Genomic DNA, 144,179 nt, shown 5'->3' with positions numbered 1-144,179 from the left:
GTATGATCTGGCCGAGCGGCTTACGGTGCCGTTGACAATTGTAAACTAGAAGGCCTATACTTACCGTAAGTGGTTACCTGTAGGTGCCGGCCCCTTCAGGGAAGGCCTACCCAGGTAGGGGTGGATAGGACAATAGCTACACAGTCAGGATCAGGAGCGTGAGGGGAATTTTTATGAAGGCTTGGGCACAAGGGAGTATGGTAAGTTCATACCCGAGTTCTCTCAGTGCGGAAGGACACACCGCTTGGTTAGGTGTTGGGGAGGCAGGGCGCAAGGAAACCAGCAGGGGCACCGGACAGGTGCTTGCACATCTGGGCCTCCACAACAATCCCCGGGTGGTAGGGGCGGTAAGGAATTTCAGGGTCTCGGGCCCAAAAGCTTCTACACCAGTCAGACTAACAGCTTTGGCGTCAGGGTCTGGGGAAGATGAGCGTTTGCAAGCAGAGCAGGTCCTGTTGGAGAGTTTTGAAGAGGGGTTTTCGTTGGGTTTAAAAGGGGCCTCAGCGGAGGCGGTGTCCAAACAATTTCGAAGTCAGCATTTTAACATATGGCAGGGGTGCAACACAAGTTGGACAAGGAAATCCGTGACGGAGGGTTGGCAGGTCCTTTTGATGGCTGCCCAGTGCATTATTTGATTGGTTTCTTCGATTGGGAGGGGTGTTCCCAAACAAGAATGGGGTCAGTATGGACTAAGATGACACCTATCGTGGCTTGAGGAGTTTTCAGTAAATATTTTCATGGATGAGCAGGCAGCCCAAGTGTCATATTTCCCAGTTTAAGTTGCTATGTCATTGGTTGTGACCGCGGGCGCACTTACAGATATGGCGACAGGGTCATAAAATCTTCATTTCACTTCCTTCCCGTACATCTGGTTGATTGGGGTCTTCTTAGATTCCAGTTTGAAGGACGGTGGTATGTGGACAGGGCATTTCCGATGGATTGTTCAATGTCTTCTGCTTTGTTTAAGTGTTTCAGCACCTTTTTTCAGGGGTATTTTACACAGCACACTGGTCCGAGGCTGGTAACACACTACTTAGATGTCTTCTTTTGTATGTTCCCCGGGCTCCACGGAGGGCCAGGTAGCAATAGACACTTTCCACGAGCTCTTGGGGGAACTGGGGTTGGCCCTTGGCACCAGAGGAACAATGGGCCATGCCGACCATGTCATTCTTGGGTATGGAAACTGACTTAGTAGGAATGTAGGCACGGGGTCGATTGTTTAGAACCCGAAAATGTTGGTGTTGTTGGAAGGAAGGTGGGCACGCATATATTAACACCGAAGGACATCCAGTTTTTGTGGGGCTATACCAATGTTGCCTTTAGGGTAGTCAGGGCTGGTAGAATTTTTTTCAAGAGATTGGGTAGGGCGTTATCAGGTCATTAGCTGCCTCTACACTATATCCGCTTGTTGGCTGGTGTGTAGGTGGACCTGCGCATGAGGAGGTCAATTTTGCTTTCCTTGGATATATTACTATGGTTTCGAAACAATTACTTTCAGTGGGATGTTCAATATTTTCAGGACCAGTAGGTGGTGATGGGTGTGGTATATTCTGACAAGGCAGTTGGTTTTCGGGGTCGTGTTTGAGCGGTGGTATTTTGGTGGGAGGGGCTTTGACGTTTTTGAGCCCTTTTTCCTGTGCAGGTGGCTTTGTCGCCGAGGGGTGTGGAAGCGGCACTTTAGAAACTCTGGTTCAGGATTTACATCTTGGCAGCAGTGGAAATTCTCTACAAGCAGGCGGCTATGGTTGTGCAGTTTGTGATTTGGTTGCAGGTTTGTTCTTGGCTGCTGTAGGCGTTATATGGCATTCCGGGCATTTTTTATCCCTGGTGTGAACTGGAAATTTTGCTGTTGCCTGGTTTCATTCGCATAGGGGGGGTTTCTGTGTACTGGCCATTTAGGTGGTTAGGATTCCGACCGCAATACCGGAACAGTTTTGGTATGTATATAACTCAGGGTCTTTCAGCTGGTGGTAGGTTCTTTGTCAGCTCCTACTTGCGCAAGTTCTTTCTCTGGCTTGCGACAATTTATGGCAGGTGTTTGTCAGCGGGAGGAGTCATGGGGGTGATCAGGGGTTGTTTTTCAGTTTAGGGGCATTGCCTGTATTTTGCAGGGAGGGTTTTTTGAAGTACGCTTGTTTTATGAACAGGCTTGTTTTCTTCTGGGGCCTTTTGGGTATCCGAGCTCTTAGGTTATATTTTTTACCTAGGTGTATCCTGGCAGTAGGTTTTTCTTAGTCTTGTTTCATATGTCTGGAAAGGGTTAGGTGGGGCTGCAGTTTGCAGGTATGTAGTTTTTTGTTGGCTTGGGCTCTGGGACGTGTGGCTCTTCGCCGTGTGAAGGTTTTCTCTGGGCAGGGGTTTGTTCTGTCTCATTGGGTTGGCAAAGGGGTGAATTGGCCATAGGTTAACCACGTTGCTTTGGGGTTTGCTGTCACTCAGGGTATTGGAAATCTGCCCATTTGTTCGGAGCATAGCAGGCATTAGATATTAGGGAGTCGGGCATGTACTGTTGTTAGCAATGTGTTCTGGTCAGGGGGGAAGTGTTTCTAGATACTTCATTTTCTTTACATATTTTTTGGCTTATGGCTTTGTGAGGAGAGGGGGGCCTGTGGGGGAGGTAGCTGCTATCCTCTTCAGATAAGTTGTTAGGATTTTACGTTCAGGTGAGTCATTCCATCGGTTGAACGACGGCCAGGTGGGTTGTGGTCTGGCCATATGGTCATCGGTTGGGTCTGTACACATGGCATTTGGAAGACTTGGAAGGGGTTTGTGCTGCCAGGACTCCTTTTTTCGACGCTCATGTGGCTTGCATTTATTCCTTAATTGTAGGATGGTTTTTTAGGTTTTTAGTGGTTCCCTTTTTTCGTCGGATCGGAGTATTCGGTGCAGGTTTCTTTTGCAGAGTTTCGATTGGTTCCCCGTTTTTAGGGGGCAGAAAAAGGGGAGTTTACCCCCCCCTTTTTTCTGGGTGGCGGTTGGCACTCATGTTGACATGCTTTTGCCAAGTTTATTTGTTATTGACAGAGGCAATCCAGGCTGAAAGGGTACGGGCAGACAAGTTCACGAGGTAGGATCTTTAAGGTGCTTTAGGAAATTAGGTTAGTGGCAGGTTAATAGTCGTAAAGGTTAAGGTTGAAAGGTCAAAGGTAAAATGGTAAAGTTCAAAGGGAAAGGTTAAAAGGTCACACCAAAGGTTCAAAGGTCAAAGTTCAAAGGTCAAAGTTCAAAATTTAAAGGGAAAGGCTGGAAGGTCACTCCAAGGGTAACGTTCAAAGTTCAAAACTGAAAGGTCACAGTAGGTGGTACTGAATGGCAGGTTTTAATGTTGTGTGGGAGAACCTTAGGGGTGGGGGTAGCGTAACATAGGTAACAGCTTGTATAGTGAGGTTGTAGTTTTGTTAGGCATTAGGCCAAGGGCCTTGTAATTGTGATGTGCACCTGTTTCAATAAAAGCGGCCTTTTTCACACTATTTCGGTGTCGGTGTCTGTGTCGATCCCCATATTCCCCATGAGGGTCTTGGGGGGCAGCCGAGCGTAGAGAGGTCTGCCCCCGGGATGTTTGGGGAATGGGAGCGACACGGGACTCTGCCTCCCCCCCCTTCCTTTTGGGCTGGTTGGGCTTTTTGGGCTGGTTGGGCTTTTTGGGCTGGTTGGGCTTGTTGGGCTGTTTTGGGCTATTTTCTTGCCCAAGGGATATTTATGCCTCCATTTTGTGTGTTCCTGTCACAATTTTGAGCATTACCGGTAGCTGGTCCCCAGCTTTCTAGAATTTTTTCTTTCCCACCCTCCCCCCCTTCCATTTTGGTCTGTTTCTCTGATTCACATTTTCTTTCTCGGTTAGCAATCTCGTTTTTTGGTTGGCTTTGTATTGGAACAGGTGTGCAGGGGATATATGTGTTGGTGTTAGGGTTGTCGCTTGAAGCAGGTGCATGGGCGGTTGGCACTCATGTTGACATGTTTTTGCCAAGTTTATTTGTTATTGACAGAGGCAATCCAGGCTGAAAGGGTACGGGCAGACAAGTTCACGAGGTAGGATCTTTAAGGTGCTTTAGGAAATTGGGTTAGTGGCAGGTTAATAGTCGTAAAGGTTAAGGTTGAAAGGTCAAAGATACAATGGTAAAGTTCAAAGGGAAAGGTTAAAAGTTCACACCAAAGGTTCAAAGGTCAAAGTTTAAAGTTCAAAGGGAAAGGCTGGAAGGTCACTCCAAGGGTAACGTTCAAAGTTCAAAACTGAAAGGTCACAGTAGGTGGTACTGAATGGCAGGTTTTAATGTTGTGTGGGAGAACCTTAGGGGTGGGGGTAGCGTAACATAGGTAACAGCTTGTACAGTGAGGTTGTAGTTTTGTTAGGCATTAGGCCAAGGGTCTTGTAATTGTGATGTGCACCTGTTTCAATAAAAGCGGCCTTTTATACACTATTTCGGTGTCGGTGTCTGTGTCGATCCCCATATTCCCCAAACGTGTGATGCCTCAATGTTTGTCCGACAGGAGGCTATTTCGTTGAACAATAGTCCGGTCCTTTAAACTACCGGTGTGTGTGATTAACTGGGGGGTTAAAACTTGGAGTGAATTCGTCCGGACGGCCTGGAGCTGCCTCTATGAGCATCTAAGGATAGAAGTAACCATGTCACTATATGTGTTTGTGAGGGGGGGCGTTCCAGGAGTATAGCTCGATCGAATTTGGGTGTTTTGCAGATGGTTCTACACCTCTGGGGGTATTGTAAGGTCATGGCTCCTGACATGGCCCGAAAGTATTGACGTTCGTGCAGGTGTGTGGAGTGGTTCAGGTTGCGTGTCGTGACTCAGGTCGTCTGGTGTAATTAATGGCAGCGCCGGTTGTTGTGCATCGACCAAGTGGTGGCGGAATTATTGCAGAAGCGTAGTCCATTTCATGGAGATGTGCTTCCTGCGTACTCCCTGCACCTCCTCCCTCCTGATTGTGTCTTCTTATGCCGAACTCCATTTTCTAACTGCTCCCACCGAGGCCACTAGTGAGGCCCCCGTGGTTCTCCAATGCATGGTGATCCCCCTCTTTGCCAGCAGGAGGAGGGCTAGGGAAACGAAACGTGTTTGGACTTTGTGTCTGCGGAAGAGCCCTATTCCACTGGCCTCCTAAATGTTGATGTCGGTGAGTCCTGTTAATTCCTGTAACGTCCCATGTACTGCGTCCAGTAGGGCCGACATGTGAGGCATAACCAGAACATGTGCATCTGGGGATTAGCATCTCGGGCATACTAATTGTGTATCTGGGTAAAAACGCTGGAGCCACGCCGGAGTCAGGTAGGCACGATGCAGAATAGAGAACTGTACATGAGTCCTGAGAAGGAAACACCAGTAATCGAAACGCGTCTGCACATTGGCAAAATAGGCTAAGACATTGTGCTTGATTTTCCACTGTACAATCGAGGGATTTAAGAGAATGTTTTCCTTGTTCAAACTTTATCGATTATTTCAAGGAAGGATTGAATAGTGTAATTTTACATCTAAAAGATTACTGTTGTTGTTTATTGACAATATTTATTCACAATTATTGTTTGTATGTTTTGTGATGTTGTCCTTTAGAGCACGATTATTATTATTTTTGGACTGTTTTTCAAAATGGACAATGAAATGTCTTGAGATGCTGTTGTGAAATATTGATTTTTTCATTCTCTGTTCACCAATGTATGAAATTCAAAATGAAATATACAAGTTAAAAGGGTATAATTAAATATACCGGGATAAACAGAAGCAAAGTGTTTGTCTTTGAGCACAAATGGATTAAGCTCTTTTTAAAATAATATTGAGGTGCAGGCTATTTTCCCGGAGATTATATCGCCCATCTTGGGCACTTTCACAACTCTACCAAGTCCAGCAGACTCAGGTACAACTTTTGAATGCCAGGGTTCAACCTCCCAAGCGCTCTTCAGCAGTCAGCTCCGAACAAGCAAGTGTGGCCACCAACTTAGCCAAGGTGGCTTTTTCAGCTCTTGTTGCCCTGTTGTCGTAACAGGAAATCATCCAACTGACTCTCGAAGTTCACCGCTTCTGTCTGGGGCTCAGGGATTACTTTTTCTCATGCAGGGCGTTACAGCCACAGTTTTGTCTTTGTTAGCACAGTAGCAGCAGGTTCAGTTCAGTCTTTGGTGCTGCCTTCATTTGCCGGGTCTAGGGGACAGCAGAGCAGTCTTTCTCCTGTCCTCTTTTGAGTGCAGACGTTATTTAAGATCTAAGTGCCAGGGATGCCACCTTTATGCCACAAATTGCTCTCAAGGGATGTTGTAACTACTAGCCAATGGACTACCAGATCCCCTACCGCCCGATGATGACTTCCTGCAATGTGTGGCATCTAACTATGCCAGACAGCAATATTCCCCCCACTCCAAAGATGGCAGAACCTTCTCTCTGTATGTGGAGCTTGGTAGCCTACCGTAGATGTGTGGCTACCTGAGGGCTACACTCCCATGGGAAAACCAGTTTGGCAACTGCTTTTTCCTATCTATCTCCTGTGCCAACCTGTTCACCAGAAATAAAAGAGCAGCCCCTCACATGAGGGTCAATTATTTGCCCTTCAAAGGCGGCTTTCCCTTTGAAGCCCGCCTTTTGGGCTCACACCCTGTGGGGCTTACAGGGAGGGAGCTGTAACACTTCTTGCAGGAAAGGACACAATAGAGGCATGACATTGACAGTTATTTGCACCTCTCCCCAGGAGGGTAGAAGGCTGTCTTGTGGCCAGCATCTGCAAGTGTCCACTAGAAAACTTTGGCCAACAAAGTGGCAACCTTCTAAAGCTGCCTTTTACTAAAAAGTTACATTAAATTTGACTTGGTCATCAAGTCGGGGTTAATGTAACAATTATTTTGATATCATAAAGTACCAACTTTGGCTTTCCCATTCTGGAGTTAGCACCCCTGAGTTGTCACCCTGTACTTGCCAATGGGGCTTCTAGCCTTTCCACAGTAAAAATGACAATTTGGGGTTTTTACTGTTATGATGTATAAAAATACATGTCCAACTTTTTAATATACAGCACCCTGTCTTAGGGCTTGATAGGCCTTCCTTAGGAGTGACTTATCTATATTATAGAGGGAGGGCTAGACTTTGTCATTAGTTTAAATGGCAAAGTCGAATTAGCAGTTTAAAACCGCTTTACCAGTCTGCAGTTGCAGGCTGGGAGAAATGTTTTACTTTGTCACACTTATGGTGACACTATAAGTGCGCAAGTCCATAAGGGCAATTTAACTTATAGGCCCTGGGTATCCCTGGTACCATATAGGAGGGACTTTAATAATGATAACTTGTGACACTTGGGTATAAGCCAATCAACATATACTTTGAAGGTGCAGAGCACTGGCACAAAGCTCTGTATCAGAATCAGATAGGATGATGGGGTCAAAGCGGTTGAAACAACTGCGGACTAGGACAACCGCACCTCAATTAGAATTCACAAAAACGTATAGTCCTGTACACTACTCATCTGGTTATTGCTGTTGTTCGGTACCACTGTCCAGCAGATTGATAGTAGCAAAGTGGATAGGTGCACCAATAAAGAACTCAAAGTCCAATGAATATCCAATATGTAGATTCCAAATATGCTTATTTAATCTTATCCTTTCAATTTCAACAAAATCGAGCCAACACGTTTTGTTCCAACAACTTATAGATTTTCGTCAGGGCTTAATGTGGTAAAACATAAGCGCATCTGTATAGTGCGTAGTGAATTAATACAAATCCTTCTGCGTGATGATCAGAGGTAACTCATGATAGACTGTATCACTATATCCTGACATGTAGTAGTCGAGATGATGTCGTTGGCGGGTCAATACCTTGTATATACTCCTCCAGGTAATAGTGTTGGAGCAGTGCATCTCCAGGAAACTCGGGACGACCAGTGTCAGGCTACCTCAGCTGGCATGTGAGAGTGGGGCCTAGAATGATGATGTTATCTCTGCGCCATTTCAAATGACTTGGACTGGCACAGTGAAGTCGTAGAACATTTGGACTTCTTTGACTTCTTGTGGGACTTACCTGACAACTTCAAGCACGTCAGGTCTGGAGGGCGTCTAACAACCAAGAGCCATTAGGGATCAGGGTATGATAGATCTGGGAGACACCCCCCCTGCCTAGGGCCCCCATTAGTATCTTGGCTTCTAGGGGGCTAAACTCTGGAATGGTCGTGTCCGAGGGGATGTGAGTTTGCAATGCATGGTGCAGCTGAAGAATTTATGAAATTGTGTATTGGAGAGTGAATAGGTCTGTTGGAGATCCTGGAAGGAGACCATATGTGAGCCTGCCCAAGCATCATCAACAAGTGTGATACCTATGGTGTCCCAATGAGCAAATCCCTCAAGTGCTGCCACCTTCCCCAACCTTGTGCTACGCTAACAGGGTTTGTTGAGTGAGTTTCTTATACCAGCTTGTATGTTTCTGGGCCACCTTCAATTCAGCACTATCAGGCGGTTCACCTCCGGTATCGTATTCAGTATGGTAGTACCATAGAGTAACGCCATAAAGCATGAGAGTACCAGTGTGTTGAGCACTCGCCTGTATGCCGGATCCAAACAACCCCCTGTAAGCCAATTGTTAATGACCAAGAGATGTGTGGCTTGATGGTAAAAACACATATAAACATATATTAACCATTTCCAGAACCCCTTCATAGGGAGCATGCTGACAAGTGGGAAGGGCCACCAGCCTTCCACCGAGGAGGGAGCATCATGCCCTAGCATCATGATCTCCGTCTTTGCTCCGTTAAGTTTCAGGAAAGAATCATCCATCCACTCACGGACTCTGCTAAGGCAGGACGAAAGATTGCCATAGGTCGACATCTGCCCAGAAAGAGTGATGATAAGCTGAGTATTATCAGCGTAAGTCACTAGTTGCACCCCCCAAGGTAGCACCACCTCTGCCAATGGCATCATATATATATTAAATAAGGTCGGGATGAGAGATGAACCCTGGGGAACGCCACAGTGTAGATGTATAGGAGGGGAAGAGATGTCATCCTCAAATACCGAGAAAGTCCGCTCGGAGAGGAAGGATTGCAGCCAATTCAGTGCGGTCCCATTGACACCTACATCATTCATCCTTTGAATCAGAATAGAATTATTAACGGTGTCAAAGGCCGCACTGAGATCTAATAACAATATGGCTGCACAACCACCTCCATCAACAATCTTCCTTGCTTCCTCAATTACTGCAATAAGAGCCGTTTCAGTGCCTTGTTTGCTCCAGAATCCGGTCTGGGTTGGATGTAATAAGTTGTTGTTTTCTATATGACTTGATATCAGGGAGTTTACATATTTTTCAGTAAGCTTACTGATCGTGGGCAGCAAGGAGATAGGGCGATAGTTGGCCCAGTCATCAGGATTGAGATTGGGCTTCTTCAATAACGCCTTTAGATGAAGACAACCCATATAGACAACCCATATAGTCACATAGTATACACACAACACAAAGTCCCAATCTCGTACACATGCTACTATCTACCACACATTTTCAAACTACAGAATACACATTCCAGCTCATGCTCATTAATGCTTGCTCTGCAGTACTTCATGTAGCAGGCATTGAAGATAATCACAGCAATCACAGAAACATAGTTTACGCCCCATCTTCCCAATTCCTAGAAGGCTTTTTCCCACGGGCTACAACATCCATTGTGTGAACCACGCACATATGCGGGGGGGAAGTCTTGCTGTCATCCATAAGTCCTCCTTGTCCTGCACCCTAAGCAAGCTAATAACCTGCAACTCCTTGTAGCTGCTGACATTACATTTCTAATCTGCAATTCAGACCGCCACCTTCCATCTCACCTACATGCCTCCCAGACAGAACAAGTACTTTACTGATGGATTCTCAGATCTACTCACCACCTCTTTCATCCGACAAGCTGCCACCACCCTCTTGGTTAAGGAATCACCTACAGAATATCGACGACCACAATATCGAGGTCCCAAAATATCGGAACCTAAATATCGATGTCAAGAATATCAACATTCTATCTACATCATGGTAAATACTAAAATATCGAGAGAAAAAAAACATTGTTGTAAAAAACATCGTTGTTAAAAATATCATTTATCGAAAATGTTTAAAAAATAATATAAAATAAAGTAAATAATACATATCATTTAAAAAAGATAGTTAGAATTATTATAAAAACCTTTGAAGCAAGTAATCTCAGAAACCACAGCACCAATCACAACACCCAATACAGCGTTGGAAAGGGCAGTTGCAGCAGAAGGACATAGGCTATGCAGATGCCCACCATAAACATTTAAAAGGTAAAAGAACCGTGCCAGCAAAGTAGTCGCTTGTGGGCGTGTCTGCGTTGTGCTGTGGGCGTTTGCTGTGGGCGTGACAAACGCTGGGGGCGTGTGGTACGTTCCGCCCTTCATGCCATGTCTCATATCATGTGCTGGGGCGTGTGCTGGGGGCGTGTGCGGGCGCGGGATTACGGAAAAAAATAAGCGAGCTTTGTGCCCAATATTTCATTGGTTTTTCTTCCCAGGTTCTGTACATTTCAGCTCCGGGTGTCCACCCTGCTCCCTTTAAATACCCCTGCACCCCATAATCACAACCCACCCGTACTCCTTAAAATACCCCAACACCCTGAAACACTAACCCATCTTAACCCTATAAATATACCCTGTACCCCAAAACCCAAACCTAGCCCTGAACCCCTGTACCCCAAAACCCAAACCTAGACCTGAACCCTAAAAATACCCCTGTACCCCAAAACCCAAACCTAACCCTGAACCCTAAAATACCCCAGTACCCCAAAACCCAAACCTAGCCCTCAACCCTTAAAATACCCCTGTACCCCAAAACCCAAACCTACCCCTGAACCCTAAAAATATCCCTATACCCCAAAACCCAAACCTAGCCTTGAACCCTAAAAATATCCCTGTACCCCAAAACCCATACCTATCCCTAAACCCTAAAAATACCCCTGTACCCCAAAACCCAAACCTAACCCTGAACCCTAAAATACCCCTGTACCCCAAAACCCAAACCTAGCCCTCAACCCTTAAAATACCCCTGTACCCCAAAACCCAAACCTACCCCTGAACCCTAAAAATATCCCTATACCCCAAAACCCAAACCTAGCCTTGAACCCTAAAAATATCCCTGTACCCCAAAACCCATACCTATCCCTAAACCCTAAAACTACCCCTGTACCCCATAACCCAAAACGATATCTGAACCCTTAAAATACCCAAACACCCCAAAACACATACCTCAGTACCTCAAAACATATACCCATACTTACCTTATCCAAACATTTTAAAAAAATAACATGCTTTTACCATTCATGCATTTACAACAAATTTTGTTGTAAATGTATGCGTGGTAAAAGCATATAAAATGTAATGCCATGCGTTATAATGGCACTGCGGAGTCATGGTACTTTCGTAATGAAAGAAAGTTGCGGAATAATGGGTGTTTACCCTCCCCCGGTAAGTACATTGGTGGCACGGCGGCCCACATCTCCAGCAACATACTCATATTTTTTCACCACCGATTTAAAAAAATGCACAGGTCTCTCTCATTGATGGCGAGCACCGACATACACTTTTAGACACACCTCCCGCCACAAGTTCTAGAATTGCGAACTTTAGAGCTGGGGAGCTACGTTAAATCTCGGCATCAGCTCAACATCCTGTGATTCCAGGCAAATCGCTTTGTCTCCCCGTGCCTACCACAAATAAATGTGTCCTTCTGTAATGTAAATTGTGCTCATGCCATGTTGTCGAGTTCGCGCTATAAAGTATTACAAGGAAAAATAAAGTAGGGAAACACTACTGAATGCTCACTCTTACGTGCATTAGCAGTGCACTGTGAATCGGAGCGTTTCACAGGCCTGTCACAGATAAGAAATGCTATCAAAGCGAAATCCTACAAAACAATATACTACTGGCCGGCGGCAATTCATACCCGGACAACATCGGGACGGGCTGCTGTTGTGTCCTGTAGATGGGGAGTGATCGCCCTAGGGGTCTCAATCTGGGGCCTACACTCCGGGGCATCTAATCCTGACTAGGCCTAACACGTGGCCCTAGAATAAACTCAGTCGGACACTGGGAATAACTTTGTTGCTCGGTCTGCGCGCCTCAGAATGCCTGCGTGCGTGCGAGACCTCTTTTTATTATCAGGAGTCACATGACTAGCGCGCCCCACGCTCGGGGCGCCGGGGGCGGACCTCCAGGAACATAACATTCCTCCTAAAATAAGGAAAAACCAAAAACACAAACAAGAACCATATTTTCACATTTTCGCTCCAGTCTTAGGGAACACTAGGACCGATACCTTCAGCGCCCTTTGAGCGCAGCGCCACCTTACTGGCGGGTCTGCTCAACCATACACATATTTAAATGAGAAAAGTCTTACGTGAAGTAGTCTCTCAGCCAGCCGGAGGGGGTGGGATTGTCTCTTAATCGACGTTGCGACCCCCGGTGACTCAGCATTTCCGCTCCAGCCTCCGACTCGTGACTTGGCGCCTCTCTGTCGGCCCGCTCCGGATCTGGGGCCTCCTCACAGGGCTCCATGTCACCTCCCACTTCTTCGCTGGATGCCTGTGAAATGTTACTTTGTCTGACCTCACGACTGGGTGTTGATTCGACAGTTGGCGAGTTAGTTGCGGTTTCAGTTTGCTCACCTCCCTGCCGATGCTCTAACTCCGGGGCTGCAGAATGAAACAGTTTGAAGTGAGACACATTGCGAGTCACCTTCTCTCGTCCTCGGATTGCTGTAAGACGGGTGCCTTTCACCCCAATCACTCGCCATGGCCTTTTTTCATAATTGAGTCTAAACTTGCCACTGGTGACGCGATTGCGAAGAAGCACCACATCTCCTCGTCGGAACTGGGGTGGCACAGCCCGTCGTCTTTGACTGATCTTAGCGAACGTGGTGTTTCTTCTCCTCGCGACCACCTCTTCATTTATCACTTCAGGTGACCATTGGGGGTGATGCGGGATTGAGTCCGTTATCACTCTTCCTAAGAGAAGATGAGCCGGGGCAACCCCCGTTGTGGAGTGAGGGGTCTGGCGATAACTCCGAAGAAAAGTAAAAATGGCCATTTCAACAGACTGTCCCTTGTCGTGAGCAATGCGGATGACTTTGTTCAGTGTCCTTATAAACCTCTCGGCTTCCCCATTGGCTTGAGGCCATCGAGGTGTTATGCGCCTGTGGCGTGTCCCCATGGATGCCAAGTATGTGGCCACGTCCTGCCCTTGAAACGGCGGTCCATTGTCTGTGCGAAGTTCCTTCATGGCACCATGGGTGGCAATGATCTTTTCCATCTTGGGTATGACACAGTCTGCACTGGTGCTTGTTATGATTTCCACTTCGAGGTACTTGGAATGGTCATCTATCATCACCAAAGTGTGCCTTCCGTCCGGGAGGCTGCCAAAGTCCATGCTGACCCGCTCCCAGGGGCCTTGTGGTCGGGGCTCTGCGATAATGGGGGCTTCCCGGGAGGTTTCTACCGTGACTTGGCAGGCAGTGCACGACCTCACCACGCTCTCCACCATGTCGTCCATGAGGGGAAACCAGACCTTGGTTCGCAGCCGGGCCTTGGTCTTGACCATCCCTTGGTGACCTATGTGGGCCAGTTGTATTACTTGTCCCGTGAGAGCCGTTGGTATCACTAGGCGATGTCCTCGCAGTAGGCATCCTGCCGTGTCCTCATTAAGTTCAGCCCTGACGTGGTATAAGCTTTCCATAATCTTCTGGGCCTCCGGAGTGAGTGCCTTCCAACTTTCCTTGGCTTTCTGCCAGTTGGCAGTTCGAAGGAGGTCCTTGGCCCGCTGTATGCAGGCATCTTGAGCCGTGGCGCTCACGACATCTTCCAGGGAAATGGGACGCGGGCATGATCTGGCCACTACCCACTTCACATATGCCTCTGTTTCCTCCGCCTCATCCATCTCTTCTGGAGTTGCCGGCCTGGGGTGTCGCGATAAATAGTCCGCCGGGTTCTTTGCTCCTGGCTGGTACTCGATGTTGCAGTTGTATTCCTGCAGTTGCAATATCCACTTTTCAATTCTTGGGGGTGGTTTCGATGAAGTCCCTGAGAACAGAGCCACCAGCGGCTTGTGATCGGTCACCACCGTGAATGGCTTGCCATAGACGTACAGGTGGAAGTGGCGACATCCCCAATGAATTGCGATGGCTTCTTTCTCAATCTGTGACTACCTTTGCTCAGTGTCCGTGAGGGACCTGCTGGCGAAAGCGACTGGCATCCAATCTATTTCGTCTCTTGGCCTCTGCATCAGTACGGCCCCCAACCCTGCCGGTCCGGCATCCACCGCGATGAGAGTGGAGTTTCGCGGGTCAAAGAACGCCAGCGTGGTGTTGTTGGAGAGGGAGTCCTTGATGTCCTGGAACGCCTTCTCTTGTTCCGGTCCCCAGCTCCACGGAGTGGAGTCCTTAGTGAGCTCTCGCAGCGGAAGGGTCAGGTTGGCCAAGTCCTTGATGAAACGACCACAATAGTTCACCATGCCAAGAAAACTCCTGACTTCTGTAACCGTCGTAGGTGGTGGTGCATCCTTAATGTCTTTGACTTTGTGCGGATCGGGGTTGACGCCGTCCGCTGAGAAGACATACCCAAAAAACCCTAGTTTGGTCCGTAGGAATTCACACTTGTCTCGGTGTAGCGTGAGCCCCGCATTGCGGAGCCTGCGGAATACTTGCGCCAACCGGTGATTGTGTTCTGGAATTGTTCGGGCATGCACCATGATATCATCACTGACATTTATCACCCCTGGAATGCCAGCAATCAGCTCCTGAATGACGTTTTGGAAGACTTCAGCCGCACTGGATATTCCGAAACTCAGTCTAGTGTATCTGCGGAGTCCAATATGTGTGGAGAAGGTTGTGATGTTTCTCGATTCTTTGTCTAGTACCAGTTGGTGATACCCCGCCCGAAGGTCAAGCTTGGAAAACCAGCAGGCTCCAGCCATCTCACCGATTAAGTCATCTATCGTGGGGGTGATATGGCGCTCCCTCTTGATGGCAGCATTTGGGAGGCGCATATCCACGCAGATCCGGACTGCTCCCGGCTGTTTCGGTTTCCGCGTGACCACGATGGGCGAAACCCAGGGGGTGGGGCCTGATACCTTCTCGATTATTCCGGCTGCTTCCAGTTTCTGTAGTTCTTCCTCCACCAGTGGCCGAAGGTGGAATGCGATGCGACGGTGTCGCAGGGCCACAGGTTGCACGGTGGGGTCCACATGCAAGTGTATCTCACGACCCTTGAGACACCCAATGCCCTCGAATAGATCTGGGAAGTCCATGATCAACTGTTGCACCGACTCTTCATGCACACCAAATTCAAATGTGACCACCCCCAGGTCTTCGGCTGTTCTGCAGCTCAGGAGCATGCCTTGACCCTCTTCCGACACGAAGATGTTAGTTCTCGTGATCTTGTCCCCATGGCAGACTGCCGCTTTGAATTTCCCACGGATCCGGAGCGGAATGTCTTGACCATAGGCATACACCGTGATGGGGGTGGGGCTGAGTCTCGGAGGTGTAGACATATTGCTGTAGAGAGATGCGCTCATGAGGTTTATGGATGCGCCGGTATCTACTACCTGGTGCGTCTGGTGGCGGCGCCGATCATGTGCACCTTGTGTACGGACCGCTCCTCCTCGTCATCGTCGTCCATGTCGCTGTTACTGGGCTCACCTTCTGCGACCGTGTGCACCGTCTGGCGTGGCTTGCGGAACTTTTTGGACCGGCACACTTTTTCAAAGTGGTTCATTTTGCCACATCCCGAGCACCTCTTGCCCCGTGCCGGACACTCTGGTGCCGGGTGTTTCGGGCCTCCACAATAGCCACACGACTGTCCTGATGCCCCACCCTGAGGGGGTGTTGCCCTTTTGGGCCATTTGGATGGAGTCTGGACCTGTATTTTGTTGATTGGTTCCACCTTCACATTAGCTTGTAACGCAGCCTCCATGTGGGCGGCCTGGGCCTTGGACAGCTCCTTTGTGCGGCCCAGGGTGAGGATGTCGGGTAGGGGCTTCCCAGATTCTTCCAGGATTTTCTCTCTCAACTTTGCAGAGGCACACCCTTGGATTATCTGTCCCCTGATCTCCTCCGTGACATCCTGAAATCCACACGTTAGTGCCAGTTTCTTAAGTCTGGTGTGGTATGCGTCCAGCGATTCTTCCGGCAGTTGCCATGCTTGTCGGAAGATGAACCGTTCGTAGTCCTGGTTCGCCATTGGCTCAAAGTGTGCATTGAGAGCATTGATCAGGGTATGGTGTGTTTTGGGTGTCGCCTCTGTGAGGGTCCGAGCAATGGAATGGATGTCTTTGCCACCAAGGTGGAGAACCATGGCACGCTCCTGTTCTTTGAGGACCTTGGTGGCCTCGAAGAATATTAGGAGCCTGTCCACCCACTCCTTCCATTTCGGAGCGAGAGTGGAGGGCGCACCCTCCACCACAAACGGTTCAATGGGCGGAATGGTAGCCATCGCCCGGGACGCGCTCTATCAGGCCTGTGGCCGGCCGAGGTGAGGTCCGACGAGGCACCTCGATGAGGCCGTCGACGACTGGGATGTTGCACGGACGTGTCAATGCCCACCGGCAGTGCGGATGATGACCGCTGTGAGTCCCTCAGCGACCGCAACGGAGCACGTGCGACCGGCGCTCCGGAGGCAGACGGCAATGTAATGCTTAGGGACGGGCAGACACCACGTCCCCTCGAGCAGCTGGGCAGGACCGGGCGCCGTCCAGATCGCCTCGCCAGGCGTGCCGAGGTGCGATTCACGCACGTGCCACCGAGCACGGTGCGCGCGACCAATGGTGCTTCGACGCGCAGCAGGGTAGTGACGGGCAGCGCCGCTCACCTTCAGAGGGTCCGGTGTAGAAGTCGTCGTCCCTCCAGGCGCGCTGTGCGGGCGTGTGTGGGTCGGCAAGGCACAAGCACCACGAGCGAATGGGAGCGCTCGCAGCCGCCTCACCCACAAATGAATGCACACACACCCGTAGCGAGGGGTCGGCAACCACCCTCGTCGCCAATTGTTGTGTCCTGTAGATGGGGAGTGATCGCCCTAGGGGTCTCAATCTGGGGCCTACACTCCGGGGCATCTAATCCTGACTAGGCCTAACACTTGGCCCTAGAGTAAACTCAGTCGGACACTGGGAATAACTTTGTTGCTCGGTCTGCGCGCCTCAGAATGCCTGCGTGCGTGCGAGACCTCTTTTTATTATCAGGAGTCACATGACTAGCGCGCCCCACGCTCGGGGCGCCGGGGGCGGACCTCCAGGAACATAACAGCTGCTTGTAATAAATATAATGTAAAAAAACATAGATATATAATCTATACTACTATTATAAAGAGAGAACTTGCACCTTTGGGCAAGGTAATCTCGGGAACTACAGCGCCAATCTACACACCCAAGACATTTTAGAAAACCTCAGGGCAAGCAGAAGGACATAGGCTACATAAAAATAAAAATAAAACGTTTTTTAAAGTATTAATAAATTTTAAAAAGTAGTCCCTTGCAACTAGCGCCGGCCGCGACATCTGCGTGAGGGGAGGAGCGGCGTTCACCAGAACCAGGAAGAGCAGACGACATGAGCGACGTCTGCGTGAGGGGAGGAGCGGCAGAACCAGGAAGAGCGGAGGACAACAGCGCCGGTAGGAGCTGCGAGAACCAGAGGAGCAGTGGCAGTGAGAGGTACGTTGCTGGTTGCTGGGGCGGGGGGCGGGAGGCGGGAGGGAGTCGGTGGGTGCACCGCGCGGGCTGCTACCTAACTTAAAACTGATGTTGATGGAGTCCGGGCGGGAGGCGGGCGGGCGGGGCTGCTACTTAACGAGCAGTGGCAGTGAGAGGTACGTTGCTGGTTGCTGGGGCGGGAGGCGGGTGGCGGGAGGGAGTCGGTGGGTGCACCGCACGGGCTGCTACCTACCTTAAAACTGATGCTGATGGAGTCCGGATGGGAGGAGGGGCGGGCGGGGGGGGGTGGCTGCTACTTAACTTCATAAGGATGTTGCGGGAGGCGGGGGGGGGGGCGGGAGGGAGTCGGCGGGTGCAACCCTCGAGAACATGCTGCCCCAGCCACCTTCTGCCCTGGGGTAAAAATGCAGCCCCCAGCCCCCTTCTGCCCCAGGCAACGCTGGGGCGGGCTGCTAGTATATAAATAAACTTAATAATATTAATACATATTTATATAATAAATTATAAACAGTTACATACATATTAAACATTATAAATACATATATATATATATACATATATATATATACATATACAGTAAAAAAAATATATATATAATAAATTATAATGTTTTCATTCTATTACAATTACATTTTACACTACATTAACAGCAACAGTAGGGGAAATATTGGATAGCGGAGGGGATAAACTGACTATGCCCACTCCAGATATTGCAACAGTAGGGAAAGTGTTGGATAGTGGAGGGGAATAATTTACTATTCCCACTCCAGGGAATGCAACAGTAAGGAAAGTGTGCAACAGTAAGGAAAGTGTTGGATAGCGTATGGGAATAATTTACTATTCCCACTCCAGGAGGTAGAACTGTAGGGTGAAGTGTTGGATAGCAGAGTAGAACAATTTACTATACCCAATACAGAGAGTGCAACAGTAGGGAAAATGTTGGATAGCGGAGGGGTAAATATTCCTATTCCCAATCCAGCGAGTGCAACAGTAGGGAGTTTTGGATAGTGGAGGGGAATAATTTACTATTCCCACTCGAGAGAGTGCTTTAATAGAGAAAGTGCTGGGTAGCGGAGGGGTAGGTAAAAATGACTATTCCCACTCCAGAGAGTGCAACAGTAGGGAAAGTGTTGGATGGCGGAGGGGATACAATTAATTTTCCCACTCCAGCAAGTGCTACAGTAGGGAAATTGTTGGATAACGTAGGGGAAAAAAATTACTATTCCCACTCCAGCAGGTAGAACAGTATTGAAAGTGTTGGATAGCGGAGGGGAATAATTTACTAAAATTACTCCAGGGAGAGCAACAGTAGAGAAAGTGTTGGATAGCGGAGGGGTAACAATTACTATTCCTACTCCAGTGAGTGCAACAGTATGGAAAGTGTTGGATAGTGGAGGGGTAACAATTACTATTCCTACTCCAGCGAGTGCAACCGTAGGGAAAGTGTTGGATAGCGTAGGGGTAAGACTTACTATTCCCACTCAGCAATTTCGACAGTAGGGCAAGTGTTGCATAGTGGAGGGGAGTAATTTACAATTCCTACTCCAGGGAGTGCAACATTAGAGAAAGTGTTGGATAGTGGAGGGGTAACAATTACTATTCCCACTCCAGCAAGTGCAAAAGTAGGGAAAGTGTTGGATAGCAGATGGCGATAATTTACTATTCCTACTCCAGGGAGTGCAACAGCAGAGAAAGTGCTGGATAGCGGAGGGGTAACAATTACTATTCCCACTCCTGCAAGTGCAACAGTAGGGAAAGTGTTGGATAGGAGAGGGGCTAAAATGACTATTCCCACTCCAGCGAGTGCAACAGTAGGGAAAGTGTTGCATAGCTTAGGGGTAAAAATTACAATTCCCAGTCCAGCAAGTGCAACAGTATGGAAGGTGTTGGATAGTGGAGAGGAATAATTTATTATTCCCACTCCAGCGAGTGCAACAGTAGGGAAAGTGTTGGATTGTACAGGGGAATCATTTACTATTCCCACTCAAGCAAATTAATTAAAATTAATTAACAAACAATCAATTAATTAAACCATTTTTGCGTCCCACCATATTCCCCTATGAATGACACCACCAATGTTGTAAAACATAGCACCATTAACATAATTAATTAATACATTAATTAAAATTAACAATCAATTTAAAAACAAGCAATAATATTTCAATTCACACAAATAACAGTATAAACATTTTTAAATAAATGTTATGTAATAAAAAAAAATATTGAAATTAAATTACTTCCCAGCCTACTCCCCTATCAACCCACAACCCGCTCTTAAAAAAAGTAAACACATAACATAATTAATAAATAATTATTAAGAACTAATGAATAAATAACAAACAATATATTATTCACAACAATTAACAATATACAATTTTAAATACATAAATATTAAATAATGAAAAATATAAATACATTAATTATTATTAAATTACTTCCCACCCTCCTCCCCTATAAACCCACAACATGCTCCTAAAAAAATAACCCAATTTACATATTTACTAATTAATTATTAATAATTAACAATGAATAAGTAATTAATAATAAATTATTTACCACAATTAACAATATGAAATCATAAATACTTAATTATTAATTAATACATATTAAAAAATAATTCATTAGAATTAAATTACTTCCTACCCTATTCCCCTATAAACCCACAATCCGTTCCTAAAAAAATAACACAATTAAGACATTTACCAAATAATTATTAATAATTAACAGCCAGTTAATAACTAATTGATAATACATTAATTACCACAATTAACAATGTAAAATAGCAAATATATAAATATTAATTAATAAAAAAAACTGCTACGGAGTAAAAATGCTAAATTGTATTAAAAATAATTAATAACTTCTAAAAATTATTATTACATTTATTATAATTACATTTCTTTCCACCCTATTCCCCTATAAACCTACAACCTGCTACTGAACTAAAACACAACATTTACTTAAAAGAACAATTAATAACTTCTAAAAATGTAATACATATAATTTAAAAAAATACAATACTTAAACAAAAATATAGAACACATACATTTAAAATGTATACTAAAATACATAACACTAATATAAATAGCGATATTATTAACAACAATATTTTTACAAACGATGTTACGGACTTCGACATTAACAAAAACGATATTTCTTACCTTAAAGTGGATATTCTGGTCCACGATATTCTTGCAGTCGATATTCTGTCACTTTGATATTTCTAACTCAATATTATGGGACTTCGATATTCCCAACTCGATATTATGTCTGTGCACCTTGGGTGGCATCATGCTCCCAGACAACACAAGCTACACGCAACATGGTACACCATGTCAGGCAACTGACAGACTCCAATGGCCACACCCTTGACCTTGTCTTCTTAATATCACTAACAATCCAAAGCAAACCACCAATACCATGGCCTGGATCATCCACTTTGCCATCCCTATGTCCTTGTACAGCATCTTACCAACAAATCAAATTAAACAAACAATAGAAGACCAAACCCTTCAGATCCTTCAAAGATTGTCTTCTCCATTAGCAAACTAATGCTGACCTTATCTCTCACTCTATCAACTCCACGTTTACCACCAACACCCTTCCATACAACTTTATGATATGTAAATATCCACGCCCAAATTACAAAACGCAAGTGCAAGTCAAAGCCTTCAGCGCCCTGGTACTTGAAAGACTTTGCTGACAATAAATTATTTATCGGCAGGCAGAAAAGAAAATGGAACAAAAACAATAATCCACAGGTCCCCATGACTAAGCCTGGGCTAAGCACTACGCTACGCTCGCGTAGTTTGCGAACTTTGCGCTACTTCGCACTACGCGAATTGCACGTAGCACAGTGCAAACGCATGCAGCGTAGTGCAGCGGTCATTTTTTGCTTGCTCGCGGTCCTCAACGTCAAGTTGGTGACCGTGATCAAGCAAAATGCCATCCCTGTGAGACTATTTTCTCGTTCGAGATCAGCAACAAGTTGCCGATCGCGAGCGTGGAAAATAAACCTCCCGGCGAGCTTCTCAATGCGGGGAGGTCAGGTTTCCCATTGCGAGAGGTCACGTATGCTTGCGACCGCTGACGATGAGAAAGTACCAGTCCACGTTGAGAAATCTGCTGCTCAAGTAATAATCTACTCGAGCAGCAGAAAACGACCGCCTGCACTGTGCAAGGTGCAGTTTGCACAGTGCGGAGAAGCATCCAGCACTGTGCAATCAGTGCAAACAGCATCTTGCACAGTGCAGTACGCAGGTTGCGACGCTACGCATAGCTCGCGTAGTGCGAAGTGCACTTCGCGTAGCTACGTGTAGCGCTACTTTGCAAACTACGCCCAGGGTCACTTGTGACACTGATGTCCCTCAATGCACAATGCAGACAGCTAGCTCACCACAATAGCCAAAGCAAAGAACTATACCAATACCATTAAGAAAAACACCAATGGAAGATTGCTGTTCAAGACCGTAAAGCATTGCTTCAACACTCTGCTGGACACACTTGTTCCTCACTCCAAAGAAATGTGCAATGTCGTCGATCTCTTCACTGAAATAATTACAAAAGATCCCACAGCACATCGAATGCACTAAGCCTGCTTCATCTCCTACACCCACCCATTCCCCTAGTATCCCACAATTGGCAGTCTTCAAATCCCTATCTCTACCAGATCGTGATGACCTACTCAACTCCCTCAAAGCCATTTCTTATGAAGATGATGTTTTACCATTGTCGTTTAATAAAGCTCTCTCTAGAGACGCTCTCTTACCGATACTTACCATTGTCAATGCCTCCCTCTTTCAAGACAGGCTAGATCTGCCCACTCCTAAATAAACCTACACTAGAACCTCATTTCCTTGCCAACTACCAGCCCATCATGCACCTACCATTCATTGACAATATCATTATAAAAGCAGTCTATGTTCAACTATATAATTACTTCATTGCTAACCATCTCCTATATGACAAGCAGTCGAGCTTCAGATCACTTCAGCACGTAGACCAATACCTTACAGATCGTACACAATGCCCTTTTGATAGCAGATGAAGATGACCCCTGCCTCTTGATGTTGCTGGACCTCTCAGCTGCCTTCAACACAGTTGAACTTCCCACCCTCATACACACCCTGGAATCTCAAATGGAATTCACTGGTAATGTCCTTCACTGGTTCTCCTCGAACCTTTCCAACCGACACCAGTTTGTTCACACGGGCACCTCCAAATCACAAAATATCCCTATCACGGGTGAAGTTCTCCAGGGTTCCATACTGTCTCCTGTCATCTCCAACCATTACATGAAGCATCTTGGTGTTTTACAGCATCAAGATTCACCAATATGCTGATGATACGCAACTCTGCGTTAAAGCCTCCTATGCTTCAGACATCCAATGCCTCAAAAATATGCTTGCACGTCATACAGACCTGGACAGCCAGTGTCTACCTGAAGCTCAACAGGAATTCTGTCCTGTTTAGGTTACTTGCCAAGAACAGCACACAAAACACAGTACACGCCTCTCTGAATGACATGAAACTTGATGGCTTCAAACCCCAATTTTCATCGAATACCAGCTCACTTGGATTCACTCTCGACACAGATCTGACCCTCAAGGAACACATTACTATAAAACAAATACAGCATGGTGCCAGGTCTCTCTTCTAAATTAGGTCAAATTGTTTCTTCCAGAAAGCAACTTCAGAACTGTTGTTCAAACTCTTGTACTCTCTTATCTGGATAATAGTAACGTTGTACTCCATGGCCTCCCAAACTCCACACTGCCACACCTTAGGGGCATCCTAGATGCTATAACGGTAACTACACACAATATCCAGTAAAAAATATCGAATTACATAAATATCGACTTCAAAATATAGAATGGACAAAATATCGAATGGACAGAATATAGTCAGCAAAAATATCGAATTTAAGGTAAGTACTGTAATATCGATGTTTATAAATATAGAAAGTCAAAATATCAAAGTATATAATATAGGTTATTAACCCCTTGCGTGCGGCGGAAATTCCCCGCCCATGCTGACTCCGCCTTGCGCGGGCGGAGTCATGACGGAACGGTTCCGTCATCAGCACAGCTCACCCGTAGCTGATGACGGAACCGCTCCGTCATCAGCAGGCAAGGGGTTAAAATATATCGAATGTTTAATAATATCGAATTTTTTAAAGTGTTTTGTATGTTAGTACATGTGTAAAAAGTGTAATCTTTTTGTGATTTATTTTAAGTAATGAATTTTATGTTATTAAATTTTTGCATGATTTAATTCTGTAGCGGGTTGTGGGTTTATAGGGGAATAGGGTGGGAAGAAATTTAATTATATTTAATAAAATATAAATTTTTAGAAATTATTAATTATTTTTAATTTATTTTGTGTTTTAGTTATGTAGCGGGTTGTGGGTTTATTGGGGAATAGGGTGGGAAGTAATTTAATTGTAATTAATTAAGTATTTTAATGTATTTATTGGTATTTATTTTGAATAAATTGTTAATTCTTAAATGGTAATTAATTAAATTTTAATTGGTAATTAATTTTGATTAATTGATAATTATGTGAATTTTATTAATTTATTTTCTGTAGCGGGTTGTGGGTTTATAGGGGAATAGGGTGGGAAGTAATTTAATTGTAATTAATTAAATATTTTAATTTATTTATTGGTATTTATTTTGAATAAATTGTTAATTATTTTTTAATTGATAATTAATTAATTTTTAATTGGTAATTATTTTTTATTAATTGATTAATTGCTAACTATGTGAATTTTATTAATTTATTTTCCGTAGCGGGTTGTGGGTTTATGGGGGAATAGGGTGGGAAGTTACTTAATTGTAATTAATTAAATGTTTTTATTTATTTATTGGTATTTATTTTGAATTAATTGGTAATTAAATTTTTTTTGTTAATTAATTAATTGTAAATTGGTAATTAATTTGTATTAATAGTTAATGAATTTTAATAATTAATATTTATTTGTGTTTTTAATTGAATAATTATTATATTATATCAAATTGGTATTTACTTTTAATACATTTTTTATTGGTATTGATATTTAATATATTTTTATTAATATATTAAATATTTACTTTCCCTACTGTTAAGCTCACTAGAGTGGGAATAGTAATTTTTAATCCTATGCTATCCAACGCTTTCCCTACTGTTGCACTCTCTGGAGTGTGAATAGCAATTTTTACCCCTACGCTATCCAGCACTTTCCCTACTGTTGCACTCTCTGGAGTGGGAATAGTAATTTTTACCCTCCCGCTATCCAACGCTTTCCCTACTGTTGCACTCACTGGAGTGGGAATAGTAATTTTTACCCCTACGCTATCCAACGCTTTCCCTACTGTTGCACTCTCTGGAGTGGGAATAGTAAATTTTACCCCTACGCTATCCAACGCTTTCTCTACTCTTGCACTCTCTGGAGTGGGAATTGTAATTTTTACCCCTACACTATCCAACGCTTTCCCTACTGTTGCACTCTCTGGAGTGGGAATAGTAATTTTTACCCCTACGCTATCCAATGCTTTCCCTACTGTTGCACTCACTGGAGTGGGAATAGTAATGTTTACCCCTACGCTATCCAACGCTTTCCCTACTGTTGCATTCACTGGAGTGGGAATAGTAATTTTTACCCCTACGCTATCCAACGCTTTCCCTACTGTTGCACTCTCTGGAGTGGGAATAGTAAATTTTACCCCTACGCTATCCAATGCTTTCCCTACTGTTGCACTCTTTGGAGTGGGAATAGCAATTTTTACCCCTTTGCTATCCAACGCTTTCCCTACTGTTGCACTCGCTGGAGTGGGAATAGTAATTTTTACCTCTACGCTATCCACCGCTTTCCCTACTGTTGCACTCATTGGAGTGGGAATAGTAATTTTTACCCCTATGCTATCCAACACTTTCCCTACTGTTACACTCACTGGAGTGGTAATAGTACATTTTACCCTCCCGCTATCCTACGGTAAAAATATTGTATATGTTTTTTATTAATATCATGTGAATATATATATATATTCAGGCAAAACGGCGTTCCAAGCGCGCTACTCAGGTACCAAAAGAATCCACACCAACAAGCAGGTCTGTCAAGTAGGTAGGGTTTATTCACGCCATAAGCCCTACGTGACGCGTTTCGCACTCCGTGAGTGCTTGTTCACGTATATATATATATGTTTAAAAAAATAAAATTTTATGTTTTTTTAGCTTAAATTCATTATTTTATAATTTTAAGGTTAAGTATTTTTAAGTATGCTTTAGTTAATTATTTTTAATATTTAATTTATTTTAAATTACTTTTAAGACATTTACAAAAATTCGATATTTTGACTAACTATATTATTTTTAAACGATATTTTTGATTCGATATTTTTGTACTTACCTGTTTGTAGATAGGAATTCGATATTTTTGTAGTCAATATTTTATCCTCGATATTTTTGTATGTCTATATTTTTGTACTCAATATTATTTCAGTGCTCCGCTATAACACGTCTCATTCAGGGCTTGAAGAAATATGATCACATCACCCATATTTGGATGGAGATCCATTGCCCCCGTAGCCAGCACACACCATCTTTAAAAAAACAGCTGCATCATTTACAAAGGCCATTATGACCAGCAACCTCACTTGTCTTGTAGACAAGTTCCAACACTGCCAGTTCTCATCACACACACAGCCAGGACACCATCAGACTGTATAGTAAAAAGTGTAACAAAAATAAAAGACAACAGGCCTTTTCCGTCTATGCACCCAGGATCTAGAATAACGTCCCAAAATCAATTAAGGCTCCTCCAACGCAAGTTGAAGACTCACCTCCTTAAACAACACTACATCACAATGCATTAACAATTCGTAACCCTGCTTCCTCTATTACCCGTTGACTTTATGCTTGTCTTTGACCATGTACAGTGCTTCTCTGCCTTTTGGTAAGGTTCACACTATAGTAAAGCCATACACATACATACATAGGAAAAACGTGAAATACTAAATTAGCCACCTTACGGACAGAGTTAGGGCTTGTGCTTGAGCTGTTCCTCTTCTTCAATCTATCCCCAGTCCAAGCAACCACAGGAGAAGGATAAAAACAGGAAGGTCACAAAGGAGGAGGGTTTGTTGGACATGTTCCTCATGCCAGCCGAAAGGGCGGGGTGCATCTTGTGGTGTACCTGGATTTGGAGCAACGGCTGCAGGACCAGCAGTCGCTGGAGCAAAAGGACGTAATGAGCAAGCGAGTGCTGCAATGCAATTGACTGGTGTTCTCAAGCACAAACACATTTCACCGTGGGCCTTAAAGAACGAAGCTCCACTATCATCTTTGAGAGGTTGAAACAGACTGTAAGACAGATGTCTAAGAGGTCATTACCCTCATCCAAGTGATGTCGATGATAAGAGTCCATCCTCTTCCACTCTTCTCCCTTTTAAAAAGTCGACTCTGTGGCCAGAGGGAGAATTGTATTCCATTTCCCTTGACACCCTCTGTTTTAATGAGCATCATAAAACAGTTTCCCACTATTCTGCATAATCCCACTCAGTATCGAGAAGAACTACAGAGTGTATTTGAGGTATATAGACTCCATTTGGCAGGTGTGAGTCAGTTATTAGGATTTGTAGTGTTGAGTGAGGTGAGAGAAAGACTGGTGGAGAAAGTGCCATGGCTGAGAGTAGCACCCAGGAAAGATGGGGGAACTGAATGCTGCTAAGGGTGCATTATTGAATATGATTGCTGAAGTATGCCCGGTGAAAATTGATTGGACTAGGATCTCGAACTGCAAACAAAGTAAGGGTGAGGTGCCAGGTGATTATTTGTACAAACTTAAGGATGTGTTTGAAATGTATCCAGTCATAGCAATCCAATAGACATGGCTCAGGAAGCTGTATGTGCTGCTTTTGTACAGGGATTATTACCAGATGTTGCAGAGTCAGCTAACCACCATACTTATTGGATGGCAAACTAAGTAGTTAACTGACTGATTACAGTCACCAACCACTGTTTAGCCTCACAGGAAAAAAGAAAGAAAACGCTGAATAAAAATTGATGTCTTTGAAACTGCAAAATATGCAGAGGGCAGTTAAAGAGCTCCACAAAGAAGGTATGGCATAGGAGGGCATGTAGGCAGACGAATTGGGAGAGGCTGAGGAGAGGCCCTGTTTGCTTGTGGTCAGCTGGGGCATTGAAAAACAAGATTGTACCAATAATGCATCTAATGTAGATGCTCTATTACTTACCGGTAATCTTCATTACTCCGGGTCCCGTTGTCCTCGTCCCATTCATAACAAAGTGGAGATGATCATCTCCCGACAGAAAAAAAACAACAAGAGGAATGCTGGGATCCTAATACTGCGCCTCCACCGGGAGTACATAATCAGTACTTACCCAGCATCCCGTCTGTTCAACCAAGCCCAGACAGGAAGGCCGTCCGGCCGTCCGGGAGGGAGGGGCGTATGAATGGGACGAGGACAGCGGGACCCGGAGTAATGAAGATTACCAGTAAGTAATTGAGCATTACCACCAGGTCCCTTATGTCCTCGTCCCATTCATAACAAAGTGGAGAATACCAAAGCAGAAACCCAAGGGAGCACTGAGAAGGAGGGAAAGGAAGACCGCAGGAAACAACCGGCCCGCAACTCAGAACAGGACAGCAGGGACAAGGACCGGAGACAAACAGAAGGCCAGGGCCCCAAAAAGGAGGCCGCCAACCCAGGAAACCGGAGACATGGCAACCGGGACCAGAACGCAAAGGATACGCTAAAATAGCCCACCGGACAAGGACGCCAAGCCCAGAACCAACAGGAAGGCCCACAGGACCCGGCAGTTACACAAACACCGAGGAAACCGAGACATCCCCGAAGAATGCAAAAGAAAGAAACGGCCAATGGAGCACAGGCACAAGCACCCAGACCAACAAGGAAGGAGAAAGCACAGGCCAGAAATTAGCCCACCTCACCAAACCGAAAGACCCGGCTCCAAAGAGACCAGAGGAGGAAACTCCGCCGAGGAGGCCCAGGAATCAACAAGATCCCAGGAGCCGAACAGGAGCGAGAACCAGAATCAAACCGAAAGACAGGGAAGAGAAAAGACACCCGAAAACCCCAGGAGGCCAAAAAAACCCACAGGGAAGGAGGCCACCAAACAAACCAGGAAGGCCACCAAAACCAGAACAGCACGGGCAGAGGAGGCCAACCCGAAGACCAACGCTCAGAGACGCCCCCAGAAAAAACCCAGCCGAAAGCCGACCAAGCAAGGAGAGGCCAACAAGACCAGAAACCAACAACAAACAAGCCCAACAAGGGCGGGCACAGAGCCACCGGCCACAACCCCCAGAAACCCCAACCCCAAAAGGGAGGGAATACAAGGCAGGAGGTGAGTACAGAGCAACCGGGAAACCCCAGCAGCCCCCAAACCAGGCACAGAGGGCAGTAGAAAAAGAAGGTCGGCAGAGGACCGTACAGGCACCCCACACCCAGGCCAGGCAAGCAGCAATGGTAGGAGCAGTGGAAAAAAGAAAGCCCCAGGGTGCACAGCACCCAGACCAAAACCACAAGGCCCCAACCCAGCAACACCGGAGAGGAGCCAAGTAAACAGCAAAAAACCAGGGCAACAAACGCCAAGGGAACCAGGAAGCCAGTACCAGAGCCAAGCAACCCAACCATGCAGGAGGACCCGCAGGCACCCCAAATCCCACAAGGATCCCATGCAGCGCCCAGTCCAAATCAAAGGACTGGGAGGAACAGGGAACCACCAGCACATCACCGCCGGACCACACAGAAGGCCAGAAAAGAAACAGGAAAACGGCCAAAGCGGAAGCTGGAGGAAGCAGAAAAGGCTGAGGGCCAAGCAGCAGGAAAACCCTAGACAACCTGCAGCCAGGAGGAAGGGCCCCACAGAGGTAAGAGCACCACAGAACCACACCCCAGCCAGAAAGGGGGGGAGGGGCACCCTAACAGACCCACACTGGGAACAAAGCCCGGGGAAGCAAGGGAGGCAGAAGCGAGCCAGGACTCCAGAACCAGGAAGAACCAGGAAACATCCGGCAAAACACTCCCAACAGTAGCCTGAAAAGGGACAGCACAGCCAGAAATCCCAGGAGGCACACCTCGAGGCCAACCTGAACCAGCAGGAAGCCCGCAGACCCAGAGCCACAGGACCTCAGAAGGAGGCACCAGGATGCGGCCACAACAGCAGAGTATCCCGCCAAGACCCAAAGAGAGCCCAGGCAAGGAGGCACAGCCCAAAAAGGAGCTGAAAAGCCCCAGCAGACACACAGTCACAGGAACCAGACGAGACCAGAACAACCCAGGGAGCAAGCACACCTGAGAGCAGACGGACTAAGAAGCCAACAGCACCTGGCAGCCGCCAGAGGCCAGGCAGGGTCCAACCCGGCCAGACCACGCACAAAAACAGAGATCAGACGAAAGCAGGCACAGAAAGGGGTACACGGCCACAGGCCACCAACCTGGAGAACTGTAGAACAGAAGAGGAGAAACAGGCTGCAAGCTGGGACATGGAAGCAGCAAAAGACAGCCAGGCCCAGACATCAGCGGCACGAACCCCAGGGACCAAAAGTCGAACCGCCACCGGAAAACAAACCGGTAGGAGAGGGGGGAAGGCAGGGAAAAGAAGGGCAGGTGCCCAACCACACCAGCCAGAAAAACCTCCACCAGTCACCCCCAGGAGCCCCCAGCCAGGAACAAACCAGGCAGGAGCTACGACAGAACCAGGAGGGGTGGACAGGAACACCAGAAGCAAGTAAGTATGGGCGAAATTTGCGAATTCGCGTTCTGCGAATTCGCGCGAAATCGAATTCCCAATCCGCAAAATCCGCGAATTCGTGCGAATTTGCGGATTTTTGTTTTGATGCGTGTTCGCTGGGTTTTTTGCCCGTTCGCAGGGTTTTTTGTGTGTTCGCAGGCCGCTTGCATGGCGAAGTTACCCATGCGGTCGTGTATGGGCACAGCACCCTCTGGTACACCACTGCCACCCTCTGGTTCATCACTGCCACCCTCTGGTTCACCCCTGCCACCCTCTGGTTCACCCCTGCCACCCTCTGGTTCACCACTGCCACCCTCTGGTTCAGCACTGCCACTCTCTGGTAAACCCCTGCCACCTTCTGGTTCAGCACTGTTACCCTCTGGTTCACCACTGCCACCCTCTGGTTCACGACTGCAGCCCTCTGGTTCATCACAGCACCCCTGGTTCACCACTGCCACCCTCTGGTTAACCACTGTCACCCTCTGGTTCAGCACTGCCACCCTCTGGTTCACCACTGCCACCCTCTGGTTCACCCCTGCCACCCTCTGGTTCACCACTGCCACCCTCTGGTTCATCACAGCACCCTCTGGTTCACCCCTGCCACCCTCTGGTACAGCACATTCACCCTCTGGTTCACGACTGCCACCCTCTAGTTCACGACTGCCACCCTCTGGTTCATGACTGCCACCCTCTGGTTCATCACAGCACCTCTGGTTCACCACCGCCACCCTCAGGTTAACCACTGTCACCCTCTGGTTCAGCACTGCCACCCTCTGGTTCACCCCTGCCACCCTATGGTTCACCACTGCCACCCTCTGGTTCATCACAGCACCCTCTGGTTCACCCCTGCCACCCTCTGGTACAGCGCTGTCACCCTCTGGTTCACCACTGCCACCCTCTGGTTCACGACTGCCACCCTCTGGTTCATCACAGCACCTCTGGTTCACCACTGCCACCCTCTGGTTAACCACTGTCACCCTCTGGTTCAGCACTGCCACCCTCTGGTTCACAACTGCGACTCTCTGGTTCACCACTGCCACCCTCTGGTTCACGCATGCCACCTTCTGGTTCACCACTACCACCCTCTGGTTCACCCCTGCCACCCTCTGGTTCAGCACTGCCACCCTCTGGTTCAGCACTGTTACCCTCTGGTTCACCCCTGCCACCCTCTGGTTCATCACTGTCACCCTCTGGTTCATCACTGCCACCCTCTGGTTCACCACTCCCAACCTCTACCAAGACCTTTTGTGACGCAGCGGCAGCATAAAAGATGCGCGATATGGTGCTGGGTATTAACAACGTGACGCATCTGAGAGATGCGTCACGTTCTAAAGCCCTCCGCCATCAGGAGGCGTTCCGGCGCAGGGGAGGGCGTTCCTGCGCAGGAACGCCTCCTAAAAGTGGCTGAGTGAAATCTACAAGAATTCACTCAGTCACTTTTAGGCCAATGCTGCATCAAAACCCTGCGCCTGCTTGAAGCAGGCGCAAGGCTTGATGCAGCATTGGGGAGATAGGGCCCACCAGAGCATTGCTGGAGCTGCGTCGCAAGCACGACGCTGTTCCAGCAATGCGCTTCTTTTACAGCACAGATGCGTGACGCATCTGTGCCGTTTTTGCCACATGGTGCGCCGCATTGTAAATGCTTAACAACAAGGGGTGGTGATGGACAGAGTTTCTGAATTAAGCAGAATACTCTCACCCAGTCAAGAGATCAGGGCTAGATCCAACACCGTTTTTTAGCTCACTGCACCATCCCAGTTCAGAACCTGGCTATATGCAAATTAGTCTGTTCCTGTCCCAGTGCATGATGGGAACAGGGCAAACCAAACTACCAAGCCAATTCTTACACTGGGAAGGAAACAAACTTCCGGGGACCGGTTTCTGGCACTTCAGCCGTCGTCGGCCCGGCTTGCTTGAATCCTGATGGTGCAATGAGCAAGGGACTCACATCTGAGTATACCCTTCCACGCTTAGGGTGGACAAAATATTTAACAACGAGGGGTGGTGATGGACAGAGTTTCTGATTTAAGCAGAAAACTCTCAGCCAGTCAAGAGATCAGGGCTAGATCCAACACCGTTTTTTAGCTCACTGCACCATCCCAGTTCAGAACCTGGCTATATGCAAATTAGTCTGTTCCTGTCCCAGTGCATGATGGGAACAGGGCAAACCAAACTACCAAGCCAATTCTTACACTGGGAAGGAAACAAGCTTCCGGGGACCGGTTTCTGGCATTTCAGCCATCGTCGGCCCGGCTTGCTTGAATCCTGATGGTGCAATGAGCAAGGGACTCACATCTGAGTATACCCTTCCACGCTTAGGGTGGACAAAATATTTAACAACAAGGGGTGGTGATGGACAGAGTTTCTGAATTAAGCAGAATACTCTCACCCAGTCAAGAGATCAGGGATAGATCCAACACCGTTTTTTAGCTCACTGCACCATCCCAGTTCAGAACCTGGCTATATGCAAATTACTCTGTTCCTGTCCCAGTGCATGATGGGAACAGGGCAAACCAAACTACCAAGCCAATTCTTACACTGGGAAGGAAACAAGCTTCCGGGGACCGGTTTCTGGCATTTCAGCCGTCGTCGGCCCGGCTTGCTTGAATCCTGATGGTGCAATGAGCAAGGGACTCACATCTGAGTATACCCTTCCACGCTTAGGGAGGACAAAATATTTAACAACAAGGGGTGGTGATAGACAGAGTTTCTGAATTAAGCAGAATACTCTCACCCAGTCAAGAGATCAGGGCTAGATCCAACACCTTTTTTTAGCTCACTGCACCATCCGAGTTCAGAACCTGGCTATATGCAAATTAGTCTGTTCCTGTCCCAGTGCATGATGGGAACACGGCAAACCAAACTACCAAGCCAATTCTTACACTGGGAAGGAAACAAGCTTCCGGGGACCGGTTTCTGGCATTTCAGCCGTCGTCGGCCCGGCTTGCTTGAATCCTGATGGTGCAATGAGCAAGGGACTCACATCTGAGTATACCCTTCCACGCTTAGGGTGGACAAAATATTTAACAACAAGGGGTGGTGATAGACAGAGTTTCTGAATTAAGCAGAATACTCTCACCCAGTCAAGAGATCAGGGCTAGATCCAACACCGTTTTTTAGCTCACTGCACCATCCCAGTTCAGAACCTGGCTATATGCAAATTAGTCTGTTCCTGTCCCAGTGCACGATGGGATCAGGGCAAACCAAACTACCAAGCCAATTCTTACACTGGGAAGGAAACAAGCTTCCAGGGACCGGTTTCTGGCATTTCAGCAGTCGTCGGCCCGGCTTGCTTGAATCCTGATGGTGCAATGAGCAAGTGACTCACATCGGAGTATACCCTTCCACGCTTAGGGTGGACAAAATATTTAACAACAAGGGGTGGTGATGAATCGTTTTTGGCCACTATAGGTGTGGCAGGGTATACTCAGACATGAGTCCCTTTCTCACTGCACCATCAGGATTCAAGCAAGCCGGGCCGAAGACGGCTGAAATGCCAGAAACCGGTCCCCGGTAGCTTGTCTCCTTTCTGGTGAAGAATTGGCTTGGTAGTTTAGTCTGCCCTGTTCCCATGATGCACTGGGCCAGGGACAGACTGATTTGCATATAGCCAGGCTCTGAGCTGGAATGGTGCAGTGAGATAAATAACGGTGATGGATCAAGCCCTGATCTTTGGACTGGGTAAGAGTGGTCTGCTTAATTCAGACACTCTGTTCATCATCACCCCCTTTTCTGAATCGTTTTTGGCCATTATAGGTGTGGCAGGGTATACTCAGACATGAGTCCCTTTCTCACTGCACCATCAGGATTCAAGCAAGCCGGGCCGAAGACGGCTGAAATGCCAGAAACCGGACCCCGGTAGCTTGTCTCCTTCCCAGTGTAAGAATTGGCTTGGTAGTTTGGTTTGCCCTGTTCCCATCATGCACGGGTGGCGGAGCGGCGGCGCACAATAACTGGCCCGTCCCTGGGGATTCGCCAGTTATTGTAAATCTGCCCCTATACATTTAGCCAACGAGGGAGCACTTACTGATTAGACAGTAGAAAGTACTCCAGTTGAGTAGAGGTAGTGCACAAAATGGTGTCATCTTCGTGGACAAACACGCAGGGCGGGATTCATTCTTCCCCCTGTTAGACTCGTTTTTGTGCCCTTCTGCCCTCTGTTAGGCTCGTTTTTCCCTTGTTTTTTTGCCCTTCTGCCCTCTGTTAGACTCGTTTTTCCCTTGTTTTTCTGCCCTTCTGCCCCCTGTTAGACTCGTTTTTTGTGCCCTTCTGCCCTCTGTTGGACTAATTTTTCCCTTGTTTTTCTGCCCTTCTGCCCTCTGTTAGACTCATTTTTTGTGTCCTTCTGCCCTCTGTTATTCACTTGTTTTTGTGCCCTTCTGCCCTCTGTTAGACTCATTTTTTGTGCCCTTCTGCCCTTTGTTAGACTCGTTTTTGTGCCTTTGTGCCCCGTTAGACTAGTTTTTTGTGCCTTTCTGCCCCCGTTAGACTCGTTTTTTGTGGCCTTCTGCCCTCTGTTAGACTCGTTTTTCCCTTGTTTTTCTGCCCTTCTGTCCTCTGTTAGACTGGTTTTTTGTACCCTTCTTCCCTCTGTTAGACTAGTTTTTCCCTTGTTTTTCTGCCCTTCTACCCTTAGTTAGACTGCCTTTTGTGCCTTACTGCCCTCTGCATCACCACATCATCACTCAGCACTACCCCAGCATCACTCAGCACCACCACATTATCACTCAGCACCACCACATTATCACTCAGCACCACCACAGCACCACTCAGCGCCACCACAGCATCACTCAGCGCCATCACAGCATCACTCAGTGCCACCACATTATCACTCAGCACCACCACAGCACCACAGCACCACTCAGCGCCACCCCAGCATCAATCTGCACAACCATTCAACAACAACTGGTTCAAATATGTTCTCTCAATGTTTCAAACTTTATTACAAATGTCACAAAAAGATGTTAATATTTCACTTCTGTTCTTGGATTTTCGTCACAATAAAATACACTGAACATAATCTTCACAAAAGTTATTTACAAAAGTTTAAGCTATTGCCATTATAAATTAAAATCACTTTTATTTAAGTATTAATTATTTAAAAAAATTAAAAGCCATTGTAATTTGTAATATCAATACAGCTAAGTCACGTAAATACAAAACATGTTGCATTACAAATGCTATAGGTGTCACATTTGCGAAAGTTATAACTATTGGCATTGTAAATGACAAAGCTATTAATTTAGTTATTTTCAAAACCAACACATAAATAAAAAAAATTGTCATTTACAAGACCAATAGCTCAAACTTTCCTAATGCGAGACCTATTGTATTGCAAATGCTTGTTTTTATATCCGTCAGTGCTTCCTGTTGAGGTTTAATTTTCGTGACAGGCGCCTTATTGCCTACTTGTAACTATTCTCTGACCCTGCTTCAAGGGTCGGAGCAGGGTCAGAGAATAGTTGCAAGTAGGCAACGAGGCGCCAGGAAGCACTTACAGGCTTAGAGCAGCAGGTGCCCAAGTTGAAGTTAATTTCCTTGTAACCCTTTTGTAAAAGGTTACAAAAAATTAGCTTCAACTTTTGCACCTGCTGCTGTAACCCTGTCAGTGCTTGGCTGAAAATTCGTCCCTGCTGATTCGCTGATTTTACTGCGAAATCGCGGAAAAACCGCAAATTCCGCGAGCGGAACGAATTTTCAGCCCATGCTTAGAGGCAAGCCAAAGGAAAGCACAGGGAGAGCCAGGGCAGAAGCAGCCAGACCTCAGAAGCAACCCAAACCCACAGAAGGCCCGGGGACAAACACCCGAAGCCCCAGGCCGGAGCGAAGGAGAAACCCGGGAAGGAGCAAGAGAAACCATGCGCAGTCCAACAAAGCCAGGAACCAGGAGTCCCAATATGGAGGAGACCAGAAGGCTCAGCTACTCTGAAGAGCAAGCTCTCTAGAGTCTGGCACCCGAGACCACTCGGCCATCCTGACAGTGGCCCGACCAACCAAGCAGAAGCCAGGAAGCAGAGGTGAAGAACCGGGACACCCAAGCGGAGCAGAGGCCACAACACAACAGCCAGCCCGCAGCGGAGGGAAGGGTAGCAGAAAAAAAGGCGCACGTAGCACACCCAAGGACAGACCAGGACACCCACACCGTGACACCCGGAGAAGCAGGGATGCAGAGGGGCAGCAAAGAAAAGTGGAGAAAACATTAGCAGGCCAACAGGAACCCAGGGGAGTCGACAGGTCCCCCCCTCCAGCGGCCCAAGTAGCAGGAACACCGACCCACCACCAGCAGGGGGAAGGCAGCCGCGGAGGAGCCAGAAGCAGGGGGGAACAGATTTGCACCCCCAACAGACCGCCGCCGAAGAAGCGAGAGGCAACGCCGACACAAGAGCAGCAGAGGGCAAGGTGTAAGCAAGCAGGCAGGGAGACCCCAACAACACTGGAAACCCAAGGAGCAAGCACAGGCAGAGCCAGCGAAAAAAGGAACCAGCCACCACAGAGGTGACAGGAACCCACGCCAATCCGAGACAGGAAGAAGCGACCCAAAGGGAGAAGCCCCCCGGTGTGCCCTACCACATAGAACAAACGGGAGTAGGGGTGAGCAGGAGGCAAGGCCGCAGGCCAGAAACAGAAACCCTAACCACGGAGACCAAGGGAGAGGAGCTCAGGAATCAGCGCTGTAGACAAGCACCAAACCTGGAACCACAGCACCCGACTGGAAGTGAAAAACCAGGACAGCAGCGCTATACCTCAACACCCGTGTGCATGTACAAGAACCACCCGGAGGCAGACGGCCAGCGCCTAGAGACGGGCATAGCGGCACTACATGAACACACACAGCTTGTACACGTAATGACACGGTCACCGCACAACAATGCCAAGAATGAGTCACCACCCAAACAGACCCCGGGCAGACAACCAAGCTCCGAAGGCGGGGCGGGGGCAGAGAGCCCCAGAGAGCACCAGGACGAAGTCCACACAGGAAGCACAGACCCAACCAAAGGCACACTCGCCCAGGGCATTGGGAGTAGCGGGGGAGCGGCGGCAGCCGCAGGAAAAGAAGGAACGTAAAACAAAAACTCCTATCACGTGCAAGCGCTAAAGAAACTCTCCCAAGCTTTACTCGAGGCGCTGGCGGCCACCGAAGAGTACCAATGCTAGCCACATGGTGACCGCCCACGCAGGGGAGCGAAAAAAGAGAACAGTGCACCCAGGAGGCAGCCGCGTGGGCCGATGCGCCACAACTCTCCACGGAGGACAGAAGCGGGGATGTAGCTCAGTGGCAGAGCGTATGCATCTCATGTATAAGGCCCCTGGTTCAAACTGCGGCATCCCCATGAGTCCCCTCTGCGAAGAGAGGCAAACACCATAATGCCAGCCCGTCATCAATCCAGGACCGGCACCAGCACAGCGAAAAAACATCCAGGGCGGAGGCCAACAGCACAACAAGGCCCCAACCACCACCGGGAACAGGAACATCACATGCACATTAATGTTGAAACAGTTCCTGAGAAACACTGGAAACGAACACGCTACCCCAGCGCTCGTCACCACACAGTAGCATGACAAGGAATATCACTGTTTGGGCACTATTTCGATCGTGAGCAATCCATGTGCTAACTGATCCACACTGTAACCCAGGATAGCCTGCAACTGCATGCCTTTACACGTTGTCATCGCTGCCACCAGTAAGCATCATGGAAGGAAACAAAACCCCGGCAAGCAGGACTCACCCGGAGTGGGGGCCAACCCCAGGAACAAGGCCCCCACTCAAACTGCATTCATATGCAAAGGTAAAAACCCAGGCAAATAAAAAACAAATTATATGGCAAGAAAGGATGTTAATGAAGGAAAACACAGCATAAGGAGAAAGAAACTCAAAACCCCACTCAAACTGCAACACATCCAGGAGACCGGCAGGAGCCCATCCAGCGAGGCACATCTCACCCGGTCAAGCTCGGGAAGACGAGCCCGCGACCCGGAAGCAACCGGGAACTCCAGCCCCAGCTGCAAAGGACCGGGAGGTGCATGCAGTGCAAGCAGAACACTGGCTCCAATAGAGACTGACTCCCAGCAAGCCCGGCAGGCCAGGAGACAGTCCAGGGAACCCCGCGCCCGTACAGCCAGGCAGCCGGGCAGGGGGTGAAGAAAAGTACTGCCACTCCAGCCCAGCAGGAGCAGCACCAGCACACCATCCATTCTGTCGACAGACAGAAAAAAGAACAGGCGGGATGCTGGGTAAGTACTGCTTATGTACTCCTGGTGGGAGGGGCAGTATTAGGGTCCCAGCATTCCTCTTGGGTTTTTTTTTTGTCGGGAGATGATCATCTCCACTTTGTTATGAATGGGACAAGGACATAAGGGACCTGGGGGTAATGACTCAAAGTCCGTACCCTGAATTTTATGAAAACCAAGAGGTTGCAACTGCGTTATGTATAACCTAATACCAGTACATCCGAAAGGCCTTTACGTGAATTCCCCTCTGCCTCTCAGGCATGTCCATATACATATTTCCAACTAACAAATTCCCCATCATGTTATATTGTGTTAATTGAATTGTACTGCGGTTTGTACCCCAGAAGGTTTTGCATTACTCTGAAAGAGCTTTAGCTGTCCAGAGGAAGCCAATGATGTGGGATTAATCTTATCAATGGAGCCCGTAAAGGTGAATGTCGGCCCTCAAAAGAAGCTACTTCGAACACCCCAGTACCCTTTAAACCCCATGGCAGATTATGGGGATTCCCCTGTAATAGCAGTAATTAAGCAAGGAGTTTTTGTACCTACTATTAGTAGATGTAATACTCTGATTCATCCGATGGGCAAGGCCAGCTAAGTCCTTGGTGCTATTAAAAATGTGGCTATCTTAGGTTTCCCTGTGGTCCCCAACCCTTCTACCATCCTTTTTTGCATCTCTACAAATACCCAATGGTTTACTGTTGTTGATCTTTGTTCTGCTTTTGTCTTCATTCCCATACAGAAGGAAAGTCAGTATCACTTCTCGTTCACATTCCGATGGCTTCAGCTTTTGTGAACCCTACTACCATTAAGATTTACAGAGTCTCCCTCAATCGTTTGCCGAACCCTAAGGGGGGAGGATTTGGATACATTTTTCTCCCAGAGCTCTTTCTTAATACTATCTGTTACTCCAGACCATTGGAAGGAGGATTCAGTCCAGTTCCTCCTTGAATTGGCTAACAAAGTGTCAATGCTTCAAAGGAAAAAGTGCAGTTCTGCCTTCCCTGGGTGCGATACCTTGGTCATAAAGCTTCTGCTGGCAAGCACCTCTTATCTTCTAAAAGAGTTTAAGCCATACATAAAATGCCCCACCCTTAATCTGTCTCCCTGGTTACACACTCAGTCTTGGGAATGGCAGAGTACTGTAGATAATGAAATCTGGGCTACAGCAGAATAATATACACCCTACAAGAGTACATCTGAAAAGATACCCCTGAACCCTTGCAGTGGTCTAGTGAATTCGAAAACGCTTTTGTAAAACTTAAACAAGCTCTAACTTTCGTCCCTGCTCTAGGGCTCCCTGGTCATGCCAAATCGCTTACTTTATAGTGTCATGAACTAAATGGATTTACACTTGGAGTGTCTCAAAGTTATGGGAATCTGAAAAAGCCCACAGCTTATTTCTCCTCAGTTCTGGACCCCGTTGCAGCTGGTATCCCACCATGTTTGCGTTCTGAGGTGGCAGCTGCATATTTTGTTGAACCTTTTGAGAATATTGTTGTGAGAACTCCATTAACTGTTACTGTGCTCCATTATGTGGGTGTGCCCCTATTCACTGCTAAAGCCCAGCATCTCTCCAAAGACCGACTGTCTTGATATGAAATACTTATGTTGTCTGCTTCCCATATTACTTGGACCCTCTATCCCATTTTGAACCATCCTTCAGTCATACCCACGAGTGAGGATGAAGATCCACATGACTGTGTCCTCTTCAATTACCATGTTACTAAGCCTTATATTGATTTAACTGATCTGCCCATGGCTGACTGTAACCTAACTTATTATGTGGATGGATTATGTCTCAGGAAAAATACGGGTATCTTGGTTAATGGTTATGCTGTCTGTATTTTATATAAATTTATGCAAACATTTACCTACTGTGAAGTCATCCCAAGGCACAAAGCTCCTGGCTCTCACTTACGTTTGTATCCTAGCCAAAGAAAATACTGTTACAATGTACACAGACTTGAAGTATGAATTTGGAGTGACGCGCAATTTTGGGCTTCTCTGGATGCAAAGAGTTTTCTTGGCCTCAGCCGATACTCCTATTAAGCAAACCTTTCAAATGCCTTGCAGTTACCAGAAAATGTGTCAGAGGTGAAGTGTGCTGCACACCTGCACCCTCATGACGCTGCTTTAAGTAGCAATACCCTGACAGATTCAGCTACTAAAAATGCTGCACAGTCTACAACTGCTGATGTTCCTATATATGTCATAAAAACCGTGCCAACTTTAAAAGATTTTTCTCAATTGCAAGAGCAGGTCTCCAAAAAAAGAGAAACAGTTCTGGATTAGGCACCAATGTGAAAGAGACTCTGAGTGGGTGGCAAGATTCAGCACTGCGTGTGGTCGTACTGAAATGTCTACTCCTCAACCTTGCCAGGATCTGTCACAGAACAGCCCACATTGGTAGGATGGCATGATACGTTTTGCTATAACACCATGGTTTGTGCCTTTTTTAGGTTTCGCCTACGCAGCGCGCATGCGCTGCTTAGGAGGGCCTTTAGCCGTCGCTCTGCTCATTTTCAAGCACACACTCGTGCTTGTGGGGACATCAACCTTGCGGGAGCGAGCAGCGGCGTGCCACAAGCACAAGTGCAGTGCTTGAAAAGTGAACGGGCACGCACGTACCTAAGAATGCCCGCGTTCTCGCCCGCGCACACGGGTATACAAATATAAGCAAGCGGCTGCCTTTGCACAATGGCGAAAATACGAAAGCTTTTTTTAATCAGCCATACACCCCTAATCTTTATCAGTACCCGCAGCACGCAATGAGCCGCTTACCTCCTCTCGGCGTGCCTTCGGCCATCCTTTTGAGTGCCCCACCCAGGTCTCACAGCACTCAACAGCACTGCTGGCCATGTTGGCTGAGCCCAGCCATCGGGCTGCTCAACTCTTCCCTGTGCTGGCAGCGTCAGCCTCTGCAGGCTTCTTACTCGTGTCACCGGCCACCTTCATAATTCTAGAGTTTTGTGGTGGCCAGTGGTCTTCTATCCTGGGTCAGCACTTCTGCAGCCCCCGGGGCTCACAAGTACAGCTGGGCACGCTAGTAGGGCCGTGCTAACCTCTCCAGGCTTTGTGGTTGCTCCTCCGGTCGTCATCTTGAGAGTGCGGTAGGGGTCTTGCCGACTCCAGCTCTCCCAGTGCGCTGCGGCTTCCAACATGGCAGATGCAGCCCCCAGGCTCTCACTCCCCTGGGACGACAGCGCTGGACCCGACTGGAACTTATGGGCCTCCATTATTGCAGGATCCGTACAAGGTATGGCAAATACCGTCGGAGCGGTGTAAATAGAGTCCATTCTCCTGCATGTCTTGGCCACAGCCCCATTACCCAGTTTGTGACTTTCTGTTAATAACATCCAGCCTGTGTAGCAATATTCAATTTCCTTGCACAGCGCTTTGTTGTCAGGTACTTTTTTGTTCAGGTGCACACACAGAAGTGTATGTTTTTTATGTAATGTTTAGGTGCAGCTGTACACTGCTGTAGCGATTGTGGTGCCCGGGGGTCGAGGGATGGTACTATTATCAAGATCCCGAAGATGGTATGCGTGTGGGGACGTTTGTAGAAGAGGCAGAGTGAACTACAGTGACCAGCATTCCAAGGGGCAAGCAGGAAGAGCCATGAGACCAAAGGCATATTAGCCCCTCCCCTCCTCACGGACGGTGCTTGTCAATTTTGTTTGTTGAGAAGATCGGAGTGGCGGAAGGTGTTCCCCGCCGGATTCCAGCGAGAAGCTAGAAGATTCCTGGATTTGAGAAGCCGTGATTAACCCAGCGTTTGGAACTTTCAGCGCTTTCTGATAAGTACTCAAAAAACGGAAACGGGCTCGTTTTCGTTTTCTGCTTTGTTGTTTAAAAGTCCATAGCTAGTTAGATTAGGGCACTCTTGGGACGTATCGCTTGTTCTTGCACCTCATATTAGGCAGCGTTCTGTCTGAAGACGCGCTGCGCTAATATTTCTTGTACGTTCTCTCCAGAGAGGGTTTCTGGGAGACGTAGTCTCAGAACTGTTTTTGTTTTGTTTGTTTTGTTCACGGACAGTTCTTGCCACATAGAGACAGAGACCTTTATCCACGGACGTTCCTTGTGGGTTCTCTGAAGCAAACTTATGGCTGAACTCTGAGAGTGGTTTGTGCCATTTTAAACAACCGCTATTTTTTCATATCCTTTTTTGACTACTTCATGCCACAGTCCTGAACTCATTACAGAACGAGTCATAGTCCTTGCAGGCTTGCTGTGGTGTCCTTTCTTCACTGCCAGGGTTTTGTATGATTCCGGTGAGTGATGTGCCTACGAGTTGCTTAAGATACTGTCCGAGAAACCTGAAGTGTAGTGTTGATTGTGTTCATTACTTTTCCCTAATCAGGTGGGTCCTCTCCTGCTGTCCTACGCATCTTGGTGACCAGACTCCCGGGGGATCCCAAGGAATCATCGCTACCCATTTATTATTTTATCCACTTCCCCTTTCCCGGCTAGGTACGTGTGCGCACAGTGTGTTTCGCTTCCACTGTGGGTTCCGTGTCTGGTGGGGGAAGGAGAGCTTAGCATCCGAAGTCGTTTCTGCCGGACACCCTGAGCTAAGGTTAGTGGCGTGTGTGAGCCTGCGCTGCTGCCAATCCATGACAACTGCAGAGCTTTTCGCTGTGCCACAATCTTTCACTGGACACTGCTAAGCTTTTCCCTCAGTGGAATGAGTGCCGTAAGTGGAAAGTCCTGTGCTCCAGAAAGGAGGTATTATGTGTAAATTACTGTGTCGCAGAGGCCACAGGTCACAGCGCTTCTGGTCTAGCAAAGCAATGCTGGACTTATGAGCAGGATGTGTGAGTACAATGTTGGGTCATAAATCACATCTTTGAATTAAACATTTTTTCAAGGTTTCGAGGATATCAGAAAGTACTCCGGGATCTGTCGCAATGTATGCAGAAGCTAAAAGAAAGATACACCAGACTCGGTTTACGTCATCCACTGTTTGTGTTTTAGAAGCTTAGGAATAGTGCAAAATAATTTTCAATGTCTTCGAGATAGGAATACACCTGTATATGACTGGTGCATGCAGATGCTATTATTTAAAGATAACAAGACTGGAAATAATTGTAATCAAAACAGCATGCACTCAGCCGTTGCATTGAAAAATACTATTCATTTGTGAGGGAGAATCATCTTTGCTGCACATGTTCAAAATTTCTGTGACAGCTCTGGTGGCCATTCAATGCCACATGAACGTTTCATGTACAGTCCCATGCCCCTGACAAATATCTGAAGTAGGAACAGTTATTGTCACTCCTTAAAGGGAATTCATTCAATGAGGTGCCCTTAAAAAGAGCTGTGAAACGGGCTTGTAGGTGTTAACTTCAGTTCATACATTCAGGTGCAAAGCAACGCAGGTAGGGCACAGAACCCCAAGGAACAAGAAAAGATATGGGGTTACATGTGGGATTTCGTGACCAGTTCTGAAGACCCTATTTCAAAAATGATAAAGACAAATTGAAAATCGTCCTAGGAAAGTTTAACAGTGCTTTTGTGGGGAAGAAGAGCGGTCTTGTGTACATGCACTTGATGCAGAATTCAAAAAAGATTAAAATCTGATTTACCAAGCATTCTGCTCCTTTCTATAAATGGGGTCAGTCTCCCCACTCATCACTAGAGACTGGGGACCGTTTGGAAAAGTAGATCCTCATCTTTTCTCACACATTATCTTTTTCAAACTGATCTTAACAAGAGCATTAAGCCGTTGCCTTTCTTCCTGCGTCTATACAGGTATGTCCCCCTCAATGTGTTCAGTGCGTGGATACCCATGAGGGGTCTTGCAATTGGAACAGGAGGGCTGAATTACCTGGAAATTACATAGTCCAAATACACATTTCACTCCTTTCAAGAGGAGACCATAGGAAAGACTTAGTCTGCATTGGCACATCAGCAGGTAGGCAATGACTTATGTTGCCACTACTTCAGCTATAGCTTTTGGACCAAGTCACACTACACAAGAAAATGGTGCAGGGTCAATTGGTAGCCAGGTTTATATTCCACCATTCACCTAGTTTGTTAGTTTGGGGGATGGGAGAGTAGACTACCAAATGCTAGAAGATCAACAAAAGTTGTTAAAGCCAATAAGCCTGGCTTGCAATCTGAGTCCTGACTAAAACATCAAAACAGCCTACTGATCTAAAAAAAATAAAAAAACAGTATTGGTGAAGCCAATATTCTGGGTTTATTGTGCTTACGCATGGGACTTGAGCAAATAGAGTGATACACATGGAAAGGACAGAAGGGGGATATATTTGTAAAACAGCTCCTCGTGCAGTTCAATGCAAGCACTTGAGTAGAGGTGGAAGGATACAACCGATCTGACAATAGCTTTAGGTGAGAGATGAATACTCCAATGGGTGTAGTCAAGACGTGATTGATAAAATTCTCACGCAAATGGCTGAAAGAGACTGGCCAAAAAGAGACAAAAGTTGAATGGGGCAGATCCAAGCCAACCCCTATTTATTTTAGCAATAGTGTTGTTTAACAACTGCGCTGTCAATTCCCAGACTTAACAAGCATAGCCAATAAGTCTCACTTTTTGGGACCTTATAAGTGTTTAGCCATGCAACAGTTGATGTTGTTGCACCAAGGATAATGTGCAGGATAACCAAACACTTTTAAGGCCCAAAGGCGAGACCTATTGGCTATGCCAATGCTTGTTTTCTATAGCATTGACTTTTTGCCAATCTTGTATATGCCTGTCACACAATGTCAGAAAAAAGAGTACGGCTCCCCTTAATGCTCACTCTCCCCCATGGTGTCTCTTCATGCATATCCAGTCAGATTTTTTTCAGATGCCCAAATTATTCACCCCTGCGCCCATGCAGGTACCATCACGCTAACTAAGCGATTACTGAGAGAGTGTATCTCTTGCTTCAGGGTACCAAACCGAATTAGTAGTGACTGCGGAAACCAATTTCTGTCCGCTGTAGTGCAGGCAGTTTGTAAAGCCCTAGGACTTGACCAGCACTTTCATTGTATTTTTCACCTAGAGATAGCGGGTAAGGTGGGAAGAAACAATGGTACTCTTAAGAACACGATAGCGAATGTATGCTCAAAAACACCATTAAAATGGCCTGATGCTCTGCTATTAGCATTATGGTCCTGAAGCAATCCGGGGCATATTATCAAGGGGGTTTATCTCCGCTTTTTTGGCTTTAAAAGTGAAGAAAGCGGAGATAAAATTATCTCCCTATTACCTAGCTGTCGCTAACACCAGTTAGTGACAGCTAGTAGGAGATAGCGACCATCTTGGGCTCCACTTTGCATGTCAGTGATATTTATCACTAATGACATGCAAAGTGGGCGTGCCAAGATGTTAGCGACTGAAAACAGTCGCTAACATCGCTATCTCCTATTACCAACTTTTGGAGATATTCGCGCTAAGCGCGAATATCTCCAAAAGCTAACACCTGCCCTGAGCAGTTCTTAGCCATGTTATCCAATGGGAGGTGGATAACATGGCTAAGAGCATTAGCTCAGTAATGCATGAATATCGCTTACTTTTCAGTGATATTCATGCATTGCGGCGATTTTTATCGTATTTGCGATAAACCTTGGTAATACCAAGGTTTATCTGCGGTAAAAATCGCCGCAGCTCAGCGGTAAATTTTTGTCTCTAACCAAGCAATAGCGATAATTATCGCTATTGCTTGGTAATATACCCCTCCTTTCCTAGAAGACACAATTGAGCCCATACGAAATATTCAGGGGTCGATCTATGATTCTTCCCTCAAAGCCCCATCTCCACTGCCAAGCTGGATTTGCAGGAAAATTGTGATCCAGTTCTACAATATTGCCAAAAGCGTATGTCTTTACAGTTTCCGTTCTCAGGTACAAGCAACCGTACCTAAGTGTCCGACTGAGCCTTTCAATTCTCCCCAGTCAGGTTTTGATGTTCACGATAATTCCGTCACTACTTTCACTTCTCCTTCGCAAGACGAACTTTGCGCTCTTCTAGTCAAAATAAAATCTGTATCCACTTCTGACCCGAGAATCCTCATCCAGGGGAATGGAGGCGATCTTACCAAGATTGAGCAACTTGCTCAATATCTCCTTTACAACTGGCATAGTGCCTTCAAAGTGGAAGTATGCAATTGTAAAACCTCTTCTTAAAAAACCTTCATTAGGCTCGTTTTTACCTGAACATTTCAGGCCCATTTCACTCCTTTGTTAGGTCGAGGTATATCCGGTTTGCCGAAGGCAAAACCGGATGTACAGAGATCTTATGTTGTATAGTAGGGCAGTTTAGACCCGCCTCTCAGCTCCGTTCGCTTCCATTGGCTGGCTTCCTAAACAGAGGCCAGCCATTGGAAGAGAAGGGAGTCACTCAAAACAAGCCCCGTCTTTTTCGGATTTGGGGGCGTAAGTTTTGCTGTTCTTTAGCTCGTGACGTCGTCCGTCACTCAGGACAGCAAAACACGCCCCCAAATCCGAAAAATTTCGGAAGCTCTGAGGCAGCCATTGTTGCCCAGCCGGCGCCGAATAAGGTGATGTTGCCGCTTTCTACCCACACTAGAGCCGCTTCCTCTGCTCTGACGAGGACACGGGCAGTCAGGTAAGTTTTCTTTTTTTTTAAATGTATTTTTAACCCCCCCCCGCGTCAGTCCCATCCCCCCCGCGTCAGTCCCGTCCCCCCCCCGTCAGTCCCGTCCCCCCCCGTGTCCCGTCCCCCTGCGCGAGTCTTGTTTAAATACTTTTTTAAAATATGTTGTATCATATCCTATAAGTCCTTCCTTGTTTGAGGCTAGGCTGGGAGTGAAACAGAAAATCGTATTAGTTTTGATGAAGGAGGAAGCCGTTACTCTCAAGCGGACAGACGCCAGATGTAATTATTCTGAAACGGAGTTCGCTGCTGCCTGTTTTCTTTTTCGCCACCCGAAGCTACTCTGAATATAAGGGGGGCGGGGGCCCTGGGGTAGTTGGGGCGGGAGGGCCGGCGTTGACGGCTAATGCAGAGCAGTGAAGGTTGCTTTCTGCTCTCGGTGTGGAGGCAAAGGACTAGCGCCAACACACACGCATTCATCAGCGGCTGGGTGTGATTTAAAAAAAAATTTATCCTTTATTTTCTGTACAGTGTTTTCATACATGCAATTGAGAGCAGAGGTGAGGGAGCAGGCTTAATTTAGGTCCATAAAATAATGGGGCGGGGAAACAAAATGTTCCTTTCATGACCTTTTGAGTCAATATGGCAAGTTCATGAAAGACGTCGGAGAATTCAGCGGAACCCGAGTCTGAGGGTGAGAGACGTGAAGAGAGTTTATATCTGGGAATCCGGGAGCGAGACACGCCGTCAGAATCACTTTTCGTCCTAGACGTGGTGCTTTTTAACCCCCTTGGGGATTCTGTAAAAGAAAACTGAGCGTTTTACTTATCTGGTGAATGAATCAGAAGCTGTGTGCTCCTGCCACTTAATGAAGGTTTACATCTGAATCTGCAGATGCGTACCAGACAAGCGGACAACTGGTACGACATCTCCGGGGTGTCTACGGGACCCTGAGCGGATCTGTGTCCTCTGGCACCTCTAGCGCTATATGAGGCGGGGCGGCACCCAGCTTTCGCTAATACTGCTCTCTTCTCTGCCCAGCAGTCCTTCTATCTGCCCCTACTTCTCGTTTTCCTCATTCTCTCCTTAGCTACCTCTTTTCTTCATTCCCCCATGTTTCTACTTCTGCCCGCTTCTTGCATTTCCTCCCTCTCTCTTTTCGTTCCGTTCCTACTTGTCCCCCTCTTCCTTCCCTCTCCCCTTCCTTCTACTTTACGGTATTTCTCTTCCTTCCCTTCTCTCTCTGAATACTCCTGTTCTTTGTTATCTTCACCAGACCCAGCTGAGACACAAGCGGTCCTGTGTCTTGCTGGATTCAGCCATTCATCCTGCTGAGGCCAATAGAATCAGCATACTGGGCTGGCTGATAGAGTGGCACATTGCCAGCCCATCCACCATTCCTTGTTACGTAATTACTACTTTCTTGAATCGTAATCTACTTGTATCGGGGATGGAGTTACCATTCCGTTTGTTAGCCTCGGTGTGGATTAGGACCAATGAAATTCTACTGACGCCACAGCACGTGGTACGCCTTGTTGTCCGACTCGTTTACTGGAACATTCTAGACCGCTACCTGATAAACTTTGAGCTCCGTGACAGATTGGAGTCTCGGAAGTGAGGGAGACGGGCATGTCCTCTCAGTTGTGGTCCCTCCCTCGCTAGGTCCTCTCCACGCCTCTAGTCCTTACACCCGGTCTACGTCACTTCCGCCGTAAACAGACTTGGCTCTGCGTGGAACAAGGAAGAGAAAGAAGGTTGTTGTACAACAGTCTGGCTGTGTAACGGTGGCTTACCTGAGTAGCAGGTACTGTGCGAATGTGAGCGATGCGCCTAGTCTATGACCCCGCTTGGTGTGATTTTTTATTTCTCTCCAAATTCAAGATCATTGGGCATGTCTGAGACGGGAGTATAATGCCCCTCTGGGCTAGCGGGGGAATACTGCTTTGCCTTTTCAAAAGGACGGATCACGGGTTGCCCCTTATGCTTGCCTTTGCTACTCTCCAGGACATGCTACTGTTAAGAGAATATATCACTACGCTTGGTGCAATGGATGGAGGCAGGCTTCCAGCAGCTAGAACCCAGAGGTGATAAGCTCCGATGGAATTTCAAAGGAGAATGTGAACGGAGAAAACCTTGCAGCATGATTTAATGTGATTATGAGTCGGAGTAAAACAGTATTGTTCTGAAGGAGCTGATTAGTACAACGTATTTAATGCTCCTCAGCCCTGTCAACCTCTGCCTAAAATGAACTTCTTGGCGGTCACGCTAAGCCAACGCCGGCGACTCCGCAACCAAAGTAAATATTCATATGATAACGGAAAAGATGGCACTAATCAGGTACCCCTAGTGATATTCTATTTGTGCTCGCTGGGCTTCTTCCAGGAGTCGCAGCCCTCTCTTGTCAGTTGTCGCTCCGTTGAGAACTTAATTTTATCACTTGTGTGCCTTCAGCAAACCGTTTTTTTTTTGCCCATTCCTTATTATATCATATCGTACTCCCTTTCTTTTCGAGGGGTACCTTCTGAGAAAACACCTCTGGCTTTCTAGGGATTTCCTAGCTGTGTGGGCTGTGAGAGCTGTGTGGGCTGTGAGAGCTGTGTGGGCTGTGAGAGCTGTGTGGGCTGTGAGAGCTGTGTGGGCTGTGTGTGTGTGTAGTCTGTGTGCGTGTAGTCTGGGTGTGCCTGTAGTCTGTGTGCGTGTAGTCTGTGTGTGCGTGTAGTCTGTGTGTGCGTGTAGTCTGTGTGTGCGTGTAGTCTTAGTGTAGTGTGTGTGTAGTGTGTGTGTGTAGTCTGTGTGTGGGTGGCTTTGTGTGTGTGGCTCTGTGTGGGCGTAAATGCAATAGGTCATGCATTTGCGAGCTATTAAGCTATTGGCATTGTAAATGAAAATGCCATTTATTTAACGATTAAACTATTGGCAATGTAAATGACAATGCCATTTATTTATGATTAAAAAAAAAAGTCATGGGCAATGCCAATAGCTCTACATTTAATAATGCCGAGACCATTGCATTGTAAATGCTTTTTTTTAGGGGTCGCTGAGTCAGCATGCACTGCGAGACATTTAGAAGCGAGTTTTCACAGTGCTGCCCAATGCTTTTTCCAGCCACCAGCTTGCTGTTACGCGCACAAGCGCGCGCAACGTACACAGCTGCCATGTGGCTTTATCGTGTGAATCCGATTGCGATAACTTTCACGGTGCGCGCGCACACAACTCTCAGGCTTCTTTTCACGCACTTGAGGTGCCCACTTCTCTTAAATCACTTTCGAGGCGCGTGCGGGCATAGCCCCTGTTCCCACTACTGCGGAACCCTTGGCGCATCCAAGACCCAGGCCCCCAAGCCGATGCACGTGGGCAAGCGCGCACACAACTCCCGGGCTTCTCTCCTATAGCTCAATATGTGAAACCGTTCTTCCTGTTGCAGTATCAGGCTTTGTGTCTAAATAACATAGTCAGTCACATCTGCTTTTGAAGCTGACAGTGGCAGCATAGCAATTAATTGCGACTTGAACGGAAAAGGGGTACCAGAAAGGGGAGTTCCACCATACCGTATGCAAAGAAAACGTGGGCCCTTTTTTCAAACTAACCGTAATCATCGGACCAATAGAGTGTTAAATGGTTTTGCAAATCCACCAATTAGTTCTTATTCCCCCCCCCCCATCGTTTTCATAGAACCAAAGCAACTTGACGCCTTCACATGGTGAAAACTGTGGATTAATGGAAGCCAGCAGCCCATCTGATACTTCACTAAGGTCAGGTGTCTCTAATCATTGCTGGGAGACAGGGCTCAGCAATTGCCAGTATGAAGATACACCTCTCTTACAAGCACGCCGGGCTTCCATGCATAGCCCCCTCCCTGTTTTAATGGTTGCGTTGCAGTCTGTGTGTAATATCAATCTGAGCGTTATGGGCTCTATTTTCAATTCCACCCTGATGATGCTCAGTTTTGTGGCCACCTGCAGGGGTTGTTGCATGAACATAAACAGCAGCAAACGCTCTGCTTAAGACACCTGTTACTAACAGTCGTAGTTTTTTTGGGTAATGGTTCGAATAATTTTGAGTAAATAGTTTGGAAGCAGCTAGTTTCGACTTCTTTTTGATTGAAAGGGCACTTTGTTTGACTCGGTTTGGCTTTTCATTTTTAGGTTTCGACTTTTGGCGAGGGGCGAAGCCCCTCCCAGTCGAAATCTTTTGTCTTCAGTAGTGAGGTTAGAACCGCCTCTGTTTCCAATTGGCTAGCTCCATAAATGGAGGCTAGCCATTGGAAGACAGAGGCTGTCTATCACGCTTTCTCAGAGAAAACGCGATTCGGGGGCGTTTCTCGGGCTTTTTTTAAGCCCCGCCCCTTTGTCCCGGGCCGCGCTGCGATTGGCTGCCGGCCCGGGACACCCCCGTGACGTCATTCCCGGGCCGCGCTGTGATTGGCTGCCGGCCCGGGACACCCCCGTGACGTCAGCGAATCACAGCGCGGCCGGGACCTGACCGGGACCTGACTTGTTTTAATCAGTGATAAGAAACAAAAAAGTAAATATGAACAGAAAACATAAATGCTTTTAAATGTGCATAAGTCGGTCAGAAAGGCGTGACGAATCACGGTCCGGCGCGCTGGCACCCCACACCTGCACAGGTGAAACGCTTTGAAAACACTACCAGCCATTGCTCGGGAATATTCTAGAAGTATAAAGAGGTGCGTAAAAGACGGCGTCATGTCCGTCATCCTACGCTCTCAGAGGTGTTAACTTTCATCAACAGACACCTGCGATGAACCGTGCATCCACCTCGCAGCCAATTTCTGCCACAAGCACTTACCCCTCCTTTCGCCCAGACAATAACAAGGGCGAGGGGTTCAGGTTAGACGCGTCGACGGTCGCATCCTCTCAGCCCTTTGCAACGAGGGAGCCCCGGAGCCGGCACCCCGTCCCTCCGTCTCCGAGCCACGGTCCCCGCAAAGCTGTCCAGGGTCACCGGTGAAGCGAGCGCCGCGAGCAGCGGCAATTAGAGGATTTCAAAGCAACACCTGCCTGGGAACCTGTTTATCCGGCTGCAGAGGCAGCGCTGCCCGACTCCCTTTCCCTCCGGTGAGAAAGGCAGGCGCACAATGCCAGAGCAACTCCCACAGGCGGCTGACGAGAGCTCGGCTCCAGCGGCTCCCGAGGGACACGCCGCATACACCTGTCAACCCCCTGGGACACCGAGACACCCGAGCCTGGGAGGGGACGGAGAGGCCTGGAAAAGGAGAGCTGCAAGCCCGACCGCCGAGAGCTCACCCCGGGCCTCTGGGGGGAGTTTAGGCCTTTATGGACCCAAGCCGGGGCCTGCAAACGGAGAGCTGCAAGGACTGATCGCCGAGATATCGCCCAGCCCAGGTACCCGAAGAGAGTTTAGGCCTTTATGGACACATGCCTACCAGGGAAAACAGGCCTGGACCGCCGAGAGCTCACCCCATGCCTCTGAGGGGAGTTTAGGCCTTCGTGGACCCAAGCCTGCAAGGCCTGGAAAAGGAGAGCTGCAAGGGGTTTGGAGACCGCTCAGCCAAGGCCTACAGTATTTAGGCCTTCATGGATACAGCCTACAAGGGAGAAATGCAGGCCTGGAAAAGGAGAACTGAAAGTTGAAGTGGACTGTTCAGGACTTTGAGGAGAGTTTAGGCCTTAATGGAGTTTTTTATACCCACGGACTTTGCTTCGACCAAGCCTTTATTATTTGGGCCTACATCTTTATTATTTAGTCCTCCAGAAGAGAGGTCATGGCTTTCGAAGAGGGGGATGAAGGTTTCTAGGGATAGGCCACCACAAGGCTTGTGAGATCTGAATGTTAATTCTTTCGTTCGGCCTGAAGATACATTGTTTAGATCCGCATATAGGCTGTTCAGGTCACCAGAGATGATCTTTATATATGCCTATATAATTTTTAGGCCTTGTCTGATGATTGGATTGGCTTGCTAATTGTTTGGGTCTATGTCGTGGTTTACTGATCCAGGTTGATCGTTTAAGCATGTTAAAGTAGTTATTTAGAGCTGTATGTTATTTGCGTATGCCTGCAGAGGGGGTTAGCTCTGCAGTTAGATTATTCACGCCTGTATGTTGGATATTTCTATCAGTGCATCGTTTGTTAGGCCCGCAGAAGGGGTTGTATAGATCTGAATATCGGCTGTTTAGGAATAATGAGATTTTTTTAATATTTATATATCGAAAACTGATTGTTAAGTCATGTACAGAGGTTTTAATCGTGCACGTTGCTGATTTACACCTGCGAAAGAGTTGTTTATGTCAGGCTTAACAGTTAACAGGAAGAAGAGAAGTTGGTTAGATGTGTGTTTTGATTGTGAAGGCATGTAAAGTGTGAAGAGAAGTTAGATTAGTGCTGCATGTTCTTTTAAACCTGTAAAGGGGTTTCTTTCGCCATGAAGTGAATGTTGCATCCTTGGAGAAGTACATATGCCTGCATGGCAGAAGATGAGGTCGCTGAAAGAGCTTGTGTGTAGGCCGGAGGTGTTTAACCAAGGGTAATACGAGTAGAATCCGGACCAGGTTTTCAGAATAGCAATGCCACGTAAGTCTGCACATAATTAATGGAAATGAAACACAGTTAATCATAGCCTGAAATCCCCTCCAGGACTATCACAGCTAAGGGGTGACCTAGGGTGTTATGAGTGTGTTTACACTTGTGTGGGTAAAGTATGCTGTGAGATGCTCTGGCCAACAGAGGTGCCAGTAGGCTGGATGCATATGCAAGGCATGTTAATGACATGAAGGGACACAGGTGTATAGGTGTAAAAAAGGTGCTTGGCTACCTTATATGTTAAGTTTCCAGGTAGGGTGTGTGGTCTGGGTGGTGAGCTCTCTATAATTGCCTTACCAGGATAATCTCTTGAAATGTACTGTTCTGCCTCCTTCAGATGTTATCCTATTCTGACCCCTTCCAGACATTCTTTTTTCACTTAACTCTACAAAGTGCTTTATGACGTGACATCACAAATACAGAAAGAAAGCACTTCAACACCTCATTAGGGGTAGTAAGCGCTATATAAATGCAATTTCAGTACATCTCAATGCAAAATACAAAACAATTGTAGGGTTGGTCTCAAACAAGGCCATCTAAAAAATAAAACAAGCATTTACAATGCAACAGTTTCGCCTTTGGAAAAGTTTGAGCTATTGGCATTGTAAATGACAAAATTTGTATTTATGTATTGGTTTTGAAAACAGATAAATAAATGGCATTGTCCTTTACATTGCCAATAGCTCTAACTTTTCCAAAGGCGAAACCGTTGCATTGTAAATGCTTGTTTAGAATTCTTCATCTCTTAAAGTTGGGGAACATCCCCAGTATTTTCTTAAATCTCACCACTTACCTTGGCCCCTTAACTGTTCACAGCTTCGAACTCGTGTAATGCTATGTAACGTGGCTTTTAAGTTAAGAGGTATTCATTATTAAATGCATTTCCCTGAATTTCTTGTCTACTAAGTACCATTATTTGAACACTTGTATTCAAATTAATTGTATTTGTTACAGCTCAAACATATGTAACTTTTTTTACCTTGCTGGCAGCATTGGCTCCATTTTGACTAACATCTGTGCTGTTTTAATGACCCCAATCTTAGCCCTGTCCATGTGAAAGTGCAGTTCCTTCAGAAACCTGGATAGCTGAGCCCTGTATCTTTGAGAAATCTAACACAATTTCATAATCTACCAATGAGGATCTGGCCAATTATGCTTACGTGTCTCCGCACTCCAGCAACTTTCATTACCTGGAATTACTTTAAAAAGTAAGTAAACATTACTGCACTAACTAAAACCTCAGAACGAGTTTCACAAATATATTTAGACCTGTTTCTCTGCTGACTCTTGATTTCTGTAGAGAATATAGTTTAGAATTTTAATTTGCACTTAAAGCGCAGTGATATAAAGTCCCAGTAAATCTACAAAATATGGTCCAGAGAAACTCCCCTGCATGACCCTCTAGTGCAATAACTGATCCACTGGCCGCTCTCCAGTTCCAGAATAGCAGATTTATAAAAATACACATTTTCTGTGAAGGGCCTCTGGGCGCGGAGAACGGACTCCTGTATTGCACACTTAGCTAATAAACTGTTTTGTACATATTGGACAACCAATTTCTTTAAAATTACCCGGCACTACCTAACGTGGTACAGAAATGGATCTCCTCACATCTTCCACGGCAGGCATTGCTCTGAAGCAGCCTCGTTCTGCATTTGATGCTCTACGCATTCAAGTACTGCATCACAAACTTGGGAAATATTTGAGCAGAGTCCCTTGGTAGTATTTTTGTTTCTCTGAGTTCCAATTGGTTTCCTAAGGTCGAGCCCACCAGCCTGCAAACATGCACACAAACCTATTGTCAGTTTTCCATGAACTTACAGTGGGTTTAAAGCCTGCCCATTGCTCACCATTGGTTGGCTTTATTGTCACTCACTCTCGCTTGCTTCTTATTCTATGGCTTGTATTGTCCAACTTGTTTTTCCTACTCCTGGACTTTAGCCTCTTTACTTGTGTTGCCAACTGCCTACATTTAGGGAACTCTTTTTTTCTTCTAACTTGATAAGTGTGCATGTGTTTTCCAGCTGTCTCCCTTGTGTACTTCTGTTCCCCTCCCATCCCCGTCGCACTCTGTTAATCCTCTCATCCATCTGCTTCTCTCCTCCTAGTGCTCTGTGTTGCTCACTTTCGACCATGTGCTTCGGCTCCCTCCCAGCGCTGTGCTACTCTTGCCTTTTGCCCCAGTTTTGTTCTCTTCCTCATGTGCGTCCCCCACTTCCCCTCCATGTTGTTCCCTCCCTTGTCGGCTTCAGTTCCCATACTCCTCCCCCCACTACCCGAATCCACACCTTTGTTGCCACTCTACAGTTTTTAAATAATATGGGGTAGATTTACAAGCCCCTTGCGCCACTTATGCGTCACTTTTAACATGGGAAAAGTGACGCAAAAGTGTTGCAAGGGGCTTGTAAATCAGCCCCTATATATTTTAATTATTTGTACCTATCTCAGATCGGTAAATTGAAATTGCACCCTCCAAGCATGCATGTTGACAATTACACAGCTGCATCATCATGCCTTTTTTAAGGTCTGGCTTGCCAGTTGTAATTTGAGCAACCTAACGAAGAGCTTTCAGGAGTACTGTAGAGAGGGTCTTTGACTGTGCTCAAATGCTGCTATTGAAGAGTACATGTTTTGATTGGGCAGAAGTTTTGTGCTTCCACAGAAAACAAGCATTGGCATAGCCAATAGGTCTCGCCTTTGGGGTTATAAGTATTTAATTATCCAGCACAATATCCTTGGTGCAAAAACATCTCTCAAGGAGATTCTCTCCCTGAATGAGGCCCTCAAGCTGACCGTCCAATGGCTCTCCTCCAACCAACTCAAACTCAATGCAAAGAAAACAGAATTTCTTCTAATTTCCCCACCTAAAACCAATCCGGAGATCCAGACATGGATTAAAGCCATCACAGCCTTAAATTGTCCACGACCATTGTGGACTCGGCCAAATCTCTGGGAATAACCTTGGATTGCAACTTGAACATGCAAGGCCACATCAACTCAATGGCCAAATCTGCCAGATTCCACCTGAGCTACCTATGGAAACTGAAACCCTTCCTTGACGCTCCGGACCTAAAACTGGCAGTCCAAGCACTAGTCATTTTCAGACTGGAATATGGATGTTCCACCCTCTCTGGTTTACCCAAAATCTCCTTAGCACCTTTAAAAGCCTGCCTCAATGTAGCCACCAGACTACTTACCGGCACAAGGAAATTTGATCACATCTCTCCTCATCTGAAAGCACTGAACTGGCTTCCTCTCGAGGCCAGAATTCAACTTAGGCTGGCATGCATCACACACAAGGCCCTACACTCAAACTCCCCTGCATATCTTGCACAGAAACTTGTGGTATCCGGAGGAATCAGAAACTCTCGGTCTGCCAGTCGACTCCAGCCTGCATGCTTTCGGGAAAAAAAACGATAACAGGGCGTTCGCTGGGGCTGCACCAAGAATATGGAACTCCTTCCCACTCGCCATCAGAAGAATTCCCTCTCTTGCATGTTTCAAAAAGGAGGCTAAATCCTTCCTCATGGGTAAATTCCTCGGCTAAACCCCGTCCCACAACCACCACAGAGACTATTGCCTCCCTCCTTCGACCTTCGCCCCACCAAGAAATCAGGGGCCTGTCCTCAGCAACTGTAATATTAACTGTGTTTGTGTACTTCCATCCCTCTTGTACTCAGCACCCCCCATCCTCCCTAATTTATGTTATACTCTTGTGATCCCATGCCTCTTGTACAACTCTATGACTCTGTAAAGCGCTCTGATACCCTAACAGGTCAAGTTTGCGCTCTATAAAACCCAAAAATAAATAAATAAATCAACCGTTACATAGCTAGACACTTATAAGGTCCCAAAAGCGAGACCTATTGGCAACGCTAATGCTTGTTCTCAAAAGTAGCTGAGAAACATATCAATGCTTATCTGATTAGTTTCATGGATTCAAATAACATACTTCACCGTTTACAATCTAGATTTTGTGCTCAGTACAGCACAGAATCAGCCTTACTATTGGCCTCCAAGTATTTATGTATGAATATTTGGTGTTTGAATATTGGGATATTGTACAGGTGGTTGGTATCTTGCAATGAGGTGTAACTCGTGACAAAGCTAACTGGAGTGTGAACATGTTGGATTTGAAGAATGTGTTCATTCTTCCAGACAGCTAAGATGTACAGATCTTGTTAGGGGTTGGAACTGTTCTGTGGAAAATTATGAATAAAGAATAAGAAAACAATGAGGGAATTCATATTTTGGATTTAAAAAACTTCTCAGTCGTTAATTACTGCTTTTGACTTGGAGTGAATGAGTATTCCTTAGGAAAGTTGAAAGCATTGTATTGGATTGTTTGCAGGTCTATTAAATACAACGAAAATGTGAGTTAAAAGAAAGTATATGAGCAGACCTACCAGGTACATTTGATGGTATAAATTCAGGATCCACACTGTCCATCCCGGGACACTTTTAGCTCATGTCTGCAAAATCCATCCGGGATTGCTAACCTTATCTATAGAGGGTCGCTAAGTGAACCCTATGCTCACAGCATCCATTCCGGGATGCACTCTGTGCCTCTAGGATCCACCGAGAGTTGCTGAGTGGAATCTATGGGGTCGATTAGGATGGTGGTCGGAAAACCATTCCGACCGCCGTGGAAGTGGAAATTAACTATCTGCATGCACTGCGGGAAAAGCGGCGGTCAGATTAGAATGATCCGACCTCGGCGGACGGATTCCATAAAGACTGCCGGGAGCGTGCGGAGCATGTGAATGTCGGATTTGCTGCGGGAAGACCCAAAACCACAGGAATGACCGCACGTCAAATCACCATTGCGGTGACAGCGGAACAATCCGCTGTTTCCGACCGCTGCGATCGCTACAATAGATGAATGGGAGAGTCGGTGGAACAGCTGTTGTATTTCCACCGCCGCGGTCGCTCTAAACAGTAATGGGGGTCGACAAAAAAATACACTACAAGGCTACAAAGTTTGGCCATCAATCTGGATCTGCCTCATAAAACATCAAACACACCCCAATGACACATCCCCTTGGCAAGTAAAAAATACAATTCCCAGGTCAACCCACACAACACACATGACAGGAATACTCCATTTTGACCCACCCACATAGTATAAAACCAGCCCCTTCTCTGAACAGAATACTTTGCACAACTTCACAACTGAAGGAACCAACCCCAAATCACCACACATCTCACAAGCACAACAACGCACACACCACACACATCACCACCACCACCACCTTCCCAACTGCACTGTTCACACATTAGCACACCATGTCACAGACGAAAATGCCCAAAATTACTGACAATGAGTTGTCACTGATTGTAGATGAGATAATCAGAGTAGACTAAATAAATTGGTCGACTGTGCACATTGGCCTTTCCTGCTTAAAGTAAACAACACCTGGCTTTTTAATAGCATATATTGGTTTATACTATTGTGATTATTGACAATTTGCTATGAATAGTGTGGGTCCTCATTACAACTTTATGTTCTAGATTTCCCCTGATGAAGTGCCCTTGAGGCACGAAATGCATTGGGACCGCTTTGAATCTTTGATGAAGTTAACTTTAATGTGACCAACAACATTAAAACGAAATCATGGATAAATTCATGAATTAAATGAATTCAAGTCACCACTAAGTTTCTCTACGTTTATTTTCATTGGCGTAAAGACACTTCAACATTGTAAAATCGCAGTTGCGATTTTTGAACCAGTTGCGCCCAGAGGGTCGCCCCTTAAATCTTTAAGGGACGCACTTTTGTAATCAGAGTAGAACCACATTTGTTTGGAAGCCTGGTCCAACAGACAGCACAAGCCAGAAAAAATCAAATGTGGGAAAGGAGAGTCAACAAAGTCAATGCAGTAGTGACTGTCCCCTGCTCCAAGAAGATCAGGAAGCGGTGGAATGACAATAAGAGCAAGGTGAATGAGAGGAACAACAAGAACATTAACCTGGCTCAGATGACTGGTGGTGGCCTCCCATTTCACCACAAACATTCACTGAATTGGAGGAGAAGGTGCTTGGCACACTGCATCCAAAGAGTTTCACAGGAATACCCGGGGGAGTGGAGGCTGGTAAGTACCAACAAATGTCTAACAGTACACTGCTATGTACTGTCTTGCACAACTACAAAGCGACAGCCCCTAGGCCCAAATGCATGCATGTGCATTACACTCTCCCCAAAACATGTCTCTCAGATCCAGCATCCACTCCCTCTGATACACCCCAAAGGTAGCTAGCAAGATTACCATGGGGGCATGTGCACAGGCAGCCAGCACTACAACTCCCACCAGCCACCCCGGTTCCAAAGCTGAGCAACATGTGACACACCACGTCACACCCACAACCATGTGTCAGCCATTGCAATGCTCACCTTCACCTAACAGGTAGGTAGCCATCTTAACTGGGAGGGGTGTGTGTGGGTGGGAAGACTGCATTACAACTCCCACCAGTCCCCCTTGTCCCACAGCTCATCAGGATGGAGCACTCCACACACTTCCAACCATATGGCAGCTATTGCAGTGCTCTCTTCAAACTCACAGGTAGTTAGCCATCTCAACAGGGAGGGGTGTTTGTGGATGGGAAGCGAGTACCACAACTCCCACCAGGCCCCCTTGTCCCACAGCCCAGCAGGATGGAGCACACCCCCCACTCCCAACCATGTGGCAGCTACTGCAGTGCTCACCTTCACCTAACATGTAGGTAGCCATCTTGACTGGGAGGGGTGTTTATGGGTGGGAAGCCAGCACCACAACTCCCACCAAGCCCCTTGTCCCCAGCAGCCCAGCAGGATGTAGCACTCCCCCCACCTCCAACCTTGTGTCAGCCATTGCATTGCTCACTTTCACCTAATAGCTAGGTAGCCATCTTGACTGGTAGGGGGATGTGTGAGTGGAAAGATTTCACTACAACTCCCACCAGGCACCCTGTCCCAAAGGCGAGTAGGATGGAGCACTCCCCACACCCACAACCATGTGGCAGCTATTGCAGCGCTCACCTTCACCTAACATATAGGTAGCCATCTTAACAGGGAGGGCGGGGGTGTGGGTGGGAAGACGGTACTACAACTTTCACTAGGCACCCTGGGCCAAAGGCCAGCAGGATGGAGCACTCCCTACACCCTGGACCACAACCATGTGGCAGTTATTGCAGTGCTCATCTTCACCTAACAGGTAGGTAGCCATCTTAACAGGGAGGGGGTTGTGTGGGTGGGAAGACTGCAATACAACTCCCACCAGGCACGCTGTGCAAAATCCAGCAGGATGGAGCACTCCCCACCCCCCCAACCATGTTGCAACTGTTGCAGTGCTCTCTTCAAACTCACAGGTAGGTAGCCATCTCAACAGGGAGGGATGTTTGTGGGTGGGAAGCCAGCACAACAACTCCCACCAGGCCCCCTTGTCTCACAGTGGAGCAGGATGGAGCACTCCCCCCACCCTCAAGGATGTGGCAGCTATTGCAGTGCTCACTTCAAACTCACAGGCAGGTAGTCATCTTAGCAGGGAGGGTTGTTTGTGTGTGGGAAGCCAGCACTACAACTCCCACCAGGTCCCCTTGTCTCACAGCTCAGCAGGATGAAACAATCTTCACACCCACAACCATGTGGTAGCAATCCACCTCACCTATGTCCCAGAACAAGTAGGTAGAGAGTGTATGCCCCCTACCATTCCTCCAAAAAAGCATGGATCCATATGACCACACCATCCCTCACATGTCATCCAACTTAACATAGATCCAATAGGCACTTCCAGTGTACAGACACAAAAGCAAATGTAACTGTCACAGAAATTAAAGTTTGAACCACCAAGTCACATGTTGAAGAAATTCAGGGCACAATCATGCACAGCACTGAATGACATGTGTAAGTGCCATGGGGGCAGAGCAACAAGGCCCATAGTAACATACAACATGCATGGTCAGTTGATAAAAGAAAGTAAAGTACATGATATGACAAAGGTATGCATAAGATTACAATGGCAAGTCCTTGCTCAGATGTAACGTCTTCCATGCAGAGTAAACAAAAAAAAGCCTCACACAAAGTTTTTGTGCTGCTAGTCGTTAGATGATGACATGTTCTTGTAATCACACAATCTGTACGTGGAGCATGGTATCTATTGACCTGTCACACCATGGACAAGTAATGTATGTAGCTTAACATCATGTCATGATGCTAAATACTTTGCAGCCAAATAAAGTGATATCAATGTAAACTGTGTGGTGTATCACATGTAACATCCACACATCTAACACCAACCTTGTGGAGTGCACTTCAATGACCATTTCACCTCTGTCCAACAGGAGATCAACCATTGACTGCAGTAGAAGAGAAAGCCGACCTGCAGAACCCGTCCCCCCCCACCCCGGAACATGGACAACTCAGATGCAGAATTCCTCAGTTTCTCGGATGCGGAGAACAAACCTGGCCCATCAGGAGGACTGCCAGGTCGCACCACGTCCCCTGCCTCCACTGTCCCCACCACCATCACCTCAGCAACAACAACCATGCTCACCTCTGCTGCAATGACCTGTGCAGCCTCAAGCACCAGGTCTCCCTGTGTCAGAGGATACCAACACCACCCAACAATCTGAGGAGGGCAGGGAGAGTCTGCGGGTGCGTAAAGTGGCAACCCCACAGGTCCGGGACAGCAGGGCAGGTGGGAGGGCAATTGGGGGACAAAATCGACCGGACACTGGTGCCAAAACCCAGGCCAACATCGCCCGAGTCCTTGGAGCATATGAACAAACACAGGGACAGATGGGCCAGGTTTTAGAAGAAGTGTGTGAGCTCCGCCTGCTGCTGAGGTCCAAGGACACTCGTATGGCCCAAATCGTGGATCTCATGGGCCAGCTTGTGGGTGTTCTGAGGGACAGACATGCGGACCACAGGACAGCTCAATCTCCTTCCAGTGGCCCCTAGGACGTTACTCCCACCACCTCAGCTGCAGCCACAGAGAGGGGTGAACTGGAACAGGATGACTCCTCAGACACAGCTGAGCCCGCAGCCGAGGCACCCCCTGGAAAACACAAAATGGGCTGTCCGAGAAACACCGCAGGAGGATCACGTGGCAAAGCACTGGCCACACGCAAGTAAAAGAGCCAGCCATAATGGCATCTCTCTTCACCATGACATTGACTTTGTGGACTATCCTTACCCACACTGCCATGTTGATGGCAGCTTTCTGTTGGACTGTGTCACCACATCAATGTGGTGACTACTCTATTGTCTCGTCTACCATCACTGACAACTCATTGAGTCCTCATGTATGTTCCAGCTCAGAAAAATCAGGAAAGTTTCCCATCTCCTGACACCAGAGGCCCTGATACAAGTCCTGATCGCCCTGGTTCTCTCCCGTCTGGATTTTTCAAACTCCCTGTACTACGGCCTACCTAAATTCCTCCTTAATAGGCTCCAGATTGTACTGAACCAAGCGGCAAGGCTGGCCTCTAAAACCCCGAAGTGGCAATCCGCGAGACCACTGCTTCACAGACTCCACTGGTTGCCGGTGGAGCAGAGGACTGCATTCAAGATCGGCTGTTTGACCTTCAAAGCTGTGTTCGGGACCTCCCCTGCCTTCCTCAAATCACTGGTCATTCCTTACCGTCCGGTACGTAATCTTCGTTCCTCCCATCGCCTTTTGCTAGCTGTCCCTGCTACCAAACTAAAAAAAAACGGCGGTCGTAGATTTTCCTACCTTGCCCCCGCCTTCTGGAACCAGTTACCTCTCCCTCTTAAATCTGCCAATTCCCTTCTGGCTTTTAGAAAACTCCTGAAAACTCACCTCTTCACACAGACTGGCTAGACCCCAGTCTCTCCATCTCATTGGCACTCAGCCAGCGCCAGGAAACCTCTCGGTGTCAGTGCGCTATACAAGAATCCCCTAAGATAAGATAAGATAAGATAAGATTGATTCCCTTTGCAACATTTTCTTAAAACCCAATTGTCTGTCAGAAACAATCTTTGTAAATAAACACCCTTTACACATCTATTTCTTTGTGTCAGCTCCATGTTTATCTCAGGATGTAAAATGTTGACTCTGAGTCCAGTGTACCTGAAGCTAGGATTGTGACGAGGCATTAAGAGGCTGGAGGGACCTAGGAAGACACAACAGAACGACATTTACTCGTCAGGTGAATTCATCACAGCCAGTACACAACACTAGCCATCAAGGCACACATTACAATGAGAAACAATATCAACATATACATCATTTGGTTGGTCATGACTACACTGTGCCACAAACATCAGCAATCAGCACAGAGCCAACAGGCAGCAGTCAGAAAGCTCCCCTAGGCCTTTGCACAACCATCAAAGATGGCAGACAATGTCACTGTTGTACAATGTCACTCACACTCAAGGGAAGAAGCAGTTGATGAGTTGTTGACGCAGAAGGACCTGTTCACTATCCTCATCACTGGACATGTGTGGGTTTGCAGGCTGGGGCATCTGCTGCTCATCATCCTCCAAGAGCAGAGGGGGCCTCTTTGCACAAGGCCAGGTTGTAGAGCATGCAACATGCAACTACGATCTGACACACCTTTTGGGGAGAGTAGAGTAGTGCACCTCCGCTCTTGTCCATACACCGGAATCTAAACTTCAGAAGACCAAAGGTACGCTCTACCACACGACGTGTCTTCCCAAGGGACTCATTGTAGCGGACTGCATCCAGGGTCCTGGGATTCCGCAGTGGGCTCAGCAACCAAGGCCGGTTGGGATATGCAGAGTCATCAAGGTGTGAGATACAAAGACCAATTTTGTTATCCAACTGTGGCAGAGAACAGCATGTCACACATACCGCATGCAACTTGACTCTACGTACTCACCCACAATCCATGCTTGCTCCTGATACAGATTTGTCATCAGCTGTGGTATGATGCTGATACGCAGTTTGTAGGAGTCATGTGCTGATCCTGGAAATTTAGCACAGACCTGGGAGATTATCATATCCGCTTGGCATACCACTTGCACTTTGATGGAATGGAAATGCTTCCTGTTCCTGTAGATGTGCTCACGTGCCTGTGGTGGAACCAGACCAACATATGTGCAGTCAATGGCACCAAAAACATTGGGGATGTGGGCATGGTCATAATATTCACCCTTCACTGCTGCCAATTCATGGCTCCTGCGAAAATAAATGTAGCTGTGCTTGTAGATCATCATAGCAAACAGGACATCACGTAGCACCATGCTGAACATTGGTTGCGACATCCCACCTGCGCTGGACACCGTGTACTGGAACGAACCAGTTGCAAAGAAAGGCATGGCTGCCAACACCTTACATGTTGGTGTCAAGCAGTCTTATATGTTCTGCGAGGACTCAGATGAGGTTCCAACTGAGCACATAGGTCTTGAAGAGTAGGTCGGTCCAAACGGAATTTACGTATGATGTCCTCATCCTCCATGTCTGCAAGTAATGTGAATGGACGATGCACATTTGGTCACCTCCTAGGTAAGATGAAAGGTGACACATGTCAATTCAATACCCCTATGAGATGTGTCAAACATCTTACATCTTGACTGACAAAGCGCCAAAAATGACGGGCCAGAAACAACAGCTTACAGCACAAATCACATGTAGAGACACCTTGATCTAAAGTAGTTGACATGTGTCCAGTATGTACATAGGGAGTACCCCCCAAACAGATTCAGACTTTGTGAATGCCAAATGGCACATTCCGACATCTTGTGTCACCAGCCCTGAGAGTAGTTGACACAGCACATGTCTCAAACTGCAACACTGCTGGCTTCTACGTAGCTGATGTACCTGCCACACCTTCTTGCGCGATTCGGACGGGGAACCTATTACCAACACAATGAGCACAGTGTGTGCATAAAGCTCAAATATAAACATGATTTCAGCAATCTACACAGTGAAATAGGCACATTACGTAGCCAGTCCATCATTACTATGGGTTGCTTAGCCATCTCACACATTGACATGTGTACATATTTGAGAGTCCATCACACAACAGATCTGTGAACATGCACAATAACATCATAAGTGACATGTGAGGGTGTACATAACAATGCATGTACACCTGTGCACTGACATGGCATGTGTAGTCATCAGTGAGTTAAATGTCACACTAGTATTGAATTAAACTATCTGGTGGCATGATTCAGAGTGTCTACTGTTCAATGCTAAGAACTGGCCATTGCCATTTACACAGCATGATGTGTCCAAAGGAGCCGTAAGCGCGCACCGCCACCGCGGACACTGTCATCAACTGAAAGATGCACGATTGTTGTAGCGACCGCCTGGCCCCTGCGGTGTGACACCGTCAATGCCCATGGCTCATCAGCCAATAGTAACCGCGATCGCGGTATTGAAATACACATTTGAAAACCACGTTAGTCATGCTCCGCCACCACATACGGCCATTGGCAACAATTGAAAGATGCCTTTTTCCGGTAACGACCACCTAGCCCTTGCGGTGTGACATCGCCAATGCCCATGCCCCATCAGCCAATCAATCAATCAATCAATCAATCAATCAATCAATCAATCAACCAATCAGAGTACTTGTAGAGCGTGCTACTTACCCGTGAGGGTCTCAAGGCGCTCAGGGGAGGGGGTGCTGCTACTGCTCGAAGAGCCAGGTTTTGAAGAGTCTTCTGAAGGCTAATAGGTCTAGGGTCTGCCGTATGTGGGATGGGAGGGTGTTCCAGGTCTTGGCGGCGAGGTAGGAGTAGGATCTGCCACCGGAGGTCATTCACTGGATGTGAGGGACAGCGGTGAGGGCGAAGGTGGCGGAGCGGAGCTGGCGGGTGGGGGGGTGGAAGCTGAGTCTGCTGTTAAGGTAGGTTGGTCCGGCGTTGTGGAGTGCTTTGTGTGCGTGGGTGAGGAGCTTGAAGGTGATCCTCTTGTCGACGGGGAGCCAGTGTAGGTCTCTCAGGTGGGGGTGATGTGGCTGCGGCGGGGGACATTGACGATCAGTCGGGCAGAGGCATTTTGGATGCGTTGTAGTCGTCGTAGGTGTTTGGCTGGGATTCCGGCATAGAGTGCGTTGCTGTAGTCCAGTCTACTGCTGACGAGGGCCTGTGTCACCTTTCTTCTTGTTTCGGTCAGGATCCACTTGTAGGTCCTACGGAGCATGCGGAAGGTGTTGTAGCAGGAGGAGGAGACGGCGCTGACCTGCTTAGCCATGGAGAGGAAGGAGTCAAGAATGAATCCTAGGTTGCGTACATGGTCGGTGGGCGTTGGTGCTGTTCCCAGTGTGGTCGGTCACCAGGAGTCGTCCCAGGCTGAGGGGGTGGGTCCGAGGATGAGTACCTCCTTCTTGTCCGAGTTCAGCTTCAGACGGCTGCTCCTCATCCAGTCGGCGACGGACTTCATTTCCTTGTGGAGGTTGGTTTTGGCGGTATGAGGGTCCTTGGTGAGGGAGAGGATGAGTTGGGTGTCGTCGGCGTAGGAGATGATGTTGAGGTCGTGCTGGCGGGCCACTTGTGCGAAGGGGGCCATGTGGATGGTGAACAGCGTTAGACTGAGGGATGAGCGCTGGGGGACGCCGCAGATGATGTCGGTGGCTTCGGATCGGAAGGGTGGGAGGTGGACGCTCTGGGTTCTGCCGGAGAGGAAGGACGTGGTTCAGTCAAGGGCCTTCTCTTGGATTCCGGCTTCTAGGAGGCGTGTCTTTAGAGTGCGATGGCAGACCGTGTCGAAGGCGGCCGACAGGTCCAGGAGGATAAGGGCTGATGTTTCGCCGTTGTCTAGTTGGCGCCTGATGTCGTCTGTGGCCGCAATGAGGGCTGTCTCGGTGCTGTGCTTTCTTCTGAATCCGGACTGGGACAGGTCCAAGATGTTGTTGTCTTCCAGGTGGCGGACCAGTTGCCTGTTGACGATTTTCTCGATGACATTTGCTGGGAACGGGAGCAGGGAGATGGGCCTGAAGTTCTTGAGGTCCTTGGGGTCCGCCTTGGGCTTCTTGAGGAGGGCGTTGATTTCGGCGTGCTTCCAGCTTTATGGGAATGCCGCTGTTTCGAAGGAGATGTTGATGACCTTCCGTAGTTGGGGTGCGATGGCTGCGTCTGCTTTGTTGAATACGTGGTGTGGGCACGGGTCTGTCGGAGATCCTGAGTGGATGGAGTTCATGACCTTGCATGTCTCGTCGTCGATGACGTTGGACCAGGAGGTCAGGCGGATGGCGCTGGTGGTGTTCGCAGGGGAGGTGGAGTCTGGCGTAGTCGGGGCGGTTGTGGTGTTGAAGCTGTCATGGATGTCTGCGATCTTGCGGTGGAAGAAGATGGCTAGTGAGTCGCACAGTTCTTGTGAGGGCGGGATGTCGTTGGCGTTGGCGCTGGGGTTGGAGAGTTCCTCTACGATGCTGAAGAGCTCTTTGCTGTCGTGTGCATTGTTGTCCAAGCGGTCTTTGAAGGAGGATCTCTTGGCTAATCTGATGAGGTGGTGATGTCTGCGGGTGGCGTCCTAGTTGGCTGCGTGGTTGTCCGGTTTGCGTTAGTGGAGCCATATATTCTCAAGTTTCCTGGATGCATGTTTGGAGGTCTGGAGCTCGTCGGTGAACCAGGTGGCTCTCTTGCTGTCGTGGTTGTTAGAGGGTTTCTTGAGCGGGGCGAGGGTGTTGGCGCAGTCGTCGATCCACTGTCTGAGGTTGTGGGCTGCGGCATCTGGGTTGGTGGGGTCGGTGTGTGGGTTCTGGCCGAAGGTGGTGATCAGCCAGTCTTCGGTGACTTTGCTCCAGCAGCGGTGAGGCTGCTGTTGGGTGCGGTGATGCGTGATTTGGTTTCTTGAAGGTGAAATGAATGCAGCGGTGGTTGGTCCAGTGGTGTTCGGTTGTGTGGTCGAAGGTGACGTGGGTGCCTGTGGAGAAGATGGGGTCCAGCATGTGGCCGGCGGCGTGGGTGGGTACGGTGACGAGTTGTTTGAGGCCGAGGTTGTCGATCAGGGTGGTGGAGTTGGTGTCGTTGTTGGTCTCGAGGTGGAAGTTCAGGTCCCCGCAGAGGATGTAGTCTGTAGAAGCGAGTGCGTGGGTGCTGGCGAGGTCGGCGATGGAGTCATTGAACTGAGCCCAGAGTCCGGGGAGTCTGTAGATGAGTGTTCCCCTGAGGGTGGTGTTGGGGTCGGTGTGAATCTGGAAGTGCAGGTGTTCAGCGGTGTGGAGGGTGTCGTCTGCATGGGTGGCGACCTTGAGGGTGGACTTGTGGATGATGGCTATTCCTCCTCTGGTTCCGTTGGCGCGATCCCTGCGTTTGATCCTGTAGCTGTCCAGGATGGCTATGGGGATGTCGGGCGCTGAGGAGTCGTTTCACCAGGTTTGGGTCAGGAAGGCCACGTCTGGGGCAGAGGTGTTGCACGGGAAGCTGCAGGAGTGGCAGGAGAAGGGTCCGTGGATACGTTTCGGGGTCGCCTGGAAGCAGGTGTGGTTTCGGCAGGCGTTTAATGCGTGGAGGCTGCTGGCCTCATAGTGGAGTTTGGTCTTGTGGCGTTCGCGGGGTCCAGGGGTTCTGGCGCTGGGCGCGGTCCAGGCACGGACAGGCGCAGACGGGCTTGTCTTAGGCGCGCCTTTGGTGCACCAGCCGCACGCCAGCTGCACACGTCCGCTGCGCGGCCGCACAGCTGGTGCCATATGAAGGGGAGCTGGGAGGGAGGAGCAGCTGGGAGGCAGGAGGCGGGAGGCAGGGGACGGTGAAAGGCGGACAGCTTGGTAGCAGTTGCTTAAGAACGAGGAGATCCATTTTAAAGGGATGCCTCGTATGCCGGCGCCTTCGACACGTTCGACCAAAAGCTTGTGGTCGACTGTGTCGAAGACAGCTGATAAATCCAGCAGGACAACAGCCTGCAAGATATTATGGTCCGCGCTTCTTCTCAACTCATCCTGTACTGCCAGTATGATAGATTCGGTGGAGCGCTCGGGTCTGAAACCTGCCTGGTGGGGGTCCAGGTAGTGCGAGCACTCCAAGAATGTACTGAGGCAGCTTGTGACATAGGCTTCCAGGATTTTCCCCAGAAACGGTAAAAAGTGAGATGGGTCGAAAATTGCTGAGAACGGCAGGGTCTGCGCCTGGTTTTTTCAAAATGGGTGGTACTTCAGCTATCTTTAAACAGTTTGGTACAATGCCAAACTTTTTTTAGGAGGGAGAAAAATGTCTCTAGTGTGATGGGCGGGAAGAAGTCAAAAGAGAGCAGGTTTTGATATGCCTGAGGGGTGGCCGGGGGGAAACAGTCTTGGGGATCCTGGCTTTGATAGTAGCTATTTTGTCAAAGAGGAAAGTGTTGAGGGAATCACAGAGCTGTTGGGAAGGGGCCAATTTAGTGGTGATCCGATTGGGTTTGATGCGCTCATCCACAATGGAAAAGATTTCCTTTGCTTTGTTGTCAGATCTAAGAATTTTTTGAGAAAAATAATCTGCTTTTGCTTTTAGGATGGCAGCTTCATACTCCTGTAGCGCCATTACGAAGGAGGATTTCTTTATAGGGCAATAATTTAATCTCCACTTGCACTCTAATTGGCGCAGGGACAGTTTCGTCTCTTTTAGATGGCTGGTAAACCACTGTTGCGCGCCGTGTGGTCTTTTACGGCAACCCTTCCTAAGTGGGGCCAATTTATCTCTGCCTGTAGCCAGCCAGGCGTTGATGTCACCAATAAAGAATGTTAAGCAGTGTCTCTTTACCCCTTTGCTGTCTCACAAAAGTAGTAGCTTGGATCAGGATTTCCTCCTACAGGTCGGGTTTCAATTTGATGTCTAATTTTTTCTCCCAGGCTCGTTGATAAGTATGTTTGGCATGTGATGGATGTTGCATGTTTGTCAGTGCAGGAGGTATCTTTCAAAGGGTGTAGGGGATCGTGTGCCCCGTGTTTGAGGTGTGCATCCTGTAGCCAATGGAGTAATTTCCAGTAACGGTATCTTTCCATCTCAGGGAGTAAACACTCCACTCTCAGTTGCTCAAAGGATTTAACTGAACACTGTGTATACATATCTCGCAATGTTTTGCAGCCTCCCTTAAGCAGTTCGGCATATGGGGTTCTAGACAGGCCAGGAGCACCATAGCCCAAGGTGCAGACCTGTTTAGAATTTTGGATTTAGTTACATTGATTTTGAACCCTGAGACCCTTTGATAGCTCTGTAATTCCCCAAGCACATGGGCAAGGAGACAGGTAGGTCCATGAGGGACAGAAGGTGGGTCATCGGCAAACATGTTCAGCTTCAAGCTCTGTTTGCCGAATAGGATACATTTGATTCGGGGGTTAGCCCGGATACTTTGCAACAGGGGTTTTAACATTAGAGCAAACAAGAGGGGAGAGGGGGGTATCCCTTTTATGTGCCCTGGCCAATGTTTACCCACTTGGAGAAGGAGAAGCTACCATTAACTCGGATCATGGGTCATAGGGCCTGATAGCCCACCAGGAGTCGAGCTATAAAGGGGTTTTCAACTACTACCACACGGAATACCCCAGCCATGAAGTCCCTGTCAACCCTATTGAACACCTTTTCTGCATTTAATGTAAGCAATATAAATGATTTGGTTCTAGTGGTTCCAATGTCTAGAAGGTGGAGTACCTTATTTTATGGCCCCCTGCTTAGTATTCTTGGATGAAGCCTGATTGGTCAGGATGTATCAGGTCTCCCATCAGGGGTTGAAGTCGGAGGGTTGCTATATTGGTAAGAATGTTTGCATCTATATTTAGAAGGGAGATGGAGCAACTGTCAGTCAGGTTCTTACCAGGCTTGAGTATAGTCGTCCATAGTGAAGTTCACCCGACCTCCCTCTATCACCCCACGATACACCTTAAGGAGTATTGGGAGTAGAGTGGTGTTGCTGTGACTCCATCTGGGCCCGGGTCCTTGGCTGGCTGCTGCTTGGATATAGCCGTAAGAGTTTTGCCCTTTTCTAAAGGCCTGTTAAGCATTTCACAATCTAACTGACTTATGGTTGCAGCCACATCTCCAATATATCGGGATGCTCGTGTGGGTTTGTCTGCTCTTTGCTTTAGATTTGAGTGCAGAAGGCATGGAAGCAGTCTACTTTCTCCATGCTGCCCATCAACAGCTGTCCCTGGGGGTATTTGATCTCTGTGATAATGATTTTAGCATGATGGACACTCAGCAGGTTCATCAATGATTTGCTTGATGTATTGCCAAGCTTGTAAGAGCATCTAACGGCGTCAGTAGGTATTCCAACTTATCGGCCTCCAGGATCTGGAGCTGGCCATGAACCAAAACTATTTTCCTCCATATTTTCTGGGAGGGGGAGTGCTGATGGTCTATTTCAAGGTCTCTCAGTTCTGTGCCAAGTTTGAGGCACAGTGCTTCTCGGACTTTCCAAAGATGTGCAACTTCTGCTATGAAGAAGCCACACAGGACCACCTTTAGTGCATCCCAGAGAGTGGTCGTGCTCACCCCCCCTGTATCACTGTGGGTGAGGTAAACCTAGAAATCCTTCTTGACATTGTTGACTGTCACAGGTTATCTTAACATGTCACCTTGAAGGCACCAACTGGCTTATTTATGAGCCCTTGTGTCACATTTACACTGCCATTGCTTCACTTTTTGTGACGCGGTGGCGCCATAAATAATGCGCCACATTGCTCCACAATTACGAAGTAACGCATCTAGGCAGATGCGTCACTTCTTAAAGCCCTGCGGTACAATATACCTGTGTCAGGTATAATGTATGCAGGGTGGGCTTTTTCCTCGCATCAAAGCCTCGTAGAAGTGGCGCATTGAAATCTATAGGATAGTTACGTTATCGTCTGATGTTCACTCAGTAAAGCTGCTTCTGCCCACCACTTTTGTTTTCCGTTTGGGGGACAATAACGTTTGTTTTATTTTTTTTATTTTTCAGTACAGCACCAGGACATCAGACTCTAGTTCTTCAAAGACCTGCCTGCTCAAATACTCTGCAGAGTGCAGCAGAGAGCCGTCACCGCAGTAGCAGCGAGTTGTAGAGCGAGTCGCCGACTGAGACGCCAGCCGACATACACCGCAGACCGAGCTTTCCATCCGCGAACCGAAGCTGTGAACCGAGGCTTCAAGGACCCCCCCACCCCCTAGACCCTCGAACGGCAGGGGGAGAGGCGGAGGTGAGGTCTGAGGCGAAACAAGGCGTGCTGAGGATCGCCGCTGTGGACCGCCGCAGGGGAGCTCGGTGTTCTCAGTGTTCTCCCGGCATCACCTAGCTGATCAGTGGATCAGCCCGCAGCGTCAGGAGTCCGGGGGGGGCCAGGCCGCTGAGCGCCAATGACCGGACCTGACCTGACTCAGCCCAGCGGTTTTCTCCTGGGGTCCCCAGGGCATCACCTGGTTCTTCGGCCTCGCGGAGCACAGCTACAGCTGACCAGACCGGACCTACAGGACACTAGCAGGCAGCAGCACCACGGTGAGAGGTGTCAGCACCAGCTGCGCTATCGGCAATATCGGCCCAAATGTACTAAGCGCACCCCTTCAAGCGCTATTTTTTTTTTACTTATACGCCAGTAACTGATCATGTTTGAAAAACGTCTAACTAAGGATAGGCCCACTTGACAAAGCTATTTAACAGCTGGGGGAGACTAACAGCGTGTTACAACGGTCAAAAGTTGTCTACCAGCACTTTTCTGTCAAAGCTAATTAACAGCTGGGGCAGACTAACGGCGTGTTAACAGTGCACGCTAGGGGAACTGCGCTCCATCACATACCCGGCAAAAATTGTCTGCCAGCACTTTTCCAACGCCAGAGAGAGCAGTCATTCCGCCACATACCGCAACAACACCTCGCTATCTCCCTGACGGCAGCTGTTCCAACTTAGAGGGGGCAGACAGGCTTGGGAGGTGGAGTGGGAAGTAGAACGGAGGTGGTAAAAGAGAAAAAGGGAATGAGGTCTGGGAGAACACGAACAAACCCTCCCAAAAATGCAAGGAAAAAAGCTAAGGCCAAGACCAAATCGCCCATTACCCTAGCTGAGGGAAGTGCGGCCACATCATTAATATCCGCTGTATACTCAATTTTCAGCAACATGAATCCTACCGGCAAATTTACTTTCCTGAAAGACCCAATGACAGCTATTTATGCAATGCCGACAACACCAAATGGATTGCAAAAACCAATCTCGCCAAAAAAAGTTGATTTGAGGTCAATAGACACAAGGACTCCTCCGAGCGCCTTAAACACCAATGTAGACAGGGCCAATGGAAGAGAGGAAATACCCAAGTTTATGGATGCCACCCTGGAGAAAAACATGTTTCAATTTCAAGCCCAAGTGCACAATGAAAATAAAAAGCATGACTCCCTTCAAAGGCAAGGACAAGAGAAACCTTTAACAACCCATACAGGATCTATCAAGTCCACGGTTCACCACAATGAAGGACATACAATAATATGCTCACCTAACAAAAAAGAGAGTAAAAGTGAAAGAACTTCCGCAACACTATCACTATCAACCAAGACCATAAATCAAGATCAAACAATAACGGGAAGCCATGTGGCTCAATCCAAAAACGAGGACTGTCACAACACTAGTGTGTATGAACTAGCATACAAGGTGCCTCCATACAGCCATTCAACCCCAAGACGGGACTCACGCATGGCTCCAGTAATGAATAAATCCATAGAGAAGACAAAAGAGTTTAACCCCTGTTGGGCGCCTCAAGTGCCTACTCTTAAAGGAAGAACTACGACACAAAAAGCCTGCTCGGGCATCCATGCAACCGAAAGTAACTTGGAGGGATTAAAAATCCTAATTAAATCAACCATCACCGAAACGGAGGACCAGGAAGCAACCGAAAGCAACTTTGAGGGATTAAAAATCCCAAACAAAGCAAATGTCAGGGAGCAACACCAATCGGTTGGTGCACAAAAAACTCTCCAAAGAGCCGTTAAGTAACAACATAGTTGAGATATACAGTGGATTGAACCAGGAGGAGGACACTAAAGCACCAATTGGTTCCGCAAACGTGATTGACGTAGGTGCTCAAATGGAACCCTCAATAATAGAGATTTCAAGTGTTTCAGCTGTTGCAGATGTAGCAACAACAAAAAGCCCCAAATCGCGCCCCGGAATACAGCAAAAGATTGAAGTGCGGCAGAGTGACACAACGCCTAAAAAGCAAGTCCCATAGGGAATTTTGTCCAACTGCAACACAGGGGACCTGCACCGAGATGAAATAGGTCACGACATCAACGAAAACTTGGAATCAATAATCACATTGCACAGTGCACTGGGATGCATATTGGAAACCCCTATCAAAACCCTCAATATGCAGTCAGACAAACTTGACATCCAGATCCATCTAATGAGTACAATGGCGGAATACATATCTAATATAAACAAAAAGTTAGATACCATGGCCAGCATTTCCAACATCATTAAGGATCAGATTCAACCGTGGGCAGCATCCCAGTCATGTACCTGCCACCCAATCTTGGAAAAATTAAAGGATTTGCCTTCAATACTTAAAGACATATTACTGGAATGCAAGCACGCTAACCAGAGCAACAACAGCACACCAATTGGATGCGACCTTATCTCTTTTGAAATTTGCAAGAGCCCACAAAAGGAGTACCGGTTAAATCTAATACAGACCAAGCAGACGAGTCAGCCCGGCAAACAGCAGTGGAAAAAAACAAACCAAACAAACTGACAATGATACCTGATGATATAATAGAGGAACCTAAAATAACAGGTGGAACACACCTTATCATACAAAACAACGGTTGCAAACTATTGGGAATAGAGCATTCAAACCAGGATGGGGCAAGTAACCAAAATGACCTTAAAGGTCTAACCAAGCGGCAAAAAAAAATGGGCAAGAAAAAACAGTAATCAGATGTCAAATTGTCCGCCTGCAAATAAGCAGACACTGGTTACTTTTCCTATCTTTAATCAGGTAAAAATCAAACCAAAACAGGAACCTAACATTAAAGAAGGGGCACACCACTCATCAATCGGGATAGAAATAGAACATAAAAACTGGAAAAACAAAGAAGAGGGACAAATACCATTAAGTACAAGCCCCAAGGACATGACCCAACCGACGACAACAAAAAAAGTTACGCATACAGAGGGGATCGTTTTTGCTAAAACCACAGGAGCCGGGAACTCCAGCAACACTGATTTTTCGAGTTCAACGCCCGCCGCAAGTGGCACCAACTGGAGCCCGGATCAAGGGCCCAGCAACAATACACAACTAAATAAAACTTCAGATAGTCGACCGAACGAGTCCATCTCTCGTCAAAAAGGGCGCACTACTCATGAAGATAAAAGGCATCCTATAAATGGGATCGATCAACACAATAAAAATGAACCAAGTAATCAGGGACCCCATTGGGTTGTAATTAAAGGTACGGACAAAAATCAAAAAGCTCCCTCCATTCGTGTCACCATACCAAGCAATAATTCAACTGCAGGGAAAAGTGTCACTATACCAAGCGATAATCCAATCCCAGGGAAAAGTGACCAAAAGATTAATAGACAAGTAAGAACAAAGGCGGACAGAAACATGCACAAACAAGTACAACTCACGATATTTACAGGCAACAATGGCATGCAACAAACTACAGAAATCACAAATGTGGAATGGACAGGACCATGCCCCGGGGCTGCCGCCACAGTTAGTGGGCACCACCCAGAACAGGTCGGCCCCAAACGAACAGGCCGGGAACTAAAGGCCATGGCGAGTATGCCTTTCACGTAAACCTAGAACGATGCATATAATCAAATAGCGCAATATCACCATCTTAATGCAAAGGATCATGATGATCACAAGTCAACTAAACCCTCATCAAAGGAAAAAGCACAGATTAGCAGTGACCGACCTACAGAGAAGCAAACAATTACAGCAGGAAAGATACTTTTCATTCCCAATTACGAGCCCCAAGGCACACAAGACCTATTAAATCGAGGGAATATTCTCCATCTGACATCTTCCATCCCAAGCCTAAGCCACCTAACATCCGCCGATTTATTATCAATTGAATTCATTACGTTAGGGGACAATGTGGCTAAGGAAGGCACGCTTGCCACCTGGAGGAACGTAGAAATAGTAAAAAACATTCTCACTGAAATACGTAAATTTGAGTGGGGAACCTTGCTGAAAGAAGAAATAAAATAGGGTTATCCGTCACCCCTGCTAAAAAGATGTGGGAAAAGATATGACTGCAAAAGCCGAATCACTCACTTAACGGTAATTGAACCCACTGCGAGGCAGACGAGACCAAAGGAACCCTAATAAAGTTGCTCTCCTGGAACATCGCAGGAGCGAAAAACATCTTAAACCAAAGTAGAAAGACAGCTACCTGGGACCAATATGACATCATAGCGCTGTAGGAAACGTGGGCAATGGAGCCAATTGATGTACCAGGAAGACTATGTTTCCATGAAAGTGTGACGCGTCCCCAGCGCTATGGGTGCGCAAGGGGGGGACTTTCAATATATATATCCACTGCACTGAAGATCAGCGCCTCGCAAATGGCCATATCAACACCAGATATGCAAATCATTAAACTGGAGAGCACAATAAAAAGCAGGAATAAAAAGCAGGACGAGAACAATCATCTTAATTAATTTATACGTCCACCTGAAAAAATCGGCCAAAAAGGACCTCTTCCACCGTGTTGTTAATGTTGTAAACAACACCCGCCTTGAACAACCAAGTTGGGAGATTATTGTCACGGGTGATTTTAACACCAACCTTTTACACCAACCGGAAGACGAGGACAACATCTCTGCAGCAAACGAACTGTGGGATGTTGAACCCCAGGAGATTATATTGGTCAAGAAGACAGATAAACTGGGTAGGCAGCTGATGTGGGACTTTGAACGCCTTGGCCTACGGGTAATAAACGGAAGAGCCATTCACGACAAACCCCCTGCCTCCACCTATATAGGCCACAATGCAAGTTCCATCTTGGATTATACATTAGTAACACTACCCCTGCTGAGTCTAATAAAAAAATTCCAATTAACCTGCTCACTAGACAGTGATCACTTAATGCAACACATCGAGTTGAAACTGAGCTCCTCCAGGTACGTAAAGGCACCAACTATACCAGGCATAATTTCAACAATTAACCTGAAGCGGTTAAGGTGGACGAGCAACACCCTATCTCATATAGCGTAAGACGCTAAGAAATTATTTAAAACATCCACTGCAGAAAAGGACCTATGCTCAGAAACCTGGCCTGACTTCCTGGAAAGGTTACCAAGGTCCAGTAGTAACGCAAAAAGGAAGACCTATCCTAAGACCGATACCAAACTCACAAAAACTGCACTCTCTATGAAGAAACACCTTCAGAAGCTCACGAGACGGGCACAAGGTCTAAGGATAAACCCAAGTATCTGGCAAGAAGTCCGATCGACAAGAAGACAATACAAGAAGCTGGTTTGGATGGAAAAAAGGAACAAAGCCAACGACTTTTGGGCTAAATTGTTGCACAACATAAAAAAAATAGACTCCAGGGCTTTTTGGATGCAAGTCAACTCCATTAACAGAGCAGCACAACCTGTAAGTATGACATGCATTGCTGAAAACATTTGGGCCCAACACATAGTCGATACATTCTCAATAAAGACAACGGCAAATCAGATTACAACGTCAATAACTGCATCTGAACTACCAAGAGCTATGAACCAGGAAAGCACGACTGTTTCTAGCACTAACGGCATGACCACCGGCCAGGAAGACATGGGTCAATCAATATGGACAGATGACGATTGCCGAATACTACAAATAATCAAGAAAGGCAAGCAAGAGAGTGCGCCGGAGCCGAATGGCATTCCGCAGGCAATCTACAAAGAGGACCCCAAGTTCTGGGCATGCAAATTCAATAGCCTGTTTCGGTCAATTAGCAACTCAGGGCGGGTCCCGGAAAGCTGGAGGGGTGCCATCATCAATCCCATCTATAAAGGCAAAGACCGCAAAAATCCAACTAATTACCGCTTAATAGCCCTGATCGATGCAGAAGCAAAAAACTATGCATCCCTGGTGCTAGCCGATCTAGCACAATGGTCAGATATGAGCAGCAAAAACCTGTTAAACCAGACAGGGTTTCGTCGCGGAACAGGCACTATGGCAAATGCAATGGTGTTATGCTTGATTGGTGAAAAAAGTGTACAAAACCACCAGTAACTTTACACTTGTTTCGTTGACTTTAAGGCAGCCTTCGACCGTGTCAACAGGAAATTACTATTGGCCAAATTGAAGCAGCAGGGCCTGCCAGACTCAATCCTAACGCCGATCATTGACCTGTACAGTAACACCTGGATGCAGGTAAAGATCGACAACGGACAGAGGTTAACCCGGAAGATCAATACCTTTGATGAATTAAAGTAAAGGCTGTGTGTTGGCCCCCCGCCTCTTTAATTTATTCATGGCCGATCTGAAAGTAAGCCTTGATCAGATCAATGCTCATCCACCGCGGCTAGGTAATCTCTGTATAACACACCTATCCTATGCCGACGATGTGGTCCTACTAAGCCAGACAAGAATAGTCTTGCAACGTCTACTACAGGAATTGACCCGCTATACCAAACAGAACTTGCTAGTAATAAACAGCACAAAAACAAAGACTACGGTTATAACCCGACGCCACAAAGTGCAACCAACCTTCACTATAGACAATGTTAAACTGGAAGCGGTTGAAAGTTACAAGTATTTTGGGATACTACTGGCAAGTGTCTTAATTTCACTGCGCATTTCAATAGCATGGAAAAGAAGGGCATGGTCCTATTGCATGCTTTTAGAAGCTTGGCGACCAAACTTAAAGGCCCCCTGGTCTCCCCCCTGCTAACAATAATGAAAACTAAGTTACTCCCAACAATAGCCTATGGGAGCGTATTTCATCACGGCAAGAGTGCACAACTCCGGTACAAAGTGCAAATGAAAATCTACAAGCATGTATTTGCGTTACCAAGCAATGCATCACCCGCACAAGTCAGACTTGAATTCGGTTTGCAAAGTACGAGACCATAAAATTTTGGTACGATGTCTGGATGAACCAAGAAATTACGCTGTATCTTGCCATGTGGGAAACAATTAGTAAAAGTCCCAACTCTCACTATGCCAAGTACCTTAAATCGTCACTAGAATTAACTGAGTTGGCTGCACTCTGGGAATCTAAGCTTCCAGTACTTTCCTTCAAACAGTTGGTAAAGAAGGCTGCCAACAGGCATTCGTTGTTCAACGATAAAATAACTTTCAGTCATTGGTCCCATGCCTGGATGACAATTCAATCTTATAAAAAATTAGTACCGGCAGCCTTCCTAGACCTTGCTTTCTCGCCATTCATCAAACGGAAATACCTCAATTTAAGGCTGGGTAGCATCCCAACAAATGCTGAGTCACCAAAGTGGAAGCCCCAAGAATGTGATAGATGCGGTTTATGTGGCGCAGGAAGACAAGACTTTATCCATCTGATTTGTATTTGCCCGGCTCTGATCCAGGAACGTCGGAGTTGGATAAAAACCAAGTTTAAGGAATATGGAATACGCACCTGCCGGTCCGCGATCATACTAATCCTATGCTCAGTAGATCCGCAACTTATTTGCAGGGCAGTCAAATTCATTAACAATTTCGAGAAAAAGCAAAGAAAACTGGCAAAGTCTTGAATCCGGAACACGTTTATCTTCAAACTTGAAAGACACTTTTATTTTATAAATTTTTATCTTTCACACAGCAGTGTAAATTTTCTTTGTTTTAGTATATTGTCGTATTTATACTTTGTAATGGTTTTTACTAACCATACAATAAAGTATTATTATTACAGTGAGCCACTTCTAGGAAGCCATTGCGTCAAAATCTTACGCCTGCCTCATAGCAGGCGGAAGGGTGGCGCAGTGCTATAATCATAGCCCTCCTCCCTTCATTGCTGGAGTTGCATCAGGCTTCCAACACAACTCCAGCAATGCGTCAGTAATACTGACGTGTCAGTCATTCCTTGTGACATTATGCGTCATACAGTAAATATGACGCATCAATGATGTCACACATCGATGCAAGACTTCTCATAAATAAGATCCCAAGTATTTGTGACTCATGGCCCCAGGGAGTCCACACTCGTCAGGCTGCACAACACTTGACCATGGTCGGGTGCTGTATGGAGTGTGTTAAACAGGAGATTATACATTTATCCAAAAGCAGGTAGTCAAATCTATCATAAGTTTTGTGTGGGCTTGAGAAGTAGGAGTAATACCGCCCCATAGGTTGGTGTGCTGTCTCCCTTTCCTAGCTCTTCTAACAATGACTTACCAACAATCAACAGGGTTGTGGCACGTCCTTGCACTGCATGGTCAGTGTCAGCCGTCTGGTCGACCAATAAGTTGATATGCCCACCTAGGATCAGAGGCAGGGTCGACCAGGCCGTGAGCATTCAGATTGTTCCTGAAAGAAATTCTTCTTGCTCCTGTTTGAGACTGCAGAGCGAGCCTAGGGTAAGGGGCTGTCCCCCTAACTGAGCTGCCTACAGCCACCCACTTCCATTGGTATTCCTGAGGGTCCTATCTACCACCAATCGGATACCAACCCCGGCAGTCTTCTTCAGGTCAGAGGAAAAGTATTGAACTGGGTAATCTCTAGATTTCAGGCGGGAGTGTTTGCACTGTAAAAGTTAAGTTTACTGAAGAAACCCTATATCTGCACAGAGGGGCGGTAGCTTGTGTAGAAAGGAGCAACGTTTAATGGGTTTATAGAGGCCCTGGACATTATAAGTTAGCATTTTATTGTGTGTGGTCAGGGTAATTTCACATGAGGCAGTAGTTGGATGTCTGTCGTATCGAGATAATCATGGCAAATGGTCGGGGCTAAACACAGGCATCTGTGCATTTCCCAAACCCAAAACTCCCCTTTCCCACAAGAACCTCAAACAACATCAAACATTTGGAGCGAGAACGTAATAGAGTTGGCTTCCCTGCATGAGAAATAAATGAAAAGTATATGAAGGAGAGCATCTCCACAGAGCTGGCAAGTATATAGGAGTTGTACCAGCTCTGGAGTGGAGGAGAAAAGGCTTCCGTCAGTACTGGGCAAAAGCAGTATCCACCAGCCCATTTTAGCGTTGCGAGCGTTTGAAATAATGCGCGACCCGAGCTGCTTTACATGCCTCTTTATTTCACCTTGAATCTCCGCTAACTGGTGCGCGCGCTCGCACCGCCCTTTCTCCTCTTCTTCCTGCCATGTCTGACCCAGAAATCCTGGCATGGCATGGCGACACAACATCTCCCCCTTTTGTAAATTGTCATTTACCTTATATTGTTATTCTTTAAAGTTCTTCAATGAGTCGGACCGGCCTTCGAGTGGTCCTCTGTGGCCGGCGAGGAGGGTGTTGTTCTCCGGGTTCATCCATGTTGATTACACAAAGGAGTTCTTCGAGGCTGTCTGTCCCTGGGGCTGAGGTGTCTGTGTCTCTGTCCGTTTCACCTTCTCGACCATATACTGTTGGATTGCATTTCTTGAAGTGCGATACGTTTCTCTTGGTTGTGGTGGCTACTGTGATCATGGTTTCTTTCCTCTTCACTACTTGTAGCGGGTGGGCTTGATATCGGCTGTGGGATTTGGTTCTCTGTTCCTGTTTCACTAATACCCAATCTCCTTCTTAGATGCTTGTTGTCTTCACATGGAGCTGATTGTCAGCGTAGTCTTTCATCTTTGCTTTCTTGTCTTTATCAATATTCATCAGGGTCTCATTGTCCGAGGTCGGGAGTCTGGAGTGTATGACTGCATCCGACATCGGTATACTGGTGCGTGGGGTTCTTCCAAACATCAGGGTAGCAGGGCACCCGTTGGTGCTGCTCTGTGGTGTGATTCTGTATAATCTCAGTACTTCATTGAGCGCTGGTTGGTTGTCACGCTGGGACAGTTCAGCTTGTTGTATTGTTTTCTTCAGGGTGGCCATGAAGCGTTCAACAATCCCATTGGGTTGGGGCCATAGGAGGGTAATTTTCCGGTGTTTAAAGTTCAGATGGTCTGCAAATTCTGTGAGCTCATGTCCATTGAAGGGTGGTCCTTTATCCGTCTTTGCTATCTTGGGGTTTCCCCATGCTGCGAACACTTCGTCAAGGATGGGTATGACGGTAGATGCTCTTGTGAATGATAGTTGGTCTGCAATGGGAAAACGAGAATATTCGTCCATGATGACAATGACAAATTTCCCAGATTTTAGTGGGCCGAAGAAGTCGATGGCTAATTGTTGCCGTACATCGTCCGGGACATCAGACATCTGCAGTGGGGCATCAGGTTCTTCTGGCCCCACTCGTTGGCATTGTGGACAGTCTTTAAGCGTGGCTTCGACCATCTGGTCAAGGGACGGGAACCAAACTCTCCCTCTCAGTACTTTCTTTGTGGCTATTACACCCCTGTGACCTTCATGGGCTAAATTGATGGTCCCTTGTCGTAGTTGGTGAGGAATGACAATCCTCCTGTCTCTCAGTAACAACCTGTCTGCACTGATTGTGAGGTCGTCCTTGAATTGTCTAAAGGATGAAAGTTCTTGCATGTTGATGGCAGTGGTAGTTTGGGAGTTCTCCTGGTGTCTCCATTAGTCCACTCGGATGCGCTGCATGACATCTTGGAGTGTGGCATCCTTGGCAGAGGCTTCTATAATGGCGTCTAGTGGGATGGCCGGTGGGCGCGCTTGGTCAATCACTAAGTGAAGGTATTCTTCGGCTAGCGAAGTGCGTGTCTGCGTCAGTATTTGAGGATGGAGTGAGATGTAGTCCGCTGGGTTTTCTGCCTTTCCGGGTTTGTGAATGATGGTGTAAGTGTAGTCTTGCAAGCGGATTCCCCACATCTCGATCCTTGGGGGCTTCTTTGTCGTGGGTTGCCGAAGATGGTAATTAAGGCCTGATGGTCAGTAATCAGTGTGAAGTGCTTCCCATAGACAAATAAATGGAAGTGCTCTCATGCCCACACGACGGCCAGACTTTCCTTCTCTGGTTGCGAGTACGCCTTCTCCGTGTCGGTGAGGCTGCAGCTGGCATAGGCTATGATGTGTGTAGGAGAGTAGGGTCTGCAATCCCATGATCACCCAGATTTTTCGCTTTTGTTTCACTGGTTTACGACTTTCTCTGGCTGTGGGCCTGCTAATCAGACCCACAGCCTGGCTGTTCTCTTTCTAAAATTACGACATGTACCCTAGGTGCATTTACCAATTGGTACTGGGCCACCTTATCAGACCCTGTAACTCAGGGCATAGGTGTACCCAGGGCCGCCAGGGGCTGCAGCATGTATTATGCCACCCCTGGCTGGCCTCCTAAATTTGACACAACTGGCTGCGTGACAGCTGGGGCGAAGTCGTGTACACACACTTTGCTTTAGATATAGTAGCACTATATCTAACCATACAATGGACACTCGAGTTCCTATCAGTCACTCCTATGGCAGGCCTTGACAATCCTGAAGGCAGAGTGCATGGGCTCGTGTGAACTAAGCTCTGGCCCGAGCCGAGCCCGGTTGCAGCTTGCGGAATCAAGACCCAATGGCTGTTCCATGATAACGCGTACCATATCGGTAACTTCGGTGTCGCGTTATCAAGACATGTCGAGTAAGGTGTCATACGAATCGGGATGCTGCCCTCTCCCCAACTCTGGCGACGAGGTTAGCATTCCGCCCTTCTAGAGGGACACGACATGTACGTAACTGTGAACCCCGGTTAAAGTTAACTAAAGCCTCAGCTCCACAAAATGGATGCTGCCACCACAGACACGAGTCTGACCTCCTGCTGCTGGGAGTCCTTCCAGCGAGGAGAGCTTGGACAAAGGGTTTCCTGTCGAGGGCGGTGTTCGCACCGTCCCAGACAGGGTTTGTGTATTCTGGGTAGGTAGGGCTTTTGCGAGAAGGTGACTGCGGAGTGGCACCCCGGTGCTCACTACGCATCTGCCGGTTAGAACCAGTTCCAGGGGCGACAGCCCTGGCCTGGGGAAAGTCCGGCAGGGGAGAGGGGTGTAACTACCCCCCTTCCTGGTCCCACCCTTAGGGCAGGACCTAGTCATGTACCCACCCCTTTCTTTAGAATAAAGGCCGGAGCGGGGACCCTTCCAAATTAGATCATCTTTGATTCAAGAACTACTTTCTACGAAAGGACATTCAAGACTCTTCTCAAGATTTCTCCCTTGTGACTAAGGAGTAGTCACCCTGCATCAGCGGGCACCATCTAAGAACTCTGCGGTTTGCTGTAAGTCCTTCCTCAAGGAATCAGACGGCCCAGCTCGACGAGAACCGGCTTCCCTGGCACCTCTGACCTCTACCCACGTCATCAGCTCAGCTGTGATCTGTGGGTGCGACGAGACCTCGAGGGACCGGCCATCATCAAAACCTGCACGCTTTCTTAACCAGCACGACCACCGAGGTAACTCTCTGGTGAGTGCTCTGGGGTCCGAGAAGCCCCGACCCTGAGCCGCTCCAGCACCGAAGTGCAGTCTCCCAGCATCTCCACGATCTGCGTGGGGCCCTTCTGCTCGCTGCTCAGCACGTTGTCTGGTCACTAGCCGCTGGCTTGTGCCCTTCTGTGACGACATCCGGAAATCAACACTGCTGGTCTGGTTGCTCCAGACTGGCCCTTGCTTCCATCTTTTCGAGAAGCACCCCGGACCCTCCTGGTCCACTCAAGACGCCATCTTAGGCCCACCACGTGGCCCTGAGATTTGCCAAGGCTTGTTGCCCCATCCTGGGCCCAGCGACGCCGACAGCATCATCCTTCGTGGGACAGCTCGCACCTCCACCGTGGTCGCCGACAACGCCTCCTGGTCCGTGAGACTGCCGAGCCTAGCGTCGCCCACTCACCTGGTCGAGGTGACGGCCAACCGGTGCCTTCCTGGTACCCTCTGACTACTGGCTAGTAGTACGAACTTGGTCCCCTCTGCTTTCAGGTATCAACAATCTCTGATCCAGGCTTGGATCTCTACGAACTATTCATCACTGGTCGCCGGCCAGCAACTCCTTTTCTTCCGGCTCCTGGCTCGTCAGCGAAGACCCCGACGCCTGTAAGACTTGTGCAGCCGCAGCCCTCGTGGCTAGGTAACTCGGCATTTCGGTGCCTGCATAGCCTCTTTACTCTAGGGTCCCGAGTCCCTCGCTTCCGACTTGCCTTATCGGGTCCACCCGAGACCTTAACCTTTCCGTGTCCTCGGACACTTGTTTTAATTGTGCACTTGAAGTATTTGCTAAAGAGATTTGGTTTGTGCTTAGTACCCTGTCCTCATAAAGAGTACAGGGCTGTTGTGATTCTTAATAAATATACTGTTTATTTTCATAACACTTGTGTGGTGTCCTTTCACTGGGTGTTCAAGGGGTACATGTGTGGTAAACAGCTGGCTTAACGCGCCCTCTCGAGTCTTTAGCCTTAGACTGCTCGTATCCACGCTACTAGGATAGCTGGTCTATAGGTTGACTTACAACCAAACACCATAAGGGTCGTTGGAACGATACATAGCGGTCGCTAGAATAGCGAACGTTGCATATCGGGCCAACTTCTCACAATGTGACGCTGGTCTCTTTCATCATCATATTGGGCAAGAATGGTGCCAAGGCCCATGGGGCTGGTGTCAACGGTGACTTCCAATTTCCGTTTGGTATTGAAGTAGGCCAAATGGGCGGCAGAGCTCACAGCGCCCTTGATCTTATTGAAAGCATGTTCCCACGCCTTGGACCAGTGAAATGGTTGGCCTTGTCTCGTTAGCTCTCGCAGTGGATAGCTGATGGTTGCATAGTCTTTAATTTATCTTGCACAGTAGCTGGTCATGCACAGGAATGACCGAACTTTACTGACATCACAAGGTTGTGGGGTATCAGCAAGAGCTGAGACTTTGACGGGGTCTGGTCTCATGCCATGTTTAGAGAAGATATGGCCGTAAAACTTGAGGGTTGACTTGTGAAATTCACAGTTGTCTCTGTTGAGTGTGAGGTTGGCGTTGAAAAGGGCATGGCACACGCAGTCTAGGGCTTTGTCATGGTCTTTGCGTGTTGCGCCAAATACGAGTATGTCGTCAGTATAGTTGAATGAGTTGGGAATGTGTTGGATTACTCGCCGAACGGCTTCCTGCAAGATTTCCGCTACTGACAAGATGCCAAAGTTGAGGCGTTTATATCTGAAGAGTGCTTGATGAGTGATAAATGTGGTGATATATCTCGACTTCTCATGGAGTTCGAGCCTGTGGTATCCTTTGTTGAATCTAATTTGAAAAGTCCATCGCTCCGTTCAGGTGGGCAATCATGTCGCTAATATGAGGTCCGGGATGGCTTTCCCGTTCTATGGCTGTGTTTGGGGCACGCACTTTGTTTTCATGACCACGTTTGGGCAAGACTACCAAAGGTGACACCCAGGGGGTAGGTCCAGATGACCGTTCTATGATGTCCGCTCTCAGCAGGTCTTGAAGCTCGTCATTGACCACTTGTTGGAGGTGGAATGGTACTTTCCTGTGGTGTTGGGCCGCTGGCGTTTCTTACTCATTAACTTTGACGTTGGCTAGTTTGTCTAGGCCTGAGAACAGTTTCGGGAATTCTTTGATAATGTCAGGCGAGTCATCCACTTTAAATAAGATCTCTACCAGCCTCAACGGTTCAGCTGTGGGTAGGCTAAGCAGACGGTCGCAGCTTCAGGGCCTTCTATGACATTAATTTGGGCCTGAATTGACCTGTTCTTGTAGGTTAGCGTGGTGGGAAATCGTCCTAGACATGGCAGTGGCTCCTTGGACATCCATGTGTAGACGCGCACTGCGGTTGGCTCCTGTTTCGGTTTCGGGCACATCTTTTCATATTCCGTTGTGCAGATATAGTTAAGTGACACTCCCGTGTCCAGAAAAATCTTGGAGGAGTAGTTTCCCATTGGTATATCTGGTCGGGGGTATTTCTTCAAGCAGTCTGGGTCGGCCACCATGCATACACATTCATCACTGTCTTGTGATATGGGAGTAAGTGCCGACAAATCTCTTGATGTCGATCGGTGAGATCGATATGAGGCCTGGGACTGGGTGCTTGACCTGAATGAGCTGGTTGACCAATCTCTTCTTCCATGCACCTTCCTCACGTGGTGGCATGTCCAGGCGCTTCGTCTGACTGGCCTGGTTTCTTTATGCTGGGTTTGGCACATAGCTTCGAAGTGATTATCTCTTCCACATCAGTGGCATTGTTGACCCAGGGCTAAGCAGGTGCCTGTGTATGGGTATTCCAGGATGCAGCGGTAGCAGTGCGGCGGTTGTTTCTGGGTTTTACTTGTTCTGGTCCCTCCGTGGGACAAATCCGTGAGTTTGTCAGACCTCCGATGATCTGGCCGACGTCTTATTTCTGTCTGGGACTGAACTTGGAGGGCTTGTTCACGTTTTTCAGTTTTTCCGGCTTCCATTTTCTTTGCGTGTTATTCGGCTTGATCATTTATGCCTGTGAGCTCTTCAATGTCATCGAGCGAGTAGTGTTTTTTGAGTAGTTAACGTCGCAGTAATTCAGACTGGCATCCCTCGATGATGTGTAAACGAAGCACGTCTTCAGTGTTGAAATTGTCGAACTCGCAGTATCGTGCCAGGCGTTTTAATCACGAAATGAAATCACCCATAGGACGCAAGATTGAAGGAGATTGAAGGAGTAGTGTTCGTAATCTAGGTTACGTTTGTGGAGAAATTTCCTGTTCAGAGCGTCCTTCACGTCTGTATACGACGCAGTGTCTACCTGGGGCAATTCTTTGATTATTTGACCAATGTCTTTGCCCACTAGGTTTCTCAGTGCTATAAGTTGATGGTCAGGATCATCTACTCTCGAGCTCTTCATAAAATCTTCAAAGTCTTCTATCTAGCTCTTCCATTTGGGGCCCATGCTGTTTCCTGTGGTCAGTATTGGAGGTTCAGGGGGACGTAGGAACAATACCCCCATTAGTATGGGCCCGTGTGACGCAGCTGAGGCTAGGCCTCATGTTGCATTTTGCGTGGAGTCGGGTCGAGTGGACATGGTGATGGTGATGTGATGGTGATGTATTGCTGCTTCACTGTCCCTCCTGACGCTTCCCACAAAATCTCTTTTGGCGAGCTCAGGGTGCTTCTCCTGTCCGTTGCCTGATGACAGCTTGGAGTTTGGGCTGCAGTTTCTGCTCCTTGAGACCTGTCGATGTGAAAGGGGTCGAGGCCATGTTCATTGAGGATTGCTTCTGCCAGGCCCTGGGTAAAGCTTTATATGTCTTCACCCCTCATTGTGACTGAAGAGTTGCTCCAATTTCTCCTGTTTTTCTTGGAGTGGTTGGTCATAGTTACCAAGTAGGAGTGGTTTTCTTAGTCAAGAGTGTGTTCATCTTGTGTCGTTTCAAGGTATTATACCCTGGCACCCACGTCACAAATGTCCATCTGGATTTCGGTAAGGTTTTCTTTGAGGTCTGGATAGACAGCACTAGGGCAGATTTACAAGAACTGGTGCATCTCTGCATATTTGCAGAGATGCGCCACTTCATTTGCGTGACGGAAAACTAGCCTTGCGCCACCATGGATGAGCCGCATTTGCAATGCGGCGCACCTGGGCGCAAGGACAGGCAGATGTGCGACGCATCTTATGTAGGAAAGGGAACGCATTGCTGGAGTTGTGTCGTAAAAATGACGCAACTACAGCAATGGTCAGGAATGCCTATTCCGACCATGCTGCGTCACTCCTTACGCTAGCTTCAAGCAGGTGCAAGGTTTTGACGCAGTGGCATCGGAAAAGTCACTCAGTGAAATCTTGTAGATTTCACTGAGTCACTTTTACGAGGCTTCCTTGCAGCGGAACGCCCACCCTGCATACATTATACCTAACGCAGGTATAATGTAGCGCAGGGCTTTACTATGTGACGCATCTCCCTAGGTGCGTTACGTTGTAAATATGTTGCATCGTGGCACAATGTTTACGACGCAACGGCGGCGTAAAGTTGGCGCAATGGTCTTGTAAATCTGTCCCTAAATTTGTTCTGGATATCAGTAAAGTAATGGACCATAAAGCTCTTGGTGGGGGCCTTCGTATCATCACCTGGTAGCACTAGGTCTTGTACTGGGCTTCCATCCAGTGTTGATCTGAGTGTGGGTGTTAGTTCACCCTTCTTCGTGGGTGTGGCATTTGATCGTCATTTCCTGCTTGGGCTGCAAGGGCACCATAGTTCCAGCATCTCTTGTCAGGGAGGCCCCCAGAAATGATGGAGGCCGGGCACAGCCGTAGGCAGACACAGGCCCGGTTGATGACTCACCCTTGTCTGCAAGCGAATGCTCCTCAGTCCGTTAGTGGGTGGGTTCCACCCATATGTTGTTTTCCAGTGGTCTCTAATTGGGGGACATGTACTCTCAGTCCACTGTGAAATGTAAGTGTCTCAGGTAGGCAGCAGCACCAGAAAAAGGGTCAACTATGCCAAGGGGAAAGCCTGCAGTGTGGTTTCGATGGGGTTCTCCAATTCTCCCCGTGTTTGCGTCTAGTTCGTGTACCAGGTGCCCCATGCCTGTACGGCCCCAAAAAAGGCACCCCATCTATATGGATCTCCCATATGGGTTCCCACTGGAGCTAATGGGTGTGCATGTCAGGTGTCTAGATCAAACTGAGGATGCAAGAGTGATCCCTCCCACTGCACCGATCCCCCATTGCTGGTATGAGAGTGGAGTTTCTGGTCATCAAGGCCCCACCCATTGTGTAAGGAGGTCTTTTGAGGTGGGGCGTAATTGTAGTCATTATGGCTGCTCTAATCCAGGCAGTTGGTCAGGTCATTGATCAGTGGGTCACAGGGGCACCAGACACAGCAGGATGCCAACAGCTTACAGCAGCAGGAGTCATCTCCCAGAAGTCATTGCTATTGGTAGGATTCAATAGCAAAAGAGAGTCCCTAAAGGAATCATTTGTACAACAACTTGATTATTTGATTGTGTCATGTCAATGAACACTTAATTATGTAATTGTCACAGGAGCTTGTAATGATAACAAAAGTTTATCAAAAATATATAGTTCTTTAATAATGCATAGATTTTGATCAATTGATTTCTGGCAACATCAACTACCAGTTACTTCAAACAATGTTGAGTGGTAGAGGGAACACCTGTCGCATTAAACATGAGTTTTACAAATAACCATGTTCAAGAGTACATTGCACATATTCAATAGGTGTGTAGAACCAAATTAAATAATTTAGGCAGAAACGGTGTTCATACGTCGACGTTTCGGTCCCTGGTGGCACAGATCCTTGGGACCATCTTCAGGACAAAAAGTTGCACAATAATATAAATTAGTAATGTCAACTGAATCACACTATGCAAGATGGACCAACCAATCAGCCATGTGTGCTGGATTTATTTAAATGTGACATATGTTGGTCTCAAATGTGACCTGACAAACGGGATAGGAAAGCCTAATCCCGAGGCGCCCAACAGCAAGGTTCTGGCAGGGACCGAAACGTCGACGTATGAACACCGTTTCTGCCTAAATCATTTAATTTGGTTCTACACACCTATTGAATATGTGCAATGTACTCTTGAACATGGTTATTTGTAAAACTCATGTTTAATGCGAAAGGTGTTCCCTCTACCACTCAACATTGTTTGAAGTAACTGGTAGTTGATGTTGCCAGAAATCAATTGATCAAAATCTATGCATTATTAAAGAACTATATATTTTTGATAAACTTTTGTTATCATTACAAGCTCCTGTGACAATTACATAATTAAGTGTTCATTGACATGACACGATCAAATAATCAAGTTGTTGTACAAATGATTCCTTTAGGGACTCTCTTTTGCTATTGTTATTGACGATGCCCAGTCCCTAGGGGATTATTGGGTGGCTCTATTGTTTTTGAAATTGGTAAGATTCAGCAGCTCTGGATACATGGCCGCCACGGTGGACAGCACAGTGGAGTTGCAGATTGATGCCACGTGGTTCCCCACTGTCCTAGCCTTGGAAATTCCAAGGTCCCAGCACCCTGTCACAGAGAACACATGAACCGAAGGGGGCTAAATTTGCATTATTTCTTCCACTTCTGTCAGCGAGTAATTAGCATTTGAAGAGGTGTGAAAACTGCTCCCAGAGTAGAGAACAAAAGCCTGTGTGTAGGGAGGTGCTGCTGTTCCCTTGAAAGTTCAAAAAGACTTTTCCTGCCACAGGCAAATGTGAGCTGGCACCTGGGCAGGCCATTTACTTTGTCCCCCAGCCAGGCAGGATCTAATCACCATGGGTCTCTTTTTGACATTAAAGTATCAAATACTGCTTGAAAGGTCTGTTGGGCTTTACATATAACACGGGGTGCACTTGAAAGCAACGGAAACAGAATGCCAAAACATTGCTCTAAGTTAAGCCTATGTGCTCTGTGCCATACCTAACAGGGGGATAAGCTCTAGTTAATTTAGTGATTTTAAAGGACCAAACTGAAAAGAGTTGTTATTATTCCTGGAGCAGGATTGTCACTCACTCCAAATAATTTTCCAATTTCTTATAGCAGACATCCTTCAACAGCTCTCTTAGACAGAACACTGAACAAGCATACAGCACAGCTCAGATATTCCAAATGGGGTATCAAGTACCTCTCAAAAGTATGACCAAAATAAAAAACAACAAAACACATTAGTCCGAATAATGCACAAACTTCGGATCAGAGGCACCAAGTAAAAGGGCCTCAATGAGACTACTTAGTGCTCTATTCTTCATACAACAATATTTCTCGCCAAGATAATACGTAACACAACAAACCAATAACCAAAGCTACACTGACCTAAAGGGATATTGTGCACTCCAACTAGTCAACATAGTCTTGGTTACATCAAAAACATACCTCACGCTGGGGTAAGTTCATTTTTTTTTTTTTTTAAGACCAATGGTCCCAGATTTTATTTAGTTTCACAAGTAATAAGCCAATAGATCATACAATGTCATAGAAACTACATTCATTACCCAGCCAGTAACATTTTCGACATGTCGGTCATACATAGGTGAAAATAAACAGTAGCCAGGGGAGATGCATTAGTCCGCAATTATCAGTGCCAGGAAAAGTCTCGGGTTGCAGTGCCTGTAGCATTTATCACTGCAAAAGGACCAAGGTGGTCATGAAAGCCAACAACGATTGTTCTAGGCTGCGTTCCCTGGTTGGCACGGATGAAGTCAAAGGCAGGAGTCACATCCCATATCACCATATGGGTCACTGGGCTACATTCTTTTGATCGTGGCAGTGTTCAATAAACATTGTGGAAAGGGTAAGTGGGGAGGGGAAAATGAACATCATCGTGAGTACAGCAGAAACAAACTGACTGCCAACCAAGGGATACAACAGGGAAATAACGAAAAAAGGAGGGAAAACACTTCAACAACAGTTGGACTAGTATTAGCGTGTACAGTTGTGTATCAGTGACCTTAGCGGCGTATGTTACGCCATATATGGACTGTGTGGGGGTGGGAGTGGCTGTGGATGGAGGGTTGCTGTGGCCGCAAGGCGGGGGGAGGGAATGATAGCAAGTAGACCTTGTTGGGCGTTACCCCAGCGGCCGGGGGAGGGGGGGGGGGAGCGTCATGCTGGGGCAGAGGATGACTGGTCTCTCACCGCTCCGTGTCGAGGCGGTCACGTGATACCAGCCTGGGTGCAAGCCCGATGGTATGCAGTCAGGGTAGTGTCCCAGTCTTGGGCAATCGGGTACATACGGAGGCCCGCCGTCTCTTCCCTGTGTAAAGACACGCTCTCCGGGCAGGCCCAGTTGTCAAATGAGCGACGCCAGTCTGCAGGGCGCGGGGGGCATCATTCTTCCATCGTTTCGTGATGAGTCGCTTAGCCGTAATGAGCGCCAGGTCCCAGAAACGTACCTGTAGTTTGGTCTGCTTGGTTCTTTTGTAGAGTCCCAGCAGGCATGCTTCCCACGTCTTGGAGAGGGTATCGCCCGTGGCCGCCGTTAACGTGTCAGTGACCGCCGACCAGTACAAGGTGAGGTGAGTGCAACTCCAGAGTGCGTGCAGTAGGTCCGAGTTCAGGAGGCCGCACCTGGGGCATGCTGACGAGGTGAGGCCAAAGTAGCGGTTCAGTTTGTCCGGGATAAATATGCACGGTGTATTATGTAATATTGGATGATCTTAAATCTCGCGTTGCGAGGAATGTTCCTGGTGCCCGCCAATACTGCGGCCCACTGTTTGTCCGTCCATTCACTACCCCGGTCGGCCGTCCACTTCTCTCTCAGTCGTTGGGAGGAGAATTGAGTATGACAGTTCAGTGCCTGTGCCAGCCAGTGCACTATATGGGAACCATCGCCCATCACATGTAGGTACTGAATGAGCATATGCGTGGTCGGCTCGTGAGTCAAGTCTCCCTATGCCTCTGTCAGCACACGGAGAAGCCTTGCATGCGTCAGAAACTGTCCTGCCGGTAGACCGGTGTCGGTGGTCAGAGTCTCGAAGGACAGTAGCTCCCCATCGCTATACAGGTCACCTAGACCGTCCAAGTCTGCCGCAGTCCAACTGCGTATCCCGAGTGAAGACAGCACGCCATTTCCCAAGGGGGTCCCCAGCAGAGGCAGGTTCGGGGCATAGGGCACCGTGCTCTTGGTGAGTCTGAGGCTCCGCATAAAGCACTGCCTTGCGATAGCCACATGGACTTGGTTGGGGGGCCGGCCCCGCGTCAGGGGGTGGAAGAGCGTCAGTACCTGAGTTGGGGACAGGGTGGTGTCCTCCGTAGCCGTGTCCATCAGGTTCTTACCACTCAGCCAATAGGCAACCCATTGCAGCTGGGCCGCTAGGTAATATAGTTCCTGATTGGGAACCGCCAAGCCTCCAGATTCCGTGGCCGCGTAGAGGGTCCTCAATGCCACCCGGGGGCATCCTTTATTCCAGATAAGGCGCCTGGTGAGGGCTTCCAACCCCTTGAATATGCGTGTTGGTACATACACCGGTAGGTTAGCATAAAAGTAGAGGAGCAGGGGGAGCATGATCATCTTCGTCAGCGCCACTCGGGCCGGTACATTCAGTGGGAGGGAGTTCCAGAACGTGACCTGGGCCGACAGCGAGGAGATGGCTCTCACAAGGTTGCCCTCCAGAAGATCAATGGGGTCCCGATATATGAGGATCCCCAGGTACCTGAATACCGTTGGGTGCCATCGGAGCGTCTCTCCCATCATGCGCACATCACATTGTGGCATAGCGTCACTGAACGCATAGACCCCTGATTTAGACCAGTTGACGCGGAGCCCTGACATGCCCCCGAACACCCGAAAGATGTCCGTGATTGTCGTGGGTATATGGGTGAGGTCCCTGATATATAACAGTAAGTCGTCGGCATACAGAGACACCGAGTGGGTGCCATCCGCCAGTGGGATACCCCAGGCGGCGCCGGAGGTCCGGAGCAGTTCTGCCAATGGCTCCATCACGAGTGCGAATAACAGGGGAGAGAGGGGACATCCCTGCCTGGTGCCCCTCCCAATCCTTATTCTGTCAGAGAACAATCGCCCAGTCCGGACTCGTACCTCGGGCGCCTGGTAGAGGAGCCCCACCATCTGAACATAGGCATCACCCAGTTCATACTTTTCGAGAACTCGGAGGAGATAGGGCCATTCCACCGAGTCAAACGCCTTTTCGAGATCAAGGACTATGCACCCTGAGCGTGGCCAGGTGGAAGTCGCATATCGTTGGACTTTGAAAAAGCGGCGTAAGTTGTAAGACGTGCTGCGGGTGGGCACAAAGCCGTTTTGGTCAGAGTGCGCCAGTGTGGGAACTAGGGGTGCAAGCCTCCGAGCTAATGTCGCTGCCAAGATTTTGTAATCTGTGTTGAGGAGCGCCAATGGTCTGTACGATCCCAGCTCGCACGCCTCTCTGCCCGGTTTCAGCAGGGAGATCACATTGGCCTCGTTCAGAGACGCCGAAAGTTCAGCATCTTCAGATGCCGCCTTGTACATCCTTAACAGTTCGGGTATTAGTAACAAGGAATAGGCCTTGTAAAATTCGGCCGGGAGCCCGTCTGGGCCCGGCGCCTTGCCATTCGAGAGGGAAAAGATCACCTCCCGTAGTTCCTCACTGGTAAGCTCCGCTCCCAGCTCCGCCTGTTGGGCGTGAGTGGCCGCCGGTAGTTGCAGTGTCGCCAGGTAATCCGTGATCTCCACCTCGGTGGCTCTCAGTCGTGAGCTGTATAAGGACCTGTAATGTGTCGTGAACGCCTCATGTATCTGCTTCTGGGTGAAGACTTCAGTGCCCTGAGCCGTACGGATCGACAGTACCGACGCGGACTGAGTGTCTTGTCGTATCAGCCACGATAGGAGTCTGCCTGGCTTGTCACCGGTGTTGTGGGTGCGTGCGGAGTGTGCTGCGAAATTAATGTTCTTCAGCCTCTCCATCAAAAGAGCGTGATCTGCCCTGGCCGAGACCAGTTGGGAGTCATCGCCCTCCGCCGCCGCTTCCCGTTCCTTGTCTAGTAATGTCACTCCCGCTTTCAGCAGATCCCGCTCCACCTGCCCCCGCAGGCCTGCCTGCACGCCAAGACAGCTCCCCCGGGTCACTGTCTTAAAGGCGTCCCACTCAATTTTCGGGGACGAGGCCGAGTCGCTATTGTCCTCGAAGTATTGTATTATCCTCCTAGACATCTCCTCTCGGAATGGAGTATCGAGTAAGAGATCCGGCTGTAGGCGCCATGTGGGCACAGGTGGGCGCGGGCACCTCCACCCATAAACTAGAGTGTGTGGGTTGTGGTCTGAGTGCGTCCGCCCCAGGTAGTCAGTGTCCGTTACGGAAGGAATCAGGTCGCAGGACATCATATACCTGTCTAGTCTGACGTGTAAGGAGTGGGCCCCAGAGAAGTAGGAATATACCCGGGCGTTGGGGTTCCGGATTCGCCAGGCGTCCTGTAGGTTCCACTGTGTCGCCCAATCAAGAAGGGCCCTGGAGGCTGCCTGGGCCGGGGCGATAGTCGCCGGGGGAGACGAGCGATCGAGGGAGACATCTAGCACACTGTTATAATCACCACCTAACAATAGGGGCACGTCAGGCCAAGGTGCAATCACCGCTGACAATCGTGTTAGGAACCTTCCCTGTTCGACATTGGGCGCGTAGATGGAGGCTATAACTATCTGTTGCCCGTCCAGTCTGCCCTGTATGAAGACGTAGCGCCCCTCTGTGTCTATGTTGCTGTGTGTCAGTGCAAATGGAACCCCCGGTCGCACCCAGATCAGAGTCCCTCGTGCAAACGCTGAGAAGGTCGTGGCAAATATTTGCCCCCTCCATCTACGGCGAAGTGTGGCTACCTCTGCGGCTACCAGGTGGGTCTCCTGCAACAGTGCGATCTGTATCTGATGTCTTTTAAGATAGGAGTACACCTGATATCTACGTGAGGGTGTGTGCATGCACCTGACATTCCAGGTACAAAATTTAATCGTAGTCATTACACTTTCCACCTCGCCCAATTACCCGCACCCCCCCGCCCCGGCCACATATGTACAGTAGCAGACATCGATTACCAGTATTCCAGCCCGCCGTCCCGCACAGACCCAGGGATGTAAACTGCAACATGTTAGTGCCGACACTAGTCTCAAAAAGAACATTAACAGAACCATAATGCCAAAAGGGCAAAAACAAAACATGTCGTCGCCCAAACGCTCTAATGAGCTCAATCAATCCGTGAGTTCAATGTGGGGATGACAAAGTATGTAACTCAAGCAATATAGGATAGTTCACTAGGCCAAGAGAGCCGTGGTGACTCCCCTCCACGGGCTGTGGGCCAAAGGGCATCAGAAGTCAATGTCAGTGCCCACATTCAGGGCCAGAGTGTCTACCGTCACAGAACCAGGATGCTCTGTTCCGGGGGGGCCTCCTCCTCCACCCCCGGGGGGCACTCACCTCTAGGGGTCCGGCCACCCCTTCAACACAATGTTTCTGGCGTATCTCAAGTAGAATAGTTCCGACCTCCCTCCCGGCAGCGGGAGCAGCTCAGGGTTCACTTGGGTAGGAGGGGGGCGGAAGCAGGGCACAGGCCCCGGGGACAGTGCCGATTGTGTTATCCGGAGTCTTCGGAAGTGCCGGTGGGGATCTCCAAGCGGGTCTTCCAATGTGGTGTACAGCCTGTTACATGGCGTCAACCGCTGCGGTCCGTCCAAGACTAGGGTGAGGAAGGTCGCTATGCTATTAGGTCCGCCGTTTGGGGCGTGATATCCGGTAGGCCCTCTGTAACTTGCTCATCCGGTAGTCCGTACAAGTATTCGTCGTCCTCGCTCCCGCGTGATCTTGGGCTGGCGTTGGAGATCAGGATAGGCGACTGTGACCCACTGAGCTCGGCCGCTATCCGGAGGGCTTCTTGCTGTTCACTTTGTATTTGCTCTGGCGTGGGGCCTATTTCCATGTCCGCGGCGGACGACCTGGCCAGCGAGGAGCGCCGGTGCCTTCGTCTGCGGGTGCCGCGGTTTCTACGCTGCTCTGGCGGTGCGGACCCATGGCCCGTATCGATTCCAGAATCCAGCCAGGAGGCAGCCGCCTCAGGAGTGTTAAAGAAATGAGTCTTGTCTTGTGCCACCACCCGGAGGCGTGCCGGGAACAGTAACGAGTACTTGAGAGACAGACGCCTGAGTCGCTGCTTCACCGCCATGAACGAGTGGCGTTGTCGTTGGACTTGCACCGTGTAGTCGGGGAAGAACATCACCTTTGCATTGTCCACCTTTATGTCCGATAGTTTCCGGGTTTCGCGTAGGATGGCGTCCCGGTCACGGTAGTTCAGCACTCGCATAAGCATTGGTCTGGGATTGGAGCCCTCCGGGGGTGGGCGGGACGGCACCCGGTGCGCCCTTTCCATTACAAAGTGCGGCGACAGTGTGCCCTCCGGTAACAGTTCTCTGAGCCAGTCCTCCATATGTTCCGCCGTCTCCCTCCGCTCCCATCGTTCCGGCAGGCCTACTATGCGTACATTGTTCCTCCGGGCCCGCCCTTCCGCATCCTCCGCTCTGTCCTCAAGGAACTCACCCGGTTGAGGAGGTCCCGTATGTGCTTATCTGTCTGTACCAGCTTGGGCGAGGCCTCCGCCATAGTTTGTTCCAGGACCGTGGTGCGTTCGGAGAGTTTCTTGTGGTCCGCCCGGAGATGTGTCAGGTCCACCGCCACTTTATCAATCTTGGTCTCCAGCGATGTACGGGTCAACTGCATGGATTCTTCCAAGCGCTCCATGGCCGCTAGCATGGTGTCCAGTTTGGAGGCGGTCTGGTCAGCCTCGGAGTTCTTCACCATCTTTCCCTTGTTTAGTGTCCCACCGGTTCCGGTCTTCGCTCTAGTCCCCCCTGACATGGGACTGGTCAACGCTGCAAGGCAGCCGGGTTGGCAGGCCTCCGCAATCAACACCGCAGGGCCCCGTGCACGACGGCCACAAGGTCAGGCACTCTGTGCCGCTCACTCCGGGCGGTGTGTAGCCGGCGAGGGGATCGCTATACCGCCAGGGCCCTCGGGATCTCGCACAGTGACACCACCCAGGGAGGGCGGGAAGGTCGTGTCGCAGTCGGTGTAAGAGCTCCTGCGCCTCACTGGATGCCACTCCAAATGTCGCAACGGCGACTCGTCTCTTGGTGGGGCCGCGTGCAGGCCGGCTAGGCCGGACCGCGTGGCCTCTCTGGCCGCCCCCGTCCCCCTGGGCCCGGGAGGCTCAGTCTGTCCGGGTGACACTGGACAGTCCCCAGTGTGGTGCAGGGCGTCGTGTCTCTCGGCGTGGGGCGAATCACGGGGTGTTGTGCGCGGGATTGCTCGGGGTCCGCTCCCGCGCGGTTAGAGTCCAGCACCCCCGATGTGGGGTCGTCTACCAGCGGGGCTGCACAGGTGTGGCTGCGGTCGTCGCGGAGGGCAGGCCGGGTCCCCGGAGGCGGGCCAAGCCCGACATCGGCTAGTGATCACTGCAGGGTAGAAAGGGGACAGGGGCCCAGTGCACGCGATTTCGCCGTCTCTGCTGGCAGTTGCAGGGGCCCAAGGGCAACAGGGTCAGTGGAGGCCCCAATCGGTGTAACGCGATCCCTCTCCGAGGACCGCGTGGCTCAGCGGGGTGTTCCTGGCGCTGTTAGGCAGGTGGGTCGGTGCTACAGGCTTCAATGGCCGAGGGTGTCGCCTCCGCCACCAGATGTAGGGGCTCCTGGGCAGAGGGGTCGCTGGAGGCACCAGGCGCAGCGGCGCGGTCCCGTTCCCCACTCCCTGCAGGTCGGGGGTGGGTGCGCGCGGCGCGGCCTACCTCGTAGGGCCGGATCCCCGGCCTCGGGTGATCGGGGTTGCCGGCCGAAAGTGGGCCCAGGCCGGGTAGCTGTCGAGGCCGCCGCCGGTCTGAGGGTCCGTGACTCCGATCCGTCCCAAAGTCGCACCGGTGATTAAACAGGCTCCGGGGTGCACTCGGTCCAAATCTGGGACTGCCACTGCGGGAAATGACGGAGAATTGGCCCGTGGTAGGGGAGCTTCACTCGGAGCTCAGCCCGGGCACGTCCGTCTACATTGCGTGCTAAGCCACGCCCCACGCTGGGGTAAGTTCATACCAAAACTTCAGACAACAAATAACTGAACTGGAAAAGATACCCAGTTACACACAGCAAGCAAAAACTTAACCATAGGCAAACACGAAATGTCAATCTCACCCATACTACTGAAGATGCTACTCAGACAGAAAAGAGATTACACCCTGTAACAGAATCCTTGAGACCAGGGCTTGAAGGCTGAACCCAACAGTGCTATGAGCCAATACCAAATCTCAGTTCATGTAACATAAGATTGCATTTACTGGTAGATCACCCTAGTGTGCAGCAAGTGTTAGGTGGGAGCCAGAAACCCACTAGATACCAGTTATTAAGAAAACATTTGATGGTGATAGTGCCCTGCCCAGGCATTCAGCCATACACCCATCCCTAAAGTGCCCCAGTCTTTCTGCCCCTGGTGGGTCAAAAAGCCTACAACATCTAAGGATGTTTTTAAAAAGTAAAAAATTAGATGGGGCCAGCCCCTCACCAGGCCATATCCCCCAACTGTCTTTCTCCTCCGGGGAAAGATTGAATGATTTACTTTTCTGTGATATAGAGTTCCGGAATTTGCTGGGATCCATAACATTCTTACCATCCAGGGCTACCACACGCCCCCCCAATAAAAATGGCACCCCACTTGTATGGCTGGGCTTATTGGCTTTAACAGCAAACTATGAACACTGTCGGCATATGAAGTCAATAGGGTCTTCACGTGATCCTTTCTTTGGCCTGTTCTTGTCTCAGGTAATCGGCCCAGCTACACAAGTGGGTGTTTAGAAGATTATTTATTATTACGGCTCCCTGTTTTCCGTTTTTACTGATTTTTGCAGATAAATTCAGACGGAAAACTAGTTATTTTCCTATCTGTATTTATTTTTAAATATGAATAAAAATTAAAAATAGTTTTTTTATCAGTGATTCTAAATGCTATCAGTCATTACTGTCAGGCCAATAGCTGAGCGGAATAAAAGATAAAGGGTTTAAAAAAAGAAAGGAATTTTAGTAATTAAACGTAACCAGCAGTAGATATGCACAAAGTTGATACTAAAATTAGCATTTGTCATATAAGTGCATTGATTTATCATCTGTCAGTGTTTGTATCAATGAAACCTGTCAGGCATTCAAGTATGAGTGCTCATTTATCGGCAAATTAAATGTGGAAATATACTAGTTTCAGCTTCTTTCGTTTTTCCATAAAACCTAAAATAAATACAGATAAAATTGAGACTAAATAAATATGGATAAATGCAGATGAAAATGTAATTGATTTTCTCTCCATTTTTGTCTGTCTCCCAAATATAATTCAGCGTGCAAGAAAAAACGTGTTTTGTAAAATGCAATCTGAATGAATATTAAGGGTAACCCCAAATTCAGAGGGGTATAAATACCCATCAGTCCTAAACTCAGTATCTAGGACACATTGAAAAAATGCCTAGGTGCCCTTCATACCTATTTTCCTTCATTACATTATCCCTTATGAATTGATGAATGGTCATTACACTGCTCCATGCAATTCCAGTGTGTATATTTTTACAAAATGCAGCAAAACAGCCCGATGCGTTTCGGAGCAACCAGCTCCATGATTACGGGTCAGGTTACGTTTTCTCCCTCTTTCTTTTTAATACACCATGTGTTACATTATACAATCAACATCAATGATGGACTCTCCTGTGACGCCTGGATATAGTTAAGTGTAATCCCAAGCATGTGGGAAAAAGGTACGCAAATTTGGCCTAGATGTCTTTTATGGAAAAAAGTTATGAAGGTTTAAGTGTGAAGTCATCCATCCATACATCTAAAAAAGGCTTGGCACTGGAGTTGGTGGAAAACTTCAGCAAGTAAGGGGTTAAGAGATGCTCAGTGATTGCATATCATTAATGCTGTATTTCAATTTGCTTGAATTTGTAACTGTAAGATTTTGGTAATGCGGAGGTGATATGTAGAATTTCTTCGTACCGATTGGTTATGTTTTTCAGAAAAAAATGTAATCAAAGTTTTTTTTTGTTTGAATTTTATTAATAACAAACAAAACGAAGAGACATTCTGTTGATAAATCAATAAGCATAACAAACAATATAAAAATCTGTCATGCATTTTTGGTACCAGTGGACAATGGATACCATTGCAGCACGCTGCAGCTAGCGGCATTAACATCCATGAGATAAAACAGCATCTTGGAATACCAATAGGCAACCTCAACATTGTATGTTGCCTAACTCGTCTGCATCCACAATATTGTCCAGACTTAATGAGATAATACCCAAAGGTGACATCTGAGCTTTGGACATTACAAAAAACACAGTTGATGGACAGAATGTAGAACAATGTCATACATTCACCCCAGTACAAGGATCTGGGCCTAAATCCATCGTTTTTTTCACTCCACACCACCCTGGGTTAGACACTGGCTATATGCAAATCAGCTCTGACCCTTTGCCTCATGGGAAAAGTCCAGTCCGAACTACCAAGCCATGTCTTTCCCAGACCGGAATCAAGCATCCAAGGACCGGTTTCTGGCTATCAGCCTTCATTCAGCCTGGATAGCTTGACTCCAGTGGTGTGGAGAGCCTGGGACTCACGTCTGAGCATACCCAGCCCACTCGGGGTGAAAATTACAAAAAACACAGTTGATGGACAGAATGTAGAACAATGTCATACATTCACCCCAGTACAAGGATCTGGGCCTAAATCCATCGTTTTTTCACTCCACACCACCCTGGGTTAGACACTGGCTATATGCAAATCAGCTCTGACCCTTTGCCTCATGGGAAAAGTCCAGTCCGAACTACCAAGCCATGTCTTTCCCAGACCGGAATCAAGCATCCAAGGACCGGTTTCTGGCTATCAGCCTTCATTCAGCCTGGATAGCTTGACTCCAGTGGTGTGGAGAGCCTGGGACTCACGTCTGAGCATACCCAGCCCACTCGTGGTGAAAATTACAAAAAACACAGTTGATGGACAGAATGTAGAACAATGTCATACCTTCACCCCAGTACAAGGATCTGGGCCTAAATCCATTGTTTTTTTCACTCCACACCAACCTGGGTTAGACACTGGCTATATGCAAATCAGCTCTGACCCTTTGCCTCATGGGAAAAGTCCAGTCCGAACTACCAAGCCATGTCTTTCCCAGACCGGAATCAAGCATCCAAGGACCGGTTTCTGGCTATCAGCCTTCATTCAGCCTGGATAGCTTGACTCCAGTGGTGTGGAGAGCCTGGGACTCAAGTCTGAGCATACCCAGCCCACTCGGGGTGAAAATTACAAAAAACACAGTTGATGGACAGAATGTAGAACAATGTCATACATTCACCCCAGTACAAGGATCTGGGCCTAAATCCATCGTTTTTTTCACTCCACACCATCCTGGGTTAGACACTGGCTATATGCAAATCAGCTCTGATGGATTTGGGCCCAGATCTTTTGACTGGGGGAGTGTGTGACATTGATCCACATTCAGTCCATCACTTGTTGTTTTTGCAATTGCCGCCCTAAGTGCGCTGGGGATGACCAGACGTGGGTCCCAGGCACTCCACACCACTTGGAGTCAAGCTAGCCGGGCTGATGAGAGGTGTTACCTCGAAACCGGTCCGGTCCTCGGATGCTTGATTCCGTTCTGGGAAGGACATGGCTTTTGTAGTTCGGACTGGACTGTTCCCATGGGGCAACAGGGTCAGAGCTGATTTGCATATCGCCATTGTCTAACCCAGGGTGGTGTGGAGTGCAAAAAAATGATGGATTTGGGCCCAGATCTTTTGACTGGGGGAGTGTGTGACATTGATCCACATTCAGTCCATCACTTGTTGTTTTTGCAATTGCCGCTCTAAGTGCGCTGGGGATGCCCAGACGTGGGTCCCAGGCACTCCACACCACTTGGAGTCAAGCTAGCCGGGCTGATGAGAGGGGTTACCTCGAAACCGGTCCGGTCCTCGGATGCTTGATTCCGTTCTGGGAAGGACATGGCTTTTGTAGTTCGGACTGGACTGTTCCCATGGGGCAACAGGGTCAGAGCTGATTTGCATATCGCCATTGTCTAACCCAGGGTGGTGTGGAGTGCAAAAAAATGATGGATTTGGGCCCAGATCTTTTGACTGGGGGAGTGTGTGACATTGATCCACATTCAGTCCATCACTTGTTGTTTTTGCAATTGCCGCCCTAAGTGCGCTGGGGATGCCCAGACGTGGGTCCCAGGCACTCCACACCACTTGGAGTCAAGCTAGCCGGGCTGATGAGAGGTGTTACCTCGAAACCGGTCCGGTCCTCGGATGCTTGATTCCGTTCTGGGAAGGACATGGCTTTTGTAGTTCGGACTGGACTGTTCCCATGGGGCAACAGGGTCAGAGCTGATTTGCATACCGCCATTGTCTAACCCAGGGTGGTGTGGAGTGCAAAAAAATGATGGATTTGGGCCCAGATCTTTTGACTGGGGAGTGTGTGACATTGATCCACATTCAGTCCATAACTTGTTGTTTTTGCAATCTGAGCTTTGGACAGCAGCTTCAATAACGATGCATACCATTCCTCCACTTTGCTCCATTACAGGGATGGGAACACAGCTAGTCTCATTGTCTTTGGTAGCCAAATAAGTTTGATATATTTCCCAAAAGTTTTTAGGGCGGTTTCGTGGGGGTAAGAGTTCACTATAATTTTCTGTTTGCGTACTGCAGTGCATCACGTCTCTCGACCAGCAGGCCATAGTGGGAGTCGCACCTCAGAACCAGAAGGTCGCTACCCTGCGCCTAGCTATCAGTAGTTCCATATCCACCATTTGTCTAATAGCTTTTGGCAAGGGTGCTGAATACCCCAATAGGGCCAGCATAGAGTCTGGTGTTGTGGTAGTGATGTCGCCAAGGGGTTTGAAGATGAGAACCCATAAATTGGCAATCCCCGGGCACAACCAAGTTAGATGGAAAAAATCTGCTGAGCGCTCGCCACAGCACTCACACACTGCAGAGCCCCGCAACCCGTACCCGTATAACCTCTCAGGAGTGTAGTATACCCTGTTTAGGAATTTGAAATGTACCAGCTTGTGACGCCCGTTCAGGGAGATATGTTTCGTGCTCTTGCAACAGTACTTCCACACTTTTGTCGTCAATATCTTTGCCCAGATCTGCCTGCCAGGCCAATCTAGCCTTAGTATAATGGTTTTCCCTATACCCTTGAGCCAATTTATAAAGAATTTAAAAATGAAATCAAAGTTTGAAAAAAAGTCACAAACATAGCATTACATAACAAAATAGCACAGCTACTTAACGAAATGACATTGGCTCAACCATGTTACTCGCTCACATAAGATTTTTTCACGGAACGCATTCCAAGTTGATCCCAGCTACCCTATAACAGCAGAATACACTGTGGAAACCACATCCCACCACTGCACAAAATTCCAAACAGGGAGCATGCCTGCAGGGTGCATGCATGGATGTTGTTTTACTAAACTGGTAACGGTAATGTAAGCATCATAATGCACCCTTGGACCACGGATGACATCACAGTGTTGAGCACATGTCTCTTACAAAGCCCTTCCAACTCAGCAGCCAACTATTCACGGCTAAGCTGCTTTGGAAACAGAAAGTTATGCAAACTACAGAAAGTACAAAAGAGCTTTGCTTTTTGTTCCTGCCACATCGTTCACTACCGCTAAAGCTAGGGTCAGGAAGCACAGTGCCAGGGTTACTAGAGGTCAAACAGACATCCATGGTAGTGACCTCAGTCCTCGAATGTATATATAGCCAGCCTATAGAGCTTGATATGGAAAATTTGGCTCATCCCTGGTTAAGCCTGCAGTGCACAGAAAGGATGCAACATGCGAAGCTGTATGTAAAGCAGATTAAAAGGTTATTTGTATCGTTTGTGGAATGTTTACCAGGCTGTCCTTTCCTTTACCTCAAGACTTTTAAGAGAGGTTTAAGGAATTTGATAACAGGGCGCCCTTATAACCTTACCCTCAATCAAGCCGTCCCACCCCATAAAGAATATACTTACAACTTCTACAAATTTTAAAACGATGTGCAATATGTTTCTTCCCAATGGGGAGACCTCCCAGAGATAGGTCGTGGCGCTGGTGACAGACGCTGCCGCGGTGGGACCTCCCCAGTTAGTGTTTTTGCTTCAATCACCCTAAAAGCAGCTTCAGTCCCCACAAATTGCAGGCCCATGGCTGCCCTTAAATAAACACAAGCTGGGTCAGAACATAGGAGCCAGCGACATCCCTGCCATTTCCCAGGTTCCCTCAGCTAGTTCTCCAGACAGCTGAGAACGAAAAAACACACTTAACTCTCTTTCCCTGTTACTGCACTGGGAAAGAGAACGCTCCACGAGTAATAATAGCTATTTCACAGCAGGAGTATAGGCCCTGCTGATCCTGAATGAAAGCAAGCCCCTCGGACGAGCTAAATCTACTGCTGGTGGCTCTTAGCAATTTTGCCCACAACCCTGGTTTTAGGTCTTGCTAATCAGACAGTGCAAGCTACATGTCGGAGAAAATACCTACTGTCAGCTTACAGTGGGCTAGAGCCTGCCCATTGGTTGGTTGGCTTTACTATTACTCATTTCTTCCTTTTCATTCATTGTTCGTGCAGCTTTACTTTCTCTTCTTGTGTTTGTCCATCACCTGGAGCATAGATAAATTACTTGTATATTTTCACTGCTTGCTTTTCAAGCACTGCTTCCATATCTGCCAACTCACACTGTGCCACACTGTGCCACCACGTGACACATGATATTGGGTCCCATCACACGTCACCCGGTGAGGAGCAGGTATCACACGTTGGCTGGGAAAACGAGCAGAAAACTACTGTAATGAGTGGTTTACCAATTTTTTTTTTGAGGCTTTGAACTGCCAACGTCCATTAAGGGGTGTGAAAATAGCCCAGGACATCGGTACCAGCCTTAGCGCAGCTTTTTTTTTGGGGGGGGGAGAGGGTGGAGTGAGCGGGTGGGGTTCAAAAGTGCCTCGTAGGTACTTCTCAGCACAAGGCCCGCCCCACCTCACACGGTAAGATTGTTCTTCATGTTGGCAGCTATGTGCTTCTGTCTTTTGGGTTAACCACTCCGTGAGAGTGCATGTGTTTTCCAGCTGTCTCCCTCGTGTTCTTCCTTTCCCAGGCCACATTCCGTGTTGCTCCCCGTTGCCTGAGTGCTTTGCCCCACTCCCTTCATGCTACACTCGCTCTCGTACACTTGTGTACTTCTACCGTTTTGCTCTTTCGCCCATTGCGTGGCAGTCCAACCTCTACCCTCTGTGTTGCTTCCATCTGCCCAATCCTCCAAGTTGCTTCCCTCCACCATTTCCCTGAACGTTGCTTCCCTCAACCAGCGCCCTGCATGCTGCTTTTCACCACCCTCCATGTTGTTTCCACACATCTGGGGCCTTTCTAATGCTTCGCCCACCCACGTTTTTTGTGATTTATCCACCCGCATCCTTTGTGATGCTTCCCCCAACCGTGTCCTCTGTGATTCTTTCCCACACCCATCTCCTGTCTTGCTCCCGTCACCTATGCTTTCCGAAAAAAACACCTTTGTTACCCTTATTTTTTTATTATGTACTGATCCTATTCGGTAAATAAAAAAAGCAATTGTGTAATTTTGTAGACACATGCATGTGTGGTGCGCGTCCCTATAAATTGATGCGTCAAACGAGCCATAGTCACTTTTTTTGTTTGCTTTCTTTAGCCATACAGCAGAGAAAGGAACGAGCTTCCATTTGCTTCTACCTTCCACTAGATCTACCATCTATCTATGGTAGACAAAGGAAAAGACCAATTCGCCAGACCTGATTCTTGATCTGCCCCCAACCTCCCAGTAGACAAAGGCAATATACTGTTGCCCCACAACACACTTCTACACCTGCACTGACCTTCCTGATAAACAAAGGGAAGGAGGCACTGTTGCCTCCACCCACCTTTACATCTACAAAGGCAAGACTCTATTAACTCAAACACCACTTTTACTCGTGCAACCTGTGGTGCTCACCACATTAGGAAGCCCATCTCACTCCACACTATCCATTCATTTGAGCTCTCTTGGTATCATTCGCTTTGCACCCGAATTACAGCAAAGTTATGTTGTTCTTATGTGTGTGTCTGACTATGTGAATGAGCGTCTGTAGAATGTGTGAGGATTAACTGCCTTAAAGGAACTATTGTGTTAGCTGAGGTGGGCGCTGGAGCCTGTGGGAATCCAAGAATCAGTGAGCCTAACCGCAGCTATCTATCCCGCCTCCCAGAGATCTTCGTCTCGGGCGTGTTGGGGCACAGGCCGCCATGGCGAAGTGCCTTGGAATACTTTTAGACAGTCTGCTTCGGAACAACAAGCAAAATAACGGCTTACGAACAACTGCATGAGCCAGTGTGGCAGGAACTGCTTTTCTCAGAACCCTATTTATTTATTGTTAAATCGCCGTTTTTCATCTCACAGAAGCTTCACATCACTAGTAAACAGTACACAGAAAATCAGGTAGAATTAACCTGTACACTGTAACACTGCCTCTCAACTTCTATCGTTCCTCAGTCACAGCACTTTTCCAGTCTTAGCTAAAGGCTTTCATAAAAAGTTTGGTTTTTAGTAGTTTTCTGAATACCCAGTAGTTGAGTTGGGGAGTCAGATGGGGGTCCATAGTGTTTCAGAGATATGACCCCAACACTCTCAGGAATTGGCAACCATGTTTTTGACAACTGAAGAACTCTGACTGAAGTTTACAGACATACTTAATCTCTTTGTTCCAGTGCTTGAAATGGAAATATAAAAGTGCAGCTTGTCCCAGAGCATCTCTTGCTGCTGAGAAGTGCTGGAACTCTCCCATTAAAAGAACTGTAGCAGTGCTGAGAAGTGCTGATGGTACTATCCCTTCCAAACTGAAGAAGTACAAGTACTGAGAACCTGAGAGTACATGCCCATTTAATACACTGCCTTGGTTGGATTTTGACAAGGCCTTGCTGTGAAGGATGAGTTCACTGCACCTGTAGCCAGGATGGCAGTGCAGGGGATATGACAGTGGGGCATAACAAATCCAGCAGCATCGAAGATGGCGTGGCCAAGTACATACATCTCAGAGACAATTGGAGCCAGCACGGCGGTGCTCATGGGGTGCAGCCTTGCCAGGGGCATGTCAGTCCGAGTTGTGGTGGCTGGCTCTCGAGATGAGGGCTGGCTTGGCAGAACCCAGCACCACACAGAGGTAGCAGGCAGAGGTGCCCATAGGTAGGTGAGTACTTCACGACGAGCAGTAGCAGACGCTTTGGGCAATTGTCAAGGTACCTGGATCTCCACGGAAGCAGAATGGATGCTAGTTTCCCAACGTCCTCCTACCGGTGCAACCCACCAATAGTTCCTGGTAAGATTGGCCAGCAAGGGGGAAAGGGCAATGGGATAGAGAAGAGACAACTACGGATTGGTGATAGCCCTCTCTCTTGCCTGGATCCTCACTTGGGTGCTTCTTCTTTGTGTAAACCCGTTTCGATCCCAGGAAGGGGAGAGTACCTAATGCACAGAGGAAGGAGACAAAACATAAATCCAAACTACTCTAAACATTCATCAATTCCTTATCTATTGCTATGTTAGAATTCCTACCCATGTCTTCTGGAGTTTTAGCTTCTCTTCTGAATGTTTACGAACTAGAGGACTGAAGTACTAATCAGAAGCTGTATCACAAATACATCAATCCTATTGGATCTTTTGCAATGAAAGTCAATGTTCTTTCTTTAGATCCTGAAGGCTTCTCCAAGTTCGTGATTGAGCATATACTATATTTCCAAGAAAATCATCACATTAACCCCTTCCAGGCTGATGACGAGCTGGGCTCGTCATGGCGTAGCCTCCTCGCACGCTGATGACGAGCCCAGCTCGTCACGTAAAGTGCGATTTAAAAAATCTCAGCGCAGGAGCGGAATTCCGCTAGCGCGCATGAGGTTAATGAGGAGGCGCGCAAAAGGATCAAGGGAAGGATAAGCAGGGTGGAAAGGAAAAGGAAAGAACGCCAAAAGGGAGGCAAGATGAGTACAGTTCAGTGTTTCAATTCCTTGAAATAGTTCTAGAATCTTACTGACTTTCCCGGCATTGATGACCTCTGGAAGATTCCTGCCAACTTACTGACAGTGGTGAAGCTATGTCTCCCACTCAGCTGAAGCTAGGCCAATTTGATTCCTCTTCTATCTTTGAAAGAGAGAGATGAGACACATCGCTGACTGGAAATTGCTACTCACAAAAGAGAGACAATGCTCTCTAGCTTCGGAGGATGCGCAGACTGAAAACCGCTACACTCGAGAGACACTGCTCTCTAACTACTGAGGCTGCTCTGACTGAAACTGCTACTCGAAGAGAGACACCGCTCTCGAACCGGAAGGCGGGATCAACTATGGAGCTCTAACGAGGGAAACTTTATTTTAGAACATTGTTCTGCAGTCCAAAATTAGTCCGCCGCTCACACAGTAGTACCTGAGGAGGAACAGTCAACAACACACACACTCATCAGAGAATTCAAATTGAAGTGCGCAGGGAAGCGCGAATGCTCGCGGTTTGAGTCACAAATTCTCGCGAGAACGTGAATTACTGCACAGACTTGGAAAATACAGCAGCCATCTTGCAATGTTCTGCATGTTCTTCCAATGATTATTCATTGGAAGCTTCACTAAAAATCTTCTCTGACTCCTCTTCAACTTGTTCTGGGTAAGAAAAAATAACACTTATCTGATTCCTGACAGCAATGCAGCGGTTTTGGTTGAGGTGAGCGCGGGTTGGAGTGGAGAAGGCCCGAGCTAACACTCAATAGACGGGGATGAGACGATGTATTGTTAAGATAATTCCACTCCACACCAATCTTAGCTTATGCATGTGTGGGTTCTATCCCGTTTCTGCCTTCTCGATACAGCTCATAATGGTTACTTAGTATAGGGAGTGGTGTGTTGGGTTTGGAGAAATAAGGCCTGAAAGCACAAAATGAGCACCGCCCATCGGTAATGCTCTACGGATGAATGTAGAACGCAGAGGTCGCTTACGGTCAGGGCATGCATTTCACTACAGGAGGAATGTGTGTCCCACCTCGTGCAGGTATAACTTTGCAAGAGTTGTGATCCAGAGTGAGGTTTGAGACACAGTGCAGTCCAGAGGCCAGGTTCCAGAAGAGAGAATTACCTTGAATGAGATTCCATGTGCATTTCCCAAGTATGATTTTGCTGTTAACTTGTATGCACATTAGCATTAGGCCAATCCACGAGTGTACTCTGCAGTATGCATGCATATTACATCGGTTGGCAAGCTGGTCCACTTTGTAACCAGGGCTGGCTTGTATTCTGCAGTTTTTCAGAAGTGACACACTAAAGTATACAAAAAAGTGATTAACGGACTGCTTGAATTAATCTCAGCCACTGGTAATGATTCAGGGCTGCATATATGTCTATCATTATTTTTCACACCATGCCACCTCAGTTTGATCCAGCTATAAGCAAATCAGCCTTGACCCTGCTCCAATGGGAACACTACAGCCTGAATTGCCAGGCGAAATCCTCCCTGAACTGGAACAGAAGGAACCCAGGACCGGTTTTTCCCTAGTTATTGCTCATAAGGCAGGTATAGCTTGGTTCCAGTGCCCCAGTGTGCACAGGATCCAGGTCTGGGTATACCTGTCCTACTTAGAGCGACACACTAAAGTATACAAAAGTGTGCACACCTGTGGCACACACACACACACACACATGCAATCTGCCATTATAGTTGAGGAGCAATATGCATTAAAATCTGCTATGGTTAGTGTTGGCATGACAACACAGTTAATTAATAATATATGGGAAGGTAAATATAACTTTCAACAGATGCAACCCAAGAGCTGGTACTTTTAAGTAGCTGGTGTTTGGCCAGTACTTGGTGACATTGCAGCAATGACTTAGGTAGTCAAATATGGCGAGGGATTGAACCGTCTTGCCACCATTTTTTCTGGAGAGCCAAAAAAAGTGTAAGAGCGGGGTTCGGGCATTCAGTAATTATATATCAGCAAGAGAAGGAGAGATGTACATTGGTCAATGCAAGATTGCTATTCTTTCCCACTGTTGAGGTAGTGAGTCAATAGAGCAATATGTGGCAGCATTGCGTATATTCACCATTGTGGCACTCAAAACAAACAAGAAAGACTCCTGGCCTGTACAAATCCAATACTTGAGCAAACCACTGCTATATAGCCAAGGGAACTCAGCAGTCACCTTAGGTTTTGAAACAATATGAGCAAGAAGAAGCACAATCCTTGGCAACCATAAACTTAGAGGTAGATTTTCAAATATTTTGCGCTGTGTTAGCATCACAAAAGTGACGCTAACCAGCACAAAATGCTTTTTTACCAAATTACTTTCCAGCACATAACTTGTTTTGCGTTAGAAAGTACACACACATTGGTTCAGATGCTCGGTCCATCGCCTTCCCCTTTTGTACTGCTTTGTTCGCCATAAGTTGGCAGGGTATGCTCAGACGTCATTCCCTTGCTCATTTTGCCACTGGATTCAAGCAAGCCTGGCTGAAGACGGCTGTAATGCCAGAAACCGGTCCTAGGAAGCTTGAATCAGGTCCAGGGAAGGCATGGCTTGGCAGTTCGGGCTGGACTGTTCCCATGAGGCACAGGGTCAGACTGATTCGCATATGGCCATGTCTGAACTGGGGTGGCAGAGTGGGCTAAAGAACGGCGATGGATTAAACCCAGATCTGTTGACTGGGTGTGAGTGTTTGATTGGTTCAGATGCTCTGTCCATCACCACCCCCTTTTGTACCGATTTGTTCGCCCTACGTTGGCAGGGTATGCTCAGACGTGAGTCCCTTGCTCACTTTGCCACTGGATTCAAGCAAGCCTGGCTGAAGACGGCTGTAATGCCAGAAACCGGTCCTAGGAAGCTTGAATCCGGTCCAGGGAAGGCATGGCTTGGCAGTTCGGGCTGGACTGTTCCCATGAAGCACAGGGTCAGACTGATTTGCATATGGCCATGCCTGAACTGGGGTGGCAGAGTGGGCTAAAGAACGGTGATGGATTAAACCCAGATCTGTTGACTGGGTGTGAGTGTTTAATTGGTTCAGATGCTTCGTCCATCACCACCCCCTTTTGTACGGCTTTGTTCGCCATAAGTTGGCAGGGTATGCTCAGACGTGAGTCCCTTGCTCACTTTGCCACTGGATTCAAGCAAGCATGGCTGAAGACGGCTGTAATGCCAGAACCCGGTCCTAGGAAGCTTGAATCCGGTCCAGGGAAGGCATGGTTTGGCAGTTCGGGCTGGACTGTTCCCATGAGGCACAGGGTCAGACTGATTTGCATATGACCATGTCTGAACTGGGGTGGCAGAGTGGGCTAAAGAACGGTGATGGATTAAACCTAGATCTGTTGACTGGGTGTGAGTGTTTGATTGGTTCAGATGCTCCGTCCATCACCACCCCGTTTTGTACCGCTTTGTTCGCCATAAGTTGGCAGGGTATGCTCAGACGTGAGTCCCTTGCTGACTTTGCCACTGGATTCAAGCAAGCCTGGCTGAAGACTGCTGTAATGCCAGAAAACGGTCCTAGGAAGCATGAATCCGGTCCAGGAAAGGCATGGCTTGACAGTTCGGGCTGGACTGTTCCCATGAGGCACAGGGTCAGACTGATTTGCATATGGCCGTGTCTGAACTGGGGTGGCAGAGTGGGCTAAAGAACGGTGATGGATTAAACCCAGATCTGTTTACTGGGTGTGAGTCTTTGATAGGTTAAGATGCTCAGTCCATCACCACCCCCTTTTTTACCGCTTTGTTCACCATAAGTTTGCAGGGTATGCTCAGACTTGAGTCCCTTTTCTCACTTTGCCACTGGATTCAGCAAGCCTGGCTGAAGATGGCTGTAATGCCAGAAACCGGTCCTAGGAAGCTTGAATCCGGTCCAGGGAAGGCATGGCATGGCAGTTCGGGCCGGACTGTTACCATGAGGCACAGGGTCAGACTGATTTGCATATGGCCATGTCTGAACTGGGGTGGCAGAGTGGGCTAAATAACGGTGATGGATAAAACCCAGTTCTGTTGACTGGGTGTGAGTGTTTGATTGGTTCAGATGCTCCGTCCATCACCAACCCTTTTGTACCGCTTTGTTCGCCCTAAGTTGGCAGGGTATGCTCAGACGTGAGTCCCTTGCTCACTTTGCCACTCGATTCAAGCAAGCCTGGCTGAAGACGGCTGTAATGCCAGAAACTGGTCCTAGGAAGCTTGAATCCGGTCCAGGGAAGGCATGGCTTGGCAGTTCGGGCTGGACTGTTCCCATGAGGCACAGGGTCAGACTGATTTGCATATGGCCATGTCTGAACTGAGGTGGCAGAGTGGGCTAAAGAACGGTGATTGATTAAAACCAGATCTGCTGACTGAGTGTGAGTGTTTGATTGGTTCAGATGCTCCGTCCATCACCACCCCCTTTTCACCGCTTTGTTCGCCATAAGTTGGCCGGGGAATGCTCAGACGTGAGTCCCTTGCTCACTTTGCTACTGGATTCAAGCAAGCCTGGCTAAAGACGGCTGTAATGCCCGAACCCAGTCCTAGGAAACTTGAATCTGGTCCAGGGAAGGCATGGCTTGGCAGTTCGGGCTGGATTGTTCCCATGAGGCACAGGGTCAGACAGATTTGCATATGGCCATGTCTGAACTGGGGTGGCAGAGTGGGCTAAAGAACGGTGATGGATTAAACCCAGATCTGTTGACTGGGTGTGAGTGTTTGATTGGTTCAGATGCTCCGTCCATCACCACCCCCTTTTGTACCCTCTTTGTTCGCCATAAGTTGGCAGGGTATGCTCAGACGTTAGTCCCTTGCTCATTTTGCCACTGGATTCAAGCAAGCCTGGCTGAAGACGGCTGTAATGCCAGAAACCGGTCCTAGGAAGCTTGAATCCGGTCCAGGGAAGGCATGGCTTGGCAGTTCGGGCTGGACTGTTCCCATGAGGCACAGGGTCAGACTGATTTGCATATGGCCATGTCTGAACTGGGGTGGCAGAGTGGGCTAAAGAACGGTGATGGATTAAACCCAGATCTGTTGACTGGGTGTGAGTGTTTGATTGGTTCAGATGCTCCGTCGATCACCACCCCCTTTTGTACAGCTTTGTTTGCCCTAAGTTGGCAGGGTATGCTCAGACGTGAGTCCCATGCTCATTTTGCCACTGGATTCAAGCAAGCCTGGCAGAAGACGGCTGTAATGCCAGAAACCGGTCCTAGGAAGCTTGAATCCGGTCCAGGGAAGGCATGGCTTGGCAGTTCGGGCTGGACTGTTCCCATGAGGCACAGGGTCAGACTGATTTGCATATGGCCATGTCTGAACTGGGGTGGCAGAGTGGGCTAAAGAACGGTGATGGATTAAACCCAGATCTGTTGACTGGGTGTGAGTGTTTGATTGGTTCAGATGCTCCGTCCATCACCACCCACTTTTGTACCGCTTTGTTCGCCATAAGTTGGCAGGGTATGCTCAGACGTGAGTCCTTTGCTAACTTTGCCACTGGATTCAAGCAAGCCTGGCTGAAGACGGCTGTAATGCCAGAAACCAGTCCTAGGAAGCTTGAATCCGGTCCAGGGAAGGCATGGCTTGGCAGTTCGGGCTGGACTGTTCCCATGAGGCACAGGGTCAGACTGATTTGCATATGGCCATGTCTGAACTGGGGTGGCAGAGTGGGCAAAAGAACGGTGATGGATTAAACCCAGATCTGTTGACTGGGTGTGAGTGTTTGATTGGTTCAGATGCTCCATCCATCACCACCCCCTTTTGTACCGCTTTGTTCGCCATAAGTTGGCAGGGTATGCTCAGACGTGAGTCCCTTGCACACTTTGCCACTGGATTCAAGCAAGCCTGGCTGAAGACTGCTGTAATGCCAGAAAACGGTCCTAGGAAGCTCGAATCCGGTCCAGGGAAGGCATGGCTTGGCAGTTCGGGCTGGGCTGTTCCCATGAGGCACAGGGTCAGACTGATTTGCATATGGCCATTGTGAGAAGTTGGCCTGATATGTGATGTCCACTATTCTAGTGGGCACCCTGTATCAGTCCAAACAACCCTTATGGTGATGGTTGTAAAGTCAACCTTATAGACCAGCTATCCTAGTGGCAGCATGGACAAAGCAGTCTTAGGCTAATACTTCAGAGAGCATGTGAATCCAATTGTTTTACCAATAATAACCCTTTGAATACCAAATGAAAGGACACCACACAAGGTATATATAAAATATATATGTATTTATTACTAACACAACCCCTCTGCACTCTTTATGAGGTCAGAGTTCGAGATACAACACAAGTGACTCAATAAGCATACTATAGGTTGCACAAATACAATTCTGCCCTAGGGGCCTCACGAACCATATACTAAATAAGTGGTATAAGAACCACTCCAGAACAGGTGAATAGGCCTAAGGCCTAGGGAATCGCTGGGACTACAGTGAACAACCACAGGTTAGGAAGTAGGAGTCTCACAGGATGCGTGTGCCGTGTCTAAACACACACGCGAGTTCTCATGGACTCTTAATGGGAACGTAAAAGTTAGAAACTAGTTGATTTCGGACAGTCCGGGTGGACTTGCGGGTAAACCCAGTTAAAACAGGACACTTGGATAGTTATTACCCACGGGAGCACCGGAGTACTCGAGTTACCTTACCCAGGGAAGCCGGGTGCATAGGTGTGAAGTCGTGTCGGGTTTCGTCGTCGATTCCTATGGAGAGCTTCAAGAAGATGCTGCAGGCGACCAGGAGGAAGATGTCCGGATGGATCAAAGGGTGGATCGGAGAAGTGAAGAACCTGAAAGCAGAGGGGACAGAGTCTGGGTCACTAGCCAGTGCCAGGAAGAAATCAGGCGATGTCGAGCAAACAGGTGAAGAAGTGAAGATTGTCTCTGCAGCCACGTGGACCAGGAGGCGTCAATGACGACCAGGCGCTGCATACGGACTGTCCCACAAAAGCTCTCGCTGTAGGCGGAGTTGGTTTCCGGATTGGAGTCAACAAGCCTTGGCAAAGGCAACCCACGCAGGAAGTGAAGATTGGCTTCTGGTACAGACCAGCAAGGTCTGTAGAGCTTCCACTTTACAGGAAAGCAGGAGTAAGCCCAGAGCAACCAGGCCAGCAGTGTTTTTTCAAAATAGAGTCCTCAAGATGGCCACTAGCCAGCGGGCTAGAAACCGGGAAGACGCGCCGAGAGGAAATGCAAGAGCAGGCCCCACGCGGCACTCGTGGAGTGACGAGGGCTGAGCTTCATTGCACTTACGGCTCGGGGTTGGGGCTTCTTAAGTCCTAATGCACAACTTCAAGGAGGCATCAGAAGCTGCACAATTTAGCAAAGAGCAAAGTGGCCAGGTGTCCGGTCCCACTTCTCTCGTGTCCGCCACGGGTATCAGCTTTGCTGGAGGTGTGGGACGGGGTCGGAGAAGTCTGGAAGTCCACTCCTGTGTAGCAGAGTCGTCTGGATCCTTCGGGAGCGTCGACAAAGCAAACTGGCAATTCGCTAGGTGGTGCCTGTTTGCACAAGGGAGATTCTTCAGTCTTCTAGTTGCAGTAGAATGTCGAAGGTCCAAAGTTTCGTTTCGGAGTTTCAATTCAGGATAATCTAACGCCCCTAGATTCAGCTCCTAGCTTTATACGAATTAAAGGTGCTGGATTACCTGCTAGGTCCCTCCTATGGGTTGGACCAATGAAAAGGGTGGTTACACCCCTTTCCCTTTGTCCAGTTTCGCGCAAGAGCTGGGGCTGGAGTGCCCCAGCAACTGGTTTGAACCGGGCTATGCATGGAGCACCTTGTGTGCCCCAGGCAGTGTCTCATTTCATTCAGCCCAACCTGCCCCAATACACTATAGCCTGTCTGGGGAGGTGCTAGCACCTCCCAAGACAGGAAATCTATTGTCCAGGCCTCCCTCGCTGGAAGGGCTCCCAGCTGCAGGAGGTCAGACTTGTGTCTGTGGTAGCAGCATCCATTTTGTGATGCTGAGGCTCTGTTTAACTTTAACTGGGTAAAGTTACAACTGCATGTCTTCTCCCTCTAGAAGGATGAAATGCTACCCTCGTCGCCAGAACTGGCGAGGGGGTAGTATTCCAAAGCGTATGACACCTTACACGACATGTTTCGATAAAGCCAAACCAAAGTTAGCATTAACCGCGAGGATTATAATGCACTTAAGAGTATATGGTATGGCTAGATAATAGAACAGCTATAAGGACATGGTTCTGAAAGCTGCAGACAGGCTCAGCTCATGCTAGAGCACCATCTCACATAAAACCAAGCACTCTGCCTCTAAGATTGTTAAGGCCTGCCATAGGAGTGACTTATAGGTATATCTATATGTAATGGTAGGTATAGGAATACTATACCTAAGCAAGGGTGATTACACACCCTTGCCCCAGCTGAGTGATCAGCCAGTTGTGTCAATCAATGTGGATGGCCAGCCAGGGGTGGCATAATACATGCTGCAGCCCCTGGTAGGCCTTGGATGCACCTATGCCCTGGGTACCTATGGTACACTATACAGGGGCTCATAAGGTGACCCAATGTCCAATTGGAGATGTACCTAAAGTACATGGAATCCATTTTACGGTGAGAGCAGATAGCCTGGGGCCCTGATTAGCAGGATCCCGGGCCACCTAAGTCGAAAACCAGCTAAACACTAGGCAAAAAGTTGGGGTAACCATGTAGTCAGATATCCACCTTCCTACAGCCATGTCTGAACTGGGGTGGCAGAGTGGGCTAAAGAACGGTGATGGATTAAACCCAGATCTGTTGACTGGGTGTGAGTGTTTGATTGGTTCAGATGCTCCGTCCATCACCACCCCCATTTGTATCGCTTTGTTCGCCATAAGTTGGCAGGGTATGCTCAGACGTGAGTCCCTTGCTCACTTTGCCACTGGATTCAAGCAAGCCTGGCTGAAGACGACTGTAATGCCAGAAAAAACTCGGCCCTAGGAAGCTTGAATTCGGTCCAGGGAAGGCATGGCTTGGCAGTTCAGGCTGGACTGTTCGCATGAGGCACAGGGTCAGACTCATTTGCATATGGCCATGTCTGAACTGGGGTGGCAGAGTGGGCTAAAGAACGGTGATGGATTAAACCCAGATCTGTTGACTGGGTGTGAGTGTTTGATTGGTTCCGATGCTCCGTCCATCACCAACCCCTTTTGTACCGCTTTGTTCGCCATAAGTTGGCAAGGGTATGCTCAGACGTGAGTCCCCTGCTCACTTTGCCACAGGATTCAAGCAAGCCTGGCTGAAGACGGCAGTAATGCCAGAAACCGGTCCTAGGAAGCTTAAATCCGGTCCAGGGAAGGCATGGCTTGGCAGTTCGGGCTGGACTGTTCCCATGAGGCACAGGGTCAGACTGATTTGCATATGGCCATGTCTGAACTGGGGTGGCAGAGCGGGCTAAAGAACGGTGATGGATTAAACCCAGATCTGTTGACTGGGTGTGAGTGTTTGATTGGTTCAGATGCTCCGTCCATCACCAACCCCTTTTGTACCGCTTTGTTCGCCATAAGTTGGCAAGGGTATGCTCAGACGTGAGTCCCCTGCTCACTTTGCCACAGGATTCAAGCAAGCCTGGCTGAAGACGGCTGTAATGCCAGAAACCGGTCCTAGGAAGCTTAAATCCGGTCCAGGGAAGGCATGGCTTGGCAGTTCGGGCTGGACTGTTCCCATGAGGCACAGGGTCAGACTGATTTGCATATGGCCATGTCTGAACTGGGGTGGCAGGGTGGGCTAAAGAACGGTGATGGATTAAACCCAGATCTGTTGACTGGGTGTGAGTGTGTGATCGGTTCAGATGCTCCGTCCATCACCACCCCCTTTTGTACCGCTTTGTTCGCAATAAGTTGGCAGGGTATGCCCAGACGTGAGTCCCTTGCTCACTTTGCCACTGTAGTCAAGAAGGGATGGCTGAAGACGGTTGTAATGCCAGGAACCGGTCCTAGGAAGCTTGAATCCGATCCAGGGAAGACATGGCTTGGCAGATCGGGTTGGACTGTTCCCATGAGGCACAGGGTCAGACTGATTTGCATATGGCCATGTCTGAACTGGGGTGGCAGAGTGGGCTAAAGAACGGTGATGGATTAAACCCATATCTGTAGACTGGGTGTGAGTGTTTGATTGGTTTAGATGCTCCGTCCATCACCACCCCCTTTTGTACCGCTGTGTCAATATGAAGAGCCTAGCTGTGGAGAGAACACTCCTTATGAGATATCAACAATAGGCACATGAGTCAGTAGAGCAATATGTGGCAGCATTGCGTATATTCACCATTGTGGCACTCAAAAAGTACAAGAAAGACTCCTGGCCTGTACAAATCCAATACTGCAAACCATTGCTATATAGCCAAAGGAACTCAGCAGTCTATGCAGTCACCTAAGGTTTTGAAACAACATGAGCAAGATGGAGCACAATTCTTGGCAACCATAAACTTGGAGGTAGATTTTCAAATATTTTGCGCTGGGTTAGCATCACAAAAGTGACGCTGACCAGCACAAAATGCTTTTTTACCAAATTACTTTCCAGCACAAAATTTGTTTTGCGTTAGAAAGTACACTACAAGTAACGGCAAGCAACGTGTTAGACCTGGCACTTTGGCGTGGGTCTCCCTTCCATTTTTGCTGATGCCTCATGTGTTTTTGCTGTTGTTAGATGCTTCGGGCACTGTGCCACTGCTGTCCAGTGCCACAGTGCTAGTGCTCCCTATTGTAAATTGATGTATGGATTAGTGATTACATGATTGGCTGATTTGGTTTACTTGTCAGACCCTAGTACCGTGCACCAGGAGTGCCAGGGCTGGTAATCCAAAGGCTGCTAGTGGGCTTGCAGCACTGGTTGTGCCACCCACAGAAACAGCCTATAAAATTGTGTCTAAGGCCTGCCATTGCAGAGCCTGTGTGCAGTCTGGTACTGCCATGCTAAGTGGGCAAATGCACTCACTTGCCAGTCCCTAAACCTTCACTTTTCTTCATATCAGACACCCCTATTGTAGGCCCAAGGGCAGGGTGGATTGTAAGTATAAGGTAGGAATTGCCCTGGTGTGTGTGGCATGTCCTAATAGTGAATTACAGCCATTTTCATTTTTCACTATTTCAAGGCTACCTGTTCTCCATAGGCCAGAATGGACAGTTAGATTATTACATTTTATAATCCTAACTGACTCAGGGAACATGGTAGAAATTCGAGTTTAGTATGCCTGAACTCAGAATGATAAAATACATCTTTTAGTGAAGTTGGTTTTAACAGTGTGTTTAAAAATACCACTTTTTAGAAAGTATGTATTTTCTTGTATACCTATCCAAGCCTGCCTCTGCTAGGTTGTGTATTCCTTGTCTGGAGTTTGAGTGACAGGGCTGGGAGATTCCAGGAGACAGTGTGAGTCATCCCAGTGGTGAATAGAGAGATCTGCATCTAGATGGGAGGGAGGAGCTGCACCTGGGACCTGAATAGGGCTGTGCCTTCCCTCCACAATGCTGGCTCCACCTCCTGTGGCGTGTCTGATGTCTCTGCCCTGCACTGTGAAAGGAGAGAATGAGTCATGTCAACAGAGTGCTAAAGAGCTGTGCCTTCCCTCTACAATGCAGGTTCCACCTCCTGTGGGGTATCTGATGTTTCTGCCCTGCACTGTAAAAGGAAAGGAGTCATGTAAACAGAGTGATCCAGAACTGGTTTGGACTAGGCAAAGGCCCCTCTGCCCTCAGAGGACAAGGGATTTTGGGGTATACGTATTGGGACCCTGATCCCAAGAATTTAGATCACTTTTGGACAAGAAGCAACCTTTGCTGAGGAGAGGAACCTGAAGAAACTGAGGAGAAACTATCCCTAAACTGAAGTGCTGCTTGGGCGATTGGCCTGCAGTGGTTGCCTGACTGCCAAAGAAAGGAGAAAGGACTTTGTGTGCTTTATTCAACTTGTAAGGCTCTCCAAGGGCTTAAGAGAAGAGCTTCCCTCCTGCTGAAGTCTCAGGGACAACAGACTTCAACCCCCAGCTCCCCAAGAGTTTTTGGAAGTGCCTGCTGCTGTTTTGGGCCTTCAGACAGACTGCGTGTCGCAAGGAGCTGGAAGCACGACTCAAGAGGGAGAAGCGTGTCACCATCGCAGCCGCTGCTGTCGCATCGTGGATGTCACCGCTGTAGCTGTCGCATTGCACCGCATCTCAAGAAACGTCCCGCAACCCAAAGAAGCGTGTCCCCGTCACAGCCGTTGCATCGTTGATATCGCCGCTGTAGCTGTCGCATTGCACCGTATCAAGAGAAGCGTCTGGCGACAAGGAAGAAGTGTGTCGCTGTCGGAGCTGCTGTCGTCGCATCACGGAACAATGGTGTTGTCCCAGTAGTTGTTGCATCGAGCGGAAGCGTCTCGCATCTTCAGGGAAGAGTGTCGCCGCCGAAGCAGCTGTCATCGCATCACGGAATAAGGGTGTCGCCGCTGCAGCTGACGCATCGAGTCGAGACTTCTCGCAACATCGGAGAAGCGTGCTGCATCAGGAAGAACTTGACGTCTTTATTTCTTTGCACCGGATCTTTGCCGCATTTCCATCTTGCAACACTTTTGTTGCCCTGCATGTCGCATCTTAAGGTACATTGACTCAAAGTGTTGCATGTTAAGATCTAAAGAGAGCTAAGCTAAACCTACCATTTTAAGTACAGTATTGTGGATTGTTGTCGTTTGTGGTCTTGTGTTAAATCTATATAAAGAATACTTATTTTTAATATACAGCTTGTGTGTTGTCCATCTGTAGTGTTGTCACTTGATTACTGTATGTGTTCACACATGCTTCACACACTGCCTCTGAGATAAGCCTGCCTGCTCGTGCCAAGCTACCAAGGGGGTGAGCAGGGGTTATTTTAGGAGTGTACCCCCTTACCCTGATTAGAGGCAAGGGTTCCAATTTGTCACAAGTACCTACCTGCGCCAACTAGAGGCCCCTAAATCTAACAATTTGGTTAGCTGATACCCTGTGCCCAAAATCAAAAAACTAGTCTCCAAGCTGCATGATGTGCAAGGGTTTTGCGCGCTGGACTTAAAGAGCGTCAAATAACAATTAGTGCAGGCACAGAGAATTTGAGAGATGATATTTGCCCCCACGGGTCAAAAACCAGTCCCCACCCTTCCGGCCCACCGGGAAAACGCCACAGCCAGTCCGACCCTGACCCTCTTCCAGAGTCTCAAACGTATTATTTGGCTGTAAGTCTGGTATTACGGCTTTCCAAGATGACAGTCTGATGTTTGGACGTAATGACACTGAACAGAACTAGTTTCTAGTGAGAATGTTGGCTATTTTGAAGAAGAGATGGTTTATGCTGCGTAGGGGGAAATTTGTGTTCAAGCAAGAACAAGTAGAGTATCTGGGACATGTGGTTTCTAATAGTAGCATTTATCCAGCCACCCTTAAAGAAAGTTAAAAAGGTACAACAGAGATGTGCAAATATTCCACAAATTTCATATGTATTTTTGCAGCTAAAACAGGTCTTCTAAAACAGTTTCAGAAAACGAATGTAGGCCCCAAAGGGATGAGAAGCACCAGAGGCGTTTTGAAATAATAAAACATAATATAGCAATTGCTAGGGGCTCCAATGTTTCAGGGTGTCATAACGGTAAGCGGAGCCAATATGGAAAAAGTTCAATTTTTACACTGGTTTAGCTGAGAAAAATACATCTTTTGCGTCAATGACCCTGGAACCCTTAGCGCACAATTACCCTATAATAGAGAAGAAAAGACTAGCATCCTCATGGCCGATTGCAAAAATTCTGGCAGTTTCTTTGGGATACCTGTTTTATACTACAAACTGACCACAAGGCCATAGCCTACACTTTTCCTGAATAAAAGTAAATTAAGTGCTCTGCGAGATTGACCAATTTAGCTTATCACATAAATAAATTCCAATTTTAGGCGCTGCAGAACAATAAAAAATAATATGTGTGCTGCTTGCCATTCGAGACTACCTGGGCAAGAAAAGGGAACTATCAAGGAGGATGATTGGCATTACTGTATTGTGAGTGAAGTTGATGTTAATGAGAGCACTAGCAGTGTCATTAATGAGACTGAGTTGACTAAGGAACTTGCCAACGATAGTGTTCAGTAAAGTTGTAAGATATGTGTCACCGACATCCCGAGAAAAACAGATGGAGTCTTACTTTACAGTCCTATTGGACAATCGGAAATTAAATATCAATTGGTTTTAACTTTTAATATCTTCGTACATATTATAAGGCTTATTTCACTGTTTTTTACAGATCTTATTGTTGAATTTCTCACAAGCAATATTGTTCACAATATACAATATTTTATTGGTTCACTTATGCTTTTATTATTTTCATCTCACACATGTTTTTGAAAATTGTTACATGGAATGTCAAAGGCTTGAACTCCCCCATTAAGAGACAGACGGTCTTATCTCACCTCTCCAAATTAGATGTCAATATTGCGTTACTGCAAGAATCACACCTCACTGAAGTCGAATCAATAAAACTCAAAAGAAATTGGGTTGGTGAAATCTTTTTCTCACCAGGAGATGGCAAGAGGAATGGGTTTATAACTCTTTGTCACAAAACACTGAATGCCAAGCCTGTATCTCAAGAAGCCGACACATAGGGTATGTGGATCCTCACTAACCTCCTTCTGGGGACGACCCCTGTGTCTTTACTTAACATTCATGCCCCTACTAGCCGTGATGCCACGTTTTGGTCTCGTATATCTCAATTATTGCTCAAATACCCATCAGAAAACTTTATTCTTGCAGAAGACTGTAACCAAGTTCACATCAAACACTATCTCGAATTGACCATATTTTTATTTCACGCAACATCTCCCAATCCTTACGTTCTGCTGACATAGGCCCTATACTCATCTCGGATCACGCACCTGTTTCAACTCAATTAGACTTTTTTAAACAATCCACGTTACCCAAAAAATGGTGTTTCAATAACTCCTTACTACTTGACCCTAATTTCAATTAATCTTTTACCTCTTTTGCTCAAGAAGTTTTTCACATTAATTTAAAGAATTATGTTTCCTTTCATACAGTTTGGGATGCCTTTAAGGCCACCGCTCGGGATTTCATCATTAGATTTGTGACAAATAAACGTAAAGTATCTTGCATATTACATAATACACTTCTTATTAAGATTAAAAAACTTGAGCATTTCTTTCACACCTCCAAGTCAAAGGATTCCCTTAACCCCTTGCATGCGGGGATCATTCCCCCGCTGTGCGGGGGGCGCGCACAGCACCCCGGTGCTCATGACGAGCTCAGCTCGTCATGGGCCATGGTGCTTGTGTGCTCATGACGAGCTGAGCTTGTCATGACCACACCCGTTTGTGTAGAACGTTCTCACAGCAGGGGAATTAGCCCAGTGTGCTGGTCATGAACACACAAGCACCGTGGCTCATGACGAGCTCAGCTCATGACGATGAGCGTTCAAGGGGTTAAAGACCTCATCAATGCAAAAATCGCTTTTAAGGAATCCACTACCGAACAGGCCTCCCTATATTTACTGAAATCCTCCGCAAAATATTATGGAGGCCAAAACAAATCAGGCAAACTTCTGGACAATTATCTAAAGATCAAACAACGGAAACTTCATAGTGATTCCATTATAGATGACAGCCAAATATCAAAATTTAAAGATACTGAAATACTCCAAGAATTTGTACATTTCTACCAATGTCTTTACACACCAGAAAACACACCCTCAGATACAGACATATCCCAATATTTCTCTAACATTCGAAAAACATATTAATCCCCAATTAGATTTAGCCTCTTTGGAAGATGAATTTACACAGACAGAATTATTATATGCTTTAAAAACTCTTTAAAAAGACAAGGCCCCTGGCCCAGACGGCTTCACAGTAGAATTGTATTTACATTTCGTTCATCTATTATTACCACACTTGCACACTCTTCTTTCTTCCTTTATTGCTTCTCGCAATTCCACTGGCTCTTTTTCCGAAGCCTTGATCTGCCTAATACCAAAGGCAGATAAGGATTCACGTTACTGTAAGAATTATAGAACTAGGGCTAGATGTGGGTAAATAGGATTTACCGATTTTAAAATACCGAATTTTACCGATTTGGTATTTTAGAATCAGTAAATGCTATTTAGGTAATAATTCGGTAAAAATTACCGAATCGTTACCAATTCGGTAATTGCCATTCATTCCTATGGGCCTGGAGGCCCATAGGAATGAATGTCAATTACGGAATCGGTAATTAAAGATTCGGTAAAATAGGGAAAGAGTCAAGGGTCACTTTGACACCCTGTTGCACCCCTGAATAGTGCCTGTGTGCACATGTGGCACACCTACATGCCCTAAGGGCATGTATGTCTGTCACATGGCACAGGTCTAAATGCACAGATTTGCATTTACAGAGTTATTCGTTATTTACCACCAACTAATAGTTGGTGGTAAATAACGAATCCTTAAAGCACAGAAGCACTCTTCAAAGTGCTTCCTATATGTCATTTACCGATTTGGTAAATACCGAATCGGTAAATACCGATTTGTTATTTACTGAATCCTCCTCTACATCCCAAATGCCCAATACCGGTCGGTAACGGCCAAAATTCGGTAATTTCGGCCGTTGCCGACCGGTATTGGGCCACCTACATCTGTCCCCTATATCCTTAGTTAACGTGGATTATAAAATTTTCTCGAAAGACCTAGCACTAAGATTAGAACCACATTTTCCTATGCTGCTTGGAAAAGAGCGATCAGGTTTTGTCAAAGGCCGCAACATCACAGACAATACACGCTTATTTTTTGACATTTTATAGAAATCGTCACATTATCCAGACTCCTTGGCGGCAATTGCGTTGGATGCAGAAAAGGCCTTTGATAGGTTTTATTGGCCTTTTATCTTCCACGCTCTCAAGTGGTTTGGATTTGGACCGAAAATCATTTCTTTAATATCCCTACTTTACTCCGAGCCCAAGGCCGCCATATCTACTAATGGCCTCATCTCCAATTATTTTAATCTTAAACAAGGAGTACGCCAAGGATTTGCCTTATCCCCTTTTCTTTTCAATCTGGCCTTAGAACCCTTTCTCTCAAGAATACGCCAGAATAACTCAATCACAGGCTTTGTCTCAGACCCCCAACAAATTAAGTTGGCAGCATATGCGGACAACATTTTAGTTTTTCTTTCCCAACCACAATCTTCACTTACTGCTTTCATGGGAGAGGTGGAGGCCTATGGATTGGTATCTGGCTATAAACTAAACAGAGGAAAGTGTGAGATATTACCTTTAACCAAATACACTTTTAAAAACGATTTTAAGATCTCCAACTTTACTTGGAACCCTAAACATATAAAATATCTTGGCATTTGGTTTTCTCCCTTTGTAAAGACATCTATCTCTAGAACTTTTGAGGAATGTTCTACCAAACTTAAAACATTGGTCACAAGATGGCATCCCCTTCATCTTTCCTGGTGGGGCTTTCTAGACACAATCAAAATGATGTTGACTCCGATAGTTTTGTATACCCTTTCTAACATTCCACTTTCCATTCCATCTAAATTCTTTCAAAAAATTTATTCTATTCTGACTTCTTTTCTATGGAACACTCAAAAATCAAGAATGGCTCTACAGAAATTAACAAGACCAAAATCTGTTTGTCAATTTCCCTCATTTTCTAATTATCACAAAGCCTTTCAGTTACGACAACTATCAAATTGGACCACTAATCAATCTGAGGATAAACCTCTTTGGGTGGATCATTTTTACCTCCCTTTTCATTTCAGAAATATCTCTCCTTTACTCGCAAACCACAAAAGTACTCTACCCCCATAATCAAGCATTCCTGTAGAATACTGTCCACTGCACCCCACTTAGTGGTACATAATTTAGACACTTTTCTCAACTCCACAATTTGGCACAATAAACTAATCCTTCTCAACAGGAAACCTATATATTGGAAGATTTGGAGAAACAAAGGCCTACTCTGGGTTCAAAAATTTTTTGATCAGGGCATACCCATTCAATTTACGCAATTACAAACTCTTTATCATTTGCCTTCTCCTTTAAACCTACATTTTTTAACTTGCAGAAAGCAATACTTGATAGTTATGCTAAACTCAAATCTGCACCTTCCTCACCCTCCCATCCACTTTTCCCATGGCATAACCTCTTACACTTAAACCCCAAAGCATCCAACATTTATTCCTGTATAATGATATCCCCTATGATCCGAGACAAAACAAAAGTGGAACTCTCATGGGAAGTCGATCTGGGCATGAATTGGCCTATCTCTATTGGGAATAGAATGTGGATGAAACTTAGGAAAGCATCCAGAGCTGCCAGCACAAACACTTTTCTTTATTTATAATAGCTTGTTTCTTACCCTCACGTACTTTTATAAAATACACAACACAAATCTCAACACTTGGTGAACGCGCTCCCAGGTTGACGCCGATCTCCATCATATGCTTTTCACATGTCCACATGTTCTTACATTTTGGAAACAGGTCTGGCACCAAATCAACACTATGGGGTCGATTCCGATTCGGGAAAAAAAACACCGTACGATTTGTATCCGGAGCCCTCTCCGTACGAATCGTACCCGTCCGTCCGAGTCGCTTAGTACGATCTATATTCCGTGAATCCGTCCGAATCGTCGCGATCCTAACGTATTGCAAGGCTGAAACCGTGAACCGTACGACTCGTACACATGCCGTACGACCCGCCAAGTACGATCCGGACCGGGGTATAAGGATGCGATTCGTACGCTCCACGTCAGGTAAGGGCGAGTCGAACGGAAACACATACACACCGTACGGTCCGTACACCCCATGATCATGCGTACCCCTGCGATCATGGGGTGTACGAGCCGTACCCCATGTACGATGGGTGTACGAGCCGTACCCCATGTACGATGGGTGTACGAGCCGTACCCCATGTACGATGGGTGTACGAGCTGTACCCCATGTACGAAGGGTGTACGAGCCATACCCCATGTACGATGGGTGTACGAGCCGTACCCCATGTACGATGGGTACAGCCATCGTACATGGGGTACGGCTCGTACACCCATCGTACATGGGGTACGGCTCGTACACCCCATGATGGCTGGGGTACGGCTCGTACACCCATCGTACAAGGGGTACGGCTCGTACACCCATCGTACATGGGGTACGGCTCGTACACCCCATGATCGCAGGGGTACGGTGCGTACCCCTGCGATCATGGGGGTACGCACCGTACCCGGGGGTGGGGCGTTCCGTACCTGTTTCGGCGCGAACTCTGCTTTTACGGCTGTTTTCAGCTCCCGTAGAAAAAGGGTTGTACGGTGCGTACCCGACACATATCGTACTTGCTGGGTCGTAAAAAACCAGCCACGAACCGTACAGATGTCGCGTACAGCGGGTTCCGAGGGAGAATCGCACGGAGATTAGAGTCGTACGGTCTCCGTACGACTCGTACGGAGTACGGCTCCTGGTACGATTCGTACTTCATCGTACGTACGGGGGACGTTGCAGGGTACGATTTGTATGGGAAAAACGCTCCGAACGGCTATTCGGAGCGCTTTTTCCCGAATCGGAATCGGCCCCTATATTTCATACCACAATTCCCCTCTCCCCCACAAACATTTTCCGAGGTAGTTTAACACAAGATTGGAAAACAAGTCAATCCCAGCTACCACTTTTTGATTTGCTAATAGCTGTAGCTTTCCAGCAAATATAAAAAACCTAGAAGGATTCCTCTAAATTGTCTTATCTAGCTTGGTGGTATGCTGTATGTTACAATCATCGCCTTGATACAGCACTCGTTCATCCTATGTCTGTTGCTACTAAACGTTCTAACCTTTGGGGCTCTTTCATACAATTCTCGATGATACTGTGAAAAAAACTTCTTTACCCGCTCCCTCAAAACAAGGAGTTATCAAGCCTCCCTGACCTCCTATTGTTTGTCTATAATTATGCTTGATTTTTCATTTTCTATAAAAAAAATTTATTGTGTATTTTTGATGTATATTGTTATTTAAAATTTCTGTGAACCTTTGTTTTCATACCATCTTATATATTATCCTTTTACCATTTTAGTGAATATTATGTGTTATTATTATTATTATTTAATGTACCTTTCCGTATCTATGCATTAACAAATAACCGCATATACAAAGCATTGTTCTTATGATCATATTAATCTTTTCAATAAACCTTTTCTTGAACTTAAAAAGAAATTAAATATCAGTGGAGAATGGACTGTTATCCAGGGATTTCAAGCGTATTCCCACTACTACGTTAAAGCATGGACTGGTCACTCGTACTCACTCCGGGAACATGAGACGCACAATGACAGAAGCTCAGGCAAATGTTCTGGTGGCTGGCTATATACAACAATGTTGATTAATGGGTACAGTTATGTTGTGTTTGTGGCTTGGCTGATGAATCGCTGTACAGGCATGAAGGGCCCAGGAGCCATTGCATAACCTTGGTATGGCATGGCATACATTGGATTTAGACTTTATGGGACTGTTCACTGAACCTGTCAAAAAATTGATTACATAATGGCTGTTACAGGCAATTTTTCTAAATGGTTTGAATGGTGTTTCATGGACGAGCCAGCACAGACATGGTAGGAGAATTTTTAAAAGATGTGTTCACGAGAGAGCGTTTTCGGGCTGTCTTGATAACAGACACTTAGTACAATTGACTTCTTGCGGCATGACATCTTTTCCTAGAGTTACTGGTGTCCAACAACAGAAAATTTCTCTCTATCATCCTTAGGTTAATGGTCGGGCAGAAAGGCTCAACTGTGTCCAAAAGGATTGTTTACAGTTGGCCACCGAGAGTGGTATGGACATGTATGATGCTTTACAGACAATGACTTGGGCACAACATTCTACAAACCATTCTCTGATCATGAAGAACAAGTAACTTACCATTGGTAACATCTTATGTGGTATATCTCCAGGCGTTAGACTGATCTGGAAGATTTTTCAAGCAGCACCTCTGAACACTCGTTCGGCTCTGTGTTGGCGTCGTCCACGGAAGTGACATGCACGGCACCTATAGGCGCCACCACGTTGGTGCGCTGACATCAGTTAATTTTGGGACTTTTCACACCAGGACCACAGAGCCACAAGGAGTACTGACCACTGGTGTGACACGCTAAGGGCCTAAGAAGGGTGTCTCTTTCAGTGTAATCGGTTAGCAGAGTGAGGAGGATGGGAGGGTCTGTAAGGAATCTGCAGATAGATAAGAGTCTCTACCAGATAGGGTATTAGCAAAGGTAAGTACCTTGTTCATCTGAAAAGAGACTTCTAGCAACAGATTCCTTAACTTAGAATAGATACCCAAGCAACACCTCCCTGGAGATGGGACTGCAAAGGCAATTTAATTAGAGAGTCCAGCAGGACCGAACAGACGAAGTGCCCATCAGGATGGATCTGACTGTCCAGACGGTAGTGCTTGGGATGCCCACATTGCTGCCTGACAGATATCAAGGACTGGGACGTAACATGCTAATGTAGTAGTCGGAGAAGTGGTTCTGTTGGAGTGAGCTTGCAAGCACTCAAGGGGTTGCTTTTAGGCCAATGTGTAGCAGATTTTAATGCATAGAACAGCTTCTCCAAAGTGCAGCTTGTGAGCTACTGCTAGCTCTCCAGCTACCAGTGAGTAGCTCTCCTGTGTGTAGCCCAGCCAACTAAATTATAAGCTTTTTCTAAGTTAAAATAATATATGTATACCAAAATTAAAGTGTGTATCACATATGAAACTTTATGTATTTTCAGAACCTATGATTTTCAAAAGATTTTTGAAACTGATATTTGAATGATAAATCATGCACCACTGGGAGACTTATTACTAATATTATTACCTGGACGCTAGTGGTATTGCAACTGTGGCTCTTATGTATTACACTTGTAGAGGAATTCCAAATTCACAAGACCTTTTTTTGCATTACTGATGGCTGTACTGTAATTAAGTGATCAGGGCTGGTAATCTTGCATATAGTAACCACTTGTGCAAATGTGCCTTATGTGTACAACACAAATAATATCAGTAGCTCTGCATGATTTTCATTAAACATAAGTGGCTCTTATTAATGAAAAGGCTGGAGACCCCTGACATTGCAAGATGGTCCTTTCCTGCACGGCATTCCTTTTTGGCTCCTACATAGTCCTCCTTTATTGCTAATAACTTTAGTCCTGTTGGAAGAATGTAATGAATGTTTCCAAAGATAAATATACATGCACGTCACATGGGTCTAATAAAATGTGTAGGACTTTCCCACAAATTTAAGTTTCTATTCAAGTGCCCAGAGAAAAAAAATGCTTTGATTCAGGATAGTGTTCTGGATTGGTTTGCAGTATATTTGAATGAGTATATTGTTAGATAAGTTTGAATTTGAATATTAATCTGAAATGTGCGCTTCTGAGACATGTTAATCGCATACGGCTTTATGCTGTTTGCTAACTATCTCCCAGTTCATGAATCTCATTGAGTTTTTTTTTGCAGGGATCACGCAGAGATAAGGGAGACATACTTCAACCCTGCACAGTTCCAGGGTACAATCCAGAAGGTAGGAAATGCATTTTTTCCCCAAATAGAAATAATAATTTAAGACACAAGGCTCGCCGATTCATACTCCAACCCACACAGAGTTGATTGTACCCCTGGAAATGTTTTGAGCGGTCAAGGTAGAACAACAATGCTCTTTTTGGGTCCAGACGGTGAAGTATCTGCTCATCTTTAGAGCGATGAGGTGGAGCAAAGAAGGTAAGCAGGGCAATTATATGGCCTACATGGAAGGGAGTCACAACTTTCAGAAGGAACCAGCTTGTCCAGATGGTGTAAAGAGGGTGCACAGAGAGTGCCTACAATTAGCTGACCCTCATGGCCGATGTCAAGGCCACTAAAAAGGCAGTTTTATTGTCAAGAGCCTAAGAGACAATTGTATAGAGGCTCAAATGGCGCACACATGAGAAAGGTGAGGACCGGGTTGAGGTCGCACTGAGGCATAATGCATGACGTGGGGAGAAAAATATGCTGTAGGCCTTTAGGAAACATAGTCACAACAGGTGTCTTAAAGAGAGAGGGTTGGTCCGACAACCGCAAACATGCTGAGATGGTAGAGCGATAACTTTTAAATGTGCCCAGAGCAGAGCCCTGCTGCGCCAAAGACAAAGCATTAAATAGATCTCAGATAAAGGTGCACAAATGGCATTAACATTGTGGGAAGCACCCCATGACACAAGTTTATCCCAACGGCAGGCGTATACAGAAATGGTGAAGGGACGCTTGGCTGCCAGAATAAAATTTGAGGAGGGAAAGTCAAAAACTGTCAACTGTCGCTGCGCAATCTCCACACATGAAGATGCAGTGTACGCAGGCGTGGTTTCAATACCCTCCCCTGTTGCTGTGCCCGAAGATCTTCTCGAAGAGGCAGCCTGACTGGAGAACCAATGGTCATGCTCAGCAGCTCAGGATACTAGACTCTCCGTGCCCAATTCAGAGCCACAAGAATGACATGGGCCTGGTCGTTCATGATCTGCTTGAGAACTCTGTGCACGAGTGGTATTGGTAACAAGGTGTACATGAGGCTGGAGCTCTATTCAAGACGAAAAGTATCTTTGAGTGAGAGTCGCCTTGGAAACTCCCACGTGCAAAACTGCTGACTTTGCAGGATCGCAGTGGAGGCGAACAGATCTAACCAAGGCTCTCCCCATGCTAAAAGAGACCTTGCACCACCCCTGGATGGGGACGTCATTCATGATCAGTTAGGCATCTTCGGCAGAGTTCGTTCAACTCTGGTGTTAAGAGCATGCCAGTTGTTGAACCACCAGCTAAATGCTCTGACATTCCAGACATATCCAGAGACGCAGGACGTCTTGTTGCAGTACCACATGGTGGTGGTGGTGCTGTGAACAGCTGCACTAGCCCTCCCTTGATCAAAGAAAGAAAGGCTTTCAATGCCAAGCAAATTGTCTGGAGCTCCAATAGGTTGATGTGGAGCTCTGACTCCACCGGAGACCAGAGTCCTCTGATCTCCACCTCTCCCAGTTGGCCGCTCCGGCGCAGGAGTGACCCATTTGTAACTACAGTTAGCCGAGGTTGAGTAAGGGAGAGGGGTCTGCCAATGACCCAATCACCGCTCCATCAATGCAGATCTTTCGCAGTTCCCTCTGAGATGTAGAATATGTCTGAGAGATTTTCCAGATGCTGCGCTCACTGGGATTTCAGGTCTCACTGCAGAGCCTGCATATGCTAACGGGCATCATTAGCCAGCAGGATGCAGGAGGCCATGAGGCCCAACATATTCAGAGTCCGTCTGCCTGAAATCGGAGACAGAGGCTGAAACATCAGAATCACAGCCTGAATATACTGGATTCCCTGTTCGGGAGGATACCCTGAAACTACACTGTGTTTAAAATAGTTCCAATGACAGGGAGTGTCTAAGGTGTGACTTCGGCATGCTGATAGTAACCCCCAGCAAATGAAGGAGGCTCACCGTAGTTAGACGGTGGGAGATAACGGCCTGCAGCGGGCCTGACTTCAAAAGTCAACTATCGAGGTAGGGGAAGACTTGAACACCTGACCTCCGTAGAAGAGCCTCAACCACCGCCATCACTTTCTTGAACAACCGAGGAATGCTGGTAAGACCGAAACGGAGCACGGCAAACTAGAAGTGCTCTTGGCTCACTGTGAACAGCAGGTAACATCTGTAGGGAAAGTGGAACTATGAGTCCTGCAAGTCCAATGCTACCATCTAGTCTCACGGGTTTAGGGCAGACAGAACATGGGTGAGTATGAGCATTTAGACTTTGTCCTTTTTCAAAAAGAGGTTGAGAAGGCTCAGTTCTAGGATAGGACAAAGTCCTCCATCCTTCTTTGGCACCAGAAAGTATCAGGCATAATAACCACAACCTACTTCTGATGCAGGCACCTTCTCTTTGGCTCCTTTGGCCACAAGAGCCTGCACTTCTTGACGGAGCAAGAAGAGATGGTCTTCCATCAGCCGATCATAAACAGGTGGCATGGATAGCACAGTAGTCATAAAGAGGAAGAAGTAACCCTTATGGACGAACTGTAGGAGCAAGCGGTCTGAAGTCACCACCGCCAGTGGGGAAGGTGATGGCCTATCCTTCCACCACTAGGTGCCCATAATGGTCGTAGGGCAAACTAAAGAGGCTTGTGGACAGCAGCAGCCAGGAGGGGGGTGGTTGACTAACTCAACCGCTGGCTACCTGTCCCATGTGGTTTGTGGGACCTGCATCTACGGCACAAAAAGGCTGAGAAGCCTGTTCGCCGTGGTGGCTGGACGGGTATGGATGCAGTTGGAGGTCCTTGAATGGCCATGAAAAGGGCATAAGATGAACTAGAGGTGACAAGGGTCCATCAACAAGCCCAAGGATGTGGCCGTAGCTCTGCTGTCATTAAAGCGCTCTAGTGCTAAGTCTGCCTTCTCTCCAAAAAGGTGAGAGCCATCAAAGGGCATGTCCATGAGGGAAGCCTGGACCCCCCTGAAAAGTCAATTGTTCTCAGACAGGCGTTGCGCCGCAAATCACCGACGGTGAAATCACTCCTCCCAGCGAGTCGATCATTTCAAGCCCACACCTAATGCTGAACTTAGCTGCATCCTGTCTATCTGCAGTAGCCTGGGTGAGTACTTGGTGAGTATGGCTCAGTCCTCCTCCGAGACTAAAGGCAGCAGTTGCCCAACCGAGTTCCATATCGTATGGGAATAATGGCCAAATAGGCACGCGCTGTTCACCGACCACAGTGCTAGGCTGGCGGAAGAGAACTTTCTATTGCGAAAGATATCTAGCCTCTTGGATTCCCTATTCAGTGGAATGGTAGGGAACGCACCAGGATTAATTCTGGATGTGGAGGCTTGGACCACCAAGCTCTCCGGGGTGGGGACTGGGTATGGAAACTGGGGTCTCCAGGAGCAGGGCAGTGGTGGCGGGCAATTGTCCTATGCACAGGAGCCCGTGTACAGGGTTTGAACCAGGCCCAGAGAAGGATGTCTGTAAGAGGTTTATTGAAGGGGAGACTCCCGGCTGAAGCATCTCAGTCAAGACGTTCGTCGCCACCGCCAATGCAGGTAGCTGAAGATCCAAGACCTCACCCGCCCTACGCACCACCATTGCAAAAGAGGCTCCCTGCTCCGTAGCCACAGTAGGAGGAGAGACCAGTGGCAAGTGAGGTGTCTAACCCACTGGCCTACACAAGTTCCTTGTACCAGTTGTCCTGATCCTCACCTGGTAGTGGGTAACCATAACGTTCCATAGACCCCTACCATTCGTCTGCTGTAATGAACTCACACTGTACTGGTATTCAAATAATATGCACAAAGACAATTAGCGAAAATATTTCAGCTGGTGCTGTGCTTTGTACACACGTAGAACAGATGCACTGTGAAGAAAACATAAGGGCTACACAATATTTGTACATCATGTACCTAAATGGAAACTCTTAAGTTCAAAGAGACCCATAGGTAAGTGTTCAATATCTCCCTGCCAGGCAGGGAAATCACTAGTGGAAGACGGAATAACCACTCAATGGTATAAAGTTTATATTTTTGAAATCAACACATTCTCAACCACATTATTTCCATTATCCAGGCAACGTTTAAGCACGGCATATCAGGATTTTTCACCAAAACTATTAAGGATCTTCTGTGTGTGCATCTTATCAAACTAGAACATTAGCTAAAAATAATTAAAAACTATGTTTTGAAATATTTGCAAACAAGCTTTCAAACATAAATGGGGACCTAATTACATCCGAGCAAGCTGTAATTCTAGACTCCAACACCAACTATGACAACACTATGCATTATAGCAGAAACTATAATGCTGGATATGGAAAAATATTTTGATCTCGAGAAATGGGACTATATTTAGCAGGGACTAGAATAAACACAATTTCTAATTCACACTTTTCTTAGAAATCTATGCAGGAATGCCATGCTCCAACTCAACAATAACAGCAAGAGGACCAGTGCAATAATTCTCACAAGACAGATCTGTCAGACTTGTGAGCTCCATTTTGTTTTTTTCATTGAACCGCTGGCGGTCCTAAACCATGGCAGTTCAGACATATTAGGTCCAATAGAGATTCTGGGAGACTCCAAAATCCGTTTGTATTGTGGGGTTCGTCAACAACAAAAAAACTACAAATACTGGAGAATATCTTTTTATGCAGCTCCTAGCTGTACCCCGTTCTACTTCAGCATATATTGTTCATAAAGAACTTGCAACCTCATATATAGAAGATAGTACATACACTAGTGCTCTTTTGACCTTCCATGGTATGTGGGCTAAAACAAGAACAACATTTACTAAAAATATCATTAAGGACTGTTTGGCCCTAGTTGTTAGGGATAACAGCCCTTGGTTTGCTCATGTGAAAGGTCTCATAAAAATGATAGACACTAATTTAATTATTAATGACACATACCGTATATTAAATTATAATAAAAAATGAAGTAAAAATGATTGTTTTGGGCCTGAGCGAAATTTTGAATGAAACTAGAGAGCATATCAAACTATCCAAAAAGAGCTATCTTAACTGCCACATTCCTAACATTGGGGCCGATTAGGATGGCAACGGACTTTGCCCGTCCGCCACCCCTGTGGAAACGGGACCGTCCGCCACATATGCGGCGTTACCGCCATGGCAATTATGATGCGCCCGCCACACTGGCGGGCGCATCAGGCATTTTTAACATTGCGGCGGGCGGTGCTGAAAGCACCGCCGGCCGCAATGCTAAAAATGCATGTTGTGCGTTTTAAAGCACAACATAACAGGCACCGCCGCGCGGTGCCTGCCATGTTGTACTTTGAAACGCAGGGGGTACCATAGGCACCCCCCCTTCACCCTGGGGGCCCGCAACGGGCCTTCAAAGCAAAGACCGTATGCCTTTCCACGGTGGCAATGCCGCCGTAGTAAAGGCATAGGACCGCGGGCATCGTAATATGGTTGGCGGTGTCTCGCAGACACCGCCACCCTATGTACGCACTTTTTCCGCCGGTCGCAAAGGCGAACGGCGGAAAAGCGGCGGACGGTCTTCCCGTCCGCCGCGGACCCCCCAGCCATCCTAATTTGGCGGGGGGTCATTTCAGTGAGGATGGCGGACGGATTGCCCCCACCGGGCCAGCGATGCCTACCGCCAAACCGGGAGGGACAATCTGTCCGCCATCCTAATCGGCCCCATTAGTCGGAGGCAGTTAACGACTGTAACATGTACCCAGGGCAGGTTTTATCGTACTAGGGCTTTGGCTATGCACTCTGCATTTTATAGCTGCATTTCCACAAATGGGGAAATGTGCTAAGAATCTCTCAAATTGCCCACGTAAAAGCAAATTTGCGCACACTACCTAACATTTTATCCTTTTCTGAAAATATTATCAGGATCTTAGAAAAACATTTGTATTTCCAATAGATTGGTTCATTTCAAAGATGCTTTTAACTTTGTATGTAATATAAATACCATGGAAGTTTGCTTTGCAGTAGCAAAATGTATCATATGTGCAATAAAAAAGAAAGGAAAATTACAAAACTTGTATGAGAGAGCTTAATTGTATATATCATACCAGCAAACTATGAATAGATGATGACATGATGTCTGGATATCTTGAAAGTATTTTTTTCTTATGTTGTCATTTTATTGCCAGAGATTCAGAAAGTTTATGAGAATTGACACAACTGAATAATATTTATGTCTTTTATAGATATTTATCTTAACTGAGGTTTTAGTGAATTCTCATCATATGTTTCTAGCCAAATTCTAGAATTCTACATCATTTAAAAATGAGATTCAAAGTATTGCAGGATCTTTATAAGTTCTAGATTGCATTCTATCTCTTTGGTAAAATACCTTCATGGCATGCTTATTCCCCTATCTGAATATACATTCTGGTATTTCTGCTGTAGCTTCCAATAATGTAAATATAATAGACCTGATCTACATCTTTAGACATCCTGATCTGTGGCTGTTCTTTAGGTCTGACTCGAAACTGCTTTAGCTGTCTGCCAAAGCTCTTGTGCTAGCCCAACTGGGAAGCTATTTGATAACTCATAACTGATAGAAACTAATTATTAACGGACACTCTGTCAAATACAGGACCAGTACAGAAAAGGGAATTATATTGTTTAGCTATGATGCCTTCTTACACAGATCTATAGAACAGGAAGTGCTAGAGATGTATGGTTTTATTGTGTACATTTGAAATGTTATGTTTAGTATTTAAGTATGTGCTAATTTAAGTACTTTTACAAATAAAACCATTGGACGGACATTGACTTATTGCGTGTCAACTTGTGCATTTCCACTTCTGATTTTCAAACCCACACTACATTCCTGAGTAATTCTATGTCAGGACCGGAGGCTTCAGATTATGCTATATCTTCCTTCGCTTTATTAACATAAAGTCTCCACAGCAGCTTAGGAAAATATATATAATAATAACAAAAAATGCTTTAAACATAAAGCATTGACGGAATATTCAACAAATCAAACAACAACTCCCAAGAGTCTCTTTGTATGATGATAGTCCATAGTCCTTCCACTCTGTCCATCACCACTATAAATCCGGACTTCTCATCTTCTTCCTCCTCTTTCTTCGCTGCTCCCGCAGCCAGATAAGTGCTTTTCATGTTTTTTCCCTTTTCGATATTGCTGATTGTATTGTGTACGATCGTTGGGGGACTCACTGCATGGTTTATTCCCTTACAGAGTCCCCGGTCGCGGGAACGTTTTTCGTTCCTACGCGATCTTTCTTTCCCACTTGTGTGCGGTGCGTAAGTAGACCGCCAGGGGGCGGCCTGTCGTCTCGCCGACCCTTCGGGGCGCCTCCGCAGTGCCAGGAGCCGCGCCGTGGTGTCTGCTTGCGCAGGAGCCAGCCCTCGCGTACCCCTCTGACACCTGGTGCCCCGGGTCTGTACTTTCCTGCTTCTGACGCCCCGTTGGGGTCTGTATTGCGGCTCTGACCGCGTGAACCACCTTCGGGTGACCTTTGTGCACCTCTTTATTCATAGTGTGGCTTAGCGCGCTTGAGGGGTGCGAAGACCCGGTCCCGGCGAGGAGGGTCTGCGCGCTTGGGGGTTGGTGCAGCCCACCTGCCACGTCAGTTGGCCAAAAACGTGATCGCAGCCGGTTGGCCTGCCCATATCCGAGTTCTATCTCGACTGCCGCCCTTAGGGTGCCCCAGATTTGCCCTTGGTTCCGGGATGGAAGGGGAATACGAGGAGGAACCCTACTCCTATCTGCAGGACGACGAATTTTACCAGGCGGTGGACAATTCGATTTACCGCTGCGTGACGGAGGTGGTAGGCCCCATGGAAGACCGCCTTTCCGCCCGCATCGTGGAAGAATGTGCGAAGCTGGCATCGGCGCATGTGCCTCCGACCCCCGATCTCCCGGGGACGTCCGGCGGGTTACCACCCGCCCCGAAGAGGCCTTGTAAGGAGGGGCCGTCATCGGAGGCCCAAGGTGTGGACAGGGGCGCGTTTGAGCGTCTTCGAGACGCCTTCCTGGCGAAGGCAACGGCGGTGCCCCCTGCGCCCTTGGTGGACCCTAGTGCTTCGGGGGACGTGTCTACGGCTCCCGCCTCCCCGGTGTACGACTCTCCGGACACCGACGACGACGGGGAGTCGACCCGATCTTGGCTTCCGGCGTCCTCTGCCAAGGAGATGCCACGAGATAAGTCGGGCATGCTGGACCCGGACGAGATCGTCCATCCCCGCTCCGCGGCTTGGACACCGGGAGAGACTGTGGCGAAATTTGTAGCGGGCAGGCTGCGCATGCCCCTGGAAAAAGAGGCGAGAGGTTGCCTGCGTGGGGAGTGCCCTAGGCCGACTTTGGAAGGCAAGGTGGCCATGACCCCGGAGTTGGATCCCAAGATGGCCACCTTCCTGGCGAAATTTATGAAGGACCCCAGGAAAGGAATCGATCGGTCCTGGCGGGCCTGCCAGGACAAGTTGTTGGATGCGGTTGGGCCCGCCACGAAGATCCTCGATATGGCGGAGGAGGCTAGGGCGAATGGCACCGTCATTTCTCCGGAGGTGCTTTCGAATTGGGCCCAGAGAGTGATAGTATTCTTGGGCAATGCCAACTGCGCCCTGTCTACGGAGAGGCGGCGTTCCCTCCTGAACAAATTGGACCCGAAGTTGGGGGACCTGGCCTCGTCGGAGGCGGGTGCTGTGGCCCAGGGGGGCCTCTTCGGCGAACCCTTCATCAGGGAGCTGGGCAAGTTCGTGAACACGTTCACGTCGCTGGATAAGGCCCAGTCCAGCATCAAGAGGGTGTTTCACCAACGTTTCTCCGGAGGGGCCGGTCGCGGTAGGGGCCGCGCGATCGGCCGTGGCCAGCAGACCAACAATAAAGGACAAGGCTCCGGAAGAGGTCAATATCAGACCTCTGCCAACTTTAACAACTTCTACCCCACCAGAGGGCAACGCTTCGGCGGCAGAGGATTCAGGAAGAACTCAGGTCAAGGAAATGCCCCCGGTAAGTGTCCTTTGTTTGGATCAAGTTCCTATTGGGGGGCGGCTGGCAAACTTTTACGAGGAGTGGGAATTGCTCACTGCAGACGCTTGGGTCTTACAGACTGTACGAGGGTTCCACATAGAATTTTACGACCAGCCCACGCAAGCGATGCCCCCGCGCCCAATGGTCTTTTCAGAGCCCGATGCGCAGTTGATAGACGGGGAGGTCTCGGATTTGCTGCGCAAGGGGGCCATCCGCCTATAAACGCGCCACCCACACGGGTTCCTCAGCAACGTCTTTTTAGTGGACAAGACGGATGGGGGCAAGCGACCTGTGATCAATCTCAAGGAATTCAATGGGTGGTTGGTCTATCGACATTTCAAAATGGAGGGTATCCACCTCCTTCGAGACGTACTCCTCCCTCGGGATTGGATGGTGAGACTGGATCTCAAGGATGCCTACTTGGTCGTCCCCATCCATCCCCCTCATCGTCGTTTCCTACAGTTCCTATGGGACGGCAAGGTGTTCGAGTTCACCGCACTGCCGTTCGGTCTATCATCGGCCCCATGGTGCTTCACGAAGGTTCTCCACCCGGTAGTGGAGTTTCTCAGAAGTCAGGGGGTCCGTATGTTGGTGTACTTAGACGACATCCTCCTCATGGGGCAGTGCCCGGAGGTGTTGGCTGGCCAGCTGCGACAGGCTGTCGGTCTGCTCCAGAGACTGGGGTTTGTGATCAACGGCTCCAAGTCAGTGTTGGTTCCCACACAAACGATCACCTTCTTAGGTTTCGTGGTGGACTCGGTGCAGGCGGTCTTGAGCCTGCCGGGTCGGAAGGTCGCAAAAATACGACACCTGCTTCGGCAGACGGTCGCGAGGGAGCGTACGTCCCTGCGGCATATCGCCAAGGTGGTGGGTCTTCTCTCGTCCTCCATCCAGGCGATTTTTCCGGGACCACTGCACTACAGGGCTCTCCAACGTCTGAAGGCGCAGCATCTGCGCCGTGGGATGAGTTACGATCAGTGGGTTCTCCTCACGGACGAAGTGAAGGAGGAAATGTCCTGGTGGCTGTCTCACATGGAGGCATGGAATGGTCGGGCGATCTTCGGTTCGGCTCCGGACCTGATCATAGAGTCCGACGCCAGCAGGTCGGGCTGGGGCGCCCGGTGCGGGGATTTTTCCACCGGCGGCGCCTGGTCCTCAGAAGAACAACGATTGCATATCAATTGTTTGGAGCTCCTGGCGGGCTCCTTCGCAGTTCGTTGTTGGACCAAAGATTCGGTCAAGGCCTGTGTCCTGTTGCGGATGGACAATGTTTCGGCGGTTCGTTATGTGAACCATCTAGGAGGCCCTCGTTCCCGCGCCTTGGCGGACCTGGCGAAGGAGTTCTGGGACTATTGCCTGTCTCGTCACTTTGCGGTGACGGCGGAGTATCTGCCGGGCCAGTCCAACCAGGTAGCGGATTGGCACTCCAGACATCTCAGGGACGCCAGCCAGTGGAAATTGGATCCGGGGGTTTTCCGGTGGCTGCAAACTCTCTGGGGTCCCTTTTCGGTGGACCTCTTTGCGTCCCGTCTCGACCACCAGCTGCCGCGCTTTTTCAGCTGGAGGCCGGACCCGCTAGCGGAGGCCACGGACGCCTTTCTGCAGGATTGGAGTCGGGAACAACCGTTTGCGTTTCCCCCGTTCTCCATGATCATGCGAGCGGCGGCCCAAATACGCCGCCAGGGAGCGGAGTTGGTGTTGGTTTCGCCACTCTGGAGGTCTCAAGTGTGGTTTCCGGTTCTTCTGGAACTTTCTTGGGATTTTCCAATCCTACTCCCCCTGTTTCCTCTGCTCCTGACAAATCCGGATCGGGAACCTCATCCCCTCGTCACGCAGAACTCTCTCCGCCTCGTGGCATGGAGGCTCTCAGGAGACGCTGGTCGCTCCCAGGCCTTTCGGGGTCGGCTGAGCACTTGCTCTCCAAGGCATGGGCCGATAGTACGACGAAGCGTTACAGATCCGCTTGGCTTAAGTGGATGCGTTGGTGTTTACGAAGGGATTTGGATCCCTTGGTCGCAGGCCTCGTTCCCGTGCTGAATTTCCTGGCGCATTTAGCCGACAAGGGCTTGGCCTATAGAACGATCAATGCTATTCGATCAGCGATTTCGGCGGGCCATGACAACATCGATGGCCACCCGGTAGGGGAACATCCTTTTGTTTGCCGGCTTCTGCGGGCTATCCGCCTCGCGTTGCCTCCTGAACCCAGGTACTCCGTCCTGTGGGACGTCAATTTGGTTCTGAATTTGTTCTTGTCTTGGCCGGCCAATTCCTGTCTGTCTCTTAAGGAGCTGTCGGCGAAGTTAGCCATGTTGTTATGTTTGATTTCTTGTAGACGCGTCTCTGATGTGCGCGCGCTGGATGTATCTGCACGCATTTTTTCCCCGGATGGGGTTACTTTTACCGTGGGCCGACGCACTAAAACGTCGTCGCGGTCCATTTCATATCCAGCTTTTCTTGACACTCCTAAGTTGTGTGTTGTGCAATGCCTCAAAGCATATGAGGACCTGACCTTGGAGTTACGCCCTCCGGGCGAACGTCAGTTGTTGATTGCCCTGCGGAAGCCACACAAAGCTGTCTCCTCGCCCACTATTGCTCGGTGAGTGCGGTG

This window comes from Lissotriton vulgaris, chromosome 5, assembly GCF_964263255.1.
Source record: "Lissotriton vulgaris chromosome 5, aLisVul1.2, whole genome shotgun sequence".
Classification (NCBI taxonomy): Eukaryota; Metazoa; Chordata; class Amphibia; order Caudata; family Salamandridae; genus Lissotriton; species Lissotriton vulgaris.
This window is presented reverse-complemented; position numbering follows the sequence as displayed.